This window comes from Hirundo rustica, chromosome 15, assembly GCF_015227805.2.
Source record: "Hirundo rustica isolate bHirRus1 chromosome 15, bHirRus1.pri.v3, whole genome shotgun sequence".
Classification (NCBI taxonomy): domain Eukaryota; kingdom Metazoa; phylum Chordata; class Aves; order Passeriformes; family Hirundinidae; genus Hirundo; species Hirundo rustica.
The window spans coordinates 6659531-6803709 of record NC_053464.1 but is presented as its reverse complement, the minus strand read 5'-3'; the positions used below and the strand labels follow the sequence as shown (position 1 = coordinate 6803709).

The following is a 144179-nucleotide window of genomic DNA, read 5'->3' as shown; positions in this document are numbered from 1 at the left end:
CTCAACACCAGCCCCGCCGAGGAGGTGAGGGCAGCTGCCAGCGCCCGCCCCTTCCCCTCCCGGCTGCGGCGGGCGCGTCCCGGGGCCGGCCGGCGGCTCTGTCGCTGTCCCGAGCGGCTCCCCGGGCTGGCGGGAGGGTGTGCGGGTCTCGGTGAGGGCAGCGGGGGGCAGCCAGAATGGGTCAGGGTGGCAGGGACCACAGTGGCTCATCTGGTCCCACTTCCCCGCTCAGGCAGGGTCATTCCAGAGCACCAAGCACAGGATTGATTGTGTCCAGACTGTTCTGGAATATCTCCAGTGTGGGAGACTCCAGAGCCTCTCTGGACAATCTGTCCCAGTGCTCGCAGGGAAGTTCTTCCTCGTGTTCAGGTGGAACTTCCTGGGCATCAGCTCCTGCCCGTTCCTCCTGTCCCGTTGCTGGGCCCCAGGGAGCAGAGCCCGGGCCCTGCTCCGAGCCCTCCCTGCTCACACTGACAGACACGGATGCTGTCCCCTCTCAGCCACCTCCTCTGGAGGCTGAACAGCCACAGCTCCCTCAGCCTTTCCTCAAAAGAGAGATGCTCCAGTCCCCTCATCCTCTTTGTCACCCTCTGCGCCAGGAGCTCTGTGTCTCTTGTCCTGAGGAGCCCAGAACTGGACCCAGCACTCGAGCTGTGCCCCAGCAGGGCTGGGCAGAGGGGCAGGGTCACACCCCTGACCTGCTGGCAATGCTCTTCCCAAGGCACCCCAGGATCCCCGTGGCCTTTTGGCACTGCTGGCTCAGGGACAGCTCGTTGTCCACCCCCAGGTCCTGGGGAAGTTGTGAAACCACACACATTTGGGATCATGGCAGTTGAATTTCTATTCCTGCAGCACAATGAAGTCCTAGTAACACTAAAGGGCTAAAACAAGTACATAACTGTACTCACATACAAGTGAGGAGAAAGGGGTGAAACGCGCTTGTCTGGCTTGACAGGTTTGTCTCTAATTGTACAAAAGAAGCTGCTCTCTTTTCTCTGGAATCTGGCAAATTTCCCACAGTCAGGATGGGGAGGTCTTGGGAGAGCTTTTATAGCAACCATAGGTGAATAAAGATAACAGTTGTAGTTTCCAAGATTAAGCTGGGTGTATATGATCTACCTGCTGGAATCATCTAATGACAGGTGAGGGCACTAGTTGATCTCTTCCCAGTTCTCAGTTCTTAAGGCAGTATTAAAATCAAATTTTCTCTGAAAATGTGATATTGAAATGTAAGAAAATATAAGCTCCTTGAGGTGTCAGTTGCTCATTTTTATATAAGTATTGTCTAGTTACTACTGACTATGTAGATTTTTTAAATCATCCAGATGAGTTTGAAACTGAAGAAAGTATGTCAAAGAAGAAAAAATCATAATAATTCTGGCTTCTTTTACTAAAAGAAGTTCTACTATCATTTGTTTTCAACAGCTCCTCAAAATTACCAGAGTTTATGTAATAAAGGTGCTTTTTGGATCCCTTTCCCTGGATACCACAATAATGTCGTGTGTTTTTATTGTATTTGATTTAGGAGTATTTTATTGATCAGCTGAGGTCAGATGGAGTTGTTCATCTCCCTCGACGGGTTACCAATGAAATTGCAAATAATACTCGATATGAATTTTATACACAAGGAGGAGTCATCTTTGCAACAAGTCGGATCCTTGTGGTAGATTTCCTTACTGACAGAATTCCTGCCAATCTCATTACTGGTAAGAGCTTAATGAAAAAAAGGTAAGAGTGTTCTGTTTGAAAATATACAAAGCTTAATTCTATATGAAGAATTCTACTAACAGGTACTGAGGTTGAAGAATTATTCCTTTTTTCCCCCCGACCAAGACTGAGGTAAAAGGAGCAAATATGTAGTTCTTTCATATTTTTAATTTTTTTTCCTCTTGTTTGTCTTATTTAATCGTACAGTTTAAAAAGGCTTTCAAAGAAGAATAATCGACTGCACTTGGTGGAATAGTGTTCTGTGGTCTATTGGACACTGGCCTACATTAAAACTGATTTTAGATGTCATGCTTTACGAGCCATGCACACTACCTATATTTTTGCATTAACAAATTACTCCTGATGACTTCTCACCAAAAAATACCTCACTAATCTTTGTATTGACACACTTGGGCACTATGCAAACAGCAGTATTACAGAGTAATGCTACTGTGATTGTAAAGATTTGGGGAATAGCTTGCAAGCTTTTTTTTTGTAGTTATATAGAAGTTATACATTGAAGATGTGAGAGTTGCCCTGCTTTTCTCATATTCTCATGTTCTGTTTCCTTTCTCCTCCAGCCACTCTTGTTTTTATGTTCCTGTATAAGCTGGAAACCCTGTTACAGCCTGGAAAGCTGGAAAAATAACCAAGACCTCAGGATTTAAGAATATTTTACTATTTTTTGAGTGTTAACATCTTAATGATTAGAAACAGTTGAATATTATATGCTTAGAAGAATGCAAGTTTCTGCTTCAGAAGCTGTACCCCTTCCTTTTAGTCAAGCTATAGCAAGTTCCACTCTAAAACATTTTGAACACTTTTGTGCTGGAGTCAGAGAACACCAGATTTGTCAATTCTGGTATTTCTAAGTTCAAAAGAAGTAAATAGGTTTTCTGGGCGATCTGTGGTAATTTCTCTTTTTCCCTTAACTCCTTCCTCTCTACTTTTCTACCCTACCAAAGGAAAAAAAATACAGTAAAATTTTAAAACTGGTGCTGTCCCTGCCACAGAGCTGTGACAGGTTTTGTATTGCCACCAGAGGGTGTGAGAGCAGCTGCCACCGACTGGTAGCTTCATTCCCAGCCTCCCAACACCTGGGTCCGTGTGCCTTGTCTGTGTGTGAGATTATACAACAAAATCTCAGTGTTTCATGAGGACATAACAACAAAAACCTTTCTAGGTGTTAAAGATGTTATTTGTAAAATCAATGTGAATTAACATCTGATGAACTCATAAGTCCAGCTAAAAGAAGATAAGAGATTATCACTGCAGTAAAGCAGAATTATTCCTGGTGGTTTTAGCTGAGTAGAAATGATGTACTTGACAGCACAATGAAACTGATGCAAGGTGTGATAAAATGTGGCAAGTTGTTTCTACCAAGGCTTACAGAGCAGGTGTGAACTCCCTTCATAAGCAGATATATGTTGACTTAAAGCAGGAAGGTGTTATAATAAACACAGTCTTACTGACCTGTTAGAAAGAGCTGTCTTCCTGTCGTGGCCATCTGGGGTTACATCTTGATAAACTGGGCGTTGCTCAGAGATTACTATGATCATTATTATGTACTGAAAAATTTGCTTCATAGGACAGGTCTAACAATATCTAGATAGAAAAATACCTTGTAGTGGATTATTTCAGGACTTAATCATGAATGGCGAGCAGTTATATGGAATATAACATTTTCTGGATGCTTTTTCATTTAGCAGCCAAAGGCATGTTACAATCGATGGCTGGGTGCTGAGCTGGGGAGACTTGTTACAGAAATTAAATGCTCTGTAAGTTTATTAGCTTATGTAGGTACAAGGTAAAACCTGTGATGTTTGATGTCCTTTGCTTCTGTTTTAGAAAGGCATTTATGATTCCACTGGAAGCTGAGAACAGATGCCACATAGGCCTTACTTCAGCAGAGGGAGAGGGAAAATAATGCAGTGTGCTGTTTAACATGATTAACATGAGGAAAAAACAAGCCTTGGTTTAGCAGGTCTTGGCTGAGTGAACTGTGAACTCCAGAAGTGTTTGCTTCAAACTCGTAATTAAATTAAACTCTTGGTTAATTTCTCTTTATTGAAATGTGCTTGATAGGTCTTTTATTCCTAGGACACCCATAGCCATAAAGAAAATTGGTGGTGGATTCATATATTTGATAATGCTTGCTGTCCTTGAGTGTGAATATAACTGTCAGATGGGAGAGAAAAGCAGAATAAATGTTTTCAGAAGTTCTTTGATTATGGAAACACTTGAACTGTTACCAGTTAAAGTTACTTGACAAGTCTGTAATTCCAGAATTTCTCTTAATGGAAGAATTCATCACAGCCTCAAACATGTCAAACTCACTTCGTTATAACAGTGTGTTATGTTGTGCATTTACTTTTTCTGCTTTTAAAAGGCTCAAGTTTAAGTTATGTCTCAGGAGTATAGGATTTTCCAAGCTAGTAAGTCCTGCCACTCATGCACAAGCTTTTTTTTCCTGTAAAGATGCGTTATTAACCCAGTTCTGTTATTTGGCCATTCCATGGTACTAAAACGAGGAATCACTCATTTCAACCGCAAAACATTTGTTCAACCTTCATTTTAGAAGACTTAAATTCCTGTAATTAAAAGAGCAGTAGAAGGATAAGACAGTTGTGAGGAAAAATCCATACAAACCTGGACCTTTCTGTATTTTTTTTAACTTCAATTTTTTTTTTTGCCAGGCATTTTGGTGTACAAAGCGCACAGAATCATTGAGTCCTGTCAGGAAGCATTCATCTTGCGGCTTTATCGCCAGAAGAACAAGCAAGGCTTCATTAAAGCTTTTACAGATAATGCAGTTGCATTTAACACTGGCTTTTGTCATGTGGAAAGAGTGATGAAAAATCTTTTTGTTGGGAAGCTTTATCTGTGGCCAAGGTGAGGCGCTTCTTTCCTTCACTGCAGAGTTAAACTTAGAGGAAAGATGAAGGATGTCACAGTGGGTTCCTAAGAAAACAATGTATATGCAGTGACACTGCTTATCTGTGTTTCCTCTATTCCCAAACAAAATATTTTCAGTTTTTGACAGAAGTGGTCTTAAAGATACTGAATTTCTGAGAGTATTTTTGAAAATAGACTCAAATTAACTCTGTTGAGGGGATGAACCTTACAGTAGAGCTGTCCTTTTAGTCAACAGAAATCACGGCAAAAATTGACATTCTTAACAGTTTAAGAAAAACTTCTCTTACTAAACAAGAGTATTTAAGTCATGTAATGACCTGAAAACAGTCTCTCAGTTCTGCTCTTCACAGAGGTATTTGTTTCCAGCTGTGATGAAACTCCATGAATCTCTTTCTGTATGTCAAATTTTTTTAATCTTCTTACATACATATGTTGTGTATGAAAAACATTTCTTGGTGACTGTTCAAAGAAAAATTGCCAAGATGTGGCATGCACTGAGTCTTCCAGGAGCGGATCCACAAACGGAACTGGACTCTCTGATGACCCAGTCAGTGCTCTTGCCCAGGGCAGGATCTCTGCCCATTTGTTCCCTTAGTCCAGGCTGGAACATGTTTCACTCCTTCCTAGTGACCTGTTCCTCTACATTGTAAATTCCTTAACAGACTTTCTTTCAGTATCCCAGGGAAGTAGAAGTGGACATACCTATGGTAGCAAAGGTTGAGTAGAAGCTCTCTAGATTTCCTTCCTTGACTTCCATGGAAGTCCCTTCCTGGGGTTGCAGGCTGCAGTAAGGGAAATGTCCGTGGAGTTGCAGAGGTCAGCAGCCATTGGGTTCTCTGAGCCTCATCCTGTCAGGAACAGTCTGATGCCATCTCTGGATCTGTGGAGCCAGAGTGGCTCCAAGGGCAGGGTTCCAGCAAGGACCTGCAGGTTTCCCCAAGCTGAGAATGTCACAAAATCTGCTGGTGCAGCCGTGTGATTTCAGAGAATTTATGAACCCCTTACAGTTTCTCCCTTATATGATTTTTGGGCTTATTTAAATATTTGCTATGTGTGGTGATGATGCAGAATCCAGTGCAGTAATTTTCCACGGATCATTCACCAGCACTAGAGGCTCACATGACTAGAATGTCTGCAGTCATAATTGTGGAACAGATGGCTTTCTGAGGCTGTTCGCAAGATTGCAGTCTTCACGTCAGTAGAAACTGATTTTGGAATTAACTTACTTGTTTACATTTAAAACAATTGGAATTGTATTTTATACAAACTTTTGAGTAATTTTAAGTCAAATAAAATTATCCATGTAAATCTTACAAAGCTGTTTTTCTCTTAGATTTCATATAGCAGTGCACTCCTTTTTAGAGAAGCATAAACCTGAAGTGGTGGAAATACACGTGGCAATGACCCCTGCTATGCTTGCTATCCAGACTGCAATCCTGGACATTCTGAATGCATGTCTGAGGGAACTCAAACGTTACAACCCAGCTCTTGAAGTAGAAGATCTCTCTTTAGAGAATGCTATTGCTAAACCTTTTGACAAGGTAACCATTTTGATTGTTCTGCAGTGTCTAAGTGATGGGATATAGAGCTCCAAAGTGCCTGCCATGCAAACAGAAATGCTGTTTGCAAAATAAATAACCAGCAGCAGCTGAGTGTTCTCTCATGACGTGTTTATTACTGGTACAAGGGGGTGTAATGGTGATGTAGCTGTTGCCAGTAGGGTTTTTGATGTATTGGTGTTACTGTTCTTCCTTCATTTCCAAAGTCCCAACAGTAAGGACACTCCAATTCCTGGTTATAATAATAATAATTGTTGTTGCTGTTATTAAAAAGACTGCAACTTCAGCTCAGAATACTTTGGAGATTAATATCAGCAACTGCCACACGCATATTCCCCTTTTCCTTTTGAATTTCTTGCTTGTATCTTTTATTTTCTCTGGTAGGAGAAACACAGTACGTAATAGACAATATGCACGTGCATGCATCTGCTGTATCTTTAATCATTATGCATGTCAATAACTTTTTGCTCATTGTTATTTTTGACAGATCTGTTTGGCACACATATGCTTTTGTTAGGGTGAAATCAGCTGTCATAGTGCAACAGTTACTGGTTCACTGTGTTCATCTGGATGGGAGGCCTTCTGTATTTTAAATATTTGAAGGTTTTTTCCCTTGGGCTCCATAAGTTGCACATCTTCATGGTACTTATCTGGTTTTGGAAACTAAATGACATAACGGTTCTTGCTGTACCTGAGTAAAGGACACTAGATACTAAGTACAACAGGCCAGCACCAGTAAAATAAGGGTGTTTTTTTATAATTTTACCAGTATTTTATTATTAGATAGAAAGGAAAAAATTGACTGAAAGCATTAAATTATATATATCTGCTAATTGCTGAAATGTTTTTCATAAAGACATCTATATTATGTAAACTTTGCTAAAATATGATCACTTATATCAAAACAATTATCTCACCAGTACATCTTTATTTTGGTATCTGTAATAACTTTGGGAAGCTAGAGCATCCCCTGTAAAGTTAAAGTGCATTCTCAGCTTGGTTAGAAGCTATAATGTAGTACTGGATGTTTAACACTCCGAACTTTCCCATTTTTATTTCCAGACAATACGTCACTATTTAGATCCTCTCTGGCATCAGCTCGGAGCTAAGACAAAGTCTTTGGTCCAGGATTTGAAGATCCTGCGTACTTTGCTACTGTATCTAACCCAGTATGATTGTGTCACTTTCCTTAATCTCCTGGAGTCACTGAAAGCAAGTGAAAAAGCTTTTGGTGAGAATTCAGGTAAATACAGAATAACCATACAAGTTAATGCATGAAACAATGCAATGTTGATGTTTTTAATTATCATTCCCAAACAAATGAAGGTATCTAATTAGGTTTTACAAAACCAGCCATAAGGACGTAGGTTTTTATTGACAGATAATTCTTTCATCTTCCCACTTAACTGCTGTTACTTAACAGTGTGAGATTTGCATCACGTTTCTGTCTTTTATTAAGCTGGTGATTACACAGCAAGCAGGTAGGGCAGGTATTGCAGCTGAAGATCTGGGGCTTTTACTGCAGAGGCTTGGAACACATACACATTGCAGATGTCAAACTGCTGCTGGTTCCTTCTCATTTCCTCTCTAGGCTGGCTGTTCCTTGACTCCAGTACTTCAATGTTTGTCAATGCTCGAGCTCGAGTTTATCGCATTGCAGATGAGAAACTGAAAGGCAAAGCCTCAGGCTCTGAAAAACGTGATGTGAAGAAGGAAAATGGTACTGATCATTCCTAATTTTAAGTTTGAGAGTGTCACACGATTCCAAGTGCTTTGCATATTATTACTTGTGCTCTGGCTCCCTGCATGAACTTCCACAGCTCAGGATCTCAGTCTGTTAGCTGGGATAAATTGAGACATAATCTTAGTTCCAAAAGCACATAATAAACAACATAAAAGAGTCATGAAGTAGGGGATTCTCCTAAGCTTGCTCAGCTGATCACTGGGAGAGCTTTTGTGGAATTGTTCTTGCATTACACTGATGTTTAGCTTCATCTTTATTATTGTATGTGAAAGAGTAGGAGGCTGTGGTTGCTTTTATTAAAAATATATATATTCAGGAGTTTCAGACTTGAAGAATGAGTGAATATTTCAGTGTTTTGCTTCACAAAAGCACTTAGCTCCATTTTTAAATTTAAGACTGTTCTCCAGCTCATTAGCATAAGAAGTTGCATATGTAGGCTGTTGAATATCCTATGTGACAACAACCATCACACTATTGACATCTAACCACTGATTTAAAGTCTGAAGGATATTTTGGCCGCAGCAGCTGCTATGTTCAATCTTACTTTTTTTCAGAACCAAAAAGGGAATTGGTTCTAGAAAGTAACCCAAAATGGGAAGCTTTGAGAGAAGTACTGAAAGAGATTGAAAATGAGAATAAGAACAGCGACAACCTTGGTGGTCCAGGTGAGAGAATACTAAATTATGTAAGTTTTCCAGTACTGCTACTGCTTTGTACTTCTGCTTGACCTTAGAGAGAAGGAACTAACCCTTTTCTGTCATTTTATTAAAGAGTTGGTTTAAATTTAGTAATTTGTGGCCTTAAGATGAGGAATTTATGTATGTTTTGTACATAAACTATGTAAAATTAGTTAGTTTTGCATAAACTCTTATTAGGTCTTGCTCCACAAGAGAAATGCTGTTTGTTCGTACAATGTAATATTTTTTAGGAAAGAACTTGCATTATTCTGAAAAACATTTTAGGTTGCATTTCAGTAGTGACTGATACCTTAGTTCCAAGCCAAATAAAACTGATGTGGAAATTTGTCATGATCAAGGTACCGTTCACTCATTTCTGAAGTTTGGGTTCAAAACAAAAGTAGGGAGTCTGTCTTACGTCCTTTCTAATTTGCACATTCTTCTCATGCACCTGAAAATTTGCTTCTCATGAGTTGCATATAAATGAGGTAAAGATTAGGAGGTAGGGAGAAGAGTCTAACTGTTTTGCTGCCTTTCCTATTTTAGGGCTTTTCATTCCCTTAAAATTTAGCAAGTTTTATTTTAGGAAATAGTAAGGGTAAAAAAGTGCTCTTTTCTCCCACCCACAGTGTTCTGACTCTGGGTAAGAACTGGCTCTCTCACCTAGTGCTGTAGGAGTTTATCTGAGTCAGCTTGCAGAGAATTGTTATTCACAAATGTCAGTAATACTGTGTGAAACATGTGTTTTGTAGACTAACACAGCTGACAAATTAGAATGGTCTAAATTCAGTTCTTCCTTATTCCACATCTTAAAAATGAGTAGTTGTTCAAGTATGTTTCAACACGTGCTGTTATCTGCCTTGTTTCCAGTGGTCAGAAGGAAAACTTTACAAATTTAGATATAAATAAGGAATGCTGAACTTCCATTAATCTTCTCTAATTTTATTTGGTACAAAAAGCCGTGCAATTTAGATTCTCTCAAAGTCCAAAGTGACTGTGGCAACTCATGTCAAGGCATTTGGCAGGCTCAGTGGTTGGATCGGTGCAAGCCCTTGGCTCGGGAGGTGCTTGGAGCTGGATAAGAAGCACAGCGTTACAGGCTGTAAACATGGTATTGTTTCTTGACTGCAGGGCAAGTGCTCATTTGTGCCAGTGATGACCGAGCCTGTGCACAGCTCAGGGAGTATATTATTGCTGGAGCAGAAGCTTTTTTAACAAGACTATATAACAAAACCTTCGGAAAGGACGAGAAAGCTGGAGAAGTGTGGATCAAGGACCAAAAAGCCATCAAGTCCAAAGGAAATGCCAAACCAGACTTGGGGCCTCAAGCCAAAAAAGCCAAACTCACAGCTTCTTCAAAACAAAATAAACACAAGAAGCAGCAAGACCGGACTATAATCCAAATGATAGGGAAAACTGAGGAGGAAAAGAGAGAGGAGGTCGAGGTGGAAGACAACGAAGAATTAAGTGGTAGCCAAGAAGGCAACACTGAAGAGACCATTCCTGAAGATTTTGATGTGAACTTGCCCTCAGATTGTTACTATGGGATTTTCAAGGACCCGCTGACGATTATCCACCCGCTGCAGGGGTGTGGGGATCCCTACGCACTCACTCGGGTGCTGCACGAAGTAGAACCCAGATACGTTGTGTTGTATGATGCAGAACTCACCTTTGTTCGGCAGCTGGAAATCTACAAGGCAAGCAGGCCTGGGAAGCCTTTGAGGCAAGTTGACCTGGCCAGGGTAATTCTAGTCTGATTGATAAAATTAAGAGTGCACTGTCGGCAGTCAATGCGGAACATGTTGCTGTTCATTTTCATTAGCTACCTTTCAGTTCCTGTTGAGCCCTTAAATTTAAACAAAAGCATAATGTCTGGTGTAATCAAAAGATAATTTTTACTTTCCAGCAGGTATTTAGACCCTTAACAGCAGAAGCATTATCTGTTAAAAAAATATTCCAAGACCTCTGCTTCAACAATTTTAGTGGCAATAGATCATTTTGAGGTGGTGTAGTCTCATTTTAAATCATCTCTGTAGATACAATTTTTAAACAAATAGATTCATTTTGGGTTTGATTAATTTTCACATTTTCTGATGTTCATTGTGCTGAAGACCAGTAATTCAGAAACTATAACAAAGAAGCAAGTAAAGGAAACACAATTAAAAAAACTAGTATTTGCAGTAATAGCATTTGCCTGACAGAAATATCACCACATTGGGTATATGTATTTAATAAACCTGGAAATTGCAAAACTCAGTTTTATGAATAAATGTCACATACTAATTAAAAATATAATATAGACTTGAAATTTAATATACTATTAACTAACTTGTCAGGCACTTACTGCTACTAATCCTAAATTTATTGGTTGTGGATTTTTTTAACCTAATACAAAGTTTTGTGACCTCAGTTTTTTTCTCTTTTATACCTACAGAGTTTATTTCCTCATATATGGGGGCTCCACAGAAGAGCAGCGCTACCTCACAGCTCTGAGGAAAGAGAAGGAGGCCTTCGAAAAACTCATTCGGTAACATTATTAGTTTAACTGCCTTTATAATTAGTGTTTCATGTAATTCTACAGCGTGCTTACATTTTAAATAAAGTTCTTAACTGTGTGAAGGCTTGAAATTAACTTTTAATTCAATTCTTTGTCAGATGCAAAGACTACTTTCCTACTGAGAATCACCAAGAAGTCAAAACTTTCCTTTTCAAAGCACCTGGTATTTTGTTTAATAATTTTAGCAGGATTTAATATTAGCGTAAGGGCTAATCAGCATCACTTGAATTTTTTCCCAATTGTCTATGAAGTTCATTTGTGTAATTGTGTTTTTGCAGGTAACAGTTCTTGTAAGATAATTTTTAAAGCTTTTATAACCTAAGTCAGTTGGGGAAAGAAAACAAATATTTCCTTAGACTGTATAAGACAGTATTTTTACTGGCAGTGCCTTCTCAGCAGGTTGCAGTACTATAACTAGTCATTAGTTCCTTTGTAAAAGGAAAAACCTAGAAAAACCCAGTAAATTGCATTTCTGATTGGCTTTGCATTTAGTATTAAACTACATATAATTTTACAGCTGGATGAAGGGTATTGAAATATTTCAATCTTCTTTACTCGTGCATTTGCAGTTTTTAGTTTGTGTTTGTTTGTGGTTCCTTAGAGAGAAGGCCAGCATGGTTGTTCCTGAAGAAAGAGAAGGAAGAGATGAAACAAACTTAGATCTCCTCAGAGACGCTAGACCTGCCTCTGTCTCTGCTGACACACGCAAAGCAGGTGAGCAGCTCCTAGGTCAGGCTTGCAGTGCAGAGCTTTCCAAAAGCCCCATAACTATTGCACTTTAAATCCTCCTCACAGCTTCTGGGGCAGAGACGTGTTGTACATTGGCTCTGCGGTCTTCATGCTAAAGAAACATTATTTCCCAGGTACCATTTGGATTGTTTCTAGTCAAATTGTTGGTTATGAGGCTGTCTAGTGCTGCTTGTAGGGAGAGAAATTAAAATGTAGAAACTGAAGTCTTCAGATGGTCAAGAGCAGTGTTGTTCTTGAGATAGTAGATGTTGGGGACTTCTTTTCATCTTTGCAAAACCTGCTGCCTGGGTAAACAACTGCACGTTATGGATTTGATCACTTCCTTTGCAATAAAATGTCCTTTTTCTTTTGTTGCAATTCTAACCATATTTTTGTCCTTTTCCTCTGACATGTGTGCTGTGCCTCTGCCTGTTTTTCTTTGCTGTCGTTTCTGTAATCCTGCTCTCCTTTGCCATGTGCTCTCTAATCTTTGCTGTTACATCTTTTGTGGTCTTGGTGCTGCAGTTTCTATGTGTCCTGCAGATCTGTAAAGGCCAACACATAATTCCTACAATAAAGTGCTGTATTTCTGTGGGAAACAGCTGGAAATAAAAGAGATCAGCTTCATTATCTTGTTTTGTAGGCAGCCTTTTAAAGATTTCCCTGATTCATTTAAATAATTTTCATCTACAGCCTAATGTATTTCATTGTCACCTATACAAAGTTTACAGCAAGTAGCATGGTAGTTCTATCAAGCTGCAGAGCTTGCTCTATAAATATATTTAGGCAAGTAATTTTTTTCTCTAACAGTTAAAAATCAAATGAAGTCTGGATTTATTGTACTGCTGAATTTGAGGTATAACTTAAGATGAGAGGTCTATCCATTGCAGAAGTCTCGGCAGCACAGAGTAAAACAACCAGAGCAGGAGGTGCCGAGTATGGGGATAACTGTGTTTACTTTGCCCTTTAGGTGGACAGGAACAGAAGGGCATTCAGCAAACCGTAATCGTGGACATGCGGGAATTCCGTAGTGAGCTTCCATCACTGATCCATCGCCGTGGGATCGACATTGAGCCTGTAACTTTGGAAGTTGGGGATTATATTCTAACCCCTGACATCTGTGTGGAGCGGAAGAGCATCAGCGATCTGATTGGTTCCCTAAACAACGGCCGGCTGTACGCGCAGTGCGTGTCCATGTGCCGCTACTACAAGCGGCCGGTTCTCCTCATTGAGTTTGATCCTAACAAACCCTTCTCCTTGATCCCGCGAGGCTCTCTACAGCCAGAAATTTCCAGCAATGATGTTACTTCTAAACTAACCCTTCTCACACTGCACTTCCCAAAGTTACGAATCCTGTGGTGTCCCTCTCCCCACGCTACTGCTGAACTGTTTGAAGAGTTGAAACAAAACCATCCCCAACCCAACGCAGAAACAGCGATGGCCGTCACCGCAGATTCCGAAATCCTTCCTGAGTCAGACAAGTACAACCCTGGGCCTCAGGACTTCCTGCTAAAAATGCCTGGGGTCAATACAAAAAACTGCCGTGCCTTAATGACCCACGTTAAAAGCATTGCAGAGCTGGTGACGCTGTCCAAGGACGAGCTATCCAAGATTTTGGGTAATGCTGCCAGTGCCACACAACTCTACGACTTTATTCACCTGACCTATGCAGAGGCACTAGCCAAAGGAAAGAGCAAAAGATGACTCATGAGATTGTTCAACACGCAGCACAGATAAGCTGTTCTGGCACAGTACTTGGCAAATACATGAAATATTTTAATAAATGCCCCCTCTAAGATAACCAGCTGTTTCTTGCTAAAGCTGTTTCATCAGTTCTAACATGTAAGTTAATTACTACTGAGTGAGGGCAAGTTTCAAGAGGAAAAAATATTTTTAATAGAGTAATGTGAATTATTTTTATTCTTTTTAAAGCACTTTAACCAATTCTATAATACCACTGAATTAACTAAGTGGAGTTTTTCACCAAGACCATAAGAATTGAGTGCTATGACTAATTGATAAAGGTGTTTTCTTGTCATGATGTCATGATGTCATGTTCATGCTAAAAATGTGCTGTTTTGATTAGTCTGTGTGACCTGCTGCATGATACAACACTGCTCTTACCATTTTTAATGTCTCACTCTGGCAAGTGCATATTTTTGATTGAAAGTGATGGAGCTATTTGAAACACTTTGTGGTCTTTGCTCAGGAGTTTGTTTAGAATATACTGGGACTGAATCCTGAGTTGTAGAACATGATCATAAGCCTTTGTCATTGTACGCTATGCTCTACATTTTGCTTGCTTACCTTACTACCAGTTACACTTTTACCACTCCAAAGCCAGTACAGCTCTGTCTTGCTAGATTTTGCAAAGTGCTTTCCTTTGGTCTGTCTGAGTAGAGATTCTGTGGTGCCACAGTGGAACGTAATTTCAAGTGTGCCTTAATTATACTTTTAAGAGGCTTTGTTTTTTACTCAGTTTTGATAGCTCTTTCACCTCTTTCACTTGTACGTGAAAAATCTGGGTATACCATTGGGCTGTTTCTTTATACCAAAGAATATTTCCTCTTGTAAAATGCAGTCCTTTTCTAAGCAAGGTTTTCCAAGAGTATTGAAAGTTCTTCCAATATTGACTTCTTTTGTGTCCTATTGCTCTTGTATTTTTGTGTCTCAAATCAACTGTCTGCCAATAAACTCAGTAAAGCCATTGTCACATAGAAGATAATACTTTTAGCATTTTGTGTAGCTTAAAAGAGGGAAAAGTTTCTGAATGTATGCATTGTTAAATTATATATTCTACATTGAACTTTGATACAACTGTGTAACAAACTGCCTTTGCCAAAAAGGTTGGTCCAGTGTTATTCTGAGCTAATGTATTTACATTTGCTATTTACAAAACCTTTATCTATGACTTGCACATGTATTTATACAATTCTAATGGGAACAACAGACCAATATTATCTCCTTCATGAAAGGAGAAAATATTTTTTGTGTTCAGGTTCAGTAAAAACTGTACTGTGCACTTTCAGGTAAAATGTTTATTGTGCATTTTAAGTGTGAATTATGAATTGTTTACTTTAATCTATGGCTGAGCAGTGACAAATTTCCAAGGGAACTTCTGCAGATGCAAATCTTAGTATTAAATACATCCATAATAAGATTAAAATTTGTTAATTATCTTGGTTTGCATTTGGTTGTATTGATATCAGAACATTTTTATTTTTAGTGTGTGGTTTACAATCCAAATCTTAGGGTTTCTATTGCCCTAGATTCTAATTTATTTAATATGAGAAGTCTTTCCATGAGACTTCTGCTTATTCAAACTAATGTTATCAGATGTGCAGAGTGTTGAGAAAGCCTGTAAAGTGGTGCTAAGAGAACTGAAAATCAGAGTAAGATCAGACTGTCCTGAGCGCATGGCCTGTAGAGCCTGATTCAGAAAAGGGCAGCTGACCAGCCTTTGAGGATATTGCTTTTGCACTGGGCATTAGGGTGCTCCATGAACTGTGGGTTTGGGGTTTTTCACAGATGCTGCCTCAGCTCTCTCAGTGAGGTTTGGAGTTTTTGCATTGATGTGTATGGGGTGAAAATGAAGGGTATAGTTACAGGTGATAAAGTTGTAGCTTTGTGTTGTATGCTAGATCGAAGTTACATCATGCAATTAAATAATTATTTGCTGAATATTTTAATTAAATTGCCTTTTGCTTATACGTGTGGAGTTTCTGTAAAGCTTTTTCCTTTTTCTTTCTCTATGCAGGATTTGCCCTTTTTCTCTAGAACAACCACAAGTAGCATTGTTGCATGTTATTATTGCTCCTGTGCTCTGGCATTTTGCCGTATTAGGCTGGATTGCCAGTTAAGAGCTGTGGGCAGGAGGTACAGATTGTGCTCCCAGGTGGGAGAGCAGTGTCCTAAAACCACTTATCCTTGAAATAACGGAGCCAAAGGTTCTGCCTGAATGCAGTCACAACACAAGTTTGGGTGAACGATAAAAATCCTCTCTGATTAACAGTCATGGAATTTGTACATCTTTGTCACTGCTGATGTTTTAGATTTGTGCTTTTTTATTAAAACACAAACACTCCCTGCCTTCAGTTTGGGAGTGTCTCAGCTTCTTCCTTATCCCCAAACCAAGAGTTCATGTTCCCAGGTCCCTCAGTAGGTGAAGCCCCCCTGTGTGGGGTTCACATGCTCTAGAGTTGCCAAGCTGCTCCTTTCTCTAGCTTCTCCTGGGCTTTTACACTGACAGTTCTTCTGGAATAACCACACAACCGCTTAGGAGCAAATGCAGCTTATATTAGCAAATCTATTTGGCACAGGATAGATGAAGCTGCAGTCCCTGTGTTTAAGTTACCTGGTTACTATTCCTGCTCATGGGGACACTTGCAGATTTGAGCTAATGCTAAAGGAGGTTTTTGTGACAGTGTTGTCACTGTGCAGTCCCTAACCAAAGCAAACCTTACCTGCAAAATTACTTTTTCTGCATGAACATGTAAAGTAGGGCTTTTCTGGTAGCAGCTGGATTGATTGCTTTCAAAACTTAAATGTAAGCTAGCTGACCAGAAATCCACAGTTTATTAAATATGTAGCTATGCTGTTAAAAACAGTGACTCGTTTGGAAAGTGGAAAAATTTAAGTGTGAGGATTGTGATTTCTCATTTGCAGAGTGATTGTACAACCACAAATAACTTAATTTTTAGGAATTAAAAATTTGTCTCTAAAGCTTTCCTTAGTCAGGATTCAAATTCTGACTGTAGAATAGAATCCAAAAGCAAACATCTGCCAAAAAATAATTATTAAATGGATACATTACTTATATGCCAAACAACATAAAGAAATGTAACTGAGTGTCATTAAAGGAACTTGTTCTGTTTCCAGTATTTCAGGCTCCATGAGCTGGGTTTACAGTCCTTTCCTAAGGACCATTTTAGGATAAAGTTCTCCTTAGCCATTACTCTAGGATAACCTAAATTAAATTAATATTCAGTTAATCTGTTTTGTAAAATATGTGATTTTAAGAAATGCAGATAGCATCAGAAACCAGAAAATTCAGAAAGCATCACTCCAGCATTTTGTAATACTTTGTCATTATAACTTATTTCGTATGTTTTTTTTCTTCATGTAATAGCAAGAATTTTGGATATTTGCAGAATCAAACTAAGAATAAACACTTCTATGTGCTTCACATGAAGTTTTTAATACCTTGTTAACTCTTAGGTACCTTCTTGCATTGAAAATACACTTACCAATAGTATATGCACTTCCTTAATTTGCCTGTTTTGATAAGGTTGGACAAGGGAATACTCAAGTGTTTTAAAGTTTCAATGCCATTTTTTATTTTGAATACAAAATGTTAGGAGCTCATCTCCCAGACTTCTCAATACAAATAGGCTCACTATTTTTTTACTTGTGTTTTGATCTGTATTTTGAAAGCTTCTCCTCAATAAAATAAAGGGAGGAAATATCCTGAGTCACAGTCTTGAAAACAGGGAAGAACTGTTATGTAGCTTGGCTAGCCAAGACTTAAGCTGAGAGAAGAATTCTTTCTGAAGTTAGTGAGGGTAACCAGGGCTGCTACACTGCTATGGTGATTTGTTGTCTAAACAGAAGATGTTGCTGCAATATATCAAAATGGGCCTGTGTATGTACTAATTTTAGTGTCATTTTTTTTTAAGCGCGGCAAAATGACCTTAATCCACAACTGCTATAAAGCAGTCTTCCTAGGAATATTTAATCAGGTCTAAATAGATACTGTTTTCTCAGCTTGCATTTTACCCTAGTTCTGTCTGTGAGAGTTTCTCTCTATAAATAGAAGCATAGTTTTCATTTCTAGGGTCCTCAGTTCCTCATTGTTACTTCTTTTTTCTTTCACCTTAATCATCTCTATCAAAGAGCAGGAGCCTGGAGTTATTAAACAGCTGACCCTGCTTCCAAGCTGGTATTATTAGTCAGCAGTGCAATCTTGTTCTTGCACTCTCAGCTTCTTCCTCAGCTCTCAGGATGCCACTTAGACCATTCTTATTTTTATTCTTTTTTGTTTAGAGAAAGACTGCGTGGCAAAAGTTTTTGGAACTGACTTGTCTTTTTTAATGTAACCTTTCTCGTGTAAGTTCAGATCACAATCAATAGGCAAAGTAAAACCACACCTAAGATGCTAAGGTTTACCTTGAGATAGGCCCAGAGTTTCAGAAAGTATTAAGCTGGGACTACTGATTAAAGGATTTTATCCAGGAGCCAGAGGGTAAGTTTCTGATTTTACGGGTAGAATTTTCACAATCACTACTAAATCTATCACGTTTGTACAATAAATTTATAAGGGTTTTATTTTCAAATCACCATTCGTATCTTTAGCTTCACTTTGATAAATAGTTCAATTAATTCAAATTTCATCCACCCAACTCAGAAAACTTGGAATTTTACATAATTGAATTAGCAAGAAGAGAAACATTCACACCTATAAATTCAGTGCAATAGTTCTGGTTTCTGTCTCCTTAATGGCTATTGTCTGTTGTCCACAGAAACATGCCAACCTTCAAATTCCAAGCACATACAAAACCATCTCCCAAGTGATTCAAAGCCCAGGAGTTTTCCCAGTGAAATTGGCACATGAAGCCTAAACTTGACAAGGCTGCAAGGCCCCCTAAAAATAGGCAGCATAGTTCTAATTTGAGCTCTTTGCGTAGAGCCCTGCAGTTCCATGAGGATACACAGTGGGACATGTGCATCATCCCTCCTCTGAACATCCTCTACAATGAATGGAATGTCCCAGCAATGTCCCAGCTGTGCAGCTGCAGTGGAGACTGTGTGTCCTCTACTCACAGCATCATTTAACACTGAATTAAGTAACATTTTACAGTTTCTTCATCACTTTTTTCTTGTGAAAATGTAAATTCTTGTGAATTTACATTATTCTCAGATTCTCTATTCAACTTTTATCTTTCTTCTATTTTTCCTCTGAAATTTTCTGATTTCTTTTTCACATCACTTATCCTAACCATGACTGTCTGTATTCTTGTCCGTTTCCCTTCAAGAATGCTGCTTAAATATTGTGGCAATCTGTGATGTCTGCTGAGCACAAATAACACTGAATTCTTTGCAAGACTGGCTGCCTTGTCCAGTACTTATTATCCAAGGGCTTACATAAAAGAAGTATTGTGTTTTGTTTTCATTTTGGTCCCAGACTTGAAGCGTGTCACACTTGGAAAGCTGACACTCAGAGACAAGAGAGCAGCAGGTTGGCAGTTCTTGCAATATTTAATTCTTGGTTTTGTCTTAGATTTCTTTTTAAAAGCAGTCCAAATAAAAGACACAATAAAATCATAATGAGTAATCATAAATTTTTCCCACCCTGGAAAAATTTCAAAGTATTTTTTATGTGTCAGAAAATTTTTGGAATCTTTTGCATAGGTAGCAGAAGTTGAAAATTTTCTTATGGCATTTATATTCCATGATCATTTTTACATATTGCAGTACTACAACTGGCAAGTTCTCAGATCCTGCAAAAAAACTCTTATTCCATGCTTAAGCATTTACATTAGGATGTGGGAGATCTGCAACAGCAAAAATATTAACTGCACGTCTTCTACTTTTGTCTAATTTTTCTGTATTGAAATCCCCCTCTCTGACTCTTCTTTGTTCCTGCATCATCTTAAATCTCTGAATGTTAAGTGTTGAGAAGAACTATGGTCTTTAAAATCAGCATATATTTGTGTTAAACTATCACATGATTCTAACTTTTGAAGTCTCTGTAATGCTCTTGTTTCATTTGTTACAGATGCATTTGGAAATCTATCAATCCACTTCCTCTGCACAATGTCTGTCCAACACTTGCAATGTGACAGCAAGGAGAGCAGACCCTCCTAACAAAAGCTGGCCAGGATGTAAATGTTCAGATCACCTGCAGCAAAAGCGTAACAGCAAAATCTAGAGATTCTTCAAGAAAAGTCCTGCCCATGCTAAATATGAAAAAAAATACCTAAAATCTTCAAGGCATGTCCTGTGCAAATCTTGGTGCATGAGGTACTGTCTATACAGACAGTCATTCAGATAATGGAGATGTCTCAGCCAAGCCTTGAACTGCAGCAAAAAATCTGCTGTACTAGAGTTCATATAACTATTATAGTAAGTTGCTGGTTTTTTGTAATATTTGCATTATACTGCACATCATTAGCTAACAGAAGTCATAGTTTTTCTTTTTCACTTTAATTTTTACTTGACAGAAGGTCTGACTCACATACTAGGTTATCTGAGCTCTTTTCCACAAAGTACTATTGGTATTAAAATGTAGAGATTTGGGTTTCTTTGGTCAGCCCCACCAGCTCCTTAGGGATCTCTGACATATTTCTAAGGTCTTAAATAACTCCTGTGTTATTACCCAAAGAGAGGAATTTCAGCTGGTGTCCACCAGGAGTGTCTGACTTTGGGCCATGCCCAGCTCCAGCCTGTGCTGTCCCACATCAGCACCTGCACGTGCACACACACACACACACACACACACACACACACAGTGCCTGCAGGGGGGTGACAGGAGCCTGCACACCTGCAATGGCCACGTCTCCACAATGACCCTGGAACAGCCAGCAAAGCCCATCCCTGGTTCTATATTTAAAACTGTTTGTTTAATTGGTGGAGTGCACCAAGAATAAATAATGAGCTAATTCTGAAGATCGTTCCCAGAACGGCCAGCTCAGATTTTTTTTTCCTGCAAGTTAGAACTCTCTTATTTTTCTGGGTTTTCTGGATTTTGGTATTTTTAATAGTTTCATTATCTGAACGTGGAAGAGCTTTATCTAAATGCAATTGTAGGAACAGTACAATATTTTAAGCATGAAACACTCTGCACAAGTGAGGTTTTTGTAGTGTTTGTTTACTGAATATAAAAATAGCTAAAAATTCAAATTCTAAAACTGGATCAAGGATTCTAACCAGATTGGAGATTAAGTTTCTTCCATGGGAAAAAAAAGAAAAGAAAAAAAAAAAAAAAAAAAAAAAAAAAAAAAAAAAAAAAAAAAAAAGAAAAGGAAAAGAGAGTGAGAGAGAAGAGGTCACTTAAGGAATTCTAAATTCTACCACCAGCGTTTTTCCAGTGTATTGTACAGACCTTCTTTACCTTCCGTGATAACAGTTAAAAACAAGGAACTTAGCTACAAATTTTATCTCAGAAAAGAATTTTAAAATACTTAAACAGATACAGTAATTCCTTTTTCAAATTTTTCATTCACTTTTGATCTGTAATAGTTTATAAAGGTTTGCTCATAATAGATAATTAAACCCCCCCCAACCTTCTCTTGTATTTTGTTTTGTTCTAATGCACCAGCAGTGTCCACAGGTCTCTGTGTCTTGGTGAGAGCACAGGCAGAGAGATGAGATACAAAGTGACATACGAAGTTCAGAGTGCAGTGAAATGTCCAGTAACAGAATAAGCTTGCTCGTGGACTTGATGATTAATAATATTAATACAGGAATTGTCCTTTTTAATGACTATGGACATAAGTGGATCTCATTTAACTTGACATACTGTGGTTGAAAGGATACAAGCTTGAGTCGAATACCAACCAGACCTGTGAGAAGAGTACTGTGTCTCTTTAGGTATAAAATAAAGAACTTAATTCTGTCATGCACTCAGTGTTGTATTCATTTTATCTCACAAATAGGGAGCCAGAAAAATGAAAGGCAAAGGGTTATGCCCAAGCTGATAAAGCAAGTCCATGATGAAGTGTGAAACTGAATCTCACCACTGACTCATAGGTCAGTTTAAACCTTAAAATCCTATCTTTCATATATTTCCATAGGCTTTTTCAGCTCTCATATGCTGTTGCTTATTAAAAGTTTCAGATGAAATCTTTATTTCAGTAGGAGTGTAGTGATACTCTGAGCAGCTTACTCTGAAGTTTCTCTTGATTCCTAGCACTGATGCACCGATTCATCCTGTCACGTGCAAAAAAATTCTGCCACCTCCAGTACAGCTTTGGGACCCAATCAAACACCCATCCCATGGCATGAGCTCACCACAAAACCTGTCTAGAAGCCAGTTGAATCTTACCTTCTGGGCTGTGTCTAACTACCCAGTAAGACAGGAAAGCTGGGGATTAAGTAGTAGCATGGAGTCAAGAACCAAGAAGTTACTGTTTTCTGCTAGAGTATTTCAGTTCAAATCCTTTTTCCAAGAGTGGGTTTTAAATACTCAAGAATACCAAGAAATTCAAGCTGGCAGGCAGGACCCAGTTCAGACCTGGAAAATCTGGATTTCTGAGCAACTGTAATTAGCTTGACCCTTATTTTTAGGGTCACGCTGCTTAAACTGGCAGATATCAAAACAGGCTGAGGGCCAAATCAGTTATGATCTGGTTTTATTTATCTAAGTCTCATACGGACCTAATTTGCTATTTTGTGTTAAGAAATAATAAGTAGAAAGGATTACGAACACATGTTTGGCATAGAGAAGAAGAGAGAATGCAGCTGTAACTTCAATTTTGGAATGTCTTACTTCATCATAAGCTTAAATTTCAAAGCTGACATGGGGATTTTCATACATAATGCCTCATTTTCAACTAATTGCATCTTAACTGAACATTGAAACCTTCAATTTGGAAGCTCAAATTAGCAGCGGTATGATGGTAGCTTTTCTCCAGTTGTGTGTAGATGCCAACTAGAGGATCTAGGCATATGATCAAGTCTTTCAATGTGGTTTTATCAAGTAATAAGCATAATCAATATATGGTGGCAGTTTTTACCAAACAAAACTTCTTATAGGCTGCTGTCTTATCCCTAATTAATATCTTGAAGAATTCACCCTGAAGTTTTCCCAGCATTCTATGCAGAGAAAACCAGTACCCTTCCTTGAAAGTGCTTGCATTTTTGCTAAATATAAACAAACAAACAAACAAACAAGAGTAATAGTTCTAGGTAGTTCCCATGCTACATTGTGTCCAAACTGCATTTGAAAAGTTGAGGTTCCCCCAGGGAAAAGTAAAAACATCCCTGGTGGCATATAACAGTTAAATATGAATGCAAATCACTGCTTCCTTAACTATTTATGCAAATGAATCTTTCAGTTGAGTATGAGATGTTTATACTTTAAGCCTACCAAGCTGATTAATGACTTGGTCAACATAAGCCTTGGTTCACAGGGAAGGCATCTGTAGATAAATAAATCAAACACTACTTGCCAATTCATAACATTGTATTTATACTTCTGCCCTGTGCATGCTGAGTGATGGCAGTGGCACATGAATCAAATGGGGACTTCACAGCTTTGCAAATGCCACAATCTGCCAATTTCATTAGCAATACCATAAAATAAATTTTTCAATCTGAGTAATCTCCTAAGGAAATCAAACTTAGAAAAGAAAAGCCACCCTGTGTTCTTTGAAAGTATGAAACAGACATATGAAGTCAAACTGTTGGAGAACAAGGTGTGAGAAGAAGTTGCAGAGGAGGAGTTGCACCAGGGGTTGGTGGTGAATGGTGCTAATAGAGACGGATGTGTGTGCTTAGTGACACAGCCATCCACAGAAACTCCTCAGTCTGCGGTGCCCATCCTTCCCTCCTCCCCAGACACCTCTGGGCCCTGTTCCCTAGGGATCAGTGGGCATTGTGTATAGCACAGTGGGACAGAGAACTGGAGACGCCTGAGCCAGAGCTCTGCAGCTGCATCACCACTGCGGCAGCATGAGAATGGGGGATGACAAAATTGGGTTACAGGGCTGGGCCATCTCACAGCCCTCATCCCGAGGAGCAAGCAGAACAGGGGCATGAAAAGGATGGGACTTAAAAGGTAGAACAAACACGCATAATTAATTCTTAGGGACTGCAAGATTATGTGATCACCTTCAGATTTTTCCCAACTGTTGCTAAGCAGCATTCTTAAGTCACAAGCTTTACCTTACAAAATGAACAGCTGTCTCCCCACATTTTGCTATTTTTCCATTTTACACTGTTATTTTGCCAAGCTTGCATTATAACTATATTTCAAAATGCTTTAAAACAAAGATGAGCACTAAGATAGCTGCAATCTTTGGGAAAAGGTTTAGTTACTACCTGTGGTAAGTAGACCATGGACTTGCCAGCCCCAAAAAAGGAATTAGAAAAGCCTCCATCTTGCATGTACCAAAGGAATTGCTTTCTGCTGCTCAGCACTGAGCTTTACTGAGAAATTGAACTTGCATCATGGAAAAGGCAAGAGTATCATACATTTGGGATTGTATATTCATTATCAGTCTCAATCCATATAAACAAAATCTTAGAACTTTTCCTGTGGTGGTAGTAAATTAATTGTATTAATTAATTTGATCTGTGCTAAGGATGTTGTTCCAATTATCAGATACCCATTCAATGCTCTGGGCATTCTGACAAAAATGAAAATTAAATCAAGGAGTTCTCTCCTTTAGAAATTCTCTCTCTCATTTAATTAGAAGTAAAGGGCTTGCTGCCAGTGTTCCAAAACTAATACCAAACATGCCAACTGCAAACACCCTCTCCACAAATGCTTTTATTCACACCAGAAATTTCAGAAATCCTCGTTCTTAAAGACCAGGAGAAGCAGGTGACAAAGAGTTCAGGATCTTTCAGTGACTATGGGGAATTAATTCCTCACACTTAGGTCCCACATGTCTGCAGTTTAACCACTCTGCACTGGTAGCTCAGTTAAACAAAATGTGCAATCATTTTAAAGGGCAAAATGACATCAGCTCCATTTTCCATATTCATGAAATGAACAAATCGTAAAGCTGAATAACATAGGTGACCCTGTGGAGTATGTGGCCTGAAGGAGAAGATGCCTTCCAAAGAGAGAAAAGACATACTCAATCTTACAGCAGGTCTTTCCCTAAATTTCTAAAGAAAACACAGGAGTTTCTTGCTAAATCAGGACCAAGGTGATAAATTGTACATTTTCATGCTGGTCTCTCTACAGGAACAGCAGTAAATAAGACTGTAGCTACCATCATTCAAGCTTCTTGTTTGTTAAAGTTTTTTAGCCATTAGCCAGAGACTGGTTGGAGATTCTGGGGTCCTCTGCTAAACCAAAGCATGTACCCTCAGTTCTCAAGAAAAACATTTCCCAAAGGGATAGCCCAAACGTTCCCCAAGACTCCTTGGCTAACTGTAGTAGCCTTTAGAGTCCCGTAGCTAAAAGATACTTCTCTCACAGCCACTGGTCCAAATCCACACACATTGGTCTGTGACTTTTCATATCCTTCCAGATGCCTCAGCACACACCAAAGCAACAATTCTGCCTTGCCCCACCCCTAGTTATATGTCCCAAACTTGAAGCAGCTGCACTGTTCTGCCACTGATTAGGCCATCACTGTTTTGGCAATGAGTATTGCTTATTGAAGAAGATTTTTGTTTCACATAAATTAAAATATTAACAGAATAGTTTTAATAACCTGGGCATTTATATTTCACCTGCTGCCCAGGAGTAGCAGGGGATCTATACTTTGCATCTACACAAGGATATGACCAAAGCCAAATTTGTTGCACTAGCTCCAGTTGACAGTGCTTTCCTCACTCTTCTTGTTTATCTGGAGGAAAGAGAAGCAGAGAGTGGTTGTGGGAGTGTGTTTGCTTGTTTGTTTGGGGGGAGTTTTTTGTGTTTGGGGTTTTTTGGTTTGTTTTTGGGGTTTGTTTGTTTGTTTGTTTGCTGCATGTGTGTTTGGTTTTGGTTTAGTTGTTTTTTTTTCCTTGTCTTTGTACACCTCTTTTTGTCTCCACAAGCTGTTAAGTAAAAGGACAGGGAGCAGGTAACAAAACCTGCAGGCTCGGGGTAGGTAGGCAGACTCCCGTTGCCAACTCCATCTTCTCCCCGCAAGTCTCTAATTTCTGCAAAACTGCAGGACTATGGCTGAGACAGGAAAGAACAGCAGTCTCTGGCATGTGTCCTGCTGCTTACAGGAACATGCAAATGAGGAGAAAAGAGGCATGAGCAGGCTGCAGAGATGGAATACACACGTATTCAAAGGTGAGGCTGCATGCACGAGAGGAAAAACAGGCAGAAAGGTCTAATGCAGGCAAAATGGACTGATAGAGGGGATACAGATACCCATAGGAGAAAATAACAACAACAACAAAAAAAAACACCAAAAGGAAGTCATTAGGAGGATTAAAGGAAATAAACTAATGAAAAGACCAAAAAAAAAAAAAACCAACAAAACAACTTAAACACCATTAATAAATATCCATTTCTTGTTACAGACTGTTAAAGCTTCAGCACAAGACTGGTTTTAAAATTAGTATGAATAATCACTGTTCGGCAGTGTTAAAACCTTCTGTAATAAGAGCCAATGGTGATCAGTTATATTATTTTCTCAGATGTAACCTGAAGTGCAATACTGTTTTCTTTTATGAGAAGCCACTGCTGACTTGCAGTGAGCTCCACTCAGTAAGGTCAGCATGACTACAGCTGGCAATGGAGACTAGGACAAAACTGCAGGATCACTGCTCCCAGACATCGAGGCCCTTCTGTAGAATCACTGGATTCAGACCTTTGTGAGTTTCTCTAGAGAATACAAAAGCATTATAGCAGAGAAAAGGTCAGCCTAAAATTTCAGTAACATGGCTGTTTCATTATCATAATGATTTATATTGCTTATTATACTACTAATTTAAGTTGTAAGCTGGTGAGAGTTTTTTTTTTTCTTTTCTTTTTCTTTTCTTTTTTTTTTTTTTTCTTTTGTTCTTAGCTATAATGCTGATAAATGCTGTCTTCTCCTCTTTCAATTTTCTTGTCGAATAAAAACTGGTTCTGTGGTTTACACTAAAAGTCCATCTAGTCCATCATGTTCCCTTGAAGAGCAGCTACAACAGGATACTTCACAAAGACATTTCTGTCCTTTGATTTCTGCTGAACTCAAGGAGCTGTTCCCCTGTGAGAGAACCCCCCCTTGTCAACTAAGCTGCCATTTTGTAACCAGTGTTTAAAGCTTATACAAATGCAAATAACACTGTATCAACAACTCATCCGCTTCCCCCTAACTTAGAGCTCTTTGGAGAAAGCTCTGTGGAGAAAGTAGTTATTTCTTCCTCGAATAACATGTTTTGCCAATCTTTTCATCTTAGGCCCTTAAGGAATATATTGAAATATAATAATTACAAATTATATGACTCTAGGAGAAACTGTAGTAGTTCTTGCCCTAGTTTCAAAGTAGTTTGCTCAATGGTAAACCAACTGCACTACTATTCTGCAATCCTGCAAGTTAGGAGGCAAAATTGTGGTATTTACTCAATGAATTTTATCAAGAAATTTAATACCCCCATTGAATATGTAGTTGACACTACTACAGAATATATTATTGTATGTTTTAAATAATGAATTGTCTTTATTAACAAATATAAACAGTGTTTCCATCTCTAGAAGAATCAAATTCTTTATATAAAGCCTGTACTAGAACTGAAAAGCATAGGTAATTTCTGAATAGTTCCTAAAAGAGGTTTGCATTGTTTCATTAAACAAACAATCCTTCCCTAAAATATACAGCTTACAAATGCATGATTAAATGCATATTCACTATAAATCACAACAAATATTTTTATTTGTGTATTAATTGGAATATTAAAATGCTGGTACTGTGTCATTTTTCTGCTTTTCATGTTCAGCAGTTTCTAACAGCAGAACACTGGTTTGAAAGCAAGAGAGGGAAGACTTGGGTCCATCCCTTCACTGCAGAGCATTGCATTGCTCTGGCAGCTTCAACCACTATACCACTGCTTCTTATCCTTACCCTGTTATTAAAAATGGAATATAGAATCCATTGCTATTCTTGGAGGTATATGCTAGGGGCTCTTGTTGAACTATCCTGTAAGAAGAAGGAAGTGTTGTACATGACCATGCCCAAGACAGGAAAGGTGGTGCTCAAAAGTCAAGAACAATTGTGTGGAGCTGGACAATTTCCATTGAGTGATTTTATGGAAGAAACTGTTTTTGAGTAGTTATTTGCTCCTTTAAATGTGTCTTTTTCATTGACTCCTATCACCACGTGGTTTCACAAAGCACAAATGCCTTCAAGAAATGAGCACCACTCGTGTTTAATGTCAAATCCTTTAACACACATTTATCTCAGACATCTTTTAGCCAGGATTTTCAAGTTCTATAGTATTCTTTAGCAAGGAATACTCCATGAGTTCTGCAACATGAACCATGTCTATACCCTTCTAATCAATGAATGGGCAATGTCCATTAATGCAGCCATTGGAACATCTAGAATTATCTAGGCTGCATGGTAACATTAAAGAGATTTACATCTCTTGCACAATGCTCTTGTAAATTGTTGGTTTTAGTTTGCTTCTGGAAATGGATAAAATCTGATTAGCTAACTGTAATCTAGTAAAATATAAGAGAAATATACCATATTTTACAAAGCTTAACAACAACAACAAAAAATAACCTTCCGATCCATCTAAAATAATTTGAACAAGTAATTTTTTAAATGTCAGAGCATTCATTTGTAGTGAAGTGTTTTGGAATGTTGTCTGACAATCATAAGGAATTAAAAACTCTCTCCTTTTTTTGTGCCTGTGGTATCACTGCTGAACAAGCGCACTGAAAAACTCTTTTGGAGCAGGGAACCATGTTTTTCTTGGTCAGCATGTAGTATAAGCTCGATGCAGTCTCTTAGCAATCTCCTGGATATCAGCAAATTGCAAATAATAAAAAAAAGCTGTATGAGAGCATTGCACCAAGTGGCAGCTTAGTCCTTAAACTGTGAGCTAAAAAAAAAAAATTCAACCCGAAAGCAGAGTTGCATAATACTGGGCCTGATGCAGTATGTACTTACAGAACAGGACTGGCTTGGTATTAATAAAAGTCAATTTGTTAGATATTTGCTGTGAGCAGTGTTGCACAATATGTGCAATAAATTACTGCGTGCATGCATGATCATATTCTGATCACAGAATAAGTGCCTGTGTTCTCTATTGCACATTCTCAAGTGTAAATCATCAGGTTTCCAAAACTACTTTGAAGAATATTTTTTTCCCTCATGATTGGTTTGATGTCGAATCAAGTTCAGTCACCTCAGACACTGACAGCTAAGCCTGAAGGTGAAATACACGAGGTATGAGTCTCATCTTGTTCCTGAATGTTTGCACAGCCAACATTTGAAGCTATACCCAATCCAATGGCTTCGAATTCCAAATCCGTGTGACTGCAGCACCCCGAGGAGAGCGCTGAGGGACCGGGCGCCGCTCACCCGCCTCAGCCCCGCCCGCCCCGGGACAAAGCCCCGCGCACGGGTCGGTCCGGCCCGCCCGGCACTGCCCGGGGCCCGCAGGGAGCGGCGGGGCCGCCGCCGCCAAGGCACCGCTGTGAGGGACCGGGCGAATTGCCAGGGCCTGGGGAGTGAACCCAGAGAACTTTCCAAAGTACCTGCACCAGGAATAGCGTGGCCAGCGGGACTGGGGCGATGACTGTCCTGTACTTGGCACGGGTGAGGGCACACATTGAGTGCTGCGTCCAGTTCTGGACCCCTCAGTTCAGGAAGCACATTGAGGTGCTGGAATGTGTCCACAGAAAGGCAACAAAGCTTGGGAAGGGTCTGAAGCACAACTCCTATAGGAGCAGATCAGGGGGCTCAGCCTGGAGAGAAGTAGGCTCAGAGGGGCCCTTATTGCTCTACAATTACCTGAAGTAGCGGTCGAAATCTTCACCCAGCGACAGAACGCGAGTACACAGTCTTAAACTGCGCCAGTGGAGTTAAGTTGGACGCAGGAGCAATTTCTTTCCACCAAACGTGATTAGACATTGGAACGGGCTGCCCAGGGAGGTGGTGGAGTCACCGTCCCTGCAGGTATTTAAGGACAGGCCGGACGTGGCCCTTAGTGCCATGGTCTGGTTAACACGGTGCTGCTCGGTCATAGGTTGGACTCGATGACCTCAGAGGTCTTTTCCAACCCCAATGATTCAGTGACCCCGTACGGGCAGCAGCCGCCCCCGGACCCCCTCAGCCCCGCTCTCTGAGGGCGCGAGTGCCCGGATGTGCCGCCCCGCCTCCCGCACGTGCGCGGCGCCAGCGCGCGCGGCTCCCCCGCCCGCGGGCCAACCGCCGGGGCGCGCGCCCGGGGAGGGGCGGTCCCGGGCGCAGAGCTCGCGAGAGGAACATGGCCGCGGCGGTCCGGGGTGAGCGGGGCGGCGCGGGCGGGGGGCGCGGGGCGCGCGCGGCCGGCGCCGCCTCACGGGCTCCGCGCCTCACGGGGCGGCCGCGCTGCCGAGGCCGCAACGGGCCGGGCCGGGCCGCGCCGCGCCGCGCCGCTGAGCGGGAGCGGCACCGCCGGCGGCCGTCGCCGCCCGGCCCCGGGGTGGGCTGCGCGCCGCCCCGCCCGCAGAGCCGGCTGAAGGAGGTTGAGGCGGGCGGGAGTGCCGAGAGCGGCGGCCGCCCCCTCTCTGCCGGGGGCGGGTAGGATCCCCGCGAGGCCGCAGCCGGGGACACGGGAGGGGCGGCCCACCGGCCCCGCCGGGCCGCTCTGGGCCCCGAGCAGGTGGAGGTGCCGGTGCCCGCACCGCGCCCTGGGACGCGGCTCGCACCGGCCCGGCCGCTGCCGTGCGGCCGCTGGTGGATCTGTCCTGTTACTATTCACTAAGGAACGCTCGCTCCCGGGAGAGGTGCGGGGCAGCGGGGCGGCGCTGCGGGCCCGGCCCGAACCCTGCGGGCGCTGAGATGGGAGCGCCTCGCCCGGGAGGCGCGCAGGGGAGATCGAAGCCCTCCGTGTCCCCAGTCCTGCAGCTGCAGCGGAGGTCACTGGGCTGTGAGAAGAGCTGCGACCCTTTGACCGGGGGCTGTTAACTTGTCTGGCTCGTTTTCTGCGACACCCGTGGGTTTAGATGGCACTTGGTTAATCCATTTTATCGTGGTCAGGCATTGGAATAGGTTGCCCAAGAAGGTGGTGGAGTCACCATCCTTAAGGCGTTTAAAAGACTGCATGTGGCGTTGGGTGATGTAGTTTAGCGGTTTCAGTGGCAGTGCTGGTTTGATGGTTGGACTGGACGATATTAAAGGTCTCTTCCAAGCCCGATGATTCCATGATTCCAGAATCAGCTTTGTAAACAAGTGTATCCACAGCACGTGTATGCACGGATCCACATCGCGAGTGCAGGTCCCTTGGCTGACACTTGCGGCAGTGACATTCTCCGGGACGCGGAGAGCCAGGTGGAGAGCTGTGCTGCCGTGCCGTGCCTTTCTGCCGGCAAATACATTTGCCTTTGTTCCATTTCTGTGGGTTTTGTATTCGTGTGCAAGTGTGCAGTGCAGAAAACTGCCGTTGGTCAGTCTCAGTGCAGTCGAGAGATAGCAGGACTTCTGCCTGCCACAGGCAATTAGCTGAAATAAAACTACAGGATTTAAAGGGAATAACTTGTTTAGCTATGAAATAAATATCAGGAAAATTATCTGTTTATGAATGTTTTGAAAACGCCTCCATGAAATCTGGTATGTCAGTATGTCTAAAATACTTAAAGCTTAAACATCTGTGGCAACAAACATCACTCACCTTTAAAGCAAAAAAGCCAAGTTTACACTATCCTGTGAGTACAGCATGTTCTGAAGTTCTTGTTTATGGGAAGATGTTCACACTTCTTCTTCACGCTATATCTTTTCCTTTATGAGAAAAAAATGCTCAGGTTTTGAATTAATTGAGGTTTTAAAGCTCTCAACAAAGGCACAGCAGGGGTTTCATAAAATTATTCTCTTAATGTGTGACATTTTTCTTGTTCTTTCCTAAAGTTTTCTTTCCTGGGTAGTTACTTAGGGCAGATGTGACTTTGTGGTATAACTTGCATTTAAAACTTCACAAGATTGCTGTCTGGTAATGACATCAGTTGTTAAGCAAATAAAAACATCTGGAAGCTGAAGATCCTTCGTACATTATTGGGACTGCAGAACATCTTTCAGGATTTGGCAGTATTTGAAGAAGTGTAGAAAACTGAACTTAATGAAGCAAATGATTTTTTAGAAGCAGTCATACAATAACATGGAAATCACCTTAATATTTACCTTTTCTATTTGTCAGGTTCTGTTGAATGAGGTATTATAAAACAGCTTTAATAATGAGGGTTAACACATAGATATTCAGACAAATTTAGAGGTTTATACACATAAAATACTAAAAAAATTGGAACTTTTACTTGTTAGCCTAGCAATGAAACTAGATAATTGATGACACAATTGACTAATGTAATACTGGATTGGGAATATACTTAGCTGAGGTTTGGGTTTTTTTAAACGGCATTTAGTTTACTGATGAAATGATTATTGGAAGGAAGAGGGAATATATTTTACCATAGGCCATTTATTTTTGTGGGCCTTTTTGGCATTTCCGTCTTGTAACCTCTTCCTCTTCTGTGTTTTGCTTTGGTTTTTTATATGTTCAGCTTTTAACCTCTGTCACTGATATGTACAGAAACCATAACATCAGCTTCAGCCTTTAAAAGAATTAAAAATGATCTGTTAGGATTCATCTCTGGGATGGGATCAAAACTAAAATTGTGTGGCTGAGCAATGTCAGGGACGTTTTAAGTCTGGTTCAAAGCCAAAATTGGAAAACCCCATTAGTGTTACTGTATGAAACAGCATTTGATAAATGCCAGACTTTAAAATAACTGATTTTTTTTAACTTTTCTAAATACAGTGTGCAGTAGGTTTCTATTGACTTAATCGTATGTTTCTGTATATGTATATATGTACACACATACTGTAATATTCTAGTAAATGAAATGCTGGTGTTGAAACAAGTCCGTTTGAGTTGGTGACGTAGCAAAAAGAAAATGTGGATGTGAACAGTTTCCTTTTCTTTTTTTCTTTTTCTTTTTTTTCTTTGTTGTTGTTGTTGTTGTTGTAAATGTTCCATTGTATTGGAATCTATAGAAAACTAAAATATAATTCTGTTGTATAATTGGCACTTCCAAGTGTGAAGAGTTGAAGGAACTAGGGCTAGGTTTGTGTATTGCAGTTGAGTTAAAAAGAGCAGAGGATGCACCTCTGGTGCTGCTGTTCTTGCCAGAGGTAATTGGAAAGACAAATATCTTAGAATTTGAGTAGGAATATGAAAGGTGCTAAAAGATGCACATAGTCTATTGAAATCACTTTACTCGCAGGATTTTAACGGAATAACACACCTTACTTCTGAAAACTGCAGAAACTGAGAAAGCTGAATTAGTATTCTTAAGGCTTTAATTCCTCACGTAGAACAAAATATGTAACTTGTAAAATAAAGAATCCTTGAGACATCTTTGTGATTTTTGTTTTTCCTTTTTACTTTCCAACCAACCAGGAATGTGCTGAAACAGATACTCTAGAAGGGTGCTAGAGATACAAGGTAAGTGCTGTATCTTAAAAAATTTAAACTTTTTAAATAAGTTTTTTTTTTTTTAATAAAGCTGTTGTGCTATTTTTTTAGTGAGCAGTGTATCCCTTTGAGTTGTGCTGGTTTTATAATCCTGTTAAAATGGAAGGTTTTCCAAGAGATCTGTTCCTATACAAACAGAAATTTGGTTATATGTAGTACTTCTGTTACATAAACTTAAGAGCAAGTTTCTGTGGTTTTGTTTTGGCCTTTGATAGGAGTGGGATTTAATCACCTCTTAAGATTATGACTTAAATACTCATATGCTGATTAAACAATATTTTCTCTTTTTAAAGGATTGTCATGCTTGCAAGCCTTCACAGATGTTAAATATTTTCCAAATGTGAATAGTTTTGATATTAAAACTTTGGCCTGTAGAGCATTTTGTTTCTTTTTAACAGTTTTTCTGCAGTGGCTCAGGCTTGTACCAGCACAGCACCTCCAGAGGGACCCCAGGCCCCGTATGCTTTGGTGAAATCAATCCAGTTCTAGATGAGGAAAGTTCTCTCTCAAAGGGAGTAACCAAGGGTGTTTAAAGGCTGCTGATAGTGCTGTTTCAGGAGCTGTTAGGAAGGGAAGTCAAGCAACTTAGTAAAACAAGGAAGTTGGGTTATATTGACTAACACATTCTCAGGTCTGGAACTGTGTGTTTTTGGTGTTTAGCTGGTCCCTAAATGATGAAAATTCTGGTCCTGCCCTTCCCTCCTCATTTTCTGGGTGGGAAAAAGAGGGCGGGACAGATTGCCTGATTTTCAGGATAACCAAGACAGAGCATCAAATTGAAGCCTCTTGATAGTTTCCACTGAGGCCTCCTAGATGAACCTGAGCATTGGTTCCACCTCTACAGAAAAAGCAGACACTGCACACGACTCTCATGGCTAAGAGCTGCTCCAGAGACTCGAAGAACAAGATGTACAGAACTGGATATACACAGAAGGGGGTATGTATCTGTAGCACTGATGTATTCCAACAAACCCCAGAACTGTGCTTGGCAAAAAATCCCAACCAGAAACACTTAAAGGTAGGGGAGCTTCCCCTAACCTGAAGGCAAGGTGTATTTAGGGTTGTGTGCAGGCTCTATGAAGAGCAGGTTTGATTAGACTTGGCAAACCAGTTCACTTTGTGTCCTTCTTTAGTAAATCTGCTGTGTTTTTAGCTGCATGTCCAAAAAAACAGATGACCAACTGAAATGAAGACTATTTGCACTTGACAGCCATGAATGTTTCGTGTTTGCTTCTTTAAATGAAATTAAGCTGTGCTGTGCTGAGGATGGGGAACCAGTATTTCTGGCATTGTTTGTAAACCTTTTTAGCACCTGAAGTTCAACAGCCAAAATTGCCCAGTGTTAGTTACAGAATACAACCTTTTTCAAACTTCCTTCTGGCAAAGATTGATGTCTATCACAGAAATCTTCCATATCCTGAAACCAAAGCAAATGCACATTACAGAATTTATTGAAGTGTTCAGATTACTGTTATTAAATCCAGATGTTAATGTAATGGTTTTGCACTTGTGCAATAAACTGGATCTCTGTTGACTCAGTAGAGAGAGTATTTTAAGATTTCATGTTTGGTACTTGGCTTAAACCATTAATTAAATGTTTAAAAAGGGGCTTTTACCTGGGTATGGTGCCAAAAGCAACAAAGTGAGAGAGAAGTCCTAGTTACACTCAGTTTTGGTCTTCATACCAACTAGTGAAACACAAATTAACAAAACAAAAAATAAAGACTAAAAGGAAACCCGCTGGTTTTCTACCCTTATGACAAAGGTAGTCCTAGAGAAGGACTACTACATACCTGAGAAAGACAAGTGTTCTTATTTCCACGTTTTGTGTTTAATGCTGGAAGGCTAGGGAAGAGTTGCTGAAAACTTGTTTACAAATTCTAGAGACATTAGTCTTTCTTTACATGTAAAAGAGGTAGCTCATAAAAATTCAGCAGAGAAACTCATTAGAATGGGTTCAAATTGTTGGTATATTCAGTAAAGTCCAGTTAATACCCAAAAATGGTTCTTATATCTCATGTAGAGGCAAATTTCTCAATATTTCCTAAACAAAAAAGATAGAAGAGACATAGAATTTCAACTACTGAATTTCTGTTTAATTACATTGCCGCAATTCTTAATTTTGTTCCCCATATTTTTAAAATTGCAAATGTATAGCTTGGTAAAGTTGCAAGCCAGCAAAGCTTTAAGCGTGTGTTTCTGACACCAAATGGGTTGCACAAAGTTGAACACACACTTAAAGCTTTCCATGATTTAGAACCACGTTAGTAAAGCTTTAAGAGAGTGACGTGTCACAGGCAGAGCAGTGTGTGAGTGTGTGTGAGTGTGAGTGGCTGTCTCCTCACAGTGCTACTGGTGCAGTTCTGTGTGCAGGTGCTCTCACACCTGCAGGGGTTCGGTGGACATTGGGAATGAGGGGTTTGTACTGGGGCGTTACCTGAGACAACACCTGATGTCACTGATAATCTCACAGTGTTGTCAAATGCTGCACAAGGTGCCTTGCCAGTCTTTTTGTACTTTGTGCATTGGCCATCTTGGCACATTCCCTTGTAAATGAGTGACTGGAAGTGTGAAAGCAAAGGAGTGTTTGTACTTTTTTAATCTTCCTTTGGTGCTCAGGCAGGTGAGGGTCTCAGAGCTGGTGTATTCTGAGATGGCTGTACAGAAACTAATGGGGATCTCCCTGTTCATTATGGTTGGCCTGGATTGTTCCATTTGTGTGTTATTTTAGGAGGTTTTGAATGGACTAGTAAATCTCTCTGAACTATTTTTAAGTGTGTTTTTTTCATTATATATCACTTGGTACACTATTTTTTTTTTTAGGATTTCATCTTTAAAAAAATTTTAAACCTATTTTTCCATGGAAAGTACAACTAAGACAGGTACCCAAAAAGAACAGCCTTAATGTTTTGCTAATATTTTTCAATATGTAATTTTTACCCTTTGTACAGCTATACTCTTTATAACTTAGTATATTTATAAGGTTTTTGTTAAAATCTTCTAACCTGTGTGAATTAGGAATTTATAGAAACAACTGGAAACCTCACCATTTTCTACCTAATGTTTTCAACACTAATTTCATTTGGAGTGTCTGGACTGCAGAAGGTTTTTTATACCCAGTTTATGAGGGTAGAGCTCACGGTGTTTCTAGTAAATACTTGATTCAAGAGAAGCTACTGCTTTATTTTGCAGTCTTTATTATTTCTGAATTTTTATGGGTTAATTACAGTAATGCTTCTTTATATTAATGTCAAACAATACAGCAGCACTCAAATACAAAGTACTGAGCAAATACTGTCAGTTTTTGCAAAATATAAACCATTTTTATGGTTATGGGAATTTTAAGTCTTCCGATATGAATCAAGCCCTAAATCTCTCTACATCTGTAGACAGCTTTAACCAACTTTCTTTGCTTCTATGAATAACAGAGTGTAATTTGTGATTTCTTCTGGAATCAGATCTTCCCTCCTCTGCCAGATGTTCCACCCTTCCTGTTCTGCCAGTTAAACCGTTTGATGGCTCTTTTACCAGGTCCTGCATCAGAAGCCTAATTTTAAAAACTTGTCATGCAGAATTGGTAAAAGAGAAAAGTGGAGTCTCTTGGAAGGGGGGAAATGCAGGTGGTGAGAACCTGCTCTGGCCCACAGCTCATCTTTGCTGTCCTGGGAGTGCCGTGGGCAGGAGCACAGGGGGAGCGTGGAGCCAGCCCTGCCATCAGACATGGGGCATGGCTAAAGCACTGGCGCTGCTTCCCTTTGCTGCAGAGTAAAGCACACTCACAGGAGACCCTTGGGCACAGTCCTACACCTGCTGTTCCTCAAATACCTGGGGCACTTGGGGCCTGAAAAGAGAATTCTACAGTGTCTCCCATCTGCCTGTGGGTTCTTGGCATCAGTAAAAGACTTTGGAAAGCCTCAGGCCGAGCCTTGTGCTGGCTGGCTGAGGAACACGGTCAAGAAAAGGTTATCGAGGAAGGATGGTATACAGAGCATTTCTGATGGGTGAACCTGAGTTGAGATGATTTAGTGATACATGGAGGGTAGAAAAAATAGAAAATTTGGGAATAGAAATCAGGAAAATGGCTATTGAAGTGAGCTGGGGAAAAAATAACTATTGTCTGACACTAGAAAAAAGAACAATCAAAATAAACCAAGAGAAAAAACTCCTTGGCTACAGTACTTATTTCTGACCAGATTATATTTAAAGAATCATGTTTTCGTCAGATAATCAGAATTTTCCAACAGAATTTCTAATAAAGCATCGTAGTATCTTTTTAAAATATTTTGAGTGCTGCTCAAACTAAAGAACTACAGAAAGTAGATGTGCGACAGCTGCTAAATGCAGAAGTTTGTAATCTACTGTGAACAATTTTATGTTACCATCTATTTCTTATTTATTTTTAAACAAGAGCTTTGTATGGAATGAAATATTGGAACACAATAGTTTAAGAGATAAGACTTCTTTGAAACTGGCCTTAGGCAACATAAACTCTCCTGACCCAGAGTTTCTGCCCTATTAGTCTTTAGCTGATTTCAGTAGGGAAAATGGAATTCAAGTCCATTTTAGCTTTGGAGATCGTGAGAAATTGGTTCTTAAAGCAGTGAGGGCATGGACTGTGGATTAGAGCTTTAAACTGTTCAGAACATCAGAGTTTTCAGGCACCATACTAATAACATACTTTTTCTGATTATTTTAGAATATGGGTGTTGATCTGGAGACTAAGCTACATCAGTTATAATCTTGGATCTGTATTTATAAAGAAGCAATAAGTGATATTGCTTCCTGTGGTCTTACTCCATTCCTTGTTAGAAGAAAAGTGTTTGATTTGAAAAATTTTGCTTTTGTTTAGTGAAGAGTGTAATTTTGTCTTTAACAAATCATTTATTATGCTGTTAGTCATAACACTATGTGTGTGGTATATCTTCATGCTTAATTTCCAGTGTTAAGAAGTCTCAGGGCTGGGATTTTGTGGTTTGTTGTGGGATTTTTCTTCCTGGAAATCTGCTTAACTGCATGGAATTCATTCTTTCAGTCTGCATCCTTGTTGTTGTTATTAAAAAAAACCCTACTTTAATTCTTGGGAAGATGCTGAAAGGTATAAATCTAGTACAAGTGATATAATTGCATTCAGATTGTGACCTTTTGTCACTGCTGTATAAAAAATTAGGCCACGTAACACAGTGTGGGATTGGAAGTAAGAAACAGGAAAGAGTATTGTAGATGAACTCTAAGCACTTGGTGTAAATCAGGTAAAGAATGCCCAGTAAATAGCTGCTGCTTAAGATGTACCACAAGTTGATTTTTATATTTTTAAAATTAAACATTAATCTGTCACCTTCTTAGTTTTCATTTTGTCCATTAGCAGATTAAATATTAAAAGTTTCATTTGCAGAAGTTGGGAGCCGCGAGTTGACTGGTTTCCATGGGAGCTAATTCAAGTTCCTGCTTGCATTGTTACTACCTCAAAGTCTCTGTGCTGGTCCAAGGCAATATGCAGCAAAAGGTTTGTGAGAGAGAGATTTTCTTAGCTGTCCTAAGGTTGTGAGTAGGGACTGCTTAACTGAGGACCTTCTGCACATGTCACTGAATTTCAGCTCAGACATAATCATTCCGATTTTTGCAAGATGCCCTAAATTGAAGTTGCTCGTAATCTCTAATTGTGCTTACATTATTTTGAATTAATGTCTAATTAGCAATTAGTTTCTTGATGAATGTAAATAGTATGTTAAATTCTGTCCAATAGAAGTTGATTGTATTTTTTAAGAGAACACCAAATATTACAATAAGAAAACTTTGCTAATCTGTGTAAAGTGTGTAGATATAAAAAGAAGCAAAGTATAGATTTTTCAAGAAATCTCATCTACTAGAAATGGTTGTGCCATGTTCAGTCCCACTTCTGATAGGAGGTAGAAAGCAGCACGTTCAACAGGAAGCAGTCCTGCACTTCCTTTCTCTTTGATTTGAATCCTTGTGCTTTCCTTGCTTTGTTCAATTCAAGGGTTTGGTTTACAGGCAGTAAAATAAACAGAATAGCACCTGCAGCTTAGTCATAAATGGGAACATCTTGCAGTATCCAGGCAAACAAATGAAATCATGGAGTCATCTAACCTTTCCTGAAATGCCTTAAGAGCTTTACCAACATTAATTTTTAAGATGCACCACTATTTTTGCTATCAAATGTCTCTTATCACCTTAGAGGAATTGGGAAAGATTACGATCCAATTCATTGATAAAAGTTACTAATTCTTGTCTCAGCTATCAAGTACGTTTATAATACCAAAAGGAAGACTTGGGTTTTGATTTTTTCCTATGTTGGCAACTTCAATTGCATAAATAGATTCTTCTGGCTACACCTTATGTTTTCTGGCCACAGAAAATCATGGAGCACATGGGATCTTACTAATTCCTTCTGCAAAGTTCTGTCCTAGACCAGAAGAACTGAACGTGCTTTTGGGCAGGTTAATCTGAGTTGATCTTGCAACTACTCAAACACTACTGCAAAGCGCTTCATATTAAAACTGGAATTAAGAACTTGGGAATTTTTTTTTGACTGGAATTCAAGTAAGTTGCTTCTGAAGTCATATGTCACTAGGTTTCATTGTTTAAAAAAAAAAAAAAAAAAAAAAGAATATGTAGACATTTATGAGGGTGAGAAACTGGAAGCATCATTTGTTTGCACACCACACTAATGCAGATAGCTTTTTTTTGGTTGTGTGGTTTGTTTCTTTGCCGTGCTAAATTTAGGTCTAAAACTGACCTTGCGTTGCTTTGTAAGCTCAGCCTAAATGTATTTGTTGCCAATGTTAATGTCAGCTTTTTAAATTAGAGTATTAAAGCAAATGCAGAATATTAACTATCAACATGTTCCCAGACTGAAAAATAGGAATGTCGTGTTTAGATTTTCCTGACCGTTTGCACACAACATATTTCCATATACAGTAACATCTAAACAAGATAGTACTTCATGTTTTGCCTATATAGTTCTAAGTATTTTTATGAAGCTCTTTATTTTAATAGAACTAGTGAGGATATGTACTTTCACAGCTTTGTATTTATTTTATCAAGTGGAACCAGCTGAACCACTTAACATTGCCTTAAGAGGAGGATTGTTCATTAAGAATATCTACAGAAAAGATGAGATTAAATCAAATTATGTCTGCTCATATGGTGATTAAAAGTAAAAAGTTGTTGAGAACTGTGCCTGAAGTCCTTCACTTACAACAAGTTACGGGACAACATTTTCTACACTTTGGGTATTGTGGCCCGAATTCCGCTGAGTGCTCAGGCAGCAGCTCTTAGGGAAGATGGAGTTGTTGTAGATGAAATATTTAAATCAACATCCTCTTGTGCTTCAGAGTTTTCAGCACAAATCTTTATGAACTCTGCGGGAAAGACTGCAAGTTAACACTGTAGCTTCTGCTGATGAAGCCTTGTGTCAGCAGAAGGTAAATTGAAAGCTGTCCTGGGTTTTCAGGGTGGGTTAATGGATGTTTGCTTCCATGCCTGGTCTTAAACAGCTCTCTAGAGGTGAGCATCTTTCTCACAGGGTGGGATAGCAGAGCAGTTCAGACTTCTCCTTAAAGATGGGGTTGTTGATTGTGTCTTGTCTTTAAGAGGCAGCTAATTTTAGACTTTACTTTTTGTTTGGTGCCTCTGACTGATTTATTGATTTTGGTGCACACTGCAGGATTTCACAACTGTTTCTTAAAGGAAGGTGATGTATTTGAATAGTTTTATATAATCAGTAAACAATTTAAACATCACTTTCATCTGAAGGTATGGGGTTTGTTCCAGTGATGAATATTGTGCATATTGAATCTTTGCTTGCTTTACTTAAAATATTTGTAAGAAGTTTAGCATTTTAATAAATTCTATTATTATAATTTTAACGCCCTTGAAATATGAATACAGAAGATAGTTGTAATATTTACAACTACTTAAAAGATTTGTATGAGACCTTAAGGTATTTAAACACTAAGCTTCACAACATTGCTATGAGGTAGATTCTTTCCAGTGAAGGTTTATGTGTAGCCCGGAATTCACCAACTCTTGTTTGAACAGGTTGGTTTGAGAAGGCAGTAATGTGAGAATAGATAAATCATCTCTATGGCCCTACACAGCGACAGGGTAGGCTTTCGTTTCCCCACACTTTAATGGAGCTGTGGGAGGCTGCCTTTATTGCTCACAGCCCCACACTGCCAGGTAATTCATTTGCACTTAGCAGGGCACAGTTCCCATTACCAATTACTGTAATTTTTTTTTTTTTTTTTTTTTTTTTTTTTTTTTTTTTTTTTTTTTTTTTGTGCCTGGAGGTAGCAGTGGAGGGAATATATCATCAAGGATTCTCCTGACTCATCCCCAGCCTATGTCCAGATACAAGTAATTCTCTACATATTACCTCCTTTACAGTGTGCATTTGCCACTGTAGCTTATTCTGCATAGCAAAATATGCAGAAGTGTTAAATGAGTTTCTGGAGGTCTTTTGGTGTCTGTTCAATGGTATTAATTTAGCTAGAGCAGACAATGACAAAAATTTAATCTCAGTTATTTAATAAAAGCGGACATTTTTCTGCAATATTGACCAGCCCAGTGTAGAAGGACTCTGTGCTCCTGGAAGAAACACGTTATTCCAGGTACTGGAACAGTGAGAAGTGTGACAGGACTTCAATTTTGTCAGATCCTTCTGCACACTGTTTTTTAAAGAAATGAATAGTAATAGTTTTTCATAATGCATAATCCAAGCTGATTACTCATGGTTAGTCAGCTGCTGATATTTCTCATCTTTTTCTGCTTTTGTATAATTACCTTCATAAAAATAGCTGTATGATTTAAATTCTTGTTGCCCTGTATTTGACTACAAAATTTATTTAATTAAGTTTATCGACACTGTTTTAACTATAAGATTGCAGTTTCCCTTTCAATATGGTAATTAAATGCCAGTTCTCATGTCAAAGTTCCCCTGCTGCAGTAAGATGGTGTCTGTGGGAAGGGTGTCAGCACAGCAGAGGTGAGGCTTGCTCGGGGCTCATGCCCCCACAGCCCTTGCTGCGTTTCTGAGCTCCGGCAGCCGCTGTGGCTGGGCTGAGGAGCTTCACCCTCCCTGGAGCACAGCCTCTGTTTGGTGTTGCTCCAGGAGCTGGTGGACATGGAGAGTGCAGCCAAGCCCACGATTTGTTTCTGTATTTCTCTGTAGCCCTTGCTGATGGGCAGCATGCCAAGCGGAGCCATCCTTTAAAACCCTGCGTCTCTTCCTCTCCTTGCAGTGGGTGTTCCATCCGCAGGGCTTGCCTCCGGGAAGTGACTCCAGAGCTTCCAGTTCCTGGATCCTTCAGTGAGCTGAATGTTCCCGACTACTTTGTTTATGTTCAAGCCTGATGTATGTTGATCCTTGGAAGAAAGGAGAGACTGAGCATTCCAAGGGTCTGACCACTCGACTGAACTAATTCGTAGCCTAGGAAGGGAGTTTGCTGTAGGCTTGTGTAGGCACCGGTAGTGTCTGCTGCATTCTGAAAGCACAGTCCTTGCCCTTCTTCATGAGAGGGGAAGGGGAATTGCCAAGCCGGTCTCAGATTGTGACTTCTCACATTCTCTCAAATACAAATCATTAATGCCCACTGCTCAAATAGAAGGAATATTTAAAACTGTAACAGCCCCTAAAGTGCTTATTGGCCCCAGTGTCAGAAATCACTGTTCCCGCTGCAGAGATCTCCAAGCCTTTCCAGGCACTGACAGGGAGACTAAAAGCTTCATGCAATAGCCTGCCTTGGCAGCTGTTACTTAACCTCCTGATCTCACACTTTTTAAGGATAGTTTTTAGTGTTTTCTGATACTTTGAAGAAAAAGGTAAGAAAAATAAAACAAACCCAACATTTTACATTTCGAGTATTCTTGCCACTAAAGATTCTGGTCTACTACAGACTGCTAGAGTTTTAAATTTTACTGCGTTTTATAAATGGACAAACTGAGTGCTCACGTTGACACCATGATTCTGTAAATCCTGGAGCTGGTATTGCTAATATCTGATGACTGTTAATTCAATTCAATACTGTACTGGGTACAGTGACCCAGGTTCCTTGCAGGTGTGAGTGAGCAGTGTTAATGTCAGCCGACTGACTTGGCCAAAGCTTGAATGCACTGTGATTCTTGAACTGTTATTTTCCAGCAGATTGCTAAAATAAAAGTTGATTTACTACTGAAGTGTCATCCAGATTTCAGAGCTTGTGCCAAATAAAATACCAGTTCTGGTGTCTCAAGTAGCAGGGAAGTATGTATTTCCCCCTCCTTGTAAGATTTTTTCCAAGGAAATACATTTTGTCTTTTGAAGATAAAATGTTTAAAAATAAAAGGAGCGTTTGTCTTCAGCAGTTAAGAAGATAGCAACCACCTACAATCTGTGAGAACACTTACATAAGGTTCATACATTGTACAGGAGTTCTGCTTTGCCAGTGCTGGAACACTGTTCATATGTACTTGTCACGGAAATGTGAACCGAAGCCTCCTAGCAGTGCTGGTGCAGATTCTATTTTGATAATGTATTCTAAAGGCTAAGTTGGAAAATAATTTTTTTCTAGTTTTCACTTTACTACTCTTAAACATTTTGCTGAATTCTATGTTAAAACAAACAAACAACAGCAACAAAAAACCCAAATTAGCCGCCTGTAATAATTTAGGACTATTGGAACAATAAGTAATTTTATTTTTAGATTCTGGAAATAAATTGGTATTATGCTTTCCAACGGTTTGTAAGCAGAAATGGTTTTCATACCTAACAGAGTGATGGCTTACACAACTTTGACTTCAGATGTCTTAGTTTCAAGGAGGGGGGTGGAAACCCCTGGAGTGTCAACTGATTTTTGTCAGATCAGCCTAGTATAAAAGTAAGTTATGTTTCAGTTTCAGTTATGTTATTAATATACTTTCTGTAGAGGTCTGCTTCAATTCAGGGGTTATACAGATAATGGTTACCATCTGTAAATGCCGATGGCAAATCTGAAATAATTCTTCAGGATTGAAGAGGCTTCAAGCAAATGAGAAAGGGGAGGCAATTTGTTATCTTTAATATAAAATAGGAGAATATTATGGGCGTTACATTCTAAATCAGGTTTCTCAGTTTTGCACATGGTTGCTGGATAAAGTGTTTATTGTACAGGGTTTGATTTTAAACAAGGCGAACCAATGTTTTCTACTACCCATTTTTGTGTTTGAATTGTTGACATACAAACAATTTGCTATATTAGAAACATCAGAATGAAATGGCTTTTGAAGACTGAAAATAGATGGGAGACATTCTGCATATCTTCATGTTGAGTTTTATGTGAAGCAAATGCTGCTGGCTGTAGCCCCCACCTGATGCTAAAGCAGTTGCATTCATCTGGAACAGTTAAAATGAGAAAATGCTAATGGTTTATTCTCATGCATGCAGTAGTGTAAAAAGATGTATCCAGAGATGTTTACTGATGTTTACAGATGTCTTTTTTCCTAATTTAGTTCTTTCTTTTTTAGGAAGATATTTATAAAAGTGATTTTTAAGTTTCCAAATTAGTTTGTCAATCGATAAGGAAAACCTTATGCCAAAGACAAACTAGTCATTTCATGGATGTCAAGTTCAGGAGGTTGAACGGCTGAATGAATTCATTAGATTCTAATAGAACAAGAGATAAGGATCAAATTAATTGTTTATATTTTATTATTGCAAGTCTTCAATTTGTCATCTTTATAATATTTTTTAGATGTTCTGTTAGTTGATTCAGTAAGGAGCTGTAAGGATCCTAGTGTTACCTAAGCCAGATGTTCATGATGTAGGTCACTGACTTTTTTTTTCCCCCTATAAAAAAACCCTGTAAATGTTGGGCGGGGATGTGTGTTTTCCTTTTTGAGGAAGGTTAAGAGAATTTGTTATTCTAAGCTCAGAAATATTTCTGTAGTCTGATACAGCAGCAGTTCATAAGAAAAAATGAAGAGAAATGAGAGCAAAATGTAATTTGAGATACAAGTAAAGAATTTGAGGAATTTAGACTTTCTGGGAATTCTAGAGTGTCTTTTGTTCAAAGATAATGTAGCAACGTAGCAATAGGATTGTTCCAGTGTTAAAGGATCATTTGAGAACATACCTGGGTTTTTAGCAGCCTATCTAAAAGATCTCAGGAAAGGGAAGTGCAATATCTGGGGCTTTACCGTGAATTGGAAAGTCTAAAATAAGGGAGAACTTTGGATTTAGAGGTTTTCTAATGATGACATTCATGTACTGTAGAAAACAATAGTGAAAATGGGGACGTGAGAGTCATGATCAGCAGGAAAAGCAATTCTGTGTGAAGAGGGTGGGTAAAGCATTCATAGTGAGGTTAACCAGAGGTGGGGAAATCACCTGTTTTGGAGATTTTCAGAAGCTGACAAGGCAAGTTCCTGAGAGCTGGTAATCCCGTGGGACAGGGGATGACCTCCAGAAGTCCCTTCCAAGCGGATCTATTAATGTTCAAACCACAGATGAAGCACATGTTGTGTGGGAAGTCAAACTCGTTTTGAGTTGTGCTGCTGTGCCGCAATCAACATCATTTAATTGCATGCTGTGTTCTCAGTTGGATCTGGACATTAAACCCACATCTCTGTACATTCCTGAAACAAAATTTAAGAGATGGACATGTTACCAATTCCGCAGTGCATGGCAGAAGTATGAAAGTCAAGCTGGTTTCATTCGAAGCATGACGTTTACTTATCTGTCATGGGAAAAAATTAGCTAACCTGCAGCATAACAAATGCTAAAACTTCAGTACAAGAAGGTGTTTCTGTTCATTTCATCTGGTTTGAAAGCATGAATACAGCTCACGTGGCTTAATCTCTTTGAAAAGTGACTCCAAGGCAACCCATAACTCGTAAATTGTGGATAAAATGCTGTGAATATGAACAGATAAGCAGCTAAATTTTCACTTAAATTCTGCTCTGAAGAGATCTGCTTGGTTAATAATGCACTTAATTTGTATGGGTGAGTGGGAGTTTGAGGAGAGTGTAATGTCAGGAAATCGAGTGAGAGCTGAGTAAATTATGCTTCTAAAAGCTAAGAACAAAGAAAAAAAATCTTGCATAACAGTAAGTTAATGTGTCTTCATTTAATGTGAAAGCAAGAGTTGGTAACTAGGGAAAATAATGAAAAAAATGCACTTAACCACGATAATTGTTCTATTTAGGTGCATATCAAACAGTACTTGCTTATATTTCTTATTTTTCAATTCACACTTTCAGAACATGATTCTCTACCCTTTTGTAGTGTAGGCTGTTCTTTGGTGGTCATGATAATTTTTTGTCGTCTTGGTTTTTTAAATATCATTATAACACTTGAAATATTTTGATATTGATCATTGAAACATATTGCATTTAAAAAATTCTCCATACACACCCCAACATGTGGTGTTTATAGTCAGATTGAAGTTTAAGGCTGAGTAGGGCAAGCCAGTGGTGTTTCTTTAGAAAAAATAATTTAAAATTAACAAGAAAATCTCACAATAATAAGACATTTCTTCATTTTCGTGGATCTTTCTGAGTTTTTAATATTTCATATCATTCAAGTTTCCAAGAATCCAGGGATAGGACTTCATTGAAGTCCATCTTGATTTACTGAAACTTTAATGACTTGATAGTTCTGTGATGTATAAAAGCTTGTACCAGTAATTCATACTCCTGTCTCTCCTTACTGTAGATTAAATAACACTAATGGTAGAAAGGAAGGAAATAGTAAATTGCAGCTAGTGTGCAGTAAAATTAGTTTTAAAATATTCACGGCCCAAAGTCTTCCTTGATGGAGAGACTGAGGATTGACTAGTTCTAATACAGTCCTTCGGTGGTGTGAAGTCCCGTATGAATACTGACGTTGATTTGGGATCCGAAGGAAAGTAGTGCAGAGCTTCAAAATATTAGAAGCCACTTGTATGTTAGCACAATATATTAATTCAGCATTTTGTAGCAGAAGCCATTGGAAAAAGGGATGTTGTGCTGATAGGCGGGTGGGGGCACATGGTGGGGCACGGAGCTTCTGGCCATCCATCATGAGGGTTGACTCTGCCTGATGTTCCTGTCGGTGTGAGCGGAGAAACCGTCCCGCTTCTCTGTTAAATTGCCTCTGGATCCATTCCCTGACCATATTTTTGCAGACCCGTAATACTTATGGGAAATCAGCAGGTAACGTCCGTCATTCTAAAGCTGACTTTGCCCGAGTTTGCGTTGGGTGTTGCGGGAGCACGGAGTGACCGGAGCCGCGTTGTTTCCGCAGAGCGCCGAGGCGAGCCCAGCATGGAGCCCGCGGGGCCGGCGGACGGCGAGGACGAGCCCGGGCCCCCGGCGCGCCTGGCGCCCAGCCCGCACAGCGAGGCCGTGGCGCACGAACTGCGGGGGCTGTCGCTGCAGCCCGGCCCCTGCCTGCCGCCCCTCACCGAGCGCAAGAACGGTGAGTGCGGGCCCGGGGCCGCGGGAGGGAGCGGGCGGGGACCGCGGCGCCGCTCCGCGCTGCCTCTGGCCACGCCCGGGGCTGCGGGATGTTGGGAAATCCGTCCCGGGAGCTGCGCCCGCCGGGGCCGCTCTGGGACATCGGATGGAGTCGGGGAGATTTTTAAGTAGTTTTAAAACTGCGGCTGTTGTATGCTACAAGTATTGATAAAACGTTTTTGAGAGTTGTATTATTATCAGACAAAAAGGGATCATTTTCGTGAATGTTTGATTGGGGTTTTTTTCTGTATAAATAATATACAGTTAATATTTTGCATTCTATCCCACAAAGTTTTAATTCAAAATTAGTATACTTCTGGAAAATTTTTTTTTTCTTAATTTCCTGTAAAACTAAAATGGATGAGGTAGGTATCTTGTGTCCTGTCAAACCTTCAGAGCAGCCAAACTATTGCACATCTATAAATTCAGATTTAGAAATTTTAGTTGGTTAGAAACAATTTTTTGTAGAAATTACGAAAGTTGGAAGAAAATTTGTAAAAGTGAACTTTGAACGTGATGGATTCAAATTAAAAGTAGTTTTAATAATTTAATATTTTCACTTTTTACCAAGAATTGGGACTTTGTAAGAGTATTTTAGCATGTCACTACTTTATAAAGTCTATAAGCATAAGAGATTGAAGTTCATAGAAATACAGTGGCACTTTAAAAAATTCTGAAATGTTTAAGGGTATTTTTTGGTAGGATATTTTTATGCAGGAAACATTACGCTTACTGTGAGCTTTGGTAGTGATCCTTTAAACCTTTTGTTTACTTGAAAGAGTCTTTTGGCAGTAGTTCAGTAGGAGGCTGAACTGTTCTAGTGCTGCTCTGCAGTGCTGTTAAGCTGACTTGCACAAGTTAGTACAGAAACTGTGTTTCCAGCTTTTCCAATGTCACTGCAAGGGTAGAAAGCTTCTGCTCTGGTTCGGTTTTGTTTACCATGGAGGTAATCACAGCATGCCTGGTGAGCCAACAGTCACTGGAGCTGTTACTACCTTCTCATTTTTCACATTTTCCTCCTCTCCCCTGCCCTCTGTCCCAGAGATCCCAGTCACAGAGCAAAGCAGGCATAAGAGTTTAGGTGGGCAGAGCTTGGTGGGTTTGCTGCAAATTCTCATGGTTAGCTTAAGCTCCAGTGGAATTATTGTCCCATGAGTTTACAAAGAACATTTATATGCTGTGCCAACTCTGTCGAAGAGGTTTTAACTTCCAGCAGAGGATCAATATCAAAACAGTCGGAGTGCATTTAGGAGCTGAAGATTTTCTAGTCACTTTTACGTGCAAGTATTTACTCCCTGAACAAAATCAAATGGATAATTTTGGGAGGTGGATGTTGAATGTAGGTCTCCTGGGCTGTCACAATTGTAAGGTTCTCCTGTTTCATTTGAGCTCTGATCAAGTTCATGGCTGTGGGCAATACTGTATTGCTAATGAAACTAATTTCAGCTTCTCATTAGTCTGCATCTTTCTGGATAATTAGGCAGTACTTAGAGTGCATTGATCATGTAAGCCTGTGCGCTGTGTATTACAGTGGTTTATCGTGCTTGTTCTCTGGAGGCCAACTCTTCCTCCACTTGCTAAAAAGCAGCAAAAGTCCCTATTTCATTGGTTCTGCTCTTCACACTTGTCACCTCCTGGGTGATGATGGAGGTGTGTCTGTGATTCTGGCAGTCTCATGACAGCCACGGGTGCACAGTCCCTCTGATGAGCAGTGGGGCTGCACACATCCCTGGAGTTTGGGAACAGGCCCTGCGTTTGCAGCCCTGCCTGAAGGATGCCAGGTTGGGTCCAGTGTTGGTGCTTCTTAGGCAAGATGCCGTGTCCTTAGGGAGGTTTCGGGAAAAGCGACGTGGCTGAGGCTCTTTGGGAGCAGGAGGGAGAAGCCTGATGCCTGGGTGTTGAGTTGGGCTGCAGTGGAGGAAGGCTGACAGGAGTAGCAGCAGCGTGGCACAGCCCAAGTACCAGTCAGAACAATGTGCTGCCCACACACTGTACCACGGTTTCACGAGCTCCTGTCTGAGAGCCAGGAGGTGGCAAGGGAGGGAAGGATAGGCTGTCTGCTGCTGACAGCAGGAGGGTGGATGGGAATGAAGCTGCCTGCAGCTTTCCAACCTGCTGTTTCAGAGCCAAATGATGGGAAGGGATTGCACATGTAGATGCCATCAAAAAAAGGAAGCAGTGCATGGCCAGAGCTTTTTGCATGCTGAATTAGTACTTTTCCAGAACCGGTGATCACGGCACTTCGGCTGGAAGAGGGAGCTGTGAAGGGCTGGGTGTGAGGAGCCGTGAAATCATTATTTCAAGGTACATGTAAAATAGAAAGCTCCCAGCTTGTGTTTTACAGCAAACTCTCTTGGCTCATGACTATTTCATTGTGCCAAATGCTTCTTGTGACACTGGCTACTAGTTTCTGAAGAAGAGCCATGTAAGTTGCTCTTGTGCAGTTGTCGTCCACAGGTGGGAGCCTGGTTATATTTTTGTAAAATGGGTAGGTAATGACTGGCACCTGTCTGGGCCACTGACTGCCCTTCAGCTCTGCATTTTGGTCATAAATCCTGTCAGAAGGGGAGTGTGCCCATTCCCTGCCCTTTATGTGGTGTGGAGATGCAGTTCTGTTCCAGGCAGTGGGGGCTGTCAGGTGTCTGCTCCTCCAAACTCACAGCCAGCGCAGGAGTGGGATAGCTCCTGCTTGTAGGAGTGGGATAGCTCCTGCTTGTAGGAGTGGGATAGCTCCTGCTTGTAGGAGTGGGATTGCTTCTGCTTCTCTTTGGGGTTGTGCGTCATGAACTGGAGGAAGGTAGAGAAGGTGGTGCTGTGCCTCCCTTGGCTGGCAGCAGATGCTCTCCAGCAGAATTGGCCTAATTGAGAGAAGAACCAAGTGTCTTGGATGTTTTGTAGGAAAAAGGCCTTGGGACAGTGACATCTTAAGAGTAAAAGCAAGACTGTTAAAATCTCAATTAGGAGAAAGCAGTCCAAAGAAAGCAGTGCCCCTGGCTGTAAGAACAGGGACACTCAGGAGCAGACCCTGAGGCACCAAAGGTCAGGTGAGAATTGCAGCTTCCTGTGGGGCTGGAGAGCTTGTGGGGAACTGTGGGGAATTCAGGGGAAGATGGAACACACAAAACCCAACACAAGCCCAAACAAAAACAAATACTCCAAATGGTGTATATTGAGTCCCTCCTAAGGGACCAGTCGAGTCAGCTGGGAGGCACAGTTCTTAAAATAACTGAATGAAATCCACATCCCACTTAACCTAATGGTATTACTTAAATAAATTTGATGATCCAAGGGATTTTTTCTGGCATCTAAAAGAGTTGTGGTATATTAGTTTGCCTGTTATCTCTTATCTTCCACTCCCTCACTCCCTCAGTTTGTAGCACTGGTAACGTGCATTCTTGGCATAGTTTTATGGCTTCTGAACAAATTCTCAATCCTCTGTGCAATTAACAGATTTGAACTGCAAATTTGCTATTAGGGAATCAGGTGAGATTTGGGACGTTCTCCTTGCACCTCTGTATGACAGGTTTTTCTCCACTCTAAGATCAGTGATTAGGTGTGTTGTTTCCTCTTGTGATGATGTATAGGTAGGTCACTGTGCTTAGAATTTATTTTCTTGAGAGAGCTGGGAGAGACACAGTGTAGAAAAGATGGCTAGTGGAAAGACTAGAGAACAACAACCCAAAACCTTAGTTCTGATTAAAGTAATAGCTTACCAGGGAATAGAATTGAAAATGTCATCTTAAATTCAGCAGTTTCATAATCACTAAGCTGAAAGCAGTGAGATCTGGAAAACAGCATGCAGATATTCTGATTAACAGCACCACCACCAATAGCATCAGCAAACCAAACCTAAAAACCCCCCAACAATTACCAGACCTCAAAGGAAGTGTATCCTGAAAGACCTATTTAGATAAAGAAGTGCAGAGTTTCTGTAAGTTTACAGTAGAAATGTGTGTGTGTTTATAATGTAGTGTATAAATAATGTGTGTGTGCAGTGGTGGCCCAGAGAGGCTGTGCAATCTCCACCCGTGGAAATACTAAAAATCAGACTGGGCACTGTCCTGGGCAAGCCTGTTCCAGCTGACCCTGCTCCAGCAGGGCTTGGGCCAGGGGATCTCAAGAGGCTGCTGCCAGTCTCAGAGATTCTGGGTTTGTCTTTCCATCGAGGTTTTAATAGCCCATGGAACATCCAATGCAAATATTCTACTAAATAATCTTTGCTAAGAACACACAGTATATTGTAATTAATATATATTTATCTCTTTGCTTTGGTTTTTTTGGGAGTGCTCTCTTTTTTGGGGGGAGTTTGTTTTTGGGGTTTTGTCTGGGTTTTTTACCACTTCAGTAGAAAAGACAAATGTCCCTTGGTCTCCCTGTAAATATTTAATATCATCCTATCTGTTCCGAGAGGAGAGCGCAAACTGGGTAGGTACTGATTTCCCAGTAAGTCTGTCTTTGTCATTGGTACTGCCAGTTCCCACAATCCTAGCATTCCCAGGCCATCAGTCAGTGTCTACAAGGAACAATTTTCAAATATTAAAGCATGTGAAAAGACACACAAGCCAAAACTCAGAGATCTCTAGGGACTGTGACCTCTTAAATGGAATATATTCTGACATTTTCACAGGCTACATGAAAGAATTCCAGCAGGGTCATTCCTTTTGGTAAACTTCTAAACAAACATTCCATCATTTTAGCTTGATTTATAGATATTATTTTTTTTAATTATCTGCTTATTGTGAAGAGATTAACACAGGAGACATGACCTGTGACTGACTGAATTCAAGGCATCTGGTGTATATGAAATCTTGTTTGAGGGCCTGGCATTTGAGTGATTACAGGAGATACAAGAAAGCATGTTTTCCTTTAAAGAGTTCACTTGATCAAACTTACTCAAATCTTACTCTGACCTTTTTTCTTGAAATTCTTTGTGCATAACTATATGCATAGCTAGAAAAGAATGTTGAGTTAATTTTAAATTCCATTGTATAATTGTTTTAATTAGAGCTACGTCCTAACTGCAAATGTCGTTGTTGAAGTGTCAGCTTGTGACAGAACAACTACAAGAAGGTAACGGGGAGCAAACAGAACTGGTCATTGGTGTGCAGCACTTATTTTAGGCACCTTTTGCAAATCAGAGGTAGCACAGTGGATGACTAAATGTTGTCCTCCACAGGATATATACATGCAGTTAAATGTAAATCTGTATAGTTAAACATATACAAAAGTGCAAATTTTATGTACTTTATATACACATTTTAAAAATATTTATTAATTTAGATGTGTATATGGGCAAGACCAAATGGAAGGTAGTTTTCATTTAAGCGGTGAATGTTGCCAGCATATGTTCTCCCTTAAAAGGAATTTGTGTGGGTTTTAGTGGGAGAAGAGAAGTAGAACATGCAGACTTACAAATTTGACATCACTGTAAGTGCTTGGTATTTTTCTGGGAAGAGTGACTGAGGTAGATGGTGACCATTATTTGTGGGGTTTGGGTCTCTGTTGCCACAATGGTGGGGAATATAGGCAGAACAGAACCCCAAAACAAATCCTCTTAATTAATAATTTGAAGTGATGTTCTTAATGTTTATAGAAGTAATAAAATAAATTATAATAGGGGTTATGTAAACTGATGCTTTAGTTTGTATAGTCAGAGCACTGTTTTCCTATGTGAAGAGATTATTACACCCTGATCAAGAACTAGATTAATCCTAACACGATATAAAACACCAAGATATTCATCAAGGTGTATGTAAAGCCAAGGTGAAATAGATATTTGAGTAATTAGGCTTTTTTCCCACTTGAAAATGTTATTGTGGTAGTGAAAGAGTTTTAGCACCCGAGGGTGTTTGGTTTTGTTTTTCTTTTTGATGGGATTGCGAAGGAATGAGTTCCATATGATGTGAAGAGTTGGAATGTACTGTTAAAGCAATTGTTGCTTAGTTACTTGGTGTTTAATAAGGCTGTGAAGCAGCTCCCAGTCAGTGATGTCACTCAGCAGTCACTGATGCTTCACCCAGATAAAGGCTCTGTTGTGGGGGCAGACAGGCAGGCACTGCTTCCTCCTGTACTCCGGAATTTTGGTTAATATCTACTAGACACTTCCACTTTTTAAATAACACTTTTGCTGTAGGCTGAACACTTGGAAGTCTGTGTTGCAGAAGAATGGAAGGAACAAGCGCTGGTGACCTTAGATGTAAAGCAAACATTTATGAAAAACTTGTGCAATATATTGCTGTTAATTGAGATGTTACTGGATTCTGGTTTATGGAACTAACATAGATGTTCCATTCTGAGGCCTTTTTTCTTCATTTCACCCATTCTTATGCAATATATTCAACTTAAATTGAAATTCAAATGGGATGTACTTCTGCCCTCTGAAAATAATGCAAATTCTAACAGGCTTAATTTTCACTGAAACCAAGAGCTTATTGTGTGTCTTTTACTTCTGCCTCTGGTTTGAATACACTGATGCAGTTTGTAACAGAGATTAAACCAGTAATGAAGAAATTAAACATGCTGGACTCAAGATTTTCTTTCAGCTGAAAGAGATACTTTGGTTTTGTTGTTTTGTTGAGCGATTGATAGAAATCAATCTCTCAGCCACAGTTTTGTTTCTAGGTCATTATAGGTTTCTCTGATCCTCAGTGTCATTTTACTATTTGTAATGTTAAAAACAACTCTGTTGGAAAAGGTACATGCTCAAATTGCAGAGGTTTTATGTCCAGTGTTTTTGTTTATGTTTTATGTTTAGTTTAGAAATTACGATATTTTGTATTACAAAACATTCTCTATTTAAATAGTCAGCAGCAGAAAAAGAAGATGAAAAATTTGCAATTTGAAAAAGTTTTTTGCCTGTTTTTAACAATGCCATCAATTTCAAATGACAATCCAAATTCCACCTCAGTTTTAGACACTGAACACAAAATTATTTCAAACTCTGAGTGGAGTTGAAAGATCCCAAGCTTCTTCTGTCCCTGATTTATATTGCCTGATTCATGGGTTGTTCTATTAACTGTAATACTGCTAAAAATAAAGAGCAGTCAAAGAACAAACAAGTTGCTATTGTTTCACTTGTACCTACCTCTAGAGGATTTTTTGTGGTAGGCCAAAATGGGTGATTCAAATGGGAAAATATAAAGTTCCCACCTGTAAAGTCACCATTTCTTTTAAGATAAATGTGGCATTAGGGTCCTTTAAAACCAACAACGAAAGTAACTGAAATACAAAGCAGTTTTTATCTGTCCAAACAATCTTCAAGACAGATACTGCCCAAACATAGGCTGTATGTTTAATGTGTCAGTGTGGTGGTGATGGCTCATGACAGAACTTCTGCTATTTCACAAGAACTGAAAAAATTACCATCAGATTTGAAAATGCATGAGGAAATCTGAGGAGTCACTGTGGTGCTTTAGCAGTCAAAGGTAAGAATGTGTTAACCATTGTAGAGTTACAAATTCATTTCATTTGGCAGGGCAGAGGGAGTCCTCAAATGGCAGGTGGGTCGGCAGCGGGGCTGACAGGCAGCTCTGTGCCTTGGTTCACATGGCACCTGCTCAGGACACCTTGGACACCGGGTATTGGTAGAGAGCGGGTGAATTTAGTAGTGGAACGTGCTAACAGTGTTTCTGCATTTCTAGAACAGCTCTTAGGAATGTTCACAAAGTCCATCATAAGAACATGCACTTTTCCCACATTGCAGCGCTGTGGAGCTGGGAATTGTGAGATGCCCCCAGCTGCCTGTGGAACTGTCTCAGAGTTTTAGACTTTTCCAACAGACATGTTGAGATGATGATTAGTTTTTCTCTGAAGCCTTATCACTAAAAATACAAGAACTATATTATTACACAATCAAGTAACCAGTAAAACCAAGTTATCAATTGATCTTGGATTAGTCTATTCAAGACTGCTGGGAAAATAAGAGGTTATTGGAATAGGAATAATTTTTCATGATGCGGGAGATAAATGTTACTCTTCATGCAGGAATTTAAGAGAAACTTTTCCCTGGGCAGAATATCCAGATATTCTCAATATTCACAGTATAACTGAATCTAGAGCAGAAGTTTTTTCTTCTTCAAAGGCATCTTTTCTTTGTCTTCATTTGTTATGTCTGCCATCACCCAACTATTCCATATTGTATAGCATTTATTGGCAATATTGGGTTACATGAAGAATACACAGCATCATTTTGACCATTCATCTCTTCTAGTCTGTACAGGAATTTCCTCATTCCTATTTTTCATAAATTCTGTGGTTCCTGCTTTTCTTACTAAAGATTTTGCATGTTACTGTTGAGCTTTTGATCAGACCTCTTAAAGGTCTTTTAAAATTTTCATCTCTGTGTTAAGCTTGTATTGTACTAAGAGGTGAAATTGAAGCAAAATAGGAGGTATAACTCCAAGCAGCTGAAGCATGAACACATTGATCTCTTGTGGGGTGGCTGCCCTTGGTAAGGGAGAGGAGAGGATGGCACAGACTCCTGGCTAAACTCATCTTTCTGAACAAGAGAAATGCTCCTGAAGGCTTGAACTGCTCCCACCCAGCTGCTGTTACTGATCAGCTTTCACCTGAGCACTCTCAATTTATAAAAAGCACTACAAATGGATAGGAATGGATAGAACTTCCCTCAGAAATATGGTGTTTGAGGGAAAATGTCTTCCTCTGGGTTCTTTAATTGTACACTTCCTCATTAGAGCGTGGAACTTTTTAAATTTCAAAATACTCTGTTTTCTGCATCGTTGGGAAATCAGTTCTGAGTATGTGAAGTGCACTGTACCCTTTCCATAAAACAAGTTCTGCTGTTATATATCGTTACACTGTTAGAATATAATTCATCCATCTAAACAATTAACTTCTCTCCTGGTACAAGAAAAATGCAGAGTTGTAATCTGTTATATCAGCAAGTGTGTACGATTCTGTTTATTGACTGTGTCAGAGTTTAATGTGTGTTTAAGTTTAAGCAGTGTTTGTATTCTGCTTGTCTGAGTTTTTATTTTCTGAATGTGTGGAGTTTCTCAACAGTAATTTTGTTTCTTATGCACAGTAAGTGTTCAGCTGCAGGCAGTGAGGAAGTTAATTTGATTTATGAAGGAGCTTTTCCACTGTATTTTTTTTTCTTGTGTTCAGTAAAAATCACTGCAAAAGCAAATGTATTGGAATAGTCTGTAACTTGTATTTGAGTAGAAGATAATTTAAGCTGATAATTTTTATACAAATGATGTTCAGAAAACTGATTTTTAGGCTGGGAAAGTGGCCTCAAATCATTCATGCTGCAAAGAGTTTTTTGCCTGTATTGTCAGCTCCTTACATGTCAGGAGGTTGCTAAAGCCTGGTGAGCTCACCAGGCTCCGGGGCTGCAGCTCTGAGCAGATCTGGGTCTCCCTTCTCCCAGCAGCTGGCAAACAGGGAGAGGCTTCCAAATCCTGCTGGGTCAGGCAGCTTCACACCCCGTGCGATCACTTGTCCCGGGAGTGCACTGTCAAGGTGAAGAGGCAGTGCTCAGTGCTTGTCTTGTAGCAAGAGCCAAAGAGGAAAAGATGGGTTTTTTTCTAGTTTCCACTTTCAGAAATTCTGTATCTTAATGTATATAGATGTTTCCAAATCTGATTCTATGGAAGTAAAACATTTTCTATGAATGGAGATGTCCTTTATAATTTCAGGTTGAAAGATTTAAAGTACAAAGTAGAGGTGTGGAAAATGTTTGCAATGATGGCATTTTTAGGCCAAAGGGAAGGGAAAATACACCTGCCAGAGTTCCTAGTTGACATGTAGAGACTCTTTAACATTATGTATAGTTTATTTCCTCTAAGAGCAGGAAATTAAATGCAGACTCTGCTGTTCCCTCATGGCCAATGCCAGGTAATTAGAGGGGATCCATTTCCCTGAAATCTTCCAGGTTGACACTGAAGTTGATGACTCATGTAAGATAAATGGGATATGCTGCAGAGAATGGCAGATCAGAAGCTGTGGGAGGAAATACTCCTGAAACTGCTGGGAATAATGAGATGTGTAACTAATGCAAAAAGGAAAATAATAAAATACTCGGGGTTTAGATATTTACAACAAGGAACAGAGTCTCTCATACTGCAGGGAAAGGCATGGAAATAATCACAGGTTTTCCCAGTTACCTCTGCTAGATAAATGTCTCTGGAACCAGACCTGAGGTTGGGTGGGTGGGAATATTCCTTAACATAACTTTTTCAAACGCCACTATGCAGCTTTGTTTACTGGTGAAACTTAATGAGTAATGAATGTGCCGGTCAGGCAAAGATGAAGTATTTCTGCTGCCTGCAGCAGTGTTCCGAGGAGTGGGGGCAGGGAGAAGGAAGGGGCGAAAGGGAGAGAGCCCTCAGCAGCAGTTTGTCTTAGGTATCAGCGAATGCTGCTCCAGCAACTGCTGGATTTATTTTTAACCGCTTGACTCATTCTTTGTCAGATGATTGACCACCGAGCTGCATATTGAAACACCAATGTGCAGAGGAAGCGAGCGTAACTCCAGGCAGAGGGGGAGTGTCTGTCTGGGAGGAGAGGCGGCCTTTGGGACTTGTGCTTCACATGCTCGGTGCCTGCGGTGAGAGCGAGCGCAGCGAGCCGGGGAGGGCTGAGCTGAGCTGAACTGAGCCGAGCCGGGGCGGGCTGAACTGAACTGAGCCGAGCCGGGGCGGGCTGAACTGAACTGAGCCGAGCCGAGCCGGGGCGGGCTGAGCTGAGCTGAACTGAACTGAGCCGAGCCGGGGCGGGCTGAACTGAACTGAGCCGAGCCGGGGCGGGCTGAGCTGAGCTCAGCTGAGCCGAGCCCGGCTGAACCGAGCAGAGCCGAGCCCGGCTGAACCGAGCAGAGCCGAGCCCGGGCGGGCTGAGCCGAGCCCGGCTGAACCGAGCAGAGCCGAGCCCGGCTGAACCGAGCAGAGCCGAGCCGGGCTGAGCCGAGCCGTCAGGAGCAGCCATGGGCGGCGCGGCGGCGCCGGGGCTGCTGCCGTAGGAGCCCGCGCCGGGCCCCGTGCGGACCGCGCCGTACCGCTGCCCACTGCGGCCTGCGTTTTTTCGGTGCTGGATGTGGCCATTCTAAAGGATTCCCACCATGATCGATAGCTCCAAGAAACAGCAGCAGGGCTTTTCCGAGATCCTACCTGCAGGAGATCTTAAGCCGCTGAAGGAGAAGGAATGCCTTGAGGTGAACAGCCAGAAAAGTCTCAAGGAAGGTCAGTCACTTGCTGGTTGGGGGACGGAGAACGCAGAAGTCCTGGGCACGTTCAGTTCACCGGCATGTCTGATGTAATGCTGTAGGTCAGGAAGAGGTTTTGTGCATTAAATGAGGTATTGTTTTCCCTCTGAAAAAAAGCCTGTGAAAGCTAAATTTCAATTTTACCTGAGACTAGTAAAATAACGATGATGATAGCTTGATAGGAAGTGTATGAAGAAAAATGAGCAATCAAGTAATCTTTTCAGAGTATCATTTAGTGCTGAATTAATGAAGGACTCGGAAATTGTCCTGTAAATATTGCACAAAGTGCTTCAAAATGTCACTGGTGAAATAAATATAATGAAATAAACATCATTAAATATGGCATGTCTAAATAAAACCCCACAAACCTTTAGTATTAGACATATTGCTACCTCATTTTCAACACTGCTTTTCTCACTTCTCTTCTTTCTTTGGAATTCCCTTCTCCCCTCATACTTTAAAATAGATTTGATTCTGGTTTTGAGATGTGTGCTTTTCAAACCACATTATATCTTTTAAAATGATTGGATTTTGACTGGGCATTAAATTGGTAAGATGTACAGGCATTAGTTTCTAAAATAGCAATCACCTGAGAATATTTGGGACATCATTTAAAGCTGACAAATGGAACTCTAGGAGATTCATTGACAGTAATCTTTGTTAGGCTGAGGCAATAATGCTGCTGAGACAGGGAAATTGTTTTACTCCTGGCGGGCAGGATTCTCCCAGCTGGCCCGGGCGAAGGAGGAGGAGGAAGAGACCTCTGGAGGTCTGACACTGGTGGGAATTCACACACCAGGCTTTTGCAGCTCTGGGCTCAACTCCAGCTTCTCAATCAATAGGATACAACCTGTATTTGTAATATACAAAACACCTGCTTTCCTTTTACAGCACTCTGCCGTAGCTTTTCCTCCAGATACTTCTGGATTGTCTGGTGATTCAGGGATTTCTCCCTTGGTGTGGTGGCAAGAGTTACACATGAGATCCCGCCTTCCTCAGAATTTAAAGTTGGGGGGGTGTTATTTTGTTTGGTTTTGTTTGTTTGGGGGTTTGTGTGTTGTTTTTTTGGTTTTTTTTTTTTTTTTAATTTGGACCTTAATAATGTTCAAAATGACAAAAAGATAGCCCATATCCAGTATTAAATTCAGTACCTGACAGGTTAGTTTAAACCCCCCGTTACTTAGGTTTAGGTTAGAACTAGACAGAACAGTGATTTTTATGCAGTGTGCTGATGCCAGAGGTCTGTTATTGATTAGAAAGGTAATGAGAGGTTGGTTGTTGCTGCATGTGGCAGTGGCTGAGAGCAGAACAGTTGTGCTTCCTTTGTGGCAGGCCAGTACTGACTGGGAGACAGTGGCTGAGGGGAAGGGCCAGCAGCGGCCTCCTGCTCGGGCTGTGTGTGCCGCACAACTCACAGCAGGCCCAGTGAAAGCCCTGCTGCTGCTGGGGCTCTGCGAGCAGCAGCGAGGAGCTTCAGAGGAGTGGGCAGTGCTGTAGGAAACAAAACCTGTGCGGGGTAAGATACCAAGAAATGAAGGGCAGGAAAACATGGTAAAACCCAGCACGGTGGGTAGTGTAGGTGGGCTAATGAGGAACCACGGTAAGGATTATCTTCAGGCCTCTTCAAGCATGTCAGTTATGGAGAAAGTGGATGAAAGAATGTACATTACAATAATGATGGTCTGTCAGAATAGCAAAATCCCTGCAATTATGGGACACTCTGCCAGTCTAAATCCATGAATATTTTAAAGCTTTAATTATTTGGTGCATAAAAGAAGATATAATTGTTTTTCATAATCACTATCTTTGCTTCCTTTTCTGTGTTTTAGTACCTGTTCTCCATTTTCACTTTCCCCAATGAATATTGCTTATACTTTTATCTCTCCCAAGTTTGGCAACGTAATGATTAAAATAATGAACCTCTTCTTGAGAATTTGATTGACTACAGGATCTCCCCTTCCAGCCTTTCCTACTTCTAAAGCTTAGAAAAACAATCATTTTCTTTCTCATGGTATATAGAATGAATTATTGAAAACACTCCAAATCTGCTTGATTTACATCTAGAGAGACTAAAACAGAGCTTCGTGTTTCCAGTTTAGAATGTTATGAAATATGTAACTCAGTTATTTTATACATTTTTTAAAAATCACTTGCAGTTGTTTGTTTAACCCTATTTAAATAATACTACAGGTAACATCTTTTACTTTGTTAAAAACATAAGTTGTAAGACAACTTATTTTACAGAATAGTGTCTTCTAAATTGACTTCTGCCATTTTGTCTCTCCTTTCTTTTGCCCTCCTCTTTTCTCCTCCTTTCTTTAAAATATTTTTTCTCCTCCTTTTTCCTTAAAATATGGCTGGTTTTGCCACATGAATTCTCAAATGTTTCTTCCTTAGGACACAAAAATACTTAAAAATATATGTGAATTGAAAAACCTGCAACAATTAAAAATGTAATTTTATTGTTAAACCCAGATGAAGTATGTAGAGATCCAGTAATTCAAAAGGTGTCTTTGTTTCATAAGCTACTTGCACAGGTTTGAGAAATCTAAAAATCCTGAGATAGTACAGTGCTTCTTTCAGCAATTAGTACCTTAAGAGAACTGTGAGGTGCAATTCTTTTTTTACTTCATATTTCTTTATGAGGAAAGAGATTTTTGATGGAAACAAAAACCCTAACATTGTTTTCAGCAAATTAGTATTAAGGACTTTAGCGGTTTAGATTGCAAAGCAGAATTTTTTTCTTTGCTCAGGCTATTGATACACATTATAGCATCCTGTAGCATGGGAGGTCCTCTTAATTACCCTACTTTTTTGTAAACAGCTCAGATACTATCTTTGCATTTTGCCTTTTTTGTGAAAACTGTTCTTTTATCTGTCTGATCAAAATTAACCTTGTATGAGCAAGGAACAAAGATATTTTCTGTCCCTGATGTCAACCACACAGTGCCAACTAAACAGCTTTTGCAGAAATTCCTATACCATTGAGTGTACCTCCTGCAGCATCTTGTAACACTGTCAAAGTAAGCAACCAGAACATTTGGAAAATTCAAGTGAAAAGCTTTAAATGTGCATACAGTTGCATAAGGAAGATTCAGTGTCATCAAACAGTGCCTGTATTAGGAACTGGGAATATATCTGGACTACAGATTAAAAGGTTTCTAACAGCCCTGGAGAGAGTTGAGGAAGTCTTGTTTTATACCCTAAATTGTTTCAATATAAAGGTGGATGAGCTGTATGACATGCAGAACTCTTGAAGACACAGTATTAAATTGATGAAACAGGTCAGTCTGGTGCTTAGGTGGGATTTAAAAGGAGGTTGGATCCCAGTTTCTTTGCACCATATTTTTCATATGACAATCTGAGTTTCAGAGTTAGCAGTTGCCTTCAGGCTAGTCTAAAAAAAAAAAAAACCTAGGCAGGAAGGAAATTTTATTTCCACCTTGAAACATAATTTCTTTCCGGGATTTGTTGTGCATTTGAAATTTACTGGTTTGTGAGGAACTGGAGACTGGCAAGTTCTGGAAACAGGATACAGGGCTGGAACGAGTGGATTTCTCAGGTGTGCACTGGAATTGTCTTTGTGCTGCCTGAGAAACTGATTGCCAGGTGTAGTCAGGAAGGATTTCTTCCCCTCATCCCTTGCAATCAAATCCATGTTGCATGAGAATTGTTTATTCAAGAGACTTCCTGCTATTGCTGGCCTGTTGAGTATTGATGATACTCTTGGCCTCTTCTGCTTCTTTGTTTGGGTTGGTTTGGGTTTTTTATAAAGAAAAAGCTCTAAGTTGTGTTAACTAGTGTTTAGAGATGTTTTTATGACCCCTTATCCAGTGGTAGTCCATCAGGTATGTTTCTTGAGAAAAAATACTGGCGAAAAAGGTGTTACTCCTTTGTTAATATAGGAAGCACTGTAAATTCCATGTACTGATCCTGCGGGGCTGTGCTAAGCTACTATAAATGATCTCTTTAGTGTCAGTGGGATAATTGTATGTCGTAAAAGTAAATCAACACTTACGCCACAGAATTTTCTTCTTCAATGTAGCACTTAAATGAATAATAAATATATTGTAATACCATTATAATAAACACATGCTTAACTACTTCAGTAAACTAAGACTACGATGTACAATTTGACTTTGTATGTAATCTGTATACAATTAGAAGATGATGGTGGCTGAGAGCTTTTAAAAAACTTGCTCTGGCAACAATAAGATTTCTTGAAGTTTTTATAAAAGGTTAGGATTAAGACTGCTGCTGCCAAGAGCCAGGTGTATTCCCATCCAGCCCTTCCCTGCTGACTTTCAGCCTCTTTCTCGTGTTGGCATGAGGAGTTCTGCAGCCCGAAGTGAGTGGCAGCAGTGCCCAGGCGTTGCAGAAGAGCACTTATTTATTTCATGGTGCTGCCAGGCCAGAGCACGGACCTGACAGGAGGCACCTGGGCAGTGTGAAAGCAGCAGAAGCAGCTGGGGTTGGGGGGAGGCACAGACCGTTGGCTTTTCATTGGTAATCCTGTGTCGGATCATACCGAGTTATGAAGCCACACTCTGAAACCACCATCTGCTTTGCTGCTCTGCTGGGGGATGCATCTCTCCTGTCACATCCAACACAGCACGTGTGAGCCTCAGTCTCTAGTGCAGGGTCCTCCCTAATGCAGCAATTTCCGCATCCCTGTGATCAGCTGGACTCACCCACTGAGCATCTGCAGAGTCTGGAGCTGTCTGTAGCAGAGTTGACTCAGTACCATTGCTCACAGCCCCGTTTGCAGTCAGGCAGCTCAGTGGCAATCCACCTTCCTCTGTTTTGAATTAATGTGTAGTCTCCTGAGTTGGAGAATCTGCTTGGGTGTGCATTTTGTTTGCCGTGCCTAGGAATAGCATGGACAATGGAGGGGGCTTGGCTGGAAATCATCTGTCATCATTAAATGTAATACACTCCAAATTATCACAAAGGAAGTTGTAATAGATGTAGAATTTAAAGACGAGTTTCATGAGTCCCTTGACAGTACACTTTTTGGCTAATAGTAGTATTTGAGGAAATGTAGATTATTTTTTAAAAAAATCAGAGGTCTGCACTAAGCAGAGTAATACTTGCAGATTTATATTATTGTTAATATACTTAAGTTATGCAATTTTACAGTAAATGGAAATATAAGCTTTAGTTGATACTTCTCATCCAAGATGGTCAGGATTTTTCTCATTTTAAAGATTTAAACAGAATCATGAAAAGTAGAGATTTTGCTTTATACATTTCCATGCATATATATATATATATATATATATTTCATCCCAGCACACATCCCAGTAATTTGTTTGGAGGCTTGTGTGTGTTCTGACTTGTTTCTAAGCAACATGTTCCATAGCAATAGGATACAATACAGATTGTTCTATATCCTAGTCATTTAAGCCTCTCAGCTAATGATATTGTTATAGTTCATATGTTTGTTTGAAATGTTGAGTTTACGTGCAGCTCTCTTTGCCATCTAGGTTTTCATTTTCTGCTTTCAGTGGATGCTGTTACTGCTGGAAGCGCTTACCTGAGCATCAACATTGGCTACAGACAAAAGCTTTAAATCACAGTGGTATCATTTAAGAGATTTGGAGGTCCTGCAGGGCTTCCCTCCAGAATTCTGGAGAGATTATCTGAAATGGCCCTCAGCAGTCTCCTCTCATATGCTTTACAATTACACAGTACATTTCTAAGCTGAAATGGAAGTATGACTGAATAATGGCTTAAAATGAATATGCAAAAGAGCAGCTTTAACTTTTCTTAATTATTTTGGATATAGCCTTAGCAGAAAACTTGCTTATACAATAATGAAAAAAAGAACATTAAAATTATATAACAAGTAAGTAAGGGGTTTTTTTTAACAAAAGCAAGTTAAACTAAGTAAAATAGTTCCTTTTTTTAATTATATCCTGGCATACATGGAAGTTTTGAAGGCCCATGATTAGATGCTGTCTGATATATTTTACAAGATGAATTGGTGATGAATTATTTTTGTTTTAAAACTGAGAATATTTCACATGCTTTATTACCATCCTCAGGTTGATGGGGAATGAATACCACAATTTTAAACGCATTTTATCTTTAAAATTCCTTACAACTTACTTAGAATAATTTCCAGCAAATTAAAGGTAGCTATTTTCATGGTTTTCCCTCCTCTCCTTCTTTGACATGCCATATAAATGAAGTGAATATTGTATGAACAGATTTCTAACTTTGGACTGGTGGTATGTGTAATACCATGTGCAAACTACCATATTGCATAACCTTACTGAATTATGTACCTTGCATATCACCCACTCTTTGTTTTACTTACTGTATAAAACATACTTTCTACTATTTTTATTATTCGCAGAACAAATATCAGTGGGAAGAATTGATAAATAGAGTACAATACCTCATCATAGAGTTGAAAGAGAAACAATTTCAACTCAGGAGAAAGCAAAACTTACCTCTGGGGGATTAACCTAGCATAAAGTCAGGATGTTTTGAAAATACAAACTGTTGGATGCGAGCAGACGGGGTTTGGGGTGCAGGGTGACAGCGCAGGATGCACAGAGAGCACTCGGTGCTCAGGTCTGCAGTTCTGTCCCTGCTGCCCTGTGAGGCTGGGCCACACTTCCAGGACAAAGCTGACGCTCGGATCACTGCAGTTCACCTGTGCCTGATGGAATTCTCAGCTGTGTTCTCTGCCCATGCCGGGGACACGCGTTAAGGGTACAGCTGCTCCCGCCCCGGGGCCCAGGGGACAGGTCTGTGTCCATCCACAGCGCCCGGTGCCACTGCAGCGCCTGCCCGGAGCCTCTGCCCTCTGCTGCGGCCGCAGCGTCCGAGGGGCAGCGGCTGCAGAAAAGCTGTTGGCAGCTGGCAGAAAGAAATGGAGGCTTTCAGTGGAACAGCTTTTCATTTCAAGGAAACGGCCCTGTTTCCAGCACTGTCTGTTTCCATGGCAGCCAGCCTAGCAGCCTGCGCTGGAGTTTCTGCCGCTCTTGGAAATTTCCAAGGGGGTATGCAGGAATGTTGGATGTTACATTTTCTCATTTTTAGTTGCAGTTTTAAGGGTTTAAATAGATAGTATCCATTGGATTATCTGAGAAAATAATGAGATGATTATACACAGAACATTTAAAAAGTCTTGTGTATTGTTTTTCTTCTTGCTGCCATTTGAAAGGACTGTGTGGTGTTTGCTGGACTCCTTGTCCATGGCAAAGTGTTTGTTTCAGCCGTGTAATTGGGAAACGGCAACAGCTATTTGCTGTTTCATAGTACCTTCTATAATAAGATTAAAATTCGATCTTAAATTAATAGGCTATGTAATGAACTGTGTTAGATGTGGAATTAGTAGTGCTGGAACCGTGCACAGTATGTGTTCTGGTTTTTTTCAAGGCAAGAAGCAGTGATGAAAGCTTGTCAATCAGTGTAGATAGCATTGTTCCTGCAGGACAACTATCAATTTATTTTTGGCCTCTTTACATTCCAGTGCTTGTAATTATGTAGTACTACTTTGAGACTGCTCTTCTATAGGATGCACATTACAGATTTGTAACAGGAATCACTTGCTCAGCTCTGATAAAAGCTGTTATAGGTGATTTAATAATATACTTTATTTCACTCCTTCTGCCACTCACAGCAAGTAAAACGTTCCCAGCCCGCTCTGGTTGCTGCCTTTCGAAGGCTGATACAGAATGCGCTGTGTCTCCTCAAGTGCTTGTTTGTGGCACTTCTGCTCTCACCCCTTGGAGCGCTTCAGCAGGAGATTGAGGAGCTGCTGGTTCTGGTTATCCTCAATCTCTGCCCCTTTAGGGCACGGTGTGTGTGAACCTGAGCAGGACTCCCGGTGTGAGAACAGAGCATTGGCTTTATAAAAGTTACTGCTTTACAGGAATACACTTCCACATAACCAAGTGCACTGGTTAACAGATGAGCTCCCCTTTCTGCACCCTCATCTCCATTCCCTGGCTCACAGAAGTGTTGATTCCCTGGTGTGCTAACACTGGAAGGAGCTGGAAGAGTGGCAGCACCAGTCTCTGGCGCTCAGCTTTTGTGCTGGCAAAAGACTCTACCTCCAGTGCAGTCACAAGACTTCTGCTGACTGAGAGTCAGATAACCAGATGTTCTTACTGTGAGGAGGGATTATGCTTTTTTATTTTGTCAGTATTAAATAGGCTATCCAAGCTTTAATGATAATTTTATTGACTTAAGAAAACACATGGAAATTTTGGAATCTCTCCATCTGGTGTTCAAGTGTTAAAATAGTATGCTTAGTTGAAAATAAAAAAGAATATCCTCCCTTCTCCCTCAGTCAAAGCAGGAATTTGACTGACCTCTCTGTGCATGGTTTTTATTCAGAAGCAGTTCACAGACAATTTTTAGAGCTGCAGTGGTGTGGAGGAGGATTACTGCCAGATAATGTGAAGTGCAAAATATTTGTACTGTCTTTTAGCAACCACATTTGCTCAGTGGTGTTAACATTGCCCTTCTTTTGCACATGTACTTTAAATAGGAAGAACAGTATTAACAGCATTAATGGTTTATCAACATATGTAATTTTTTCTTAATTCTGTGTCTTCATTTTGGAGATCTCTTATGGTTTTAGATATTATGTAGGTAACTGTCTGATTTTAAAAGTGTAAAAGTGAAAGGTAAACTATCTGCCAACAAGCTGACTAGCTTGACCCTGATAAGAACCATCTGTAAAACACAATGTTTGAGTAAATACCATTCCAAGGGGAACTTTGCTTTACCTCTACATCCTGTCTTTTGAATTCTCACTTCCCCACACTCCATGATGGCTTGTCTGTAAATGGTTCTTTAAAATAAAGGGGAGGAGGGGAAAACAAAGAAGGAAAAAAAAATCCAAACCCTGACCCACACTAGAACAAGTAGTAATATATATATACACACAGTATATAGTATTTGGGCAATGCTTCAGTGGGCTTTAGATTATTTTTTTTTAGGCTGTGTCCTTTCATCCAGACTTACTAGGTTTACCAGTTTGTGTGTTATTGACTGTTCTAGAAATCTCTTGTTCCATGGATTTTCATATATATGATATGAAAGTCTGTATTAGCTTTAATTGCATTAGATTTAAACCAGCCTTCATTCTATTCTAGATAGTTTCTCACAGAAATAAATGAGTGATTCTTTGCCATAAGTGCAATTCTCAGATGGCTCATCCTTGTCTCTGAAGATAATTTCATTATATTTTCCTTATTGAAAACGTGTGCTTTAGTTTCCATGACTCCCATCCTCCTGCCGGGCTGGCTGTTCTTTGAGTTGCTTCTTGTGAGTCCCCATTTCCTTCAGTGCTTTTCACAGACCTCACCACTATTCCCTTCCTTCATACCCCCCTCAGGTTCCCCTCCAGTATGCAGATACACATTTGTGTGTAAAACAGACAGTGGGAGGGTCACTCCTGGCTGTAGTGTGGCCACGTGCTCTGACTCCCTGACCCCAGGTGTGCTCTGACTGAAGTTATTCAGCTCACGGACAGGTGTTACTGTTTCTTCATTAGAAACAGCTGTGATTTTTACTTTGTGTCACTGTAGGGGTTCAAAGTATTTTAGATCCTCTAGATCCTTGTATCTCTTTTATAGAGATATCAGTATTGGCTTTCTTTCCTGATAGATTTTTTTTTTTTTTTTTTTTGGAATAGCAAAACCTTTTTAGCTTTCCAACTTTTAAAAACAATGTATTTAGGGTTTTTATTCACAATTGCTTTCTATTTGAAAATTTTCTTTTCTTTAATAATGCATTCAACTGCTCAATATTTATCTTTTTAAAAAGTGTAGATATAAAACACTTTTTCAGCCTTATTTTTGGAATTGGTTGCAAAATCATGCATCTGGTTTTCATCCAGCTTGCTTTCTGTTTAACCTCCTTGCTCTGGTCAAATCAAAATCTTCAGTTATTATCTTATACCATCTTTCTAACTATGAGTCATCTCTTCTTTAGTATTCCTCCTGCAGTGCTTTCCTATTAGTCATGCTACTGGCTGTCCTTTCCTTATTATATAAGTTCATGATATTTATTTAGTAAGTGAATAACTGCATGTTGTATATCTTCTATATCTCTCATTTTCTCAATCTTCTCACTGTTTTTAAGTAGAGCAGATGACTTGTCCAGATACAGATGGGACAGCTTCAAAATCCTCCCTTATTGCTTTGTAATGCCCAGTGTAGATGAACAGATGATGGGCAGACAAGTAATGTTAGGAGAGACAAGAATGGTTTGTTACATATTTTTCTTAAAAAATGCTAAAGCTTCACACATGAGCACATAAGGGTTATGTGCAGGTACATTCTTACTGCTCTCTCCCTTTTGCTCTAGTCCACTGCATGTTCATTCCCTTGTTACACTGTATGTTGTTTAGGATATGGCTCAGTTTTAAGTCTTCCTGCAAAGCTTAAGACAAATATCTGACCATAATTGAAACCATAAATCATAGGTACATTCCTAAACTAACAGCAGAGATTCCCGTTACTTATATTTAGAAAAAATGTTCAGTATAATATATTCAGTAATAATGTTCTTTCCTACTTGTGATTACTAATATTGAAAGCACAGCCCTAGCAATGCTTAGGTACTTACAGCTGAACCAGCTGCACCTACAAAATGGGCTTTATGAAAAAGCTTAGTGAAAAAGAAAGTCTGAATAAAAAATGGAATATTACCATCAATGCATTATTTCTTAATAGATTACTTGCCTATGATAGGTTGGTATATGAGTCACAGCAGTACTAAAATTCCTGTACCTGATGTGATATTGTCAGTATTCACTTTTTGATCCACAGTGTTTCAAGTAATGGAACTGAAAAAGAAATACTAATTCTGGTTTATTTACTTTGTCTGACATGTATCAGCTCTACCGTGGACATCACTGATGTTGGAGCAGATCATTTTGCTTGAAGACCTTGTGCATGAAATAAAGAGGCATGTGCTTTAAACTGACCTGTAACTAGGTAAAGATTTGGTAGGCCCATCTGTCATTTGCTCAGTGTTTCAAGAAAGCCAAATTTAAATGTGGTGTGAATTTGGACCAAATACAGCTGTTAGCATGGATGAGATTCCTGCCCAGAGCAGGACATGATTTTCTAGCCACACCACAGCCTCCTAGTGATGTAAAAGAAAGCATAGTTTAAGCAAAGAATAGAAGAAAGACAAGTTTTAATCTGAGCGGGACTAAAAACATTGGAATACAGTATCTTGCCACCCTGCTTATAAATTGTCTTTCACATCATTTAGATGGGTAAAACTTCCTTAAGATTTTTTAAAGGATTGCACACACAGTTTTAAGGCTGACTCTGAGCCTTCTTGCCTTACTAATCATAAGCAAGGAACATACCAGAGTTCTTTCTGCTTTCCTATAAACACTGTTGCAGTCAGTGGTTTCTCCGTGCTTTGGGCTTGTGATGTACCCCAGGGTTAGAAGCTTAACATCACAAAATTATACTGTATGCTTGAAATGCATTTCCATTGAAATGATTTCTTAATGCACACTTGTCTAGTAAAACTGGTGCAGGATTCCAGGCAGTACAAGTTTGCACCTGCTGGTGAGAGATACTAAGACATCATGGCTTACCTGGAGCCACAGGAAACTCAGGGATACAAAACCAAACTATTCTAAAGTTATTCTTCCATTGACTTCTCAGTTAATATTACTTGGAAAATGCAATGCCCTACTTAAAGCAGGTATTTTCAAGTTTCCAGAGGAACTCAATACCTTTTGAATGACTTTTCATCAGTTTACGTTTTAGTGGTGTTCTTTTGCTTTCTCGCATCTCTGTCCTTTGTGATTCTTGTATCACGATATTGTAAAGTCTGAACAGATCTGCTGTGCCACAGCCCTGAGATGTTTGTGTTTGAACTCTCAATGTTTGTGTAGCACAAGCAAATAATATCTTGTTTTCAGGGCTTGCTATTCCCGGTCTTAATGCTTTAGCCAGAGGAATATCCTTCCTGTACTGCAGAACAGGAAATAAGCTGGTTCCTTTTAAATTCTGGAAACAATGAACTTTGTCCTTAGCTTAATTTTTTAAAAATTACATTCATTTGATGTTTTGGACAATGCATTAGCTTGTTTTGCTTCCTTGTGAAATACAATAGGAACAGCATGCCATAATCATATACCCATAATAATCTCCCAAGTCTGAATTTCAGCATGTAAATATTACATCTTTAATCTATTTTGTCTCTTGACCATCCCTTGTTCAGAAGATGAAATTTCACTTTGGGGTAGTAGCTACATGTGTCAAAGAGATAATGAAGCACTATGATAAAGTGATATGGAAACAAGGGGAAGGGAGGAGTAGAAGAAAGAAACAACTCTTTTTTTTTTCCTTTTTTTCCCCCCAACAAAAAGCCATAATCTTTGAAAGTATAAAACTTTTATGTCTACATCTTCTCCCAGGTTTGTTTTTAAATAAGGCAGATAAAATCCCACTTCTCTTCAGTTTCCTGCATTTCAGCAAGGTTTATTGAAATGTACAGCAGCTGTTCCTAGGATGGCTCTTGGGGGTTACTGTTGGGTCTGAATACTCAGTATTTCAAAATACTTTTGCAACCTCAAAAAGTATTTCTAAGATTGCAATACTTGGTATCAGTGGAATGGGGGGTTGGCACTTTTTCAGGAGACTGTGCTTACACAGGAATGGATATTTTCTTTTGTCAGTACTTCAGCTGAGGCTGCAGCAGAGACGGACACGAGAACAGCTGGTGGACCAGGGCATCATGCCACGTAAGACTTACTTCTAGTAATTTTTATTTCTGTAATGTTAATTATGAATAGAATATATAAAATAATGAAGATAAGCATTTCTTTGAGATCATTAAAATGTGCTAAAGTTAGCATTTGAAAAGACTTTTGAGTTTGGATAACCTGAGAGTGTAGTAAGTTCATTGTGCTTACATCATATTTAAGTTAAAATAGCCATTGTGATGAAAATGCAAGGATTTGTAGACATGGTCTGAGTCTGCTTTTATTTTCTCTATTTAAATAATCATGACTAATTTACTAAATAAACTGGATTACTTAAATGAGTGGACATTAATAACAAAACCATAAGTTTTTAAAGAGTAGAATGACAAAGGTTGCCAAACAAATGCGGGGTGCACAGGAAACATGGAGATTCTCTAAGTGGACAGCACTGAGATGGAGCACTCTACAATTCATGTTATTTCTAGGTGAACGGTGGGTTTTTTACTCTTTTTGGTTATTTAGCTGCTAATCATTGTTCTGTTTTCTAAGATGAACATTTAAGGCCTCTACACTTTTCTATTTTGTTTTTAAATCAACGCATAGTTCTTTTGGGAAGGCCCAGTTCTCTCTAATAACACAAGATATGGACAGCCAGAAAATTCTGTGCAATAAATTAAATTAAATTGGCATTTTGGCATTCTAAACATTACCTCATAAAATTTCCACTGTGGTACAGTTTTGATAAATAAACAAACACCTTTGTACATTGCGAAGAAGTTAACATTACATGGTAATAATCTGTTAAAATCAAATATTCCAGATGTTTATATAGGAGTATTGTTCATCTCTGCCAAATATAGGTGATACAAACAGCACAAATCGAATGTAAGCCTGGTCAGATACAAACACAACTCTGAGGTGGTGTTAAACACCCATACACACATTCTGGTTAGCATGTTTCTTTCGAAATTCACTTCCTGTCAGTTTAACTCTTGCTCTCCCTTCACAGCTTTGAAAAGTCCAGCTGCATTCCATGAGCAGATAAAGAGCCTGGAGCGAGCCAGGGTAAACTACTTTGTGTAAACTTATGATTAGCTTCTGGAAATGGAGAGTCAGGTTTTTGTGATACTAAATTCTCTTGAGTACATGGAAAAATTCTTACCATTACAGTAATAATGTGTGCTTTTATTTTGGGAGAATTCACTAAAATAAAATATGTGTATCAAATCTGAGAGGAACTTCTCTGAGCCTTCACAGATCAGTGTGGGGGGGTTAAACTTCTGGGGGGGTTAACAGATAGCTACTTCCAGTTAAGGATTGGATGCTTGGGAAAATTACGCTTGTGCAGTTTTTCTATAGTAAATTGGTACTATTGGGATTATGTGGTGGTGTGGGATCAAATCCAGAAGCATCCCCACCTTGTTTGGGGAAGCTGCTTAACTGCTAGGAAAACAGAACAAAGCAAGAGGAACCCCTCTACTGCCTGTGTTCTGACAGTGCTACCCACCCATCTGAATGAAACTGCAACTAGTAATTGATTGGATGTGGGTGTTTTGTCAAACTGCTTTGAGTTTTTAAGTGAACGGTAGTTGATGGTGTTTTCTCCTTTCTCTGAAGACTGAAAATTTCTTGAAGCACAAGATCCGGAGCAGGCCGGACCGCTCGGAGCTGGTCAGAATGCACATCCTGGAAGGTACGTGCCAGCTCCGGGCCCTCCCTCACAGCAGGGACTTGGCTGTGCTCTCAGTTGTCTCAGTGAATTACACTTCGATGGGAATTATTTCTAAAGGTTTATCTGCTCTATTTCTCTACCCCTATGGTGTCTGTGGTAGTCTGTATTCTAAATCTGTGTAGTAATGGATACATCTATGGCAGTGAAGGGATTCTCAGTAGCGTATTTGTTTGCCACTGCACATTGTTTTTAATCTATAATGGTAATTATATCATGGGCTATGTACATGGAGTGTTTCTATTGCTTCAGTTTCTACTCTGCTGTTTGTCATGAAATTGGGGAAGAATCAGACCATTTAAATCAATAAATCCTTTCAGAGACCTTTGCGGAGCCTTCACTGCAGGCCACTCAGATGAAACTGAAGAGAGCTCGGTTGGCAGATGATCTGAATGAGAAGATTGCCCAGAGACCTGGCCCTATGGAACTGGTAGAAAAAAATATTCTTCCTGTAGACTCCAGTGTTAAAGAAGCCATTATAGGCAAGTAGTAGTCCCACACTTCTGTTTGTGATCTATGTGGCATTGTGGAAAATAATTTAACTCTTGGGGGTAGAGTTTACTAGAAGATAACATATGCTAAGTTTATTACTGCTTACTCTTTCAGCTTCGGAGACTTAAACTTTGTTATCATTTAAATAAAGTTACCCTATTTTTATATGAAACTTTGAAAATACTTGTTTTTAATAAAAATTGTTACAAAGTAATCAAACAGCTGTGGCTTTTCGTCAGCCTGTTGTAGGTGTCTGTGTGCGCTCCACATCTGTTCAACGTACCTTTTAATCTCTTACTAAAACCACTTCTGCTCCACACTTGGTTGTACTGATTCCTTGAATATGATTTAATATGGCTCTCATGTTAAAAACATAATAAATACTTAGGTACCATATGTTTAGACTGCTGAAAACTGATCATTTTCCATCAATTAGCTAATTCTGCCATGAATGACTAAATTCAGTTTGTGCAATTAAAAAAACATTGTTTCTTTCTATGTAAACGTTTTAGCAGTTGGACAAGAGAATTACCCTCAAGCTTTGGATGATTTCTCATTTGATGAAGACAGCAGCGATGCTTTATCACCAGATCAACCAGCCAGCCAAGAATCCCAGGGTTCAGCAGCTTCCCCTGGTGAGCCAAAACCAAGTGACTCACCCTCACCTATAACCCCAAATGCTGCTACATCAACACAGGTACAGTTCTTAAATGTTAAAATCTTCACAGTATGGTTTTTGGTCTGGCACTGTAGAAATGGGGCATGCTTTCACGTGGAATAAATACCTCTGCTGCTACAAAAGGGTATGTGGGACTCTCTTTTCAGGTTGGGAGTGCACCGAGTAGAACCCTGGCTTAGCTGGTGGCTGTGATGAAATTCTCATAGGCTGCAGTGAAGCCATAAATTCCCTGAAATTCATTATGACCCATAGAAGATCTGCAACTTTCCCAGAAGTTGTTTAAAAGGTCATGGCCATGGTTTACACCAGCTGTTATTGATTACTTAATGTCTGTCTTCCTTCTGGGCAAGGTCTTGAACTCACTTAGAGTTAAACTTAGCTGAAACAACAACAGTTGACGTCAGTTCCATTATCTTCAAAAAAGTCCATGAAAAAATGGTTCCCCGCATAATTTAAATATTCTTTCCTATACTTTTAAAATTCTGCTTAAGCAATTTACTACTTAAGAAATCAAAATAAGAGATGTTGATTTTTCTATGAGGTACTTACAAAGAAAGGAAAATAACTGTGTCATGGCAGATAAAATGTTATCTTTATGGCAGAGCATTTATATGTGTGAGGATTTAGAGAGCTGTGGATTTGCTCCTTACTGCAGAAAGTAATGTAAAAGTCAACTGTTAAATAAGTAAAAAAGAGATAGCTCTTGTTAATGCTCCAAAGACTGTATTGTCTTTATGACCATGGACACTTGACAGCTGAGTGGTTCAGGATCTGATATTACTCTCCTTGGTTTTCTTATTACCACAGTAGATAGAAAAAGTATTGCGAAGTTCATATTCAAAACCAATGCTGGACACAAAGTACAGCACATCCATTTTATTTCATTGTTCCCTAACATACAGATTAAGATGTGAGTTGGGTTTCACATTGAGAGAACATAATTTGTGTTGAATAAATTGAAAACAAACCACATGAAATTAGATTCCTGAGTAAGGCATTAGGTTCCTAATGGAGAGTTAAATAAAAATACTCAAAGCAATACATGCCAAAAGCTTTCTAAGCAGGAAGCATAAGAGGGCTCTGTGATTACAGAAACAAAAAGTAAGGCATTCGAACTTGATTGAAAAAGCACTTCAGATAGAACTTCAAGCCTTTGCTTATGGATTTCGCATTACATTACAGCCACTTCTGTGCACACATCTAAAATGAGAAGTTGCTCTTCTGCAGAATAAAACAGATGCTCACCTTGTTCCTTTTGAATTAAAGAGTAACAGCACAGCAGGTCTCTACAGGAGACGTGTCTGGGAATGGCTCCTTTATTCTTTTAATTTCCTCTGATAAATTTTAAATTTTATTACAACAAAAAAAAATACAAAGAATGTTTTGAATAAAGCGGAGTGCAGCCAAAGTTCTTTTTAAGGCTTCCTCCTCCGCACATTTCCAGACTTCAGAGGATGGAACATAATTTTGAGAACCTTCAGCTCTTGTTGACTGATGACCTAAAACTTGCTTTAACCCAGTGTACTTGCATCTGGTAAGGATTAGGCATTTTAGTCATGTTCCAAACAGATCAAACTGGGGTATTCACAGCTCAGAATATACTAAACAGTTATCTTCAAAACAGCTTTTTTGAAGAACAGAAGAATTTTGCTTGATGGCACAGAATAATTTCTCAGTATATTCTCTGTAGCTTGTTGACCAGCTAGCAGAAAAGGTGCAGAAGTAATATTACTTGGAAATATAGGGATCTGTCGAAATGAAATAATTACTAGTTTATGAAATAATCAAGTTAAGAAGTCAAGGCATCTTAAATCTAATTTTTTGATTTTGAAAATAATATAAAGTAAATTATGTGCATGGTTCATTGCCTCATCTAACACTTGCAGGTTAAAATGGGAAATCTGAAAAGCTTTGTGTGTAGGTTAGGATAATGACTAGTGTAAGGAAAAAATAATCTACTCTCTGGCCAGAAGAAAATGTTTAACACCATGATTTTCACACAATGTGAGAAGAGGTAATTTGGGGTTTTGGTGGTTGCTTTTTTTGTTGTTTTGGCTTTGTTTGGGCTTTTAAAAAAATTTACTAACTGTCCCCCTTTGAAGAGTTTAGCTGTGCTGTCATCGTGGATTTGTTTGCCTAGCCTATAATAGTATGTTTGAAGTCAAGTTGTTTGAGTTCAAGAAGGATCAGATTAGTACAAGACTATGCAATGAATAAGTGAAATAGCAAACATTTTAAATGGTGTCTAGTTAAGAAATAGTGAAAATCATGAGGTCATTTTAATTCCTCTGTGCTTTATGGTAATATGGTGCTTGACACTTTTATTCTAAGTGCTTTTTAAAGTTTTACTGCTGTAACTTGAATAAACCTTGTAAACTGGATAGTAACAGGGATGCAATATCTTGGAATACAGCATCCAGAACCTTTTTTTAAAGTCTAAGTCCCTCTAACATCCCCTCCCAATTATTTTGCAAGTCCAGCAAATAACAGACACTGTGTAGATATCAGAGACTTTCCAGAGCAAACACTCTGAAACTTGGATATAAAAATAGAGGCATTTGTGTCTTTAGCCTGCCACCATAAACTGACAGGTGCCCAGGACAGGCATGTGCACTGTGTTGCAGTGACTGGGGAGGACATGGTAAATCTGCCCTTTAGTAAAGCAATCATCAGGAGCTGTTCCTCCATGTGGCTGCAAGACAGAGGGATCAAACCCACTATTGTTTTGCTGTGTTGTGGGAAGGCAGCTATAGTTGCCTCTCTTGGCAGCTGATGGTTGGGAACACAGCGGAATGTCTAAATGAAACACAAAAATAAAATGGAAATTAATTGCAAATTAATTATAAGCAAAAGTCAGAGAGCTTTGTTCGCGCAGACTGGCAGCTTGGGAACTGCTATCCAGGAAACACAAAAGAACCAGGACACAGAGTTGCAAAATGTGTACCGAATTAAGTCCTTTATGGTAATCTCATAGAAAAATATGGGAAAGGTACAGGAAGAAATGAAACAGAAAGTACCTGTCGGACTTAATTAGAATGCAAGTCTTGGAATTAGTTTGGAAGAAAAAGGATGTTTACTGATAGGAATATAAAGACAGGGCTTTATAAAAGGAACATTGTACTAGGTGATCTAATTGCTTTCTTAAACAATGGAAGTGCAGCTGATGTCATCTGGCTGGATTTATTACTGGATGATATTAAACATTAGGAGAATGAGGATGGAGATTACCAGAAATGAGACAGAAAGAGGGAAGTCCTGCGCTGGAAGGAAGCTGGTACCAGTGCTCTGTGGGAGTTGATGTGGGACATTCTGGTTTCATGCTACCGTTAACAAGGTTGATGCAAGAATGGGTCACCTAACAAAAGCAGGAAGGCAGAGTCAGCACAGTTGGATTGTTATGCAAAAAGAACTGGTTGATTCGGCTTTTAGGAAAGAAATGCAATTCCAATAGAATGAGTAGTTCTTGGAAAGAAAAATACACAAGGCCCCTCCTTTCCATGACAAAGAAATGTGGAAACCTGGGGACCCTTGACTCAAGAGAAAACTGGGAAGGAGGGGAGCTGGGGTGCAGTGTTCAGCAGTGGAGTCAGGGAGCTACTGTGGACATCCTCTGTAAAATTGTCAGAAGAGATGATTCCAGTAGAAGGGCTAATGCCACTGTAAGGATGCAGTGAGACCCTACATGGAATATCCTGTACATTTTCAGTTACTTATATCCAAGAAAGACTAATGAAAACTGTTAGCAGTTACCTGTAACAGGTAAAGATAATTAGAGAATGAAGAAATCTGTTTGTGAGAAAAGAGTAAAAATTTCTTTGTGTATCTTGGAACACAAAGACTGAGATCTGTTTATGTAGAGTCTTTGTGTTCCATCAGAGGGATATTCACCACAGAAGGATATTACAAGGTTTCTTTAAGATTTAACATCACAAACCAATTTCAGCACAATAAAAATTGGTATGACAAATTAAGATGAGCAAAGTTTGGGTTTGCACTTCTGCTGGCATAAGATAGAGAAGAAATGCACCTCCTGGCACAGTCAGAGGTGGGGTTCTGTGAAAATACCATAGGAAGGGTGAAAATATACCAGCTGTCCTTTTGTGTGATCATTCTGAAACAAGAAGTTTGTTTGCCTGTGTGAAGTTTGACCTTTATGAAAGCAATGGTTTTCTGACAGTACTTGTTTGGGTGGTAACATTCTCCATGTATACACAAAAATCTGACTCCACAGACAAAAAATACTGAAGGCCTCAATTTTATAGTACTAGAGCAGTGTTTTCTTAGCTAACTAAAAAGTCAAAGTAAGAAACCATTGTATTTTATTTGCTATATTTGAAGTGTGCCATGATATGCCCTTATGGAACATCTGTACACATGTACAGGGTTTTGTTTTTACCATTCCTCCAAAAAATATCTTAGGAATTTGACATGACAGTAAATTGTCTTAACTTTTTCACATTTCTTCCAGTTACTCAGGTGGCCGATGTTTTTAATGTTTCTCTTTTTCCTTATATTTTTTTTTAATACTAGTATCCACCTTTAACCTCTCCAGTTCCTGAATTCCTCAAAACTCCCTCTACAATCGAACAGCACGTGACTCGTTCCACTGCTGCAACCACCCTGACCACAACCACTGTATCTGCAGCAAAGCCTGGGCCAACGTTAGTGAAGGTGGGTAACTGCAACTGTGGCCCCTGAGGACAACATTCTTCATTTGTGTCCTAAACACACAGTGCTGTGCTTAGTGGAAAACTACACAAGTAACGTTACAGTGCCTTTAGCTAAGAACAGCTTCTGCTGGTGTTCAGGGGAGCATGTTGGGCTGGTGACTGAAAGCTTTCATGTGCTTAGGTCAGCCAGAAACCCTTCTAGGGACCACTCGTTATTCCAAGAGGTCCTTACAGGACAGTTGATGAAAGTTTTCAGGCAGAATTGTGCATTACATTGCTATGGAAATTTTTAAGAAATAAGGACAAATAGTTTTTTGCAATACAGAGTTTCTATTTCTATCTGCTTTCTAATTTAGTTTTGTATGGAGGATAGCTGAGTAGAAAGGGAGTCACTGCATTCATAGTCTGCTTGTAGCCAAAGTGGTGAACGGCATTGCTCCCTTTCCACAACTAATTTCTTAGTTGGTTTAATGTATAAGCAGAATTCATTGTGAGGGAGAAGTTACTGTATCGTTGTTGAAAATCAGAAGAACATACTCAATTCCCTTTTCTGCACTGACTTAGCCAGCAACATTGAAACCCCTTTCAAATACAGTTAGAAAGGGATTTCTTTTAGATGTCCATAATGTTTCATTTCCAGCTGTGTTAATGAATATATGTCTGTAGATTTCTGCTTACCTGCATGAAATAAACTCAGTTAAATGTACAAGGATGCCCTCTGGCAGTCATTTTCTAATATAAATTTGGCTATATCCTTTGCAATCACTGGATTTGTACCAGCTTACTTAATGCAAGACTTTAATGACAAATTCAAATGTGCCCCCAAAGAGGCTGTCTGTGTAGTAAACATGCATGGATCAACACAGCATTTCTGCTTTGATACCTTCTGTATGATTAGGTAACTGCCTTCAATTTTTCCATCAAAATAATTTCAAAGGGCTTGTAAAGGATGAGAGCTTTACCACTTGAGTGGGTATTGCTAGTGAAGATATTTCTGCCTGTAATTTATGGGAATGTCTGTCCATGCTTTTAGTCTAGACCTCTAAGTACCTCAGATGTTTACAGATGGAATTTAAAGTTCTGGCTTTTACTTCCACAAACTGCTAAGTGGCTTTCAACCTGCTTAAGAAGAATGCCTCTTTGCAATGACAGGTCATGACTAGTAGAAGCCCTTAGCTGTGCCATCTTTAAAAAAACATTCACAGACTGTGATTTGATGACCCCTACTTGTGCAGGGGATAAGGCAGCTGGAGTATGTTACCCTTGCAAGGATGGATCATTTGGGGATGTTTTCAAGGACAATTGTTTTCAGCAGCTCTCTGCTGTAAAAGTGCTCTGGTATGCTGCATCTCTGAGCCATTAGTAACTGCTTTAAGTGACATCTGTTGTGCTTTTGTTTCAATCTTTTCCATCCATAAACAGCAAAGCCACCCAAAGAACCCAAATGATAAACATCGGAGCAAGAAATGTAAAGAACCTAAACCAAGGGTGAAAAAATTGAAGTATCATCAATATATTCCACCTGATCAGAAAGGTGAGAAAAATGAGCCACAGATGGACTCCAACTATGCTCGTCTGCTACAACAGCAGCAACTGTTTTTGCAGCTGCAGATCCTGAGCCAACAGCAACAACACTACAACTACCAGACAATTCTACCTGCACCGCTGAAGTATGTGAAACATTGTTTGTGTCCTTTAAAGAAAAACATAATACATCAGTTACAGGCTTAGGGCTTTAGAAGTAAACGTGGTTTGCAAATGTTAGAGAGACAGTTGGAACCCAAGAAAACTTTAAATGGCATTGTGCATCAGGGTGGGTATTATTTGCCTTATTTAACAAGGTGATGAGGTTATTCTCTTGTTAGCATAATCCTGAAGTCTGATAAGCCTTGAAGTGGTCCTAGTTAATTTTTGGTGACATGGAAACAGAACATCTTACCTGTCAGATGCATTTTTTATGACCAAATGCATATTTGAAACTCAAAAGCATTTGTACAAAATCAAAGTTTTGACACCATTTTCAGTCAAATGGGACATAGGCAGGCAGAGGAGGAGAGAAGCTTCCAGACCATGTGTTTAACAAGGACGTACACTATTCTTGTGGGTTTATTTTTTTTTTTTACATCAAATTCACAAACCACATTTTTGCAGTTTACAAATAAGATGTAACAGTCATTTTAAATTTGATGTGTGTTGTTTATAGCTTCATCTCTAATGCTGATATGAGTTCCTCATTAGTACTGATCTTTAGCACTTTTAACAGTGAGAAGTACACTCACTGATTTATAGGTAGAAGTAGTCAGAAAAATGTTTAAAGAGTTGCCAGTACCGTATAAAAACACAAGAAGCTGACTATCTGCAGAGTTTCTTTCTCATCATCTAAGGCAAATCTTTTCCTAGAAGTGCTTAAAGTGTAACATGCCACAGCCACACAACCCTAAATTCAAATTGACTTTCAGCTGGTTTTTTAAATGAGTTTTCACTGAGTTCTTTTTCTTCAGCAAGTGAGGCTAGAAAAGTTAAAGCTACCATCTGTGGTTGTATTTATAATTACCATGTATCCTAACATTTGGACTGGCGATGTTTCTGCCTGCTTGCCCACGCTTCTTATGTTCCATTTAGTGACATTTCAGAAATATTTCTTCATAAATCAGCTGAACGAAATAAAAGAGCTGACTTACGGTACCTAGTGTAAATGGTGGCATTTTTAATTTTTTGGGATTACTTCAGAATCCTTGTATGAGATTCCTGAGTACAGCTGATAAAAATGCATCATCTTTAAAGTGAACTGCTTTAAGTCAGTCCCATACTGTGTGTGAACATTGGACATCTATGGAAGGGTCGATACACAGAGTTCAGTATTGGGGGGGTGGTTATTGATACCAGACAAAAAACTAATTGCCCTGGCTGGTGATTAATTTGTGTAAACTGTGTTTGGAGTCCATAGTGTTCTTCAGGGATATCGTGACAATAATCAGAACTATGAAGCATAAATTGGTATGCTTAACTGCAAAACCAACACAAAATAGCATCATACAACTCTCTGTTTTCTTGTCTGTTTTGTTTTACTGAAAATACGTTATAGTAATGTCTTAGGTTAAGCATGGATATGTAAAAAAAGTTAATCTGTTCATTAGCTTCACAGACAGGAGATTCAGAATCACAGCCTCTTGATTGAAAACATAACATATTTAGCATTGACGTTCTTGTCCCTCTATTTTCTCTTATGTGAAGGCCACTGAATGACAAACAGAGCAACAATGGGAATTCACCACTGAATACTTTGAACAACAGTACACCAACATCAGCTGCCAGCTCACCGAGACAGAATAGTAATGTTCCTAGCAGGAAACCAGGTCCTCTACCTTCAAGCCTGGATGACTTGAAGGTAAAATATAAGAGGAATTTGTCCATTCCTGTGCATTACTGTAATTCATAACTTGTGATCTGTTGCTGTTGAAAATATGCCTGGTAATTTGTACCAATGAAGACTGTCCTTTCCTCCTAATTGGTTAGAATAAGATTGTCAAAGTTTTCATACAAAGCTCTCCTGGACTGAAATATTTGATTCCTCATATGCATTTGTTCCAGAAATGACATTTTTTTCCCCAAAGAATTAGAAAAGGAAGAATTTCAGACATATTGTAATAGGTCACTCACTGTGACACCTTGGGTAAACCGTGAGATTCAATTCACATGAAGTTTCAGCTCAGACAGATTTAAACATTGGAACAGTAATCTCATTACAATGTCAGTGTATCAATGAAGAGGTTTAGCTAGGCAATATAAATTAAAATATGCCCTAATGAAAACATATTCCAAGAGGTCACTGCTATAAATAGAAAGAGAAATAAGACTGTAAAAAAAAGAGTAGAAAAGATCTTCTTACCAGAGTTCAACACATCATCTGAAAATGAACTCTGAATTCTGAAGTTTCTTGCAGTTATTACAAACTGTGTAGTCTGTTGAGGTTGCACTATGAGTGCATTGCATAGGATCTTCTTCCTTCTGAAATACATTAGCAGGAATTAAGACTGCAAGGGACTTGTGGGGGTTTAAGATTTGGCAGCTGCGGGAATGTGTGCAACCTCAGCAGCAGGGTAGGGACATCTAGTGGGCAGTTAATTCCTTTCTCTCTGCCTTTGCAAAGGTTTGTGAGGAGTGGGAGGGAAGATTTTTTTACATTTGAAGGGATAAAAAGAAGACATTTTGGAAGATCAGATTCTCAAGACAGTAATGTGTTGTTCTAAGTTAAAGCCAATCTTTTAGTATGAAATAAGTCTATAAGATGCAATTCAAACAACAGTGTTTGAAATAAGTTTTCCAATCTTTAAATTTTAAACTAAAAGACTTGTTAAGATATGTAAGTTAACCTGAAATTGTGCTTTGCAGTGTTTAAAGCTGTTCACTTAGCTATTTCTGCACAATTTATTGGTATTCCTGCTGATGTGGTAACACTAACATAAGCCTTCCTTGCAGACGTGCTGGTTTTACCAATGTATCAGCTAAATCAGTTCTGATTAAGAGTTCAGAAATGACTTGTCGAAAAAGAGAACAATTAGAACACACTTTCAAGTGTAGAGGATACCAGACTGGGGGAAACAGCTGATAGTCCTTGGCTAGGGAGTTAATTTAACATAAAATTGCTGTGGGTTTTAGAGATGTAAAATGTATTGCTGTGACTTTTCATCATTTCCAAATCAAAAATACCTCCAACTTAAATTCTAGGCTGGATGAGTATGAAATACTGCTGAGGTCACTACCTTTTGTTCTATTAGAGGTAGCTCTAACATGCAGAGAGCCCCAACTCTGCAGTTAGCTGTGGTGTGCGTTTATGATAAACAGAAGCCATTCTTTGTGACTGCTTTTCTTTAACTGGTACTTTGAAGCACAGAATTAATTTACACTTGACACATTTGTACTTTGTCTGTAAGCTTATTGGAAAAAAACTGAGAATGTTTTTCTGCCAGAAAGTAATTTTGACTGCTTATATTGTCTATGTAAAAGAAATCTGGATGGCACATAGGGTAACTGGTTGCTAATTAGCAAGAGAGCCTTTTGTGTTTGATGGGTCTATTGAATCATCACCTGACCTGATACAGTTTCTCAGAAACAGATCTGTCTGTCCTGATGGTGTAACAAAGGGGCTCAGCGTGCTGCTGTTCACTGCTTTTATCTGCCCTGCTGCTGTTGTCTGCTGGTTTGCTTCAGAGGTTTTTAGCTCAGAACAGGAGCTGTAGGTACATTTTTCCATGTTGAATATTTATGAAAAAACATCATCAGTTCGCTACTATTCACTGTACAACTGAACACTGCTAAGTTTTTGGCCATTTAAACACTGAAGTAAGTAGGAAGCCAGGGAAATGTGTTCATAGATAATGCGTGCTGTCAGAACCCAGAGGTGTAATAACTAGCAAATACTCTAATGAAAATAATTTTCATTATTAAGATGTAACAAGAATGCATATCATTCTGTTTTAATATTTTCCTTTTTTATTATAGCGTTTTATTTTATTTTATTTTATTTCAGGTAGCAGAGCTTAAAATGGAGTTGAAACTGAGGGGATTACCAGTGTCTGGAACAAAAACAGATCTCATTGAGCGTCTGAAAACCTATCAAGACAACAATGGGGTTGCTACAAGTACCTCTGTGACAGGGACCACTTCCAGTGGGGCCACAGGTAACACTGGGGAAGTGACTGTGGCATTTCCTGTTGCAACATTAAATAATCCAGTGGCTAATACGATATCCAGCTTCCCTCCAGAAAAAACAACTACTGGATCTGGCAGCAAAGCAGTAAAAACTGAAAACATCAGCTCTCCCTTGCCTGTATCTCCCTCTCCTTCCGAACAGTCGAGTCTAAGCACAGATGATACGAGTATGGCAGACACTTTCCCAGAAATAACCATGATGTCACCGTCCCAATTCCTAAGTACTTCCCCACTGAGAGCAAACACAAACGAGGATAATCAGAATCGCAGCAGTGGAAGCATCTCAACCATGGAGTTTGATGTAGCAGAAAAGGACCGCAAGCTTCAAGAAAAAGAAAAGCAGATTGAAGAGCTCAAAAGAAAACTGGAACAAGAGCAAAAACTTGTGGAAGTATTGAAAATGCAACTTGAGGTTGAAAAAAGAGGACAACAGCAACAGTCTCAGACTTTTGGTAACTCAGCTGCTTTGGAACAGAAGCAGTTCGGTGCTGCTGTCAAAGATGAAACTGCTCCTGCTGACTGCTCAAGTACCAGTCAATCTGTAGCTGTAGCCAGCCATTCCTTAGGACAGCCAGTGTACACTGCTGGCCAGAATCCAGTTGCCAAAAAGGCGGTTGTTATCAAACAGGAGATACCTGTGGCCAAAGCTGAACCTCAGAATGCCATTTCTCAGTTTTATGTTAGTCCACAGAGGCAGCCACAAACTGCAGTTGTTGCCCAGCCTCAAGCTTTATTAACTACCCAGGGAACTGCCCAGCTGCTCCTCCCGCTGTCTATCCAGGGACCGAACGCTGCTACTGCAGTGCAGTTACCAGTTGGAAATATCAAGTTGCAGGTAAGGGTGTTTCTATTTTTTTATCATGTAACCTGCACAGCAGTGTTTCATAACTTAGTGTAATAGGTAAATAGGTAAATGTGCTGCTTGTAAGATTAACTTAAAAATCAGGCTTAGCCTGTTTCTGCTTAAGGGAAACGGTAGAAAAGCTCGAGCCAATCTTGCAATACCTGCTTCTAATACTTGTTTCTTTGCAACTTTTGTTCCCAGGTACTCTTTCCTGAAAAGCAATTGTCTTACTATGTACTGCCTTGATGCAGAATTTGATTTATAGTAGTGTATACCATCATTTTGTTAACTGCAAATCATAATAGAGAGCTACAGTCTCAGTACTTTATTTTGAGATAGCCTTGTTTACAAAACATATGTGAACTACCTTGTGTGGTGATGCGTCAATATATTTAAAAATGTGAATGCTAGATTGTAGAACTCTCCTGTGGACTTAGAAAAAGAAACCATGGTTACGCAAATATTATTTCTAGGCTGATTATAGGTGGTAAATAAATACAGCATAAACCAAGACAGGCTATAAATACAGAGGTATAAGAGTAATCTGACCAAGCTGAATCAGTGTAACCTGTTGGTCTGAGGTAGAATTAAGCAGTAATTCCAATGCTCAGTGGCATTGTTGGAATTTTCCCCTGCCACCCATCATGGCAGCAAAGTATTCTTCCAGCTACAGTGTGTCCCTGGCTGTTGTGCATGCTGTGGGCCTAGCTGCAAGCCTGTGCAGCAGCACATCCAGCAATCTTTATGAGGGGTGGAAAATTCTGGTAAGCATGGGCTCCAGTCTGCAGTGCAATAACTGTTCCTAGGAGCTATACACCCAGCTCTCTACCTAGGTTGTTCTAAAACCCTGCTAGAATTCTGTAACAACCTCAAGCAGCTTGTCCTGGTATTTTACTTCACTGATACTCCAGAGAGTTTTCCACTGCCACTTAGGTTGGTTTTTTTTTTTTTCATGGTCTTAAAAGCAACCTTTTTCTTGCATCGTCAGTTTTGTCTTCTGGTTACTCAAGCCAGTTCTTAAAATCCTTTCTTACTGATTTATGCTCTCTCTGTCCCCTGTTATTTTCATCACTATCTGCTGGGCTCTCTTCAGTTTGTCTTTGTCTTAAACTCTGTTGGCAAAATGAACATCACTTTTTAGCTGAGAACTCCCCAGTACCAAACACAGTAAGAGTTTGGTTTCCGATACAGTTCACACTCATCCCTCCCAGAATACATGTTACTGCTATTCTGCATAAAGCGTGCAATAGATTTTTACATGAAGTAACTTACTGTGAGATACAAATAATGCAAATATTTTATCTTCATCCTTTAGGCTCAATCACAAGCTGGAATACAGACCCCATCACAAATACCTGCTCCTATTTCTTCCTCTGGCCTGGTGCAGACAGCACCTCAGATGCATACTCCACAATCAAAACAAAATACCAGCATGCAGCACGCACTTGGTCAGACCCAACAAATCAGAAAGGTTTGTGGATAGCAATAAACATTAAGATAAGTAGTTGTATAACCTAGTTCTAGGCAGTGCTTTCAGAATCTTTTATGTCATCTGTGTTACAGACAAATTATCACGTCTCCTAATATCTCTACCATGTTTTTCTGTGTGATACAATGGGCTTGTAACTCTTTCCAAAATTTTAGTCTATGCAGGACTTGATTTTTCAGTTGCATATAAATACATTGTCTAAAGACCTTTTATCTTAATGGCACACTTAGGGCATGACTCTTACTACATCTTTCCCCACGCTTGGCACAAGTGGTATGTACCAGGTATATTCCAGTCAGTTTCTCTTATTTGCCTCTGGCTCTAAATGGGAGATTCTCATAGGGAGTTCTTAAGAGAAAGCTTTTACCTATGACTTCAGAGATGTATTCTTTTGTAGAATTTAATTCTGGTTTTCTTACTTTCTTTGTTGATTCCATCCCTCCTTATGAAGAAAGCTATGGACTCAGATCCTGAGGATGGTAATTCCAGTGAGTCAAAACCCTATCATACCTCTTCCTAAGGAATGCAGGGTATGATTCAGAGAGATCCTTCTCTTCCTCTCTACTGAAAACAATCAGCTCCGTAATGTCCCATTCCAACAGATTATCCTCAGCACTGGATGTACTGTTGTGACTGCCACTCTAGTTATGTTCATATGGGAGCTGATATCTCCCCATCAGCACCAGTCATCACAAAAGAAAAGGTTTTCTCCTCCTCTGAGTCTCTCCTAGACTGACCTCTATTATTAAGAACATGAAGATTAGTTTTGGACCTTCATTGCATCCTTTATCAGTATTATTATTGACTGTAGAGCTCCTATTACTTAGGACAGCAAAGCTTTTCAGCCTGCCCCTAGGGGCAGATAATTTGGAAACAACTTAAATTCCAAGATGAAGAGGTTAGTTTTTACAGTATATTATGTAACTGCTATATTTCACCCTCTGAAGTTCTTATTTCAGTTTACAAAAGTGCATCATGAACCCCATGTTCTGATGAGATTTGGGGATTGTAGCAGAGCAGTGTCACTTTATCTGCCTCTGCCTGGGCTGTTGTTCCAGATAAGAACTTACCTTAGAAGATGTATGATTGTGCTTTGCCATTCTCTAGAGAGACCTGGCTAATAAAGGGGGACACAGCTAAAGGAGCATCAATACCCTTCAGACTACTTGTTCAATCTGTTTCATTTAATGGACATTGAGGTTATCGTCCAGAAGTCCGAACTGGAGGACATCTATCCAGAAAACAGATTTCATGCAGGTTTTCTGGGATTTGGTAGGGACTAATCTTACTTACCCTGTTAATTCAACAGGTCCTATAGAGAAATTTTCCAGTCATTCTGAGGCACGTATGTGTGCCAGAGACTGGCAGCTTGCTGCCATTGCTGCATTGAAGTTCCTTGAAATGTCTGCAGGCCATAACCAAGATCTGTACCCTCGGGTCCTCCTCGCTATTCAGATCGGTTCTCATGAAATCCACAGTTCCCAGTAGAGTTTGCAGCCTGCTATTGCTCTGGTTTTTACATCAAAATGAAAATACTGATGTGATACAACAGATCAGGACACCCCTCATGCATTCAGCATTAGATCTGCCTCTCTCCATCCATGTCCTAAGATTTGTCACCTTTGTCATAAAGGTATTTGGGAGTGATACTGAATTTAAAACAGCCTTATGTGCTGATGCATTCATAGCTTCTCTTCATCTCCTTTTCTCTAAAGTATGAGTTAAAGTTAAAACTTAAAAAGTATGAGTTATCCCAGGATACTGCTGGGAATCATTTGCAATGAGTATGTGGACTAGCAGTTGAAGAAATAAAAAAGTTTAATATACCAATAACCAAATTTGTAGTTGATACCTGTGTTCATTAGTTTTCTCTTTTGCCTCTCCCTCAGTCCTCATAGATACCTGTAGTTACTTTCCAAAAAAAATGAGAACCAAAATCATTCTGTCTTAAAACCAGCAGGAGAAGGCAAGTGTGGATACAGGTACAGTTGGTATCAGATCAGAAATAAGCTCATGTAATTGACTGTCCACTAGGTGGGGAAATCATGGACATGCTTATTGAACTGTTCCATACACTTTCCTCATGCTTCCTGGAAAATTTCAGGAAAATGTTTTTAGTAATGAGTGATGAAGGAAAGTATGTCAGAGCACAAAGTTTTTTTCAGAGACTAACTGGTCTGAAATTATTCCACTGAAAGGAGAAGTCAGTACAGATTACATTCACTTAACAGGGAATTTAAATAAGCGTTTTAGAGAAAAGGGTCTTATATTTCATTAATGTAATTCATCCAATGTTACCTTTTCTTAAAAATAAAAAACCCACAATCTAAGACTGATCTGTTAATCCTTTTCAGGTTTTTCCACCTGCCACATCAAATGCAGTATTTTCCTATCAGACTGCACCAGTTTCAACACCTTCACAATCCTTTATTAATAAAACATCAAACTCTAACATTCACCCTGGTGGTAATCAGGTCCTCTCTGTGCAGAATGGACCTGCTGCTCCCAACAAGGTAAGGATATCCCAACAATCTTCTTTAAAGTTCAGGTTTATATTGTTATTCTTATATAACATGCAACTATTTACATATGGCACTTCACTCAAGGAAGAATGTTTTGTAGATTTTAATAATGCTTGTATGTGCATATGTGTGAGAAAGGGAGAAACTTATTTTATCCCTCTGATTATGCTAATACATAGCTCTTACAAAATAGAATAATCTATAGAGCTTGATACATCCTGAATTCACTAGATCACATTATTTAGTCATTATTTTGTTCTTCACGCAGCCTGGGTCTCCATCTCAAGCCCAGCCTTACATTGTTCAGCAGCCCCTCTTCAACAACACAGTGTCCAAGACTAAAGATCCTCCTCGTTATGAAGAGGCCATAAAACAGACCCGCAATATTCAGCCATCACACCGTGAGGTACTTGTTTTCTTTACTCTGTTAAAAACAGAGCTTTTCTATGCATTTACCAAAGCATATACGTAAATAAGTCTTACAGTTCCCAGTTGGTGACACATCTAATTGGGATAATATTGCTATTGCTACTTACAGTAACTAGCCTTCAGAGACTAACTTAAGAGAAGAAATATGTTTGTATTTTCCAAAGTGAGTAAACTTGAGGAGAATGCATGTGAATGTGTTTATACACACAGGCAAACATGAGTATAGGTGCTTGCTTGAAAAAGAGTCTGTATTGAGTAATCTTGGTGAATGGTCCTGTGTAGCGCTTTGCCAGTTTACCTTGATAAGGGTAAAAGTTCCTTTGTATCCGAGGAAATGTGTAAACAAAATTAATGAGTATCCCTAATTTTGTGCATTTCAGAACTATCCCAAAAGATAAAACCTTGTAGCTCCTAGTGCTGGTTGGGTTTTTGTGGTGGCAGATCTCAGGCACAGCTGTGGGTGTCTAATGTCCTTTCCTGTGTCCTTGGCATGTGCAGGACGTCCCCACAGTGAGGGCACACAGGTTGTCTTAGGTCACTCTATCACTACCAGTCAGTCAGGGGCTCCCCACTAGATCTCCTGATGACAAATCACTTCCCATACCTAAAGTAATAAGCAGTGGTTTAAAATACTTCTTCAGACCTTCATCAAAGTCTCCAACTTTTTCTAGACTTGTTTTTTAATGAGTCAGTTTGTGGAGGATTTTGTTAGTTTTTGCCTAAGGTTCAGTTATTTAGTTATCTCTGTTTAAAACAGAGATAAGCAGTTCCTGAAAGCTTACCCTCACTTTAAAAAATAAAAGAATGTAAATCTACTAATTTGGAAAAAAACCCCAAAGATACCTACTAAAATGCATCTCACATGATGACCATTCACAAGCTATTTCTGAGACAGTAGAGCAGGGTTTGCAATCCCAAAGTGCTGCAGTTGTTATTACCCTGGTACAAAATGGGGTCAGTAACTCTCCTGATCTCTCTGTCCTAGGTTGCCTTCATGAAGTCTTTGTCATGCTTTTTCCTTATTCCTTTGTACAACCACAGAGATTGCAAAAGTCTCTCCAAAGTATCTGTTTTCTAGATAGACAATTTCAATATAAGCATTTTAGTCTTTATCATAGGTTAATGCAACATGTTGTTGAGAGAAACTAGGAAAAACGAGCATAGGAAAAAATACCACATGAAAGAATAACCCTGTTCTCCTGCACTACAGATTTCCAGTGCACACAGTCAGCAGATGGATGATCTTTTTGATATTCTCATCAAGAGTGGAGGTAAGCTCATTGACAGCTGTGTGATGTAGAGATTTAAAACCTGGTAATAAAACCTCACTGTTATAATCAAATGAGAATTCTTTTAGGAACAGGAGTTAGAAGCTATGCAGCCTGAAGGAAGCTAAATTTCTGAAAGTTTGCTTTGTTCCTTATTAAAGAAAGCATTTACCAAAATACATACAGTCAACCTGCTGTGGAACTTAAATGCTTGCAGATTAGCTCAGGCAGACCTTTACAATATCTCTACAGCATTCAAATGATTAAAATAACACCTTAGGTTAGCACAGACATTCTTTATCAAAATTGGAAAAGTTGAGCAAGTCTATAACATGTTTATTGAAATTATACAAAGACTAGAATAAAGTAAGAGTTAAAGCATGTTGGCAGTGAAATTTCATTAAATGTAACCACATGCTATCAACTATAAACATCAAAGATGCATTACTGGGAAAAGTGTGCATAAACTACATAGAGACATTAATCAATAAGAACTTTATGTCAGTTAAAATAAGGGAGCTATCAGAAAGGCACTGAAATAACTAAAGTAATAAACAGGGTAGCTCAGCAATAATAGGAGGCTTTCAGCCATAATTAGGCTTAGTAGACTAAGAAGTCATTAAAATACTGGGAAATGTTGTGGTGCCAAGCGATTCAATTAACAGAATGGTTTGTAACTGCTGTCATAGACGGATCTTGACAGGAGTGAATGCCAGGGCAGTGTTCTAGGCTACTGGAAGACTTCAGCTATATTCTAAATATCAGAGTATTTTTTTCTTTTTCAAAGCAAATTACAAGGTCATGTGCAGAAAATGTGAGTAGACTGAGATAAGTAACTTGTGTACTCAACAACTCAAGCTAAATTAATGATCATCTTTATGGAAAAAAAAAAAAACCAAAGTAAAACATTCAGGGCTCTTGCACTTAATGTAAGTAAGCTCTGCACTTGAAAATGTTTTGTTTAATAACGTACTTCAGGAGCGTGAGAAGGATGTGGGGTTTTGCTTGGAAAACCAGCACAAAATATATTGTCAGGTATGTTTTTGCTGCTAGGAACATCACTTGTGCTAGAGGATTTATTTGCATATTTGTCTGTCTTATTTTTGGGCTTCATTAACATCTAAGAATGAATTGGAACTTAGGCTTTATTTCCCTTTATTGTTAATGCCACTATTTTACATGGAACTTCCTGACAGAAGTGTAGTTTTAGATTCTAGGACTGTGAATAAATGCTTCTTAATCACATCAGTTCATCTCGTGGACTCTTAATTAACCAATGTGGACAGTGCTAAACAGGGATGAAACTGAAAATTCGTTTGAACACTCTTCTCTAGATAAGGAAAGGTGTTGGTTCCATAATTATTCTAGTTAATGAGAAGAACTATAAACATGAAGGAGTTTCCTATAGAATTAGGTTCCTTTTTTCATCAATACTCATGTTAGTTGGCTGAGCTGTCACTGAAAACAGAACTCTGGGACTTTTAAAAAATACTCTGTTGTTCATGGAGGCCTTGCCAGTATGTAAGTGTGAGTGAGCAGCAAAGAGACTGTTACTGTACTTTATTCACTTTGGATGCATCCCAAAGAGGGCAAAGAAGGGCTGCAAGTTCTAAGCATGAGAGTATTATGTCAATATCTTTTTCAGTTCAACAGTGAGGTTTTTTTATTACAGAGATTTCCCTTCCAATAAAAGAAGAACCATCTCCCATATCTAAAATGAGACCAGTAACAGCCAACATCACTACAATGCCAGTGAACACAGTGATATCCCGTCCACCTCCACAGATCCAAATGGCACCTCCTCCTGTGTCCTTAGAACCAACAACCAGCTTGTCTGTAAGTTTGGAAAACCAACTTGAAGCCCTCTTGGATGGAACTTTACCATCAGGTAATGAAATTCCTCAACTGACAAGCAGTAATGAGGACAGAGAGTCATTTTCTCTAATTGAAGACCTCCAGAATGATCTCCTTAATCACTCCGGCATTTTAGATCACTCTCATTCACCCATGGAAACATCTGACCCCCAGTTTACTTCTAATAATTCTTGTCTGTCTCTTGACCTTCCTGATACAAATTTGGACAATATGGAATGGCTGGACATTACAATGCCCAGCTCCTCATCTGGACTCACCCCTCTCAGTTCTGCTGCCCCGAGCGTGTTTTCCACTGACTTTCTCGATCCACAAGATCTACAGTTGCACTGGGATTAAGCTATAGCCAATGAGAACACGACCTGCAAGTCTCTTTTCAGCAGAGGTCCATTATTATACCATTCTGATTGCAGTTATCATAAATTAAGACAGTAATGTTTGGAAGAGAAAATGCTTGAAGCTAATTCCTTATTGATTTTCAAGTTTACAACAGTGAATCACTTCATGCACCTATCAGTAATGCAGATCAGGGCCCTCTGAAAGCTGTATTTCACAAGTCAAGAAAGGATGATTGTACTTCGTGATTAAAAGTACCCCAAGGTAAATGCTTCACAGATATTTAAGAAAGAAGTTACGTCTCTGACTTTGTAATGCTTAAATGAGCAACACAACATTGACTAAACTTAGAGTGAGATGTCAGTTCTGTGTATTGACCCAGTGAGCAAATGTCTGGGGGAGGGGAGGTATCACTGCACTTCATTGTTCCTGTGGAAAGCCTGAGCCAGGTTCAGAACTAATTGTGAGGGCAAAGGCAAGTAGAAGCACTGGCTGGTTCAGTGAAATCTCATGTATCTAGTCTCTTAATTTGTTCAAGTTGTTTTTATATTTTGCTTTTGTGGATTTTAAAACACTTCCCCCATTCTTTAATCATGAGGGAGGAATTTAACTGCATCCAAAGGGATAGTAAGTGTAACTGCAAGAAATCCACTGTAGCTATGCCAGGTAATATTGAGAACACTGAATTTTCTACAGCAATGCTCTGGATTTAATAGGTTTTAATGTGTATATCAGACAGTTATTTGTATACTCTTAACTTTATATAGCTTATTTTTGTGAACAGAGGGGAACACAGTGGTCTTCAAACAAGAGATTGCTATAATGGAAGTAAATATCTTGTTTTGCTTTGTGTTTGAGGATATTTGTAGATCATTGAATCCAGTATCTCAGCATATTAGAAACGTTTGAGGAAGTAGAAAAGTTTAATTAATAGTGTTGTACACTACAATCTTGCAAGCATCTATGCAAGAATAGTCCCAATGCCCTCAATAAAAAGATGTTTGTAGGATGAGATCAAGTTGCTGGGGACAGTACTGACAGGACAACCATCATTTCTTAATGAATACTTTGTCTGTTGAACAGCTTTGTCTGCCACTACATAACATCAGAGAAGCCAACAGAGAAGCTGCTCAGTGTGAATCCTAAACACCAGGATCAGAATGTACTGTTGATAAGAAGGCATATTGCATATCTCAAACAGAAAATAGCAAAAATTAAGCTCTTACCTCACAGCACAGCACATGAATTTTTTTTTGTTTGTTTTAAAGTCCTTAGTTGTTGTTTTCAGTCTCTTACAAAAGCAGTTAGAAAAACAAGCAAAAAATTCAAGTAGAACTAATATACTTTGACATTCTGTGGTTGTCTCTCAGGTAATAGCTGTTAAATGTTGCCATAGACGACGGAAGCTGATAATCAAACACAAAATTGGAATTTCCTGTTAGGGAATGCCTAAATTAAGATAAAAGGAAACACTTCCTTTTTCCTGAAATAGGGAAATACTGTATGTTTTCTAGTCTGAAAACTAATCTCATTGCATGGTTCTTTCCTCACCAAGTTTCCAAAATAAAGTTTTGTAGGATTGAAATGAAAAAATGCCCCAAAGCTTTTGCCTACTTCTTACATTAATGATATGTATCAAAGAAATACTGAAAACAGTAGCTGTTATCCACTTAGCCACCTTCATTACATTTTTCAAAAAGAAAAACACAACACAATCACATTAACATCAACCAAATACTTTTTATGTTATGGAATTATCTGAAAATTTGCATCTCCGGGTATAACGCAGTCTGGTTTACTGACATGACAGAATTCCATTGGCTTCAGATAAAATAATGGATTACATCATTGATTCAGGGTTTGAACTGATACCATATGTTTGCATCATATCAATTACAGCACTTTAAATCATTATGTATCTTCACTGGTTTTACCGGCCAAGAATTACTGTAATATGAAACTAAGTACAAGAAAACAATCTTTGGAGATTTTTACTTCACACAGTTGAAAGACATAATTCTTTATTCCTTCTTGCTGTGCCTACAATACTTGAGTACAATATTACATGTGGACTGTTTGCCTTAAGCTTTGATGGTATAGGACTTTTCAATAACAGTGAACTCTTAACATTCAACTTTTTGCATTCCTGTTCATCATCCTATCTTGGGAGCTAATACTCTGAGATACAAAGTGCCCTCGGCTGTTACGAGAATAAGAATTAAGGACTCGTGGTCTGATAGGAACAACTCTGAATGAAATTTAGTGTTCTGCAGTACTGTCAGTTTATTATGTGTGATACACCAGACATCATACAATATACGTGTGGTTAGAGTTATCCCTTTTTGACCCTGCCTCCTGATTAAATGAGAGGCAAGTAAATTAATTTTTAGAGGACAAATTAACCTAGAGCAACTGTACTGTCATTTTTGATATGCATGTAAATAGAGCTTGAAACCGGCAAAGTCATCTTGCTACAAAATTACCCTTATTGGCAGTGTAGAATGTTAATTAATCCATAGGAATCTTTGTGCAGAAATAAACCCAAACAGTTGAGATGTCTTGTTATCAGTACGGTATAGCTTTCTGCTCTGAACGTCTATTTGAAAAAAAACCCTAAAAATTAAGGGATCATTTTAGTTTCTCAAGTACAAATATTCTAGTGTAGGGAATGTGTGATTACTTTTCTGTACGTTTCAGAATTGTGTATTAAACCTTATATAAAATGGTTTGCTTTAGACTTTGTTCTGAAATGTGATATGTTTGCCATAGTTGTATATGCCTGTTTATGGCAGAAATAGGTTTTGCTTAGACTTTTGTGTGTGCATGTTTTACATGAAAATTCTTGGAGCACAAATACAATACATCTTAGAAAATTAATCGTGTCTGGGCAGTTTGACTGCACAGAAGTGAATCTTTCTCATTAAGAGAGCAGTTGCAAAGGAATGCACTGGCACTAAATTTGCCATTTAATGGCTGCAGTATACTAACAGAATGCATCCTATCAAATGTGGTGTTAGTGGGTCCTTCAAAGTAATTAGGAATACCTTTTAATCAGTGTGAAAATCAAAAGTTGGTTGTTTACTCATCTAGACAGAGACAGCTCAGAAAAGTTTTACAAGGCTCATGTTACTCAAGAGGAGTCACATCCTGTGTTCAGCAGAGAAATGGAATTTGTTACGCACTTTTAGTGCCATTCAGCATCAGTTACAGCAAGGAAGTTTACAGGCAAAATTTTGTTTGACATTAGAAATAGTTAAAAAAGCATTGCCATCTTCTCTCTGACAATAAACTTAATTTATGGCAGTTGCTCTCTACAGAAATTTAAAGTGTAATCCAGCAATTTGGGCTTGCAGACCTGCAGAATCAAAACTTTAAAAAGCTGAGGCGACAGCTTTTAGAAATAATCACTACTTAATACTGACACATTTCCCAGGTATTTCTAAATTCACCAATAGGAATCATGTTCAGAGAAGATGATGATCCATACAGAAGTGTCAATATTAAACTCTTCTGTTACATAATCTCAAACATTCAGATGCCTCAAAAGTGTAGGCACTGTAATCAGAACCCAAGCTCAAGCTGCTGAACTATTTTCAAGGCAGAAAAACTGCAATTACAGGATACATTGAACTGGAAGGGCATTATGTAATCAAAACACAGGAAAGCTCACCGATGTAAACAATTATTATTTGGATGGCATCTTAAGTGTATTATAAACTTAAAGCAAACTCTATTAAAACTGGAAAAAAAACATCTTCCACTTATCTCTAGTAAATGTTCTGTTGAAACTCTTCATATTGTGGTCTATGAAATCACCTTGCAGTGACTTCTAGACCATACCCCAGAAGGCATTTCATGTGACATCCATGGAATTGAGTTACATATAGTATATACATGGCCAATAAAGAGCATCCATTAAAACGTGAAATAATCTCAAATACTACTTTTATACCAGTTTGCTAGGAATAAAGTGCAAAAAAGAGAGACCTACATCATTGTGTAGTGTCCAATACTGAATATAAAGTGTTTTTAAGTTAAAAGTGCATAAATGTATTTGTAGAAATCTAGCCAAAAAAGCCATTCTAGCTATGAGAGCAAATTCTCAAAGAAAGGCAGAGAATGGTTAATAACTATATATTCACACTATTTTTATAAAAATATACAGCTCAGATATTCAAAAGACAGCCTAAAATAAATTATAATAATATAAAAATTTAAATAGGAACCAAAGCATTGCCATTTATATTGCCAAAGGAGGCACTTTGTATTTTAAAACATAGGAAATTAAATCCCCCAAAGTGTTATCCATACTTTTTTAAAATTAAGGATGTAGATATTTTCAAAGCTGTTTTTGATGTTTAACAGTACAGATTTGTTTTTGTTGTTTGAGAAATTTGTAGTAAGTAATAGCACAGGCTTTTTTTCCAGGTAGGATTTTCTTCACAGTATGGCTTGCGGTAGAAATAACGCTAACCCTAGTAGGTGTTTCTCTTCTTATTTTCATAGTCATAATTATGTCTTAGCATCTCATTTTGTGAAAAGAAGAAGATAAACACCTGTCTCTGGGGCCCTCTTCATTTAAGCACTACTTTACTAAATGCAAATTATGGCAATCAGGGCGTCAGTTTATGTATTGCCTTTCTAGAAGAAACCATGATGCCTTTGTATTTGCTGTTTGCACCCCTGAAATCAATTCCATATGTTTGAATGCCATATGTTTTGCACATTGTACTGTATATATGTAATGCATACTGTATTTTTATATGTGTACTACATTTATCAACTATTTTGTACATAGTGGCAATATTGTAGCTACTGAGGAAATGTTTGATATTTCAGCATTTTTGCTAAGTGTCTCAAATAAAAAAGGAAAACTGTTCATTTGTCCATGGTTACTACTTAAAAGGGAACTATCGTTCTGACTTCTATGAGTCTGAAGCACTTGGCCTATATTCTCAGTACTTTTCCCACAAAAAGGAATAAGAATGAACCTGCACTTAGGCAAACTCCAACAGAATTATGGTTTGTCTTCAAAATCAGAGCCAAATTCTGTAAGAACAGAGACTTCGCAAACCCTCACAGTTTAGGTTTGGACTTCCATTTTTTTTAGCAATTTTTTTATAGAGAGTCATTTACTCATTGAATGGCCTGGACTGGAAAGGACCTTAAAGCTCTTCCCTGCCATGGGCAGGAATACCTTCCACTATCCCAGCTTGCTCCAAGCCTCATCCAGCTTGGCCTTGGACACTGCCACGGATGGCAGCCACAGCTTCTCTGAGTGACTTACTCCCGTATCTCAGCACCCTCACAGTAAAGAACTTCCTTCTAAAACCCAACCTAAACCTACTCTCTTTCACTTGGAATCCATTGTCCCTTGTCCCCTCACTACAAACCTCTTGTAATGCACTTAAATACATTACTTTCCCAAATTCTTCCAAGGTTTTCAAGATGTGTTGGGTTGTGAGATTTTGTATTTTTGATTTGCATTCTGCTCAGCTTCTAGAACACCTGAATGCATTTTTTCAGGAGAATGAGCTATGAGCTGTTTGCACAAACTTCTTTTAAGGATGAAGCTGTTTCATTTAAGTGTTGTACTTCCCCTTGTGAAGGCAGTCCTGTACTGATCACCCACCCTTTCCTCTTTAAAGTCTGTTCTACAGTGATGCTATCAGAACTTGGCCAAATATTAAAAACCCTGTAAAGTAGTAAATCGTAATTGAGTAAAACTGAATAAATTAAGAATTACTAATAATCACTTTAAATTTCACAAAATACCTTTTCTCTATGAACTTTAACCATTGTAAAGGTTTGTAGGCTATATGTGCCACACACTTACAGATATAACACACCAAACCCAAATACCGCAAAACAAGTGCAGCATTTTTTTGACCATGTAATTGTGCATTACAGAAATTACAGCTGGAGTATAACAGAGATAAAGCATTTGTTTTGGTGCCAGCTGGCAATCTAGGGGGGTTGCTTGTTTTACAGTGACAAAGGATACAAACAAATAACCCTCCCTCATAAGCTGTCTTCATATTACTATTTGATGTAAACCCAAAACAAGGCTTGATAAAACTTGAGATTTTGCTGAGTGAACTTTTTTTCCACAGGCTAAACCCTAATTTTCAATAAAACCTCAGTTTATTCAAACATGTTCTACAGATGGCCATCAGCAGATTTGTCTCTGCTCTCTACCACATTCAGTGCCATTTGCTCCTGCCTATTGGTTTGTTGTTTATTGTACAGAGGTTGCTAGAGAGGACACATTTCTTAAGAGTATTTGTACTGTCTCAAGTAGGAGATGTTTCTTTGATGGCAAAGAAGTCACACAGATTTCGCCACACCCCAAGGTATAGTCTGCAACCTTACCAAGACATTCCTAATGCAAAATCAAAGTAACAAGTTACAGCTGCTGAGAACCAGCAGCCAGAGCTTGGGGTTTTTTTCCTTCAAGTGTTTATCCATAAATGTAACAAGTGACTCTGAGATAAATACTTCCTTTCATGTAAAAAAATTACCTGAAGTTGAGTGTCCAGTCTTCTCTGCAGAAAAAAGACTTCAGGGCCATTCTGCCATCTACTGTGTCATTCTCGAACCCCTCCAAGACAAGTGCTGTGCATGAGAAGTTAAAATAGTGAGCAGAAGCATTCTTTCACACAGTTAAGACACAGTCAAAGCTCAAGTAATTGCAACTGAGGAACATTGCAGCTCCTCAGCATCCCTTAGCTGGTCTTTATAAAACTCAGTTGCACCAAATCTACATAAATAGGATTGTTCCCCTGTATCTCAGAAGAGTCAGGGAAATGTTGAGAAGCCTGGTTTTGCACATGAAACAGACACCAAGGCCTCTCCTAAAGCAACACCTCCATCTCATATGTGTGAGGCTTAGGAAAGAAAGAAAAAAACAACTGGTGATTATTTCTCCATCCAACAAAATCTCCGACAGTATCTTTTGAGCAATAGAGTCCTCTGAGACTTCCCTTTTGAAAAGCCATGTTGTGTTCAAAGAAGCTTGTGTCAGAAGAGAACAGCCCTTAATGCACGAGGAGGATTCAGCGTGGAGGAAGGGCTTTCACACTGAGCTCAAACAAGGGTAAGGGCCAGCATAAAAGACACTTCCAAACAAAATTATCCAGACACCAAAAGGGCAATTACACTTTTTAAATTATAAAAGCTACTGTGATAAATCAGCTCACCATTAAACAGCACTTCATTTAGACAGAAACATTTTCTCCAGACACACTAAGGAAGTTAGACTTAGAGTACACAAATATTTTTTAACCAAATCAAGTATTTCCTCTTAATCTAATGTTAATTTAATGTTAGAAGATCTTAATGAATTCAAACTGAAGTTTCCATCTCCCCATACAGTTAAGGAAGAACTTGATCAATAGAAGTTGATCTACCATTAAGTACTATTCCCAAAGCCAAGCAAATACATTTATTAAAATGTACATCGGAAGACATAAAACGCATATGGAAGACATAAAATTCCACCAGCAATTCAAACAGCCGTCGCACTCACCACAAAATTACCGCTCAGCTCACAAGGATGCAAAACCATTAATAAACACAGATGTGAGCTGCACAGGAACTGTGATGACAAGTTACAACTGGCAAATATGGCACATAAAAGAGCATGTTTTGTAATAAGCAAGTAGGCCAGAAACCAAAACCACTAATCAAACATGATTGATTAAAACTGCACTCCTTCCTGCTGCCAGCTTGGTACCACTAAGAGTAACTCCTTCAGCCAGGGGAGATAAGTGGCTCTCTGAGGTCACCCCGTCCATAAACATTACAGGTGTGAGAGTTGAGAGAGGCAGCTGCCACACCTACACACCATCACACTTTGAAATGCTGCAGGGATTACACTGACAGGGCAAAAGCAGAATACAATAGTGCTGTTCTCACTTCCCAGCTTTCCTTAGTCCAGATGAGGGCATGTGATGAACAAGACCAGCAGATAAATCCCAGCAAGCATTGGGATTGGCCATGCCATCAGTTACGCACACAGGGACTGGAAAATCAGGTCACTTTTGGGGCAGCTTTTCCAAGGTAGCTGCAAACACACTTGACAAGGGCTGACCATCCAGAAAGGTAATTTAAATTAAACACTTTTCACCGCAGGTAAAGCTAATTCAAATCTCTCTGTTTGTTTAAACACAGGCAGGCATAGAGTTATCACAGACAAACTAACAAATGATATCTTTTAAAGAACTAAAATTTTTTTCATGCAGTCAAGGCAACGAGCATGACCTTCCACAAGGAGAGTTCAAAGAACATCCCAAAAGGATACGTAAGTATTTCCCAGCTCACTGCAGGGGGTTCAACTAGAGGACCTTTGAAGGTCTCTTCCAAGCCAAGCTGTTTTGGTTCTATTTTATTTTAATGCACCTGCATTACAGCACTACCAAACCAGTAACTCTGATCTCAACCTTTACAATGGTACCTCTGCAATATGTTTACCTATTTCATCCACAAGGAAACCAAAACCACACCAAAAGGAATATAAAACTTGGATATCAAGCAACAGTTTCATGGAGAATTTAAACAGACCTCCACAACAAACATTAAGTGAAAATAAAAAGGTTTGCTTTCAGGTCACTCTTGTAAAAATTTAGGAGACCCAGTCTAGAAAATATCTAGAAAGTATCTTTTCTGGGTTTCACAACACTGAGTTTTTTTGAGGTAAGAGGTACCAGGCAACAAGTGTATTTAACTTAGTATTTACCATTTAAGCATCCCAACGTTTTGACCTCCTGCTTCTCTTCTCGGAGGAGGAAAGTTTTAATCCCGCTTTTTTCCCCCTCTCTGAGCCGTTTCGGCCGGTGTGAGGCAACCCCTCGAATGCCATCTCCGCGCGCCGCAACCTCACAGCCCCGGGGCCGGCACGGGCTGAGGGCGATGCCCTCAGAACGCCTCCACAGCCGGAGGGGAGGCTCCTCGCAGCTCCAAAAGCGGGAGCGAGACCGAGACCGAACGAGGCACCCCGGGTTCCTCCCCTCAGCCTCCGCCGTGCCCTCAGCGCCTCAGGGTCGCGCGCCCCCACCCGGTGGCGGAGGAGTCACGCGCGAGGGCGGGGCGTGGGCGGGCACGCGGGAGTGGCGCCGGCGATAGAAGGGCGTCAGGAGAGTGCCTTAACGCAGGCGCGGTGGCCAAGTGGTAAGGCGTCGGTCTCGTAAACCGAAGATCACGGGTTCGAACCCCGTCCGTGCCTTGGCGGGTCCGCGCTTGCGGGAGCTTTCCCCATCATTTTTAGGCGGCCCGATCCGGGCACGGCGGCTCCGAGCGGCCGCCGGAGCGCACCCAACAACGGCGGAGCCGCTCCCCTCGGCCGGGTCCCCGGCTCCGCAGGGCAGGTAACCCGGCCAAGGGTCTCGCACCAGCGGCAGCGGCTCTTCCGGCCCCAGCAAGGGTTTCTTTCCCTCCTGCCTCCACTCAACCCCGGTGATTCCTGCCGCACTACATGCCTCAGCGGCTGTACGACCGCCCTCCATCACATCTGCAGCAACAGAAATGTTTTTCTTCTTTTTTTTCTTGGAGCCTAATCCTGTTTTCAAGAGACCCTCAGCTCGGCCTGAAGAAATAGTTTGAAATGTGAAAGGCCAAGGTGACTGCTGAGGCCGAGTGGAAGTTATGTCACGCTTTTTCTACACAGCACCCTTGAGGCAAGTGCTGGTGCCCACCTTAACATGGAATCATTCCTGGGAGGAACAAGTGGAGCCTCTGCAGGGTCTTGTTTGAAGAGATCCTCCAGCTCCTTCAAACTCTTTTTTGAAGAAACCCTTCTGCAGAGGCTCCAGCTATCAACATCATTCTGTAATCCCCCAGGTCCCTTTCACTGGTTCACCCCCAGCCTGCCACCAAGTAATTATGTATTTATTAATTTGGTTCTGTCTTTTGATTAGTAAACCATGAGGTTTCTTCATCTGTATCACTAACCACTTAGAAGGATTATTTGCAATCTGATTACTATGTACTTTTACATTTTCTATTTTTTAATAGAAAAAAACTCCCTGTGACACTGAAAATGGGTGAGGAAAGGGTGCAGTGGTTACGCTTACAGGAGCCGAGCAGTGCTCCCCTTCTCCAGGTGAAACAAAGCCTGAGTGCTTCGGACACAGCTGATGCAGCAGGACCAGAGTGGCCAGGAGGTCCAAGCTGGTGACAATGACAGGACCAGGCACCAAACCCACACACACAGTTAAGGGCTGACAGCACTTAAAGCCATCCTAACGGTGTAAATAGGAACAGAATTACATGTTTGGTATTTACTTACCATTTGAAATTTTACTGACCACTCTGTCCACACAATCAATATTGTTCTCTTCCTGACTAATCTTCCTCTCATATTCTGTTGTCAGAAATATAAACTGTACATTTGCTGTATGAACAGAAATAAATGTCCTTAACTATTTACACTGGATTTTGTAAATATTCTTAGATATTTTTACTTATGGATACAAAGGACAGTGAGGTACATCCATGTCCCTGAAACTACTTTCATAGGACAGCTGTAAAAACTAAATGCAAAAATCAAGCTCAAGGACAGAACACATATCTGATAAAAACTGTTTTCTGTTTACTACAGCCTCGGGGATAAGCCTCTCAGGGAGGGTGGAGATGAGCCGCCTTGCCACTGATGAGTGAAGCTTTCATAAATTCTTGTTTCCTTTTTAGAAATAATATATTTATAGGACAAAGCCAGGTATGCACAAGAGCTATGGCTGTGTCTCACCCTCTTAACGATGGGTTGAGGCCTATGAGTCTGTGTTAGATGACACAGAAATCAGATAACATAGAGCCTGTTTTTCCACAGTTTGAAGACAGAACTTACATTTTGATGAATAACATTACTAAACTATTAGCATAACAGTGTTGCTAAGTAACATTTTAAGGCATGTCTTGTGGTTATTTACTCGAAATTAATTTTGTAATTAGAAAACTATCTGCGCACTCACAGCCTAGGGGAAACTTGTGCAGCCCAGAAATAGTAACTCCAGCAGCAGTTAAGAGGTAGAAATAATTAACGTATCACACGGGTCTACTGCCACAATGGATTCATTTACCTGATGTTAAACCTTTTTTGAAAGCGTTGCTCTGTTTGCCTTCAGCTTTCTTCTTTATAGACAACACAGTGCCCACATTTTAAAATCTCTCCTTTTAGGCCAGGTTTTCTACACCTCTAATCATCCTTGCTCCAGTCCCCCGATCCTCTCCAGAAGCTCCATCCTCTTGAGCAGAGCAGCCCGCGAGGCTGAGAGCAGTGCTCAGAGCAGCGTTTCCGCGCAGCAGGGCTCACGGGGACCCGGGCAGAGGCCACGAGGGAAGGCGCACCACACAGCCCAGGCTGCCACCGCCCCCGTGCCCCCTCGAGGGGCTGCCCCGCTGCCAGGGCACCACACCACGGGGTCACACACTGAGCGCCGACCGGCACACACCGCCCTGTCCCCGCACCAGACCGTGGCATGGGAAATTTAAACCCCGAACTTCCTCTCTGGCCACGCGCGGGGCAGCACCGCACCCCTCTGCAGCCCGGGCTCCCAAGGGTGCCTGCAGCTCCCTGTGGCACCCACACGCCGGGCACAGAGGGTGAACCAGCAGCCGGGGCATCCCAGGGCAGAATTCATACTGAGGTCATGTGAAATGAGCCCTCTCCATAATCCAGTTTCTATCATTGCATAATTAAAAAAAAAATAATCCCTTACACTGTGCAGTGTTATTGGTGAATGCAGAAGGTGAAGCAAATTTAATTTAGTTTCATATTCTTTCTTCTTTTTGTTGCTATAACAGCCTCTTGCTGCCTTTTTAATTGAATTTTACTTGTGACAACCGGTATGACCAACAGAGGACAGCACATCCATTTCTTTTAATGATTAAAAGATCCTGAGCTTGAAGCTGCCATTCACTTTTCCACTCAGGAAATGAGAGTGACAGGCAGAGTGGAGCAGCGTGCCATAAGTAAGCCAGCCAGATTAAAAAGGCCTTTTTGCAATTAACTAGAGCTGTTTTGAATTCCAGGAGATTACTTAAAGTAAATCTACTTCTAACCAGTCATTATTGCTAACGAAACGCTGTGGGCACACGTCGGTGAAGCCTGGGTCTGTATTTGGATGCAATTGTTTACTGAATGCTGCAATAACAGTTCAAACACACTTAGGAGTCAAAGCACACTCAGGAGTGTCAGGTGAACTCCGCTAATTCCCCTTCAAAACTGCAGACAGAAAAGGTGTCTGTAACCAAGTTTTGATTGCCTATGAGTGTTCAGAAAACTCTGAAGTGAAGCCAGCTCCAGTGTTTTTATTGCATTTGATTTGGGGGCAGAGAGGACTCTGCAAGTCATAATGAAATTCAAAGAACAAACCCAAGGATTTCATGTGGCTGAGGGGAATTTCATTAAGGAAATCCAATTAACCTGCAAGAGTTGCACACATTGAAATCTATTATCTTCCCCCAAAAGCTGGCTTTGTGGGTTTTATAGCAACCTTTGCTATTCCTGGATAAATAATGCCTTATTACAAATGCAGTGACATCTTTATATAATTAACAACGTATAAAAACGTCTTCATTCATCTCTGTTTTGCAAATATTCAATTCTGCTTCCTATGAGATGTATCAAACAGTGTTTTTAAAGAAGATATGAGTCAGGAAGGATTGGGGGTTGCAGACTAGCAGACACAGATTTAGGAGACACATGGGGAATAATGTGGCTCCTGACAGCCTGTGGGGCTGTGTTTGGCGGTCAGGGCCTGATCCTGTGAATTGCTGAACTGAATTAAGAGCCTCAGATACCATTAAGCCCATGGGGACTGACAGTGCTCAGCAGTACTCAGTGTTGAAGCCCTTAAATAAAAACCAACCTACAAATTCCAATTCATGCGAGTAACAATATTGCACACATCTACAGTGGGGACATGAATTATTCACATCGGTGTAGCATGAAAGATGCAAACGGCAAAGCCTGTTTAAAATAACACACAAACACTCAGTGTTTCTGTGGTATGTGGGGGGTTATCTTTTGGCCCATTTTTCATTCATATGCATATTCCTTTTATTTGCTGCGTGCATATGTCTAATATGAGGATGTGGAGAAAATAAACACGGGAGATAGATATCAAATAAACATTAGTAAAAAATGAGGAAAGGAGGTTACTAATTAGCATTCTTCCCATATGAAACTACTAGATTGTATCGGAGAAATGTGACTTAAGTGTTTTACCGTTCTTTTTTTATAACCATTATCTGATCAGAGAAGCATGAAAAGCACTTTATTGCCTTTTTTTTTTTTTTTTTTATCCCTGTGCTCGGAGCCCTCTGCAGGAAGTGAAGCTGAATTTCACAAATCTTCCCTTTCTGACGTCTCCCGAATTTCTAGGAATACCCCTTCCCTGTTACTATATTTGGTGGTAGTTTCTAGGAAAAAAAATAATTTTCGGACTGTCTTGGACTCACCACACCTCCTCTCAGAGGACTGGGCGCCCCGGGTCTCCTGGCACGGCCCCCGCGGAGTTGAGGAGCTCACGGCTCGGGCTCACAACTCCCGGCGCAGACAGCACGTCTTTGTAGCACTGTTGGAGGAATGAGCATGGAGAAGGAGTGGGAAGGGGAGAGGTGTCTTTGTGGCAACAATGAGTGAATCTTCTCTAGTTATTTTCCCGGCGGCTGCTCTTTTTTTTTTTTTTTTTTTTTCCCTTGCACTTTTTTTTTTTCCCCCCTTTTTTTTCCCCCCTTTTTTTTTTTTTTGTTTGTTTGTTTGTTTTTCTTTTCTTCAAGGAAGAGGATCTTAATGAAAGAAAAAAAAAAAAAAACCCTCTGGATTTTTTTTTTTTTTCCTCCGCTTCCCCCTCTCCCCCTCCCCTTGATGTGGCCTCTTGTTTAGCTTGTGGCGTGACCGTGATGAAGAAATGTTTCAGGGCGCCTGGCAGGGTGATCTTTTTATGTAATGAGTCAGGATTTTGCCAACGGAAGGAGCCGGCTCGGAGCGAGGAGCGGAGGGCTGTCTCCTTTCAAGAACGCGGACCTGCCCGGCGAGCGGCTCCCCGCGCTCGGGATCCCCGCTGGCTGCGGGCGCCGCTCCGTTCCCGTCGCCGGCTCGCGGGGGCACCGCCGCGGGCACCGACAAGCGGTGAGTTGCGCTCTCCCTCCGCGCCCCCGCTCCGCGCCGCCCGCCGGCCCGCGGGGAGCGGCGCGGCCCCGCGACGTCCCCGCCGAGGCCGCAGGTGCGGCCGCCGCCCCGCGCTCCCTTCGGCGGCCGGCGCGGGCCGCGCCCTGCGCGGGAATGGGGCGGCTCCGCGGCGGGCGGGCGCCGGGGCGGGCGGGCGCGGCCGAGGCAGCGCGGCCGCGGAAAGGCGCCCCGGGAACGGCGGCGCCGCGGGGCCGCGCACGGCCGGGAGCGCGGCCCCGGGCAGCTCCCGGCGCGGCCCCGCGCCCACCTGCCGCAGGCCGCGGAGGGGGCGCGCCCCGCGGGGAAGGGGCGGTTCGCCGCCGGACCGGCGCCCTTGGGAGCTACAGGTGCCCGCTCCCCGCGGTGCCTGCGTCCCAAGGTGTCCGGCCGCCGGTCCCGTCCCGCTGCCTCCGCGCGGCTTCTGCGGCGACTTTGGCCGGGCACAAATAAGTACAAACGCGCGTGCGGAGGGGGGTCGACACGCACCGCCTGATCAGCTCGCGTAAAAGCGTGGCCAGAAAAATCTCTTAAATCATCACAGCCATAAATAAGTCAATTAAAATGTATGGTCTGTAGCAGGAGGAATTATTTAAACGTTTCTACTTAGGCAGAATTTCCATCAACTTCTCTGCGTTTTCCTTGCAGGATGTGTTTGGTGATTATAAAGCAGTTCAGCTAGGACAGCATTCTTCGGCTCTGCATTTTGATTATCAAAAGCAGAATGAACGTAATAGTTGCTTTTCAAGGAGAGTAATTAGTTTCTTTTAATGTAACTGACAACATTAACCTACTTCAGCCATCCGAGTGTAAACTATAATGCTTTTGAACATGGATTTTATTTAGAAGCTCTGTTGGAATTATAAAGTGAAGATTTAGAATATATGTTCCTTTTGTCCACGAATTTCTACTTTTCCTCTCATTTTTGAAAAAAGATCGGACAAAACGTAATATTGAGGGTAGTAAGATGATGACGGTGGGGCTGAATACTTGACACTATCATTGTTAGTAAGAAGAAACCAGTTTTCAAGTAAAGTGAAAATAATTTCTAGTTTGTTGTACAAATTACAAATTTAGAACAATGACAGACATTTCTTTATAGTATGTCTTTAGTCTGAAATACAGTGAAACAGATAAATAATAACTTGTTATGTGCTTTGAGAAGAAATCTTAATAGATATTTTGAGTGCTGGGTCCAATAACTGTTATTCTGTGTCATTTTATAAACACTTTGAAAAGGTACTTTTTACCTGCTTAATTGATCATAAAATATTAACGAAAACAATTAGTATCTGTTAGCAATTCCTGCTGTCCAGAAAGTGATGGAGGGTGTATTGCAACTGGGCTATAACGATCTCTTTTGATTAGTCTGAAAATTCCCCACTAGAAGCAATGACTCAGTTGATTGGGCATATCTTACAAAGATACTTTACTTACAAATTGAATCTTGGAAGGCTGTGGTTCCAGAGTCGGGGTTTTGGGGGCGAGATGAGCTAATGTTTTATCCAACTGGCCCACAAAGTCCCGCTTTTGGTGGTCACTTTGTTCTGCAAAAGAAAACAGCACATTATGGCTTTTACAATGGACAGTAAATAGTAGTAAACTAGTGCTGCACTTAGCAAAGAGCTATTATACACTTTAAATAAATAATCACGTTCGAAGTTTAACGTTGTCTTCAGCAATAAAAAGTAAATAGAAAATACAGTAATTCTGAAAGTTAAACACAGAAGTTTTCTAACTGTTGTTGGTGTTTTTCTCTTAAAAAGCTGGCAAAAGCTGAAGAAAAAGTCATCTTTCAAAGGGTGGTCATGCAATACAGGTGAATTGGGAGAAAAGATGGTCCCTAGAAAAGAGAGGCAATTGAAAAAAATCTTTAATACACTGATGGCATTTGTATTGTCAATCCCCACCTCAGTTTTTTATTTTCACAAAGTATTCAGTTGTAATGTACCGCCTGAACAAGCTGTTCCTTTATGTCTATCTGTGTGTGTCTACATGTGTACAGTCTGTATCTATGATTCAGTTTAAAGACTGCTAATTTTTGTACTGGTAAAAGTTGTGGAATATTGTTGGAAGCCTGGGCACTGAGAATTTTATATGTATTATTGCGAGTAAGGCAGTGTAAACCTGACCTTGGTAGAGCTGTTTAAATTCATGTTACTATTTACATTTTGGTATCAATATCTTAAAGAATTGAAGTATTATTTTTACTTGAAAGTTACATAGCTATACTTTCTTCATGGGATTCTAGAAATGGCTGAAAACGCTGGTAGATGCATGGAACTTTCTCGTGGTTCCAAATATACTGCAGAGATATTTAACACTGAATGAACATGATACTCATACAATGTAATTTATACAATGTTTCACATATGCAGCCTATTCACACAACATACATACAGGAGCATCCTCTCAGGTGGTGTAAATGTGTCTGTCAAAGCTTTGACATTTAATGCCAGCTAATCACCTGCTTAAGCTACACATAAACATCCAGACACTCACATTGTGGCCACATTGTCATTGCAGTCAGGTTAATTTTAAGTGTTGACCTACACAGACTGAATCAGTTTGAGTATTTCAAAAAGGCCTGAAAATTCAGCTGAAGTGAGACAGTGACACACTGTTAAACCAAAGTTGTTGGCATGTGATTTATTTTAGGACTATATGCAGGATCTGTACATTTATGCAAATGAGTATCAGGATGAATTATCAAGATTTTTCTATAGAATTATCCTATTTTACATTTCATGGCAATACAATTGCAACACAAGTGAAATAGGATGTGTCCAAACCTCAGTGCAACAAATTCCTCACTTGTTGTATGACTGAAATCTGATTTGGAGGAGCTTAGGTCAGAACTGTGGTGCTAATATGCTTTTTAGCTACTATTTTCCATGAAATAATACTGTTCAGAAGCAGCATTTATGAAAGGTTAAATTTTCATAAGCCAATTAAGTTAAAAATTTAACTGTAGAAATCTTTTATTTTTGAATTATACTAGAGTACATTAGTACTTTGTTTGTGAATACATTCCAGACCTGCCCAATCTTCCTACTTGTCAGATTTGGATTGGTTTAATTCCTGTGGTCTCTTCTCTAGTATTCTGAGAATGTAAGAGCAGAGAATCAGAGATGAGAAAGTGGATCAGTGTGAGGATCTTGCTTTAAGGGAAGAGAGAAACACTTCTATCCAAACAGCAGCAAAGATCAGCTCTGCTCTGCTGAAATACCACAGTTGCCTCTTACCAACTGTTACTTTAAAGCTCTTAAATTAACATATAATTTTGTACAGCTACTTCCAGTAAGATGTGTTTTATGTATCACACTTTGTTAATCAGTTATTTTTAGATTATTTTTTAAAATAGATTCTATCTGGCTCTGCACTGAGGATATATAAAATTCACTTGCATTCCTTCCAGCACTAATAACCTAGCTATAGAATTAATACACTATTTAAATGATTAATGAGCAGTGTTAAAGAACGCAGTTACGCTTCTGTAGGCCTTCCTCAGACAATATTGTTACTCACTTTTTTTCCCCATCAATAAGCTCACAGAAAGAGCTCCTGTTTGTCTCTGGTGTGCAGTAGAACAGTTTGCTGCTGCTATAGATATATTGCATATACTTTAAACTTTCAACGTATGTTCGTTTTGTTTGTGTTACTTAAATTAATGATGATTAGACAAAACAGTGATAGATATCCTTAACATCTGTGCTATAAAAATTTGATCTCTTTCCCTCACACTGGTTTTCCCAGCAGGTTTGCGTGCAGCTTGGGGTGCTGGCCTCAGAGCTGACACTCCTGAAGTGCACTGTGTATCCAGAGCATTAATAATTAAATACCTGGGAAGAGTCTATCTTGCTATTTGATATGAAAAAAAGAAATTTACAGAAGATAAAAAGTAGATGGTATGTTTGTAACATAAATTCATTTTTCTTCAGATAAAAAATGTCATTAATTATTGAAAAAATAATATTTAGAAATATCAACCCCAATTATTTATTGCATTTATAATTTATAAAATTGGAAGTCCTACTAGCTGTCTTTTTATTTAGAATAAATTTAAAACTACATTTTTAGAATTACTTTTCTGTATTTTTAAGCAAACCTTTAAAAAAACAGCTTACAAACACACTGAATCAGCAGAGGATTGCCAAATGGCCTAATCTGTTTACTTTTGAAATTTTATTGAAAGCAGTGACAAGATCAGGATCCACCAGAATCCTGTGGCGTGGTTTGGAGATTGGTCTGGGGCCTGCATTTCCTGAAGCAAGGCCTCAACCTTTGACACCTGACCCCGTGTTGCAACAGCAAAGTTTTGTGACTCCCCTCTGATCCAGGCACAGAAAAAGAGAAAGGTAACGACCCCAAGTTTGGAAACTCATGACCTGGAGCAGCTAAAAATTTTGCCTTGCTAAAGGCTACAAAATCAGTTGTCCTTTCCTAGGAAGCTGTTTTTTCCAGGGCAAGAACAGACATCTGAGGTCTGATTTTTAAACCGTGCCTTGTTCTTTGCTCCCGGTCGCGGTGTCACACACCAGCACCGCTTCCCTGTGGAGAGCCTGGACCTCACGCCACAAGGAAAGTCTGTGCAAACACAAACCACTATGTTCAGGCACATTTTCTAAAGACCACTCGAAAGATCATTTTACCTGCCTTGGAAATGGCATTTGGAAGCCTATGAAGCAAAAACAAAACTAAGAAGTGGATCCTTTTAAATGGGTTTTAAAGATTAGGGGAAAAATACTGCCATCACCTGGAAGCTGCACCTGTAATGGAAGACATGGTAGAAAAGTGCTTCAGAGCACGTGGCTTGAGACTGTGAAACTTCTGGTGAAATCAGTGAATTTAAAGCATCATTTGCCCAGTGCACAATGCACATCAGTTAATAACTGCACTAATCCCTTGCTGCAATGCCATATGCTATTCTCAGTCAAACTGCAAATGTGTAGGGAATTTGGTAAAGCTATAAACATGGAAAAAAAAAGAAACAAAGAATCAAGAGGTTTTGCCTGTTGCCAAAATACCCAAATAATTCCTGTTTACAAGGTTTGGGGGCAAGGGCAATAATTCTGTATTCAAATGTGAATGGATAGGCCTTATTCAGCTTGGGAATTATTTTCTGGACCTTTCTTACAATACCTACAGAGTAAATAAGCACCAACAGAAATAAAGCCCCACACATCGCTGAGGTAACTGGCTTTGTGAGGTATCTGATGGCACTACATGTTAGCAGTTGGTTCCAGAAGGTTATCCCTGATCTCTGACTCGCTGTTGGATATAATGCTCTTTAACTACCATCATTTTTTAAAATATTGGAATTGTTATTCTCTACAGAGAGGCTCCAGAGTTGTGGGGTTTTTTTTTTTCTTTTCCTGTTTGGAGCATACCTGCTCCTAGCTGAGCTCAAAAGAAGTCTTAAAAATTTGAATTCCTATCTTATTTCCTAGTATGCTGTTTATGCAACACTTATATTGTTGATATATATGAAAAACTTTCAAACAAAACTGTTTTGATCTTTTCAGTTAATACTGTTAATTTTAATTTAGCTGTTAATTCAACAGTATAAAGTAGTATTGATGTGTTTTTGCTATTTGAAGTCTCTCAGCTTCAGTCAGACAGTCCAAATCCTTTTACTACAATCATGGCCTTTCTATGGGAACCAATATAAAACAGTATCTGGACACTAATTTTTTAAGTAAAGCTTTTCATTTGTAGGTCAGGACAAGAATTAAAACAGCACACACACACACACACCCCCAAAATATAAAACTTGTTCTGTCATCTACAGCAAGGCACGTATAAAGGGTTGTAGGACAAGGTGAGAAAAGTCATTTCAGGATGTTTCAGGACTGGCCCACATGCATCAGAAAAATAAGTGAATGCAGTAATTGTACTGAAAGGGTATTTCTAGTTGTTACACATTGCTGCTGCTAAAAAATTCTGGTTTATGGTCAGCAAAATCTCGATTGTTGCTTTGATGCTGCTGCTGTTTGTATTAAAGCTTTCTCATATAATCAAAAACCTATTTCCAATCACACAAAGCACACACACCTCTGTCAGCAGGTGCCTGGATGCTGCTGTAAGTCAGAAGTATCTCCACTGAATTCACTGGATATCCATCCATAAAAATGCGAGTGAGATCATGTTAAAATTTCTGGAACATGAGAAAAGAATTCAGTTAATTTTTCATATTTTAATATGAACAAAGGGCAAATGTATTACACAGAACATAATATCATATGATGTGAGGAATTGAGCATTGCTTTTTTCAACAATATTATTATATTTTATAATACAAAAATCTTTGAAGAATATGCCTGATAGGTGCTATTCAGTGTGGATTATTTTAAATAGTTACTTTTCATTGGGCGTGCCAATTGAATGGGCATAAGTTAAAGTTCAAATGTGCTACCTGTTTTACTAAGGATATTTATAAATATGGATAATTCAGCCTACTAAATTGGGATTCCACTTTATATTTTTACTCTGACTGGTCCTTCTGTATGTATGGAAAACTGTCCAGACAGTTAATTGGAAAATGTTTTAAAATTATTTCAAATGAAAGATGTTCTATAATTCTATTATGTATAATTTTCTTCTATAATCTAATTTCCCTCTGTCACTGAAGTATCCTTAAAATGAGAAATACAGGTCAAGAGTTAATGATTATTATCTTGGGGTTTTGTTTTGTTTTTTTTCTTTTGGAGAGCTGAAAGAAGAAAAATTGTCCTGTATTGTCTGGGATTCATGCAAAATGGGGTTTTTGCTTCCCAATAATAGTATTTCTAACTTAGCTGCCCCAAAGTTCACTTTATTGCATGGACAGAACCATTTTATACATCCAGAGCTAATGAATTAGAGGATCCTTGAAAAAACTACAATTTTCCTATCCAACGGACTAAGAGAAAATGATGAAATCCTGAGGTATTGTTGAAAAGTTGTTCTAACTTAAAAATCTTTTCTTTATAGTTTCATTCTTGATGTTCCACAGCATTCACCACTTCCTGCATATGGCTTTTAACCGCAGGGAAAATGAGGGACTTTTGGGGGCAGATGTGTTTCCATTACACTATCATAATGCCCCTAAAAATCCTTATTGCTCTTGCAGTATTCTTCCGTATTGCTGGGCCTGGTGAGAACTACTTGAAGACTTAGCTTATAAATACAGCTTTTCTCTAAAAACACTTTAAAAACACCACTGAGTTTCATTTTGTTTGTCTTACATTATTTTTAGTTTTGTTTACTGTTGCTTAAAATATAAATGGCAGGATATGCAACCACCTGTTGGTAAATAAATGTCATAAGTCATAAATCCAAGGGACGTGCTGATAATTGCATGGGATTGTAAGAGGGATCTGTTTTGGTTTAAGAGAGAGAGCTTCATTTTTTTTGGTAAAACTCACTTGTTTTTTACATAAGAATTTAGCATTTATGTCTCTGAAAATATGAAAGATGTTTTGCAAGCTAACTTGAACAATTGCTGTAAGTGAGTCTCCCTTAGAATATTTACTGCTTTTTGAAACACGCATCAGGCCATTTATCAAATGCATAGATCTGTCCAGTACATTTATTTAAATAAATGCACCGAAATATTCAAATCATGTTTTTATATGGTCTCAAATAAAATGATGATTAAACCTGAAGAAGACGTTGTGGGTTGTCAGGTATTCTGTGCTTACTCAGCTCATACGGTCTTTGTGTGGCCGTCCCTTGCTGAGGCTTGTGAGGAGGGCATAGTCCATTGGAAGGGAGACATGGCCAGGGTTCTCCCAGGAACATTCCTGCTAGGTGGCAGGTTCTCCTGGAGCTTGCAGTCTTCCAGTTCTGCAAGAAGGCAGAACATGCACATGTAAACATGGTTTGTTGTTGTCTTGGTTTGCAGAGCAGTACGTCATCAGTTTGACATGTGCAGTTTATTTCGGTGTGGGGCACACACAGTACCACCACTGCTTTGTGTTCAATGTACTCTTGCCTTCACTGACTCACTTAACAGAAATTATAAATGGTGTTGCATGGTCTCTCTGACAGTGTCTGCTAATATCTGTAAATACCCTTCAAAATATTTGGTGACATAGGAAAGAAACTAACTGGTTGGATTCACCAGACCACTTTTATATTAAAGTTTAATCTCCAGGGAGATGCTCTTCTTCATTTTGCTATAGGAACGTGTCTCTTTTTTCATGCAGCAAAATCTTACAGGTCAAGTCACATCTTACAGGTCACAAAGCAGGCTGGCTGATACGACTGAGGCTCAGAACTTTTGCTGCCCAGAGAAATACTACAGTAACAAGAAAATTCCTTTCTAGAAGGACGGAATGAGCAGTGCTGAACAATTTTGTATTCACAGGTCAAAACACGCTGGAATATGTCCTTCAGCATAAAACACTGCAAGATGCAGCAGCATTTCAAACTAATGCATAGACAGAGAATAGAAAACACAGTCATCACATCAATTTGCGGTTTTTATGTCAATATTTCAGTGTTTCTATTTGGACTACTGATCACAAGATATACCCTCTGACATACATGGAAGGTATAACACAGACTGGCTTGAGGCTTATCCAGCATTTGTAATTACAGTTACTTACAAGGTACGAAACCAATTGAACTATTAACATTAGTCATAGAGGGGTTTCGCATGTTTTTATTCTAAACATGCCAAGGTGTATGTTCAGCATTCTTTTTATTTCCAAGTGACACTCCTAGGTAAAGACTCTGCATCTAATTGAATTTTTTTTTAAAAAAAAAGCATGCAACAGCACATATTCTGAGCAGTTCTGCAATATTAAGGACCGGTGAAGAGAAGAATCCCTGAACTATAAATTGTATCTCCTTTATACAGAAGACTTAATGTGAACAGAGTGGAGATTTTCGTAATAGTCTTTGGAGGCTATGATAGTCACAGTCCTATGTAAAGAATACTGTAATAGATTTGAGCGTTAAAACTGATCTAATTTTCTATTTTTCTTATGTTATCATCTTATCTTACATGTAATCTTTCAAGGATATCTGAATAATTATTTTTCCTAGCATATGCAATCATTCATATAATTTCTTGCATGAATAACTTGTTGATTGAACTGCTGACTCTTGTATATATACCTATTTATATACATATAGGTTGTAGGAAAAGTTAGATGCCTTCTGAATGTGTGCTCTGTAAATACGTAAAAATATATTTATCATATGGCACTACTTTCAAAAAAAATATGTGCTTAGACCAAGCAATCCTGAGATTAAATTCAAGGAACAGGACCAAAACAAGTAACATGATATTCCAGTCCCTTTTACATCTAATAGGAATCGCCTGGCATATAATTGTCATTTTATTTTACATATTTTTATCACTGAAGAATAAGCATCAGAAAATGAGAGTCAAGCACATGGTTTGAGACGTGTACTTAAACTTTTGAATTACTTGTTTCAATTGTTTAAGTATTTAAATCATTTTGGTTGAAATAGTATGTCACAAAAATCTGATACAGCCTTAGAGGAAGGACTGCAAAACTCATCTGTAAAACTGTCTACTGCAGCTCACAGCACGCTGGGAATAGGCTGTGAGTAGTTTTCAGTGTCAAACATTTTGTAAAAGACAATCTTTTTCTCTGTTTTCTTAAATATTAGCAAAGCACAGAGTTCTATTAGCCCCTTTTAGAGATTTTGATTTCTTTTAATTATAGGGCCAACAGACATTAACAGGAACAAACAAATTGCTCTAAAAGTTAGAACAGTAGCAAGTAGGTAATTTTTCAAGTAGAATTTCCACAGTGGAAAAGGTATTAAGTATTTGTTATGTGCCAAGATATGAGTAATACGAGAATACTTTGATTCTTTTACAAAATGGAAGAGCATTAACAAGATTTTAGTTTTTTATTATACATAAAGTACTTGATTACCAACAGTCTCATAATAGATAAACAAGGATAGAACAAAGAACATGCAGTTATTAAATAGGCTAAATAAGAGACACCCATTTCATTTATGTATTGAATAAGCCCATTTTTATCTCAAGTTTTGAATGCTGCTTCAAGTGTATGTACACTATTTAAAATGTGATTCAGAATACAGAAGTCGGCCGATCCATTTTAATGGTGTTCATTTATTTATTTGCTATGTTATTTCACTCCCAGTGCGTTAGATCCAGTTTGTTACCAAATGCAGAGAGCGTCAGTTCCGCTCCTGCCCATTCTGAGGGGCCCCAGTGCAGCTCCTGTGCTGTCACCTGTGGGGAGGTGACTCCAGAGCCAGGCTTTGAGCACAGACAGCAGCTCTGGGCTGTGGCACAAGGAGGCTGCTCAGGAACACTCACATAAAGCCACCTCATTCCACAGTGGGCTAGAGAAAGAGGTGGGAAAGGGAAGAGCTATAGCAGAGGGAGTAGCAACTGCAAGAGAGAAACCACTAGTCAGATGCTGTAAATAATTCTCCAGAATAAAGCAGCAGAATGTGGCCAGAAGTAAAGGGGAAGGAAGGATTCATCACAGCCTGCAATGGAGCTTTTCATTGACTGCTTAGTTATGGGAGCAGGAGTGCATATAAAAATAAACTCCATCAATAAATGCTCACTACTACGTTTCTCAATTATATTAAATTGTTTCAGACTTTGCTAATTTGTTGCCATTTATGGCCGATTAAAGATGTGTAAATGGTTTTCTTTTTCCTTAACTTTTGAATGTATACAAACAATTTTATTCCCATATTTAATCATTAGTGCCAAGATTCTGACTAAAGTGATCATTATCATTGTATTATTAACAAGTGCAACTGTCAGTTATGAAGTCCATGGCTGACATAATTTCAGCTATAGCTGGAAGAAAACTCTGTACATACATTATAGCAACACAAGGAATCAATGAAAGTGAATAAAAATCATTAAAAGAAACCACATATTGTATAATCAGACTTTCATCAAGATATTACCTGTTTTATACTTAAGAAATTAAAATAGAAGCTGAAATGTTTAGAGGTGATTAATTTATTCAGTAGTTAGACTTAACAGGTGAGATTACCCAATAAATAATTGACTAAGAAACCGGAATTCTTAACAAAATTACTTTTTTGTTGATTACTGGGGCTTGGGTTGGTTTTGTTTTTAAGGAAAAACCACTTCAAAATTTTCCTTACTTTTCCAATGACAGATTTTATTTTGCAAATTCCTTTAAAAACAAAATCTACAGCCTTGCTATTACTGCCGCCTAGGCTTTTGGAAATCTCAGCTGTGAGAACAGTATAAATACCAAACAAGATTGCAGTAGGTTAATTTTGATTCCGAGGAAGCAATAAGATATTCCTGTATGAAGCCAGGGAATCTGTGCTTGTCATTTTTGGAGTGCTGAACTAATCCATAACAAAATTATCCCATGACTGCAGTTGGCAATATGAAGAACTGAGTGAGCCCACAAGATCCCCAAACTGTAGTGTGAATCAAGCATAGCCTCAAATAATCTATATTTACTATTTTGATAATACATATAAAACCATCTTATCTTACAGATTTATTCTAACTTGTATCACAATGTCACAATTTTATTATTTTAAGTCTCTGGGTTGTGTCTAAAACCAAAAAGGAAACAAATCCCTTCTCAGAATATATCTGAAATGAAAACTCTTTCAGAGTTCCGGTTCCAGCCTGAGCATCAGGAGGTGAAGGTTGCAGGAGGAGGTTCTGGATTCAAGGTCTGGCCAGTGACAGGGAGGTGCCAAATGCCCTGACCCGAGCCCAGGTGAGGCCAGTGGTGCACGTGCCAGCACTTCACCTGTCACAGGGAGCAATACAGCTGCCACTTGATTCCAGAATGTTTTGATCTGGAATAGTCAGCTCTGGCCTTAAACACCGTATCTTTCCGTACCAGCTCCATTTCTATCTGCTCCCTTCCAGATTATCCAGCTAATAAACAGAAAGTTCCAAGAAGTCAAAAAACCCACCCAAATCCAAAGGTAACTCCTGCCAGGAAGTAAAGATGGAGCCACAGCTGCAATTTCCTGATAACACCCCTTGCAAACATCCCGGAGGGGGCTGTGTGAGTGGAAAAATGACACCAATTAGGCAGCCCAAGCCTCTGGATTTTCATGTAAAGCAGGACCCAGCCGTGGCTGGGGTGGAGGCAGCGCCCCAAAGGCCACCCTTGCCGGGCTGGCACAGCACAGCACAGCACAGCACAGCACAGCACAGCACAGCACAGCACAGCACAGCACAGCACAGATCAGCACAGGGGCTGGCGGCGGGGCTGGGGCCGTGCCCGCAGTGTCCCAAAGGCCACCCTTGCCGGGCTGGCACGGCACAGCACAGCCCAGCCCAGCCCAAGGACCGGCGGCGGGGCTGGGGCCGTGCCCGCAGTGTCCCAAAGGCCACCTTTGCCGGGCTGGCACAGCACAGCACAGCACAGCACGGCACAGCACAGCACAGCTCAGCACAGCACAGCACAGCACAGCACAGCATAGCACAGGCCAGGCCAAGGGCCGGCGGCGGGGCTGGGGCCGTGCCCGCAGTGTCCCAAAGGCCACTTCTGCCGGGCTGGCACGGCACAGCACAGCCCAGCCCAGCCCAAGGGCCGGCGGCGGGGCTGGGGCTGTGCCCGCAGTGTCCCAAAGGCCACCTTTGCCGGGCTGGCACGGCACAGCACAGCCCAGCCCAGCCCAGCCCAAGGGCCGGCGGCGGGGCTGGGGCCGTGCCCGGCAGCCCTGGGGGACCCCAGTCCCTCCTGCAGGGCCGCTCTGTGCCTCTGTCCTTTGTGCTGCAGCCGCCACTGCTCAGCACGCACGGCACACTGCGCTTTTTATTACTATTTTGTGGTTTCACTGACTTTTTCTCAGATGTCATCCACAAGGTAGCCAGAGATGGTGAACTGCTGCATCTCGAGTTTCATCTCACCCAACTCCAAAAGAGAATTTCCTTTATCACTGTTAATAATGGAACTGAAAACTGGCTACAGGTCTGGTTGGCAAACAAAACAGCCATGCTTTAATGACACAGTTTTAACTGATTTCACTAGGAGCTAATATGAGCAGAGTATTATATATTATATATACCCTTGAACAGCAAATCCACAGAGTATATTACAATTCCTATAATAGCAAGTTTATCTCACTGCACAAAAATATTTAACATTTCTAATGAAGTATGATATTGGGTGGTATTGACATTATTATATATTTTCCTCTTTTTAGGGAGGACAGGAAAAAGTATTTTCCTATTCTGCTACAGAACACTTGAATATAATTAAGTATTTTATGTTAAAGCACCAGACTATGGCAGTATTACAGCAGAAACATAAAGTTTTAAACATATTTGGGAGACAGGGACTTTGTTCTGTATTATGATTCTGCATCTCCCAGTCCTGATGTATGCATTTAACACTCAGGTGTTCAAAGGCTGGAAAGAACAAATAATAAATTCAAGGTGCTGTACCTGATTTTGGAATATTTTTTAGGCTGTAAATAATTATTGCCAATCTTTAGCATCAGGAATACAGTAAAATTTGGCTTGAGAAGAGGCATGGGAACAACAAAAAAAAAAAATAGAAGAGTAAAGCAAAGTTTCTGGACTTCAGGCCTCTTGCCAGCTGCTTCTTACATCAGCTTTCAGTTCTGCTGCTTGCTTTGACTGTAGCAAAAAGATAAACATTTTCTTGTTGCAAGTTAACAAACACTGCCATGCGTGACAAGTTGATAAGGGGTGTTAAGAGTTGTATCAGGACTTTATTAGTTCATTTGAACAAGAGATAAATAAGGTAGAAAGTTCTGATGTGCGGCTGAAAAATGAAAAATAACCAGCCAATGCCAAAAAGTTTTGCTGAAAAAAAGGTTTCTATTCTTAGTGACTGGAGCTTTCATTGCTATAGACAATTTTTCTTTCTGTTTGTAGTAAATTCCTTGATGTGTCTGCCTCCTTTGTAAACTTACACCACTGCTCTGTGTATTTTCAGGTGGTACAGGTATAGCAGCCTGAATTCTACACTCATAAGAAACTCAGTTAAAGTCATGGCACAACAGGCAGAATTTGGTTTAGTGACAGTCAATTCTGCTTGGTGTCTTTTCACATTAACAGTAGATGTTGAGATCTTGTCTCCATGTTTTTGTCTGTTGTAGTTATTGAAAACTAAATCCAAAGTATTTTAGAATCCTTTGATTTAGCACTTGCCTAATTAAATTCTTGCCTGATTATTTTTCTGGTGTAGGCCTACATGCCTTACAACAAATTGATAGTGTTTGACTCTTGGTATGGTCACGGAATCTGTATTTGAAATAAGATCTGCCAAAACAAATATTAAAAATTCTGCCATACATCCCAAATGTCACTTTTAGTTTCGTTTTCGTAAGGCAATGCACTATAATATAAACAAGGAGAAACAAAGAGATAACGCAGCGATGTAGGATCAGAGTTTACTAGCAAAACCTGGATGTGGGCACATTAATGGCAAAAAGGTCATCCTAGATTGCAGAAAGAGACCTATATCCTACAGTATAATCACTTTTTTGTATAATTTATTTTATTGAACAATGATTTTAGAAAATTTTTGATTTTTTTTCCTTACAAAGGTAACCACAGTATTCTATAGTCCCTTTTCCCCACTAAGACAGACTTTAAGGCACCATTGACATTTGTGGTACGCAATTTTTATGGCTCTAGAGAAATAATAATAATAATAACACATTTAAGAGAAAATTCTGACATTTTGTCTGGAAGATGTTGTTACATTTTCTCAAAGGCACAAGAACTTATTTTAATATCCTGTCTCACAATATGGGGTAAAACGGACAAGAAAATTAGGATAAGATCAAATGTACACTTTAGCAAGATATGATCAGTGACCAATCGGGTAATATTTTCAGTTATTTGCAAGACCTCAATGATTCCCAGATGCCTCAAGTAGGGCAAGGGTAAGGACTAGGAACTTGTGGATTTGATGGTTGCTTGGCACTGTGGAATGTAGGTACCTTTGCCCATTGTATAAGAATTGTGTCCTTTGCCTTGGCTTCCCGCTGAGGGCTCACAACTGAGTACACTGACAGCCTTTCAGGACTTCCTTCCTCCTTGACTGAGGGCACAGTCATGGGAGATGCATGTGCAGGATGTTTATGGAAAAGAATAAAAAGTTTTACTCTTACAGCAACTGAATGCTCATGACAGTGTCACACGTGGATATTTGGTGAAAATAAACACTCCTGTCTGTTTTGAAGGAGAAAGAATAAGGCCTTTTTCCCTCTGTATTCTTAGACACTGAATCACATTCTGCTACAAGGCAGGAATTGTTTATGTGCAGATGCTTGGCTTCCTTGAAAATAGTAAGTTTTCTTGGTAGCTTATTTATTCACATATTAGTCAACTAGGGGTTACTGTTTTTGAAATTTAACTACTCTGAGGCTAATAGCACAGAAGTATTGCTATTGGCATGTTAGATATTTTCAATTAACTCAATAAGTTCAATAATTTAATAAAATATTTTAGTTATTTATGAAATTCACTTTTTTTTTTTTCTCCTTATTCTAGCTTCTTCTGATTCTCCAATCTAGAATATTAAAATTTAGACAACAGACCAGACAGTGAGATGTACATGTAAATTCAGATATGGGATATGGCCTTCATAAAACAGAACACTAAAATTAGAAGTCTCTCAATACAGGAGACAGTTCCACTGTTAAGCAACTGGTGCTAAGAGCAGGTCTAAGATTCAGAATGTGAGCAGTCTGGGAAGATGGTCTATAAGGTGTACACTTCAATTTAAGTCTTTTGAGAAATTAAAAGCTTCTTGCAGTGCAATGAAATTCCTCCAAAGTGTGTGGTATTTAACAGCAGCAGACCTTGTGATATCTGTTTTGTCAAAGTCTATGTTGTGATAATCAGCAGGTAACATATCTTATGAAACTACTGTACCTTGACTGTGGCATGAAGAAAGCAGGATATTAATGGATCATTATGGGAATTTATGCAGGCCTGTATCATAAATAGTAAGCAGTGAGAATGCAGGAAGAAGGAGAAATGTCCCAGATGAACTGACTGGCTGCCTACAGGAGCATCACACTGCTTAAAGAATCAACTGTCTTCCAACTTCACACCAACAACTCAGCTGAGGGTATTTCCTAAGATGAATAGATCACATATGGTCAGCACAGAAAACAGATAGCATTTGTCTTCGAGGTTTAAGAATATTCTGCTTAGCCTGTGCTGTAAGGAGCTAACAAAACAAAGATAAAATGGAAGAGAATATTGTTTGATAACATTTGTCTTATATTGGGTCTGACATATTTAATGTTTAGGGTAGAATAAAGCTCATATATCATAAAAGATTGCTTATCTAGCACTTTAGACTCATTTTCGTGCCTAGAGCAGAGAGTTTTTTACTTTTTAAATTGGGTTCTATTAGGCTAGGCTGGGTCTCACACATCATTGCAAAAGTAATCTACAAAGGCACTTCAAGGACCCCTTCATTTAAAACAATAGGCCAGAAGGTTGTTTTTTGTTTTGGTTTTTTTTGAAGGATGCATATTGGGAGCAGGCCTTTATTCTGCAGCTCCTCATTTCAGCATGTGTTGAAGGGAATTCTGTTCATTTAGACATGAAGAAACTGTTCTGAAGTAATGGCTCTGAGGTGGTGCATCAGGAGCACTGCATAGGAATTCATCCCAACAAGCTCTGGTGTTTATCTCTGCTCAGATAATGCACCTAGTCTGTTCTTACATCATGAATTCCAGTCGTGATTAGAATTACACAGAGTTCCTTTGGAATTTTACAAATAATATGGTATGAATTAACAATCCTCACAGATTATTATGAAACAAACGTAAATCTTGCAATATATAAATTGCAAGAAATAAATAGCACCTTTGATGCAAAAGTGCTATTTAGTTGTACTTGTAGCATTACTCACCTTGTACAACCCCAAATATAATTTGACCTTCTACATTTAAAACTTTACATTTCCATATTGAAATTGTTTTAATAAGAGATGTGTTAGTTAGGCATTGCTAAACACATATTATGGTCTTGAGTAATAATTTAGTCTTTATTACTGCAGTAAAAATCTCCAAGACACAAGAATGGGGTACCGGCGAGGATCTTCCCAAATCCATGCAACCCAAGTACTGTCAGAATCATTCTCTAAGTATGTGCTGCTTCAGTGTGTGGTTTTTAATCATTAAAAAGTGCAGTCTTTTGTAACTCAAAGATAAGGACTTTAATGAGAATTTTTGTGAATGTATTACTTTCTTGTTATAATACTTGGAACACTTTGTTAATCCTGTGTGCCCTAAACCAGGACATCCTAGTAAAGCAGCAAATGCAATGCAAAGATGAATGGAACTGAAAGAATATTGTCCTCCTCTATGGAAAAAAAAATACTACAGAGCTGAATGGTAAGTTCTTTACAGAGGAGTATAAACTCAGGAGAGCATTAGAAAGAATTCCTACAGAGCATGACTAGCTTAGTTCTCAGTGAAGTAACAAATTTAAAAAAATTAATAAATCTTTATTAAGTGATTTTTGATAATATGGGAAGTCCATTATTTGTACTCCTATAAATGAAATACGTCTTTCTACTTCATTTTTAGATTTACAGCCATATAGATTGTTAGCCAAGGTCTAAATGCAAGTGATTAAAATAATGAGCAAACGTTTCAGAACACAAGTGATGTATTGTACCTGGATCTGTCTCACGGCAACAAATGATCATTTAAGGAGCAAGACCTAACGAGCAGCTATTTAGTTTATATATAGCTATATATACACACTTACAGTTTGCTTTAGTAGATGCAAAGGAAATACCTCTTCTCTATAAAACCCACATTTTAATGTTTGTAGGGTGACTTAACAGCTTAAACCCTCTAAAGATGGTGTCTGGTTTTGTAGACAAATCCAGATTCAGAGTAGAATCTTTCAAAAGTCAGCAAATTCCTCTCTGAGTCCTACCTACCTTGTATGCTTATCATGTGAGAGGATGAATAACTTGACAGTACCATTACTCTTCACTGATAAACAGTCTTCTTGTTCATCATAGTCCCCAGATTTTAGACACCCAAAGTAAGGAGGGATTAATTATCCCTAAAGTCACTATGTTCCTTAGAGGATTAAAAAATGAAAAGTCAGCACATTATTTTTCTTACATACAAGATCAGAAGAAATCCTGAAATAAAAGGAGTATTCTAATATAATCGCATTGTGGCTGCCTATTCTATTTATGACATCTCTTTATAAACTGCACAAATCTATTCCTCCAACTTACAGATACTCCAAATGACAAAATAAAATTGAGCATGAATATAGAAAGCACCATGAATTTATCATGCAGAAATAATTTCCACCTATAAACACATTCTAAATCGAACTAGACAAGCATAATATCACATAAAAAATAAAGCAACTGGACATTTGACTCACAGGAAGTAACATGATCAAAGATAAACTCTAAATGACATAAACTCTGAATGACAAAACAGTCAGTCATTGTCTCTGTAAAATTACTGGCAGTAAGATTTTTATGTCATTATCATCATTCTGATAAAACTTTCTACAGTATAAAAGTATGCACTAAACATTATGTTGTAAAATTCCCTGTGGTATAAGTCATAAAAAACCCAGCAGAAACTGTTGTCTCTATTATCTGACATCTCTACAAGCTTTGAAATCAGAAGCTGACCTGCACAACCTTAAGTTTAGCATGCCTTTAAATAAGTAGATTTGTAAGACCATTTTGCTTCTAATGAAATAGAAGCAAATTTCAGGAATAGAAGCAAATGAAGAGAATAGCAAATAGAATAGCATATTCTGATGAACAGAATAGCAAATGTTCTCAGAACATTTTATTGAGTCCCTATTTCTAGATTTCACCCTAAAAATCACTTTTATAAATTACAAGTGTCACATAGATCAGTGTGAATTAAAAAAACAAGTCTCAATCTACAAAAAGAGTCTTGATTTGAATAGGCTGTTTTAAATCAACTGGACCCCCAGACCAAATTCCCTTTAACACGTTCAGTGTGTCTAAGCTGATTTTGGTTTCATTTCAACATAGCGAATAGTATTGGTGATAGGCAATAACATGAAACTTGAAAGAATTTGGCTGTGATTCTTGCAGAATCTGGAGAATTATTAAGTCTGAAGTATGTGAAACCAATATAAAAGTGAAGGAATTATCCATGCTAACCTTTTCATGCCTAATTATTTACGAAGAGAAACGTTTCTGCTATATTCATAAAACTAAAATCCCAAATTGTACAATTGTGCTGAACGGGAAGGGTCTCTCTCCTGTTAAATGCAGAGTGATTAAACATTGGAGACTGTAGATGCTGGTTGATAAAAATGGCTGGTGCCTGTCCCAGAGGTCCTCTCTGGAACACAGACTCCGATAGCTGGATTAACACACTGAATAAATAAGGATGATGACCTTCTAGATATTACTAGTGGCAATTTCTTCGTACTCATTCCTCTGGAATGCTCCTATTGGTTTAGGAGGAGAGGACACAACAAATTAACTATAATTCCCACACTTAATTCTGCATTTAAACAGGCTCCTTTGCTGCAGCGGGAGTTGCCGCTGTAATGAGAAATTGCATGTGTGAGGATAGCGTCCTACAGCTGTGTATCTGTACGTGTCTTCACATCAAACACTGCCTGGGCTGGCCTGTGACCTCAGGCAAGAAGGAGATTGCTTGACTTTCTTATAAAAAAGCATTTTGCCTGATAACTGGATAATTATTTTTATATTATTCCAGTAGTTGGACCAAATACAGAGTTGTTGTGATGTAATCCCAGAGACACATCTCATGTACTTGCTTTGAGCTGCAGAACACAAATGACTAGCATAATGCAGAAATCATCTAGGAAAACTACATTTTGTCCTTAAAACTTAGGTTCAGAAGTATTGCTTGTAGGTGTTATTTCACCCTTTGCAAAACAAATCGTTGATTCCATGTTTCAATTCTACAAATATACATTTTCACTCAATGTTTACACTCTTCATACACACCCATTATTAATGTAACTCTTACCCTCAATCTTAGAATGGATTTTTACCTGTAGCAGAAGGCTTATCCATAAGCAAATGCTTGGCTAGAATGAATAATGTAAAAAGCACATTTTCAGTGCAGCCACCTTAAACAATGACCTACATGAATCACTAGTGGTTAGTGACAGAAAACAATGTGGTTATAGTTTGCTGTAAGGTCTTTTAATTCTCGGATTGAAGTTTTCTGGCAAAATCTTCACTAGCCTGAATTGATTGCGATAACCACGTTTTCATCAAAGCAAAGAAGCACACATACACAATTCCATCAGAATTCCTCAAGTGTTTACCAGCAAGGACAAATTGCAATGGAAAATCTTTTAAGGATTTACTGGAAAAGGCAAACTCAGTTGTTAGCCTAAGGGTCTGTCCTAAAATGCAATAGGTTAGTTAAAATACAGAGGAGAAGCCTTCATGATGCTCTCTGCACTCAACTCGACTGCAGACAATACTATTTATCCTCTAATGTCATAAATACTGTAGGAAAGACATGCTAATAAAAAAGACAACACTGACACCATTTATCATGTGTAGGAGTACATAAATACTGCAGAAATCTCTCTCACTTTTACAAGAAAATCAGCTTTACAACAATTATCTGAGAAAATTGACTATAATTTCACTGCAAAAAATATTTATACTCTGAAAATAAAAGTATTTTTAAATAACCACATGACTTTAGTTATCATTCTTTTATCTATGTCAGCTTTTAATGAAAGACTTATGGATGTGTTATTAGTGTTCCTGCTATCTGTTTGTGGAAAGGTTTGATTTAATAATGAAATCTGCTCCATTTGAAAAATGCATTTCAACCTAATGTCAGAGCTTTGTAAACCTGGATTGGTTTGATATCTAAAATGTCTTATAGTTGGGGAAAATGGGTATCTCCTAATTAAGACATTACAGTGAGATTGTTCAAATCAACTACCGTTAACAAAAATGCCCAAGTTACTTATATTTAGAAAAGATTTAGCAAACAGCTGTTCTCTGATACAAGTGCTGCAGAGCACTCTGTAGGGAACCCCACTCTGTTTGTGGAATGTAACGGCACTGGTGGAATTTACAGAGTCCATACACCACTTACATGAATTTAATTACTTACATGAAACTTTTTAAAGGTTGTAAAAATAAATACTGCAAGGTAAAACTCAGCAAAATGCAGCACTGTTTTTACAATAATCTGTTATCCAGGTATGTGTAAAATGGAGTTGTTTAGCCCATTTCCTATTATGAAGAAATCTGTTATAATTTTAAATTATGGATAGTGGCAATACAAAGAAGCAGACAATAAGTATAGCTCTGGTTTTGGCTCCAAAATCTAAATACTAAACCTGTATAAATCTAAAATCCTAAACCTGGCTCCAAAATCTAAATCCTAAACCTGTATATTGTAGAAGTAGTTTTTATTTATAATCTTTATATGTGTTATTTGTCCCTATGCAAACTGTGCTTTTGCAAGAAGCCCTGTAATCTTCATCAAACATAATTCACTGATGGAGGGATGGGACTGCCTGGATACAATGTCTTGCAGAACTGAGGAATTTTTATTTTTTTTACTCAACATAAAATAAATAAAAGTATATTTTGCCACTGTTTTATAATTCTTATGGGAAAATTAAAATATCTAAATTTTTTCATAATCCTTGTTTTACTTATTTTTTTCTTATGGGCAAAATACTCTAGTCTGTTATTTAAAGGTGTGTTGAAAAGTGATGTAATTTGTGTGTGTACAAGTGCCAGGATTATGTAAATTCTGTATACTTAGATATTCACAATGAGTATAACTTTGGAATGAGAATAAAACATGAATGAAATACTTTTCCCAATACAAACTGTACAGATTTTTGAGATTATAAAACCTTTTAGGGCCCACTTTTGTCTGGGGCAGACACCTTCTCGCACATACATTGATTATAGGAATAGATGCTAGTAAATAAAACATCTCTAGCTAATAGTACCAAAGATACAATTTATAGTAGTAATGGAATTTGCTGTATGTACTGCTATGGATTATATTTTTTATTGTATGACTTTTTTTATTTCAACCACAACTCAACAGGATGACAAAGGAAGGTGTGAATACATGTAAATGTGAGATGCTGTGACTAAGCACAGGAGTGTAATGATAGGAATTTTTTCCTACAAATCATCTCTTTGCAGGACGCTTTAAATGTATTTCCTCTGCAGAACTCAAACCAACCCCCTGATGTAATATTGAGTGGCCTGGCTGTGTATGTCCCTTCCATCATCATTCCTTACGACTGCTTTCTACAATACGAGACTGCACAGACAGAGTTTGCTGTGACCCCACCTCTGCAGTTCCCACAAAAGCTACCACTGAAACTCACATGTACCCACCAGAAATCTCAGCGTTGGGAAGGCTAAGGAATTTGCCAGCATGGTTCTTAAAGAAGCCAAGAGGATCATCAGTTACATACAGTGATTACATTTTTGCCTGCTCATATTCATCCATTCTTAAAAAGAAATGAAAGCAATATGTGTTTTATTTTCTCATGCTTGTGACTGCAGATTCCAGTAAAAAAGTGATGATGGTTACAGCTTTTGTACTTTCAATTTCCCCTTCAATTTGTCAAATGCAGTGAACAGAGGTGGCAAGACATCTAAAAATAACCAAGACTGTTTATGTCAATGAGCTCTGCAAAAGGATGGTGTGTTTATGTGACTGTCTCAGGCAGTCGGTTTGCAATGCTCACTTATGCTGGGCATCCATTATTGTTCATATTTCAAAGGCCTTTTTTATCAAGGCTCTAAACATACAGATCAAAAGTTAAATTATTAACTCAGTTGTGGAAATTGAAGTATTGAAGCTGACTGACTCTGTCAAGTCAATATTTACTGTTAGAAGAAGGATTAGATTTCATGTCATCCCTCCAAATCTTACATCCAGAATTGTCCACCTACCACGATGACAAATGTTCATGTGTTTGGGTTTAAGTGCTTAGTACCCAGGGAAGAACAATCAGGCAAATGACTAAAAATTTCTTAAGGATAACTCAGACGTCGAACATAAACCCCCCTCACATTTCATGTTACAATTCTCCTCACTACCATTTCTCAGGAATGTTCTGATTCATCCCTGTGGAACACTCTGTGTGCTGCAGTTTAACTTTGTGTTTCTCTCATGGTACCAGCAATGTGCCAAAATGGTGATTTCCCTACAGCCTGCATGTAGCTCACTCCTAAACCAAACGTGTCCTGTCTGCTCCCATCCCCCTGTCTGTCACAATTATGATTTTTTGTAAGATAAGAAAATCCCATTTTTACCACTGGAGAGCCAGCCTGCTTAGGTCACAAGATTCTCTTGGCTTAATCCTTGTGTATGAATCATGAACTTTCCCTAATAAGTACCGGCATTCTTCAGATGATCAAGCTAGCTTATGAAGGCTTCCAGAGCTTTCCACATTAATTATCACCATGTTTAAAGGATCCAAAGCAGCAGCTAATTAAGAATTATTAATACTATAAGTTTTTTATTCTTACTTTTCCTTTCTGTCCTCTATTCCTCGCTCCTATGTGCGTTGATGTTGTAAAAGGCAATAATACAACTCAGATAAAAGTAAACAACATACGAAAAGGAATAGGAAAAAATATAAGTTGAACTAAAAATTAACTAGTGAAAAATTGGAAGCAAATTTGCTTGCTTTCTACACTAGAATGGGTCAAAAGTAAGCTATACATGACCACAGTGTCAGAAAAAGCTTTTTTCTCACATTAATTATTAGAAAATTGTAAGATAACCAAACTAACAGTAAACTTTACTCTGCAAATAAATGACTTTTAACTTCTGCAAAAGTTGCAGAAACGCACACTATTGAGAAGTCATAGTAAATACCACGTGGTTAAGTAAGTATTCTGTCAGAAATAAATAAGATAAAGACTTTTAAAAGAAAAAGAAAAACTATTTCTTAACGTTTGAAAGTGGAAACAGAATATTCACTCTAGATTCAGAGTACAGAAAATTGTTGAAATAAGTCTGGAAACGTGATGATCCTGGGCACCACAGGAAAAAAATTTATATTCTTGCACCAAATTCAGCTACTAAGTCTCGTAAAAGTAGAACAATTAAAAGCCTATTACGTTTAGCTTCCAAAAATGTTATTTTTTTAAACTTTTACCAGGTTGAAAGTATCTAAAGAAAGACTGGGCTAATTCGTCAAACACTATTTTAAGTCTGGCACAGCATGATAGGGGGAAAAAAAAAGATTTGTACTTTTAATTAACAACACGTACAGTTAATCAACAACATGCATAGGTGGATCAATTATATATGTATGAATAACAGGACACACCCAAGTCATAGTCAAAAATCCTTTGGGAACTTCTGTGAAGACAGCAAATATTTTTACAATAGCAGTGATTAAGCCTGAAAATAAAAGGAGAAATCCCTGAAAGGAAATCAGAAGTGAGTCAAAATCATTAGTGGTTACTCTCATATTTATCATCCAAAGTGAGTCAAATTCAGCAGACATTACTCTCATATTTATCATTATATGAACTGTAGTGTAAGAATGCAGTCAAGAGGAAAAGAAGAAACAAGATGAAAAGAGCAAACCCATATTTAATATTTTTTCCAAAGAAAGAGAATTTGAGAAGAGTACTACTAAAAGTAGCATTAAATAGAAAAGTCTTTATGTGTTCAAATGAGTTCTGAAAAAGAACTAAAACCAGTGGAATAACATTCCAGTTTATGTTTCCCAGCCAAATCCTTTGAAATCAAATTCAGATACTGTATGTAGATAGTTACAAATTTTTAAAATGCACAAAAGTATCATAAAGGTTCAGTACAGCCTTTTTTTGAGGCAAAACTCAGTGACATACTTGAACAAGTGAGTAGCCAAACATGAGTCTTGCTTCCAAGATTGCTTGCCTGATTCAATTAACTAATTAAAGACACAGGGCTCTGAGCATTGAATTTAATGTTTGCTACATCTGTAATCAGAGAAACAGAATCTTGCTCCAGAATGAAGGTGTCTCTGCAGAAAAAGAAACATTCTCTGGTTCTAGTAACTGTTTTCCTGATAGAATACAATATAAGAAATTGGGCAGAAAATCTAGCATCTGTGGGTAGAGATCTATGCCATCCCTGTCTTTAAAAAAAATAAAAATATTTGTTAGGGATAAGCTCAAGACACTTAAGAGCTACACAGAGATAATCAACACTTCTGGTAAAAAATGTCACTGTATTTTTTCCAGACTTAGTGAAAAACATTGCAAAGTCTTACAAACACTTCACAGCATCATGCAAAAATTTAAATTAGGATTTTAGGCTACCACTGTGCTGAATGTTTAGAGGAGAAGTTTAAAGTTCTCCAGAAGCTGTACTTTTGATTGTTAACTCTTCTTGTCCTGTTCCTCGCTACCTCTGAAAATATTTTGAGTTTTTTTAATGGAAGGGTACAAATGTGCAGAAACTGTGTCACAATTCATACTAAAACCCCCCAACTCTAAAGCTATGCTTTCAACAAAACACAGCATAACATCTAAACCTAGTAAAGTACTGCTCTACTTTCTGATTTTCAGACCGTCAAAACAGGAATTTAAATATTTTACTTTGGCACTGGGGCAAAATTACTTCCCAAGACCAAAAAAATTTTTTTTTTTTTTTTTTTTTAATGAGAATATTACCTTACTCCTTCTAGTCCTAGAAACTGCAGAACCAGAGACAGTTTTGAGATGTGATGATGTACATGATGCAGATCAGTAATGGGAGCCATATTCAATTACTGTTCTGCAATGACATTAAGTAATCGGAAAGGACGACAGAAAAGAAAGATTTCCAGTGCTGGTTTTTCCTTTGGATGAAATGAGCTTGTGTAGAGTTACAAAAATGAACTAAAATTATAAGGCCAGAGTACAGGCATGGCATGCTCCTAAGAAGAATCTGTTTCTATCTTCCATATGCTGCACAAGCACAAAAATAATGATGTAGCTGAGCAAAAATACTTTTTATTTATGAAGAGAAAATTATTAATAAAACTATTTTGAGATAGCATTAAAAGTAATAATAAAAAAAAAAAACAAAGGTAAGTATATAGCAAAAAGTGAGATGGTTTTGAATGCTAGGCAGGTATATGAATGATTTCCTAAATCTCCTATCAGTTACTATTAAGTCTGTCATTCTTTGTGGCTCATCTTTGCCCAGAGAGCTCCATCACTGATCCAGTGCAGATTGTTGATTAATTCTTCATATTCTCTGCATGGCTGTATTAAAGTATAGAAGAGTAAAGATACACAGGGCTTACATCATCTTTCTTTTCAGTCAGCACTTCTCTTACTTGTTTTGTTTAGTTTAGCAGAGGGACAAGGGAAGGGGAACTATAGATTTTCTCTGAAAAGTACTGCTCATAATATATGATATCTACTTCCAAGGATTGAATTCAATGTAATATATGCAGTGATCAATAGATATGAACTTCATGGGGCAGTGGGAGAGTAAGGCTACAGCAATTAAACTCTACCATAAGTCACAAGGACTGCTGGTGACTGTTCTCTTTCTGCCCTAAGGGTTTTCTCTTGCTTGATGTGCCAGTAGATTTACATTATAAATCTGATTTTTTCTTATGCATGTAATATATTTTAATATATAAATTCAGCAATGGCAATTCCATCAGTTTAACATTCAACACTTATCTCTTCTTAATGATCTTCATTTATCTACCTTATTTATTATCAAATTATGTATATGTATAGGATTCTTACTGCGTTACATTACTGCTTATGATTTAAAAGCAAATGAGTTAATTTTTTCTTCATAACAAAGAATGCAGCATGTTATTTTTATGTACCACTAGGAGAAAACTGATAAAGAGGAAATGAAGCAGGAGAACAGAAAAACAAAGTGAGAAATAAAATCCAAGTTTTTAATGCAGCGATGCAATGCCAAGAAACTGCTCCAGGGAAAATGAGTAACTGCCAGCTTTTCTACCTGTTGCCAAGAAAATGTTGCTGTGTTCACTGATCCTGTAATTAAACTGAATATGTTCTGAAACAACTTCTTCTGAATTGTGCCATCTTCTGTGAAGGGGGAGGGAGACTCATTCCTATAATACACCAATAGGAAGACAGCTGTTCTCTAAAAAATTAGGTAGAAGAGCAAGCTTGGTTTAATGATGTACACACATTTTTTTAAAAAAGAGAGAGAAAAAAAAGAGAAATCTTATTGCCTACAGACCTTTGGAAGGAAGCACAGAAGTGTAATTTACATCGTTCAGAATACTCATGTGCAGGGCAAAAGGTTTTAATAGCTATCCTTTAATGTCCTGTAAAAACAGCAGTCTTGCTGACTTCTGCTGTTTTATCAACATTTTAAAATGTGAGTTATTAATTGTAGTGTCTTGTAGTAATTTCTTGCCAGGATTTTTAATATTTAAGTTATTGCAATTACCTATGCTAGTCAAGGTATTTGTATACAAATAGGTCAATAAACCAGATCATACTACTATACTTCTATTGCCACATTTTGTCTTTTCAGCCCAATATTGGTTAACCAAGATTTCATAAAGGCTGACTATATTCTCTCCATCTCTACTATGGTCCTCTGGGCTCTTCTGGTAAAGCTTTATTGTACTTTGTACAGCTTTTCTGCATTCCTCATGCTTTTACACCTGATGAGTTAATGAAATGTTGGTTTTTCTTAGCTGAGTCATTCTTTGCTCTGTGGCTGGCTGTGCTAGCCAGGACAGTGGCCCTTTCAGACATTTGTCAAACAGAAGCACCGAACAGCTGGGGGTTGGAAGGGACCTCTGGAGATTGTGCAGTCCAATCCCCCTGCTGAAGCAGGTCCACCTAGAGCAGATCGCACAGGATCACATCTTTATTGGATCAAGAAATATTTGGATCACAAAAGTGTCAGAAAGCCCTTGCTTCCGAAACAGCTGTCAATCCTCTTCCCCACATACAGCAGTGCCAACTATCCGAACGTGCAGGCTGACACTCCGCAGCAAGAGCTGGGCACAGCTGGCACCCACACTGCTTCATTTGCAGCCGAGTTGCTTTGTTTTAATTCTGTGTTGGCTTGTTTATTTGATGAGGAACAGATCAGAGTCATTCACCAGACAGAAAACTCTGCTACTAATCTACCTCCAAAACAAAACTCAGAAGCAGAGCCAGGTCACTCTTACTTTCCTGGCTTGCATCAGTCCTGCTCTCTCTTGCTGATATCAGCACTATCCACTGACTTCAGTGGACATAAACATGCCCAGGTGGTCCATTACTGATCATTGCTTCTAATCCTGACATCAGCTAATTAATTCTTGTACTTCCAAGCCAACCTTTGGACAGTTTAGCAGAGAAAGAACAGTTAGCTGTTGGTGCGGATTCATTACCACCTGTTATTTCTCAGGCTGTAAGCATTGATTCCAAATAAATCTCTTCATATTTTCACTGCTGAGCAGTTCCACTCACTATGGACCAAGAAGCAAGAGGTTTCCACAGCTGATAATACTAAGAGTACTTTTCAACCACTGCTAAAAGTACAGCAAGAGTAACACAAAAATGTACATAGCTATTTTGACTTGCTGTGAGAGAAGCCAGAAGATGGATGCACTGTTATATAGCACCGGTTCAAAGGGCACAACATTCCGTAAGTGCTGGGGGTTTAGCAGCCTTTCCCGTTGCCATCAGGAGAGCTAATAAAGCTGGCTAGCAGGCAGAGCTCAGCTTCTGGGAGCTGTTTCTTGTTACAGCGCTCCCAGCCTCCATTTGTGTCTCTGCCCTGGTGCCTGCCCTGCCAGCAGGGCTCACTGCACACTTGCCTCTTTACAGAGGCCACGTGACCAGCACGAAGCATCTTGTGTGAGATGTGACATCTCACAACTTGTATAAGGTCTTTAATCACAGAATTTGGAGAGGGAAATTCAATTTGGCATACAGCCTTTAATGTTGCCAATGTATGACCTAGATTGCATTTCCCTGGATGGTTTATGAGAATGTTATTTAAGATATTTTTCAAAAGAGTTATTAAAATTAAAATATACAACTGCCTATCCCTCATACACAAGAGCTGCTACCCTGTCGTAGAGGGAAATCAAACTTGATTAACTTGGTTTGCTGTTCATAAATCCATCCTGTTACTTACTTCCTGCTTATCTTCTGGATGACAGCAAATTATTTTTCTTAGTTTATTCTACAATTTTTTATTTTTATACTTAGTGAAAGAGAAACAAGTTGGATTCCTGAATAAAAGTAGTATTTGCAGTTAAGTTACAGGAAAATTCACAAGTTCTTTGTAGTCTGCAACAGTAAAAGACATCTAATTTGATAAAATTTAAATTTAAAATGTGTTTGTTTCTTCATTTTTCCTCTTAACCTTATATTGTCTTTAGCATGCCTGACTACCCTTTACAAATCCAACAGGATAATGCTGTAGCACATTTGTGTTCTGCTGTCTCCTTCCTTTTTGACCATCCCCCACAAAATTCAATTTCATATTATCCTATTGCTAACCATTTTTAAATTTTCCACTTTGTTATCAAATACATTATTAATGACATTATTATTAAAATATGTTGTTAGTATTGCTAATCTTCAAAACAGTTTAAAATACACAATCAGTTCATTGCAAAAAGCCTTTGCAATAATACTATCACATGAAAACTCTTCCTATTCCAATGTATAAAAGCAAAACCTTTACAGCTGCACATGGCTTTCAGAAATAGAAGAATTAGCACCTTGAACTTTTTGTTCATGACATGTTTTGATAATTCAGTCAAGTTTTGCAACAGGTGATATTGTCTTTGAGACTGAAGGCCACACCAAGCTCTTTCAGAGCCATGAAGACATTAAATCATCTTTTTGTGAGGCAGATTGTATACTTGCCATTGTTCTACTGGTCTTATGGGATAAAATTAATTTGCAGGGATGTTTGGATTTCTTTTTTAACATGAATCTACAATCTAAAACTATAAGTAGTTTTTCTCTGGATGTTTATTTTTGTTATCACCACTTGCACCATTTGGAATATAACAGTAAGAAGTGCTTTTTATGTACTCAAATGCATTAGTTTATAAGAAAAGATTTGACACATAGTATATAGGCTAGTTCAGTTGCTTATTTAACTGCACTGATTGCAAAATGCTGAACTCAAACCAGCTCACATAGGATTTGTTTTAATTTATCTATGTTGGAAGAAATAAAACATATAATTTAATCCAAATTCCAATACGGTGCTGAGTTTTACTAGTACTTGCCATCTAAAATGTACTAATAATGCCAAAAAATGAAACACTGCATGTTCTTCTATTTATTCTCCGTGTATCATTTTCTCTGAAGTGCTGGCAATTGGAATAATCTGAAACATAAGTTTTTGAAAGCTATTCTTTAATAAGACCTTGATTACCTTGGTGTGTGGTGTTTCTTTGTACCCACATGAAAAAAAAAACACATTGTCAGGACTCCTTTTCTTAATGCCCCACCTACAACTCCCTTATTCTTACTAAAGGTTCAGACAGAAGGCTGTGTTTTTCACCCTAGATTTCCTGATAAATATGACAAATGCATTTCATCTGTTTAGAAAGATGAATAGGTTTCAATTATGAGAAAGTAATATTGGCATACATTTTTGTTGGGCCTGTATTGTAAGGGATTAACTATAACATTTATAAAGATTTCTGGACTATTACAGTAAACACTTCTTTGCTGAATGGATTTAGATGACAATTTACTAAATAAATCATCAGGCTCATTCAATTTCATTTTAGAGTGAATTTAGAGTGAAACAAGGATTTGGAATTGTTTCTAGACAGTACCAAAGAAAAGATCTCTCTTTTTTTAGTTCCTACCACGTATGCATATTTCACACAGACTTTCTAAAGAGGACTCTGCCAGCATAAAATACTTATTGGAAGACTTTCTCTGTGCTTTCTGTCACTATAAGAAAACAAAGCAGATGAAGCAGGACCATTACTATCATGATTTGGGGGAACTGATTTTTTGTAGATAAGCCAATAAAATTGTTCATCTAAATCTGCACTGCCTGTACAGTCTGGGGAAAGATGCAAGGCAGGAAAGCGGCATTCCAGAAGTGACTGCTTCTTTACAGGAATAAAACAGCAGCCATTCCCTGGGAACTGACTCCTCAGGAGCTCTAAAGAAATTAACTGAGACTAAACAGGCAATATTAAAAAGGTGGAGTGAGAACATTACAGAAGGGATACAATTTAATCTCTGAGTTGAGCAAGGATAAGAACAATCAGCTCACAGAAATTCCCTGGGAACCGGTCCATCAGAAATGGATGTCTGAATACACACAACTCAGGGAGCTCTGAAATTAATGCTGATCTTTGGTGTGGTGGTTTTTTTTTGTTTGTTTGTTTTTTTAATTGGTGATTCCCTAGAACCAACCCTGCAGAACTACAGACAGCTGCAAACCAAATGCAAGCCTACAGGCAGCAGGCCAATTTGTATGGTGTAGCACATCATGCAGCATTGAAGACTATCACTGCAACAACATTGCTACTGTGGAAATTTTTTTGTAAGCATAGTAGTAGCAAAAAAAATATTTTAAACTAACATTTACTCTTCAAATTTGCAGCTAAATGCAGCTGCCATCTGAATGTGTGTAGGGTAATGTCATTTCACCTCCCTCCAAAAGTCACATAAAGGATGCATCTTGACTTACCAAAAAAATTGCTGAGTATAGACTCACATTCTTCACAAGTGAGGAATGTTCCTTAACCTTAACATTAAAACATTTCAGTAGGAAAATACATATGAAGTACCTAAGATATATACATGCCACAGTACAACTGTGATTTTAAATCCACACATGCATATAAATAAATGCAACCAAAATTATTGGCAATAGTAATACCATGTTTTCACAGTGCAAAGCTCATGCCCAGAAGTTTAGAAATCTCATATTAGTGCCACAAAACATTTAAATGGCACTGCTCATAATTACAGCCACATTCTTAGTCTGATTTGGTCTGCTGCCTTCAAATTCTGCATGGTCTTAAAGAGCATTTTTCATTATCTAAGTTCCTCTAAGAATGGCACTTCCTTTCTAGTGCTTTGGCACTTTAGGACTACTGTTGTTTGTCTTTAAATCACAAAGCTAAGAGTGTCTCAAATACTCTATGTCAATATTTTATCAATAAAGCTTATTAAAGTCTATATGCCGGGAAGCCAGCAAATCTGCTTTTAAGCACCAATGTATCTCTGAAGCCTTAGGTGTTATTTCTGCAAATTACACACCTGCATGACAATACCACTGTGTTAAGATGCACCACCTTCTGAAGGTAGCCCCAGTACAATTCAAGAAAATAATTGTGGTTACTTATATATGCACACTAAAAGGTACCAAACTATCCTAACTTTGTCCAGCTGTATCCATTTAAACATTTATCCTTTTTAGCTTTCAGATAAAACAGCCAATCCCCTCTTGATATTGCCTTCCTGCTTCTGTAAACTTCTGACACTTTTTTCTATTTTACTCTCAACAAGAGCAGCTCCTTTACTCTGTTTAATAAAAGGAGAATGCAGTGACTAACACAGTGCATGAGCTTAACAACATCCTCAGAAACATCAGTTTCAAGGACTTTTATATGTTATTTTGATAATTTACTCATTTTTAAGCATATTGCACATATTCAAGGACAAATAAGATTTCTATTAAGATAATGGATTGAACTACATGATGTGAAAACTGCAAACAGGAGGGAAGGAGAAGCAATGGCAACTGGCCATCATTAGACAATGTAGAGGCAACAGAGAGGCAGGGAGCAGGTATCTGTTCAGAGACAGATGCCTTTGAAGTATAGAAAACCACAAAATAATAATAGGAAGGTAAAGAACCGGGGCAGATAAACAGGCCTGTGGCAGAAGAGCAAGAGTTACCCCGTGATATCCAGCGCAGCATTTATTTCAAAGTAGACTGGATACATCAAGGGGCATAAGACCTGAGATTATGCAGTACTTCAGCCCTGGAAGCATTCTGAAGCCAAATGCTTCATTTCCCCCTGAACTATGTGGGTTGGTTTAAGCACAATTACTTGCCTAAGAACAGGATAAGCTACAGGCCACAGATCAACTTGTGGAGCAGCTCATGTTTCTGACATTTCCTAGTGCCAAGCAAGTGCCTGGGAATCACCTTGCTAAATTCATAAAGGTGTAAAACTCTTCCTGCTGCTCTGGGCGATCAAGATAGGAAAATATGTAAAAAATCATCCTTTAATATGCAAATACTAGTTTGCTGAAAATGTAAGATAATAAAAGCATATAGTGATTCACAATTGCTCCAGGAGTTCTTTAGATTACTGGGAGTATCTTGAACTGGTTTTTTAAGCAGCAAGTCAGTATTTCTCAGTAAGCATTCCTGATTAGAGTAATGGCTTTGTTTTTTGGGGGTTTTTTTGGTTTTTTTTTTAAACTTTTTTTACATTTTCTATCTGGGACAACATGTTTGTGTTTTGTGAGCTTCCAAGGATGAAGGTTTTCTTTCTTTCCTTCTTTCTCCCAATTCTTGTGTGAGTAGGACAAATTCTTTGGGAATGAATAGAAGCTATTTGGCCTGCAACACTTATCCTTTTTTGGTTCTATCTTTCTCCCATGATGTCATGCAGTTATTTTTCTGAATGACTTCAATGTGTTTGCCTCAACAAGTCTGCTACTTTTAAATTATTGTTGTACTTTTCATCTTTTTAAAAGGAAAATTCCACCGTTTCATTAAAAAAACCCTCAAAACCTGCAACAAAAAGTCCCAAACAAGCACATTTTTCTTTTCTTCTTTTCCCCTTTTGGTTCATCATAATATCGGGGAATTGTATTGTAAGGAATATATAAGATGGTAAGTACTACATGTGTCCTGCAAATATCAACTCCTGCTACAATTCCTGTATTGAGAATCTTTGATAACATCAAGGTGACTAATTAATTAATAGGAGTCATATAATTTTAATCTTACAGTTTTTCAGTGTTATTGTCAATGCCCCTCTACTCCATTCCAATATTTCATTATGATGATGATGAAAGTAGATTACATTTGATACAATTATATGAGTAGGAATTTTTAAAAGATTCCCTCCCACTCCCTCAAAAAAATTAATGAAATTTTCTATAAGAAGGGATTCAATAGAAAGGAAATTATAAATGAATTACAAAGATTTCTGTAAAATATTTCTGTGGTAACTGGAAAGATACAGACATCTTCCTCTCCTGTGGCTTCAGAAGTAAAGGGGACAAATTCCAGATTGCTAAAACGGAATTTGTCAATGTAGAATTTGGAACAGCTAATTGGGATAGCAAACCTGAATCTGATAAGAAGATAATTTGTGACACTGACTACCTTTCCTGCCTAGCTTCTTGGTAAAACAAATTTGTATTATGTGATCGTTGGCCTGTCAGTGCTAAAATAAGTACAAAGTATTTCCTGAGAAGCTTGAGGAAAATCACTGTGCTCCCAGCACAGCATTTTTTCTCTGCTAGTGAGAATTTATAACAGGATCTTGTCTCTGGAGAGTACACTGGATTTAAGAGGCTACTGTGTCCACATTCTGGTACTTTATGGTGGATACAGTCAGAAAAACTCAGCCAAATGCCCCAGAATGTGTGCCAGCAGCAGTTCTGACCTAGGGGACAGAGGTGTCCTTTCCACTGCACTTTCCTGGCATGGCAGTTCCTCAAGAGGAGATGACACCCACGGAGGGGACTCAGGGACACTCGCATGGCCATGGACTACAGCAGTGTGGAAAGGAACTCCCCTGGGAAGAACACAACGACTGCACCAATCTGTCCTGAATACCTCTGATGCACCCTGTAGCACTGCTTCAAAGATGGAACATGTTATTTATATAGTATTTAAAATCCCCAGAAATATTCAGTTGCTGTTGGCTTATTTCCCCTTTATTGACTCAAGTCTCTGACATACCACAGCTGTTCAAAATTCATTTTCATATCTTAAAAATTAATTCAAAACCACATGTATTCACCTATTTTTTGTCTTCTCACTTTCTGAAAGGCTTATGAAACTAAAATGTAACCATTATGAATTACAATCTATTTTGACATTGAAGATATATTCTTCTATCTTCTAAAATTGATCACTGACAAAATTATATACCTTTGCAAAGTCCTTTAACTAGCTTTTATATTTGAACAATTTGAAACAAAAACATCTGAATTAAACACTCCCCACAATCCTGAGCAATTTCAGAAGTGTTAAACAAGACTTCTAATTCTTTTTCCATAGTCCCAAATCACATGTACAAAATCATGCCCCTCGGTTAGAACCTCTGCTTTCTGAAACTCTTTATACACCTCTGTTAAGTGCTGTGCCTTTCTCTGTGTTACCTCACAGTGCATTTATAATACAGCAGGTAAAGGTCATGAGGAGCTGGTAATAAAACATGAGAAATAAAATCTTTGTGCTTCTCTCATGTTCTTCAATACCTCTCTAGGAAAAGCCCAGAAGAAATCCATATTAGAAAGCCACACAGAAAAGCTGTCAAGGACTCAGAGTAGGCAAAAAAAGAACTGGAAAACCTAGTCACACAAACATTTGCACTACGGGAATGTGGTGAGTCTCTTTCTGCTTATCAAGATAAATTATGTTGTAACTGCCACTTCTCTCATTCTTGAAGTTTTCAGTGAAATTCAGCTGATTGAAATCTAACCTTTCCAATCAAAGCTCAGACTGTGGTCTCCATGGGTCAGAAGTTGCTCTATGAAATAACTGCAATTATTCTGGTTTGGTTTTTTTTCCCCCCCTCTCTTTTTTTTTTTTTTTTGTTTTGTTTTGTTTTGTTTGTTTTGTTTGTTGTTGTTATTTTTGTTTTGTTTGTTTCTGCTTGGTTTTTTTGTTTTTTAATTCATGCACTTTCATTGCCACTCATGTAAAAAAGAAAACATCCCATTCTCTAAGGGACAACATAAGGAATGGATTCAATGCTTACACTATCTTTATTAATTGATAAGTCATGCTTTTGGCAGCAATGCATGGGATTGTCTATGTATTTCTTTTTTCACTAAACGGAGACATTCTGCTTTATATTTTCTGCATATTTAAAATACAATTGTCCTTCTCTCTACCATAAACTACCATTAACATACAAATAAACTGCTAAGTTTCTTATTGGAATATATATTAAGCTGTTTGAATACTTATATTGTGGAGTAGGGGAACCATGGAACAATTACTCACTAACTGGAATGTTTAAAAAGAAAAGTAAAAGCAAAACCCCCTTCATTTTCTGTGTCTTTAGTTATAATTTTCTAATAGAATGCCCATACAGATCAATTGATATAAATGACAAATTAACTTATTTTAAGTAACATGTAATAACAATTTCATATTTTAAAATTATTAATTATCTTGCTCTTTTCAGGAAATGCAC

General features: G+C 39.0%; 2 protein-coding genes and 1 non-coding gene across 6 annotated transcripts in view; all 3 read left to right on the top strand.

Annotated features, from left to right (window-relative positions):
• Nucleotides 1–15598, top strand: part of ERCC4 (ERCC excision repair 4, endonuclease catalytic subunit) — a 15763-nt gene extending 165 nt beyond the window's left edge. The window contains exons 1-11 of the mRNA XM_040079383.2: nucleotides 1–24; nucleotides 1526–1706; nucleotides 4404–4599; nucleotides 5957–6164; nucleotides 7245–7425; nucleotides 7774–7902; nucleotides 8481–8591; nucleotides 9735–10326; nucleotides 11038–11130; nucleotides 11762–11874; nucleotides 12860–15598. The exon at nucleotides 1–24 is cut by the window's left edge and continues 165 nt beyond it. Of these exons, the coding sequence (XP_039935317.1) occupies nucleotides 1–24; nucleotides 1526–1706; nucleotides 4404–4599; nucleotides 5957–6164; nucleotides 7245–7425; nucleotides 7774–7902; nucleotides 8481–8591; nucleotides 9735–10326; nucleotides 11038–11130; nucleotides 11762–11874; nucleotides 12860–13593 (2562 nt within the window). The 3' untranslated portion in view covers nucleotides 13594–15598. The remainder of the gene's footprint in view (nucleotides 25–1525; nucleotides 1707–4403; nucleotides 4600–5956; nucleotides 6165–7244; nucleotides 7426–7773; nucleotides 7903–8480; nucleotides 8592–9734; nucleotides 10327–11037; nucleotides 11131–11761; nucleotides 11875–12859) is intronic.
• Nucleotides 15599–33159: 17561 nt separating this feature from the next.
• MRTFB (myocardin related transcription factor B) lies at nucleotides 33160–98541 on the top strand. Of its 4 annotated transcripts, none has more exons than XM_040079304.2 (15): nucleotides 33160–33192; nucleotides 71595–71660; nucleotides 72631–72686; nucleotides 73239–73314; nucleotides 73671–73832; nucleotides 74355–74539; nucleotides 79052–79192; nucleotides 80614–80861; nucleotides 82426–82579; nucleotides 84722–85738; nucleotides 87063–87218; nucleotides 89591–89749; nucleotides 90027–90164; nucleotides 91398–91458; nucleotides 93128–98541. In XM_040079304.2, the coding sequence occupies exons 2-15, from the start codon at nucleotides 71654–71656 to the stop codon at nucleotides 93664–93666; spliced, it is 3099 nt and encodes a 1032-aa protein (XP_039935238.1). In that variant the 5' UTR covers nucleotides 33160–33192; nucleotides 71595–71653; the 3' UTR covers nucleotides 93667–98541. The 4 variants fall into 4 exon arrangements, with proteins under 4 accessions (XP_039935238.1, XP_039935235.1, XP_039935237.1 ...); XM_040079301.1 differs by lacking the exon at nucleotides 33160–33192 and adding an exon at nucleotides 47488–47656; XM_040079302.2 differs by lacking the exon at nucleotides 33160–33192 and adding an exon at nucleotides 58655–58895.
• Nucleotides 98542–102814: 4273 nt separating this feature from the next.
• On the top strand, nucleotides 102815–102886 carry TRNAT-CGU (transfer RNA threonine (anticodon CGU)). The gene has a single exon. It is a non-coding gene; the product is annotated as a tRNA-Thr (tRNA).
• The last annotated feature ends 41293 nt before the right edge of the window (nucleotides 102887–144179 follow it).

What these genes read in the sequence shown, in the direction of transcription:
- MRTFB (XM_040079301.1), top strand. Translation starts at nt 47,503, where the DNA reads ATGGAGCCCGCGGGGCCGGCGGACGGCGAGGACGAGCCCGGGCCCCCG. An exon ending in CCTCACCGAGCGCAAGAACG is followed by an intron (nt 47,657 to 71,594) that starts GTGAGTGCGGGC and finishes TTCTTTTGTCAG; the next exon opens with TACTTCAGCTGAGGCTGCAG. An exon ending in TTCAGCCATCACACCGTGAG is followed by an intron (nt 90,165 to 91,397) that starts GTACTTGTTTTC and finishes CCTGCACTACAG; the next exon opens with ATTTCCAGTGCACACAGTCA.